This window comes from Cyclopterus lumpus, chromosome 1 (assembly GCF_009769545.1).
Source record: "Cyclopterus lumpus isolate fCycLum1 chromosome 1, fCycLum1.pri, whole genome shotgun sequence".
Lineage (NCBI taxonomy): Eukaryota > Metazoa > Chordata > Actinopteri > Perciformes > Cyclopteridae > Cyclopterus > Cyclopterus lumpus.
In genome coordinates, this window is record NC_046966.1 from 4504425 (window position 1) to 4646147 (window position 141723).

General features: G+C 44.3%; 10 protein-coding genes across 12 annotated transcripts in view; 5 read left to right on the top strand and 5 right to left on the bottom strand.

The window, feature by feature from the left end:
• Window positions 1-32370: 32370 nt before the first annotated feature.
• On the top strand, window positions 32371-36230 carry LOC117733637. Its single transcript, XM_034537426.1, has 5 exons — window positions 32371-32650; window positions 32824-33207; window positions 34074-34211; window positions 34369-34418; window positions 34497-36230. Exons 1-5 carry the CDS (start codon window positions 32614-32616, stop codon window positions 34614-34616), a joined length of 729 nt encoding a protein of 242 aa, XP_034393317.1. The 5' UTR covers window positions 32371-32613; the 3' UTR covers window positions 34617-36230.
• A 4747-nt stretch (window positions 36231-40977) lies between these two features.
• LOC117739329 lies at window positions 40978-49024 on the top strand. The gene is made up of 6 exons (XM_034545680.1): window positions 40978-41166; window positions 43274-43379; window positions 43553-43936; window positions 46685-46822; window positions 48329-48390; window positions 48570-49024. The coding sequence occupies exons 2-6, from the start codon at window positions 43343-43345 to the stop codon at window positions 48636-48638; spliced, it is 690 nt and encodes a 229-aa protein (XP_034401571.1). The 5' UTR covers window positions 40978-41166; window positions 43274-43342; the 3' UTR covers window positions 48639-49024.
• Window positions 49025-50098: 1074 nt separating this feature from the next.
• On the top strand, window positions 50099-52414 carry LOC117734167. The gene is made up of 5 exons (XM_034538323.1): window positions 50099-50284; window positions 50458-50841; window positions 51436-51573; window positions 51719-51780; window positions 51960-52414. Exons 1-5 carry the CDS (start codon window positions 50248-50250, stop codon window positions 52026-52028), a joined length of 690 nt encoding a protein of 229 aa, XP_034394214.1. The 5' UTR covers window positions 50099-50247; the 3' UTR covers window positions 52029-52414.
• Window positions 52415-54227: 1813 nt separating this feature from the next.
• LOC117739134 (stromal interaction molecule 2-like) lies at window positions 54228-64087 on the bottom strand. Its single transcript, XM_034545434.1, has 12 exons — window positions 63991-64087; window positions 60863-60993; window positions 59640-59751; window positions 59363-59474; window positions 59163-59278; window positions 58804-58981; window positions 58525-58702; window positions 58248-58409; window positions 57029-57129; window positions 56694-56947; window positions 55858-56038; window positions 54228-55686 (listed from the first exon to the last, which is right to left on the bottom strand). Exons 1-12 carry the CDS (start codon window positions 64085-64087, stop codon window positions 54228-54230), a joined length of 3081 nt encoding a protein of 1026 aa, XP_034401325.1.
• LOC117729876 (recombining binding protein suppressor of hairless-like) lies at window positions 59620-72634 on the bottom strand. 2 transcript variants are annotated; one of them, XR_004609395.1, is made up of 12 exons: window positions 72399-72479; window positions 71518-71550; window positions 71283-71378; window positions 71030-71195; window positions 70726-70900; window positions 70497-70634; window positions 70247-70359; window positions 69894-70034; window positions 68561-68716; window positions 68356-68459; window positions 67214-68273; window positions 59620-59639 (listed from the first exon to the last, which is right to left on the bottom strand). XR_004609395.1 is itself a non-coding variant. In XM_034531262.1 (11 exons), the coding sequence occupies exons 1-11, from the start codon at window positions 72416-72418 to the stop codon at window positions 67931-67933; spliced, it is 1485 nt and encodes a 494-aa protein (XP_034387153.1). In that variant the 5' UTR covers window positions 72419-72634; the 3' UTR covers window positions 66822-67930. The 2 variants fall into 2 exon arrangements, 1 of the variants encoding a protein (XP_034387153.1); XM_034531262.1 differs by lacking the exon at window positions 59620-59639 and having other exon boundaries at window positions 66822-68273; window positions 72399-72634.
• A 421-nt stretch (window positions 72635-73055) lies between these two features.
• hgsnat (heparan-alpha-glucosaminide N-acetyltransferase) lies at window positions 73056-81376 on the bottom strand. Of its 2 annotated transcripts, none has more exons than XM_034531244.1 (18): window positions 80847-81376; window positions 79640-79755; window positions 79389-79525; window positions 78467-78585; window positions 78269-78338; window positions 78106-78175; window positions 77654-77757; window positions 77259-77335; window positions 77075-77105; window positions 76821-76981; window positions 76617-76732; window positions 76400-76521; window positions 75589-75715; window positions 75381-75467; window positions 75188-75265; window positions 74983-75053; window positions 74507-74619; window positions 73056-74386 (listed from the first exon to the last, which is right to left on the bottom strand). In XM_034531244.1, exons 1-18 carry the CDS (start codon window positions 81016-81018, stop codon window positions 74205-74207), a joined length of 1953 nt encoding a protein of 650 aa, XP_034387135.1. In that variant the 5' UTR covers window positions 81019-81376; the 3' UTR covers window positions 73056-74204. The 2 variants fall into 2 exon arrangements, with proteins under 2 accessions (XP_034387135.1, XP_034387142.1); XM_034531251.1 differs by lacking the exon at window positions 80847-81376 and adding an exon at window positions 80260-80827.
• A 655-nt stretch (window positions 81377-82031) lies between these two features.
• On the top strand, window positions 82032-84067 carry LOC117731691 (dynactin subunit 6-like). The gene is made up of 7 exons (XM_034533987.1): window positions 82032-82159; window positions 82367-82431; window positions 82590-82695; window positions 82797-82882; window positions 82991-83038; window positions 83200-83342; window positions 83749-84067. The coding sequence occupies exons 1-7, from the start codon at window positions 82131-82133 to the stop codon at window positions 83836-83838; spliced, it is 567 nt and encodes a 188-aa protein (XP_034389878.1). The 5' UTR covers window positions 82032-82130; the 3' UTR covers window positions 83839-84067.
• Window positions 84068-84249: 182 nt separating this feature from the next.
• On the bottom strand, window positions 84250-95261 carry gtf2e2 (general transcription factor IIE, polypeptide 2, beta). Its single transcript, XM_034533972.1, has 8 exons — window positions 94927-95261; window positions 93991-94149; window positions 87756-87838; window positions 87207-87314; window positions 86017-86199; window positions 85765-85858; window positions 85161-85276; window positions 84250-84948 (listed from the first exon to the last, which is right to left on the bottom strand). The coding sequence occupies exons 2-8, from the start codon at window positions 94142-94144 to the stop codon at window positions 84832-84834; spliced, it is 855 nt and encodes a 284-aa protein (XP_034389863.1). The 5' UTR covers window positions 94145-94149; window positions 94927-95261; the 3' UTR covers window positions 84250-84831.
• Window positions 88906-91974, top strand: smim18 (small integral membrane protein 18). Its single transcript, XM_034534002.1, has 2 exons — window positions 88906-89117; window positions 90857-91974. The coding sequence occupies exon 2, from the start codon at window positions 90862-90864 to the stop codon at window positions 91183-91185; it is 324 nt and encodes a 107-aa protein (XP_034389893.1). The 5' UTR covers window positions 88906-89117; window positions 90857-90861; the 3' UTR covers window positions 91186-91974.
• A 45807-nt stretch (window positions 95262-141068) lies between the features above and the next one.
• adgrl3.1 (adhesion G protein-coupled receptor L3.1) overlaps window positions 141069-141723 on the bottom strand; it is an 86474-nt gene continuing 85819 nt past the window's right edge. Inside the window, exon 22 of the mRNA XM_034545454.1 lies at window positions 141069-141723. This exon is cut by the window's right edge and continues 159 nt beyond it. Coding sequence (XP_034401345.1) covers window positions 141281-141723 — 443 coding nt within the window. The 3' untranslated portion in view covers window positions 141069-141280.

Below are 141723 nucleotides of genomic sequence, written 5' to 3' on the forward strand. Positions count from 1 at the left end.
ATCTAACCGAGAACTCGCACTTACCCGAGTGGATCTCCATCCTTCACTTCAGAGGAAAGGCTCTTCCTCTTGTGCTTGATCACATTCATCCGATATGCTCCTCCTGAGATGTTGCCTGTTGTGAACACAGATTTGTCACTTTACTAGACACATTTGCTCGAGATCTTAGGCTGAGATTTAGTCTTTGATACCTTTTGGATGTTTGTTTTTAAGAAGAAGAAAAAATAGGCAACTTCGCTTCGACTATCGGGGCCATTAGCACACCTACTGCGCCAAAGCCAGCAGACACGTCGAGAGGGATTTGTTTGTTTCATCTGTCTGCCGGCTTTTTGTCTTTGCAGCGCTGTGTCCTGATGCACTGAAGAAGGATTTGACACAAGTCTGCAGACCAAGATTAAACGCAGAGCAAATGAGTGATTGTCTTGTAGTGGATGCGGTGTCCCGTCCCACACCGGGCAATGCACGCCGTACAGGATAGGAATAGTAACAGGTGCAAATGTAAGATGTATTTTTCTGGGTGTTCTTACGGAATGTTAAAAGGAGCTTACTGGACTTGTGAGGACCTTTGTTGACGAGCTTGAATAAAAGAAAAGTGTTTTTGTAAGCGCCTTGCGAATTATCTTTTTTTTCTTCTTCTTCTTCTTTTCCACTTATTTCCGTAAGTGTGTGGATGCAGTCAATGTAGTTACGATATCAGGGCTTGTTTTTGTCTCAAAGGAAGTTGTGGGGGGGGGGGGGGGGGGGGGGCAATTATTTTATGCTGCTTGAAAAATGACTTTTCCAGACTTGAACGTTGCCCGTGCCTGGTAATCCATCACAATGAACCGGACCCCTTAATTTAGTTTATCGTCCGTGTTATTGTTGTTTCGTTTGGGAGGTGAGTTTTTTTATTCATATTATTTCACACCTACGCTGTGCTTGCTGTCAATCACCTGACAGCCGCAGGAAAGAAACGGAAGTCTTCACCCGGAAAAATAACCGGTCACCTTTCAAAGTTGATGTCAAATATGTACATCAAGATTCGGGGTTGTGTGGTACAGTAGCCATGTTTTCATCTGGGCTTTCTTTCTTCCAAAAACGTGCATGATTTTGAAATAAAAAAACTAAGAAGTGATCATCAGGACATGAGCTCTCGTTTGAATGTGATTGTATTGTTGCCAAAGTTAAATCCAACCTTGACCTTTGCTCAAAGTTCTCCCTGCTTAGCAACCGTTTGCTGTAACGCACCAGAAGAGTTTGAGCTGTACGACGATCTGCACTGCTTTCTCTCATGTTCATCCGATTCCCATAACATTGTTCAACATAACAATTTCTGTCCATCCTCGAGGAATCTCATTAGAATAAAAATGCAAACTCACAGACAAAAGCTTGCATTTCCTGTATGTGGGCGAATGGTATTATAAACAGAAATCATTTGTATACAGTATTTTAGTGAATTGTTGTGTCAAGCTCACACACACACACTTTGACAGATTGTTCTACCTCCGACTGCAACTTCCCCAAACACACCGATTTCCATCCCAGACAATACTTTTTACCTCCACAGAAAACGAAAAGGTTGATGGCACCGCGGCTGACTCAGCCAGACGGCAGAAATCTTCATTGTGCTAATTAGATCCTTGGCTGTCGGTTAAAGACTTTTATCTCCCACACATCTCCGCGCCCATCTAATCCGGCTTTATCTGCAGGCTCCATCTCAAGGTGATTGCTGAGATCGTCTCTGCCGCGGAGAGTTGAAAAGAAACACGATTGTCTGAGCGAGCAGAAACAGTTCCTCATTTCCTCTCTTGTCCAAAGTCGGCCGTCACATTAGTGTTCCTGTGCGGGAGTCCGTGTGCACACGGTTCCTTTTTGAATGTGTGTGTGTGTGTGTGTGTGTGTGTGTGTCGTCGCCCGCTGAATTGGTGGAGAAATGTCCCTTTTGTCACCGCAGGCCATCGTGCAGCAAACAAAACCAGAGACGCACTTGGAGCCACAGAATAAAGTTAAATAAAAACACAGCTGGCTTGTTCAAACCCCAGACAATTGGTTTTGTCGCGGGATAAATAGTTCTATTCGACGCCGCTGCCGGCTGCGTTTCAGGTCGTTTCCATCGTCTCCGTGGGACTTTTTATTTTCTGCTCACATTTCCAGGGTTTGTTACATTGGAAGCACCTCGGGGACTCGAAAACTCCCGACTCCGTTGCTCCCGAGCGAAAACGTTTCTGCCGGGGGGGAAAGAACCCCCCCCCCCCCCCCGAAAAAGAAAAGGCTGGAAGACTCTCGGATGCAGCAGTTTGACTGTGTGTTGACACTGCGGCGAGCGTCCATTTCACAGAGCTGAACACATGGGATGAGCTCAAAAGCGCTGGCCCGTGGAATGGCTCGCTCGTAGGCGAAAGGAGGGGGAAAAGCTGCCTGCTGCGGAGCTTTTGTCCTACGGTTTGACTGGAGCGACGTATCCAATCAGCCCGCTGCCGCGTGTCCTCGCGGCGCTTCAGGTAGCGGGAATCATAATCCTTACATTACCACAAAGCGTGTTCTGGACTCCCACAGCCGAATATGTATTTTCCCTGAAAAGCAATGAAAAATTGAAGAAAAAAAAAGTTCTCTATTCAGCATTGAGTGTTGCTTTAAATCAACATTTCTACAGCTGTCCCAGCTCACATGTTGGAAAATGGCTATTGGTCATGTCTTCAACATTGAAATGATAGCATTTCATCAATATTGTCTTAACTGTCAATTTTCAAAAACACATTTTGGTAAGATATGTTCAGAACTCGGGTCCCGTGGCCGCAGGAATTTTAGGATTCAATGAATTAAAGTTTAACAATATTTAATGGCAAAGATAATAGTCATATAAAGCGTTCACGGCCGTGGAGCCAGAAAGGAGGAACTCTCCACAGACGGACTGCTGCTCTCCAGGTCTCGAGACCTCCAATCCAGTAGAACCATCTCCCCAGAACAAATGCTCGGCTTTTAGTCTGCTCATGCAAATGAATTCACACCTAAGGGTTAGTTGTATTGGCCAGTTCAAAGAATGCCGCCGTTCTGTTCGCTGAACTAATTAATAAGCTGGCGGGGTCCCCTTCAGAATAAAACCTATTATCCTGCCTTCAGAATAAAAGCAACATATCAGGTTTCAATCGGCATCCATTTCAACTATTGTCTAAACAATAAAACATTCATTCATTCTCATGCATCATACAGTTAATCATTACATTTGTCATCAACAAACAGAATAATAAAACAGTGATCCTCTCTTATGTTTTATAATACATTCCTCCAGAATATTCCTCATAATATCCCAAATTAATTATCAGAACTTTCTTTATGTATTAATTTAAAACATAAACTTTCGTATGTGCAAGTATATATAAAATCCACTACAACTCAACAGTATATATATATATATATATATATATATATATATATATATATATATTTGTTTTTTTTTGTTATCCATCAGTACTGGGGATACACCTTTGTAATGAGGTCACATCTATTTAAAATGAACTACTGTGATGGATAAAACTTGTTTGGTTTGAGGTGACTAAGATGACTAGATATTTTATTTGATCAACTGATTGTAATTGTTGTAATATTTAAAGTCGCTCTGTCAGGGAGAAAAACAAAAGGCTTTTTTTGTAGAAAAGAATGCATGTCGTTTCTTATTCTTATGCCATGGTTGTTAGATTATTTTTTTAATGGCTAATGGCTAGTCAGTTAGTCAATGTCTAAATATATGTTAGTAATAAACTGCTTGCTAACATTAAGCATTAGGCTTATTATCTTGTCTGTTTTGTTTGACTTCATGTCTCGTTACATAATCTCAAAGATTAATGCTCACACTCGTGTCCTGCTGAGGGAGATCCTAAATAAATAAATGAAGAAGCTACGGTTGGCCATTGGCACATCTGAAATTGAAATATTTATGAAATTGGCAAACAATGTTCAGTTTAATATTGCAGCTTTTATGATAATCAGTTTAGTGAAAACAATTTTTTTGTGGTTAACAGAAAAAGCTTTTTTTTTTCTTTGCTGGTTGAGCTCAACACTTTATATGCTAACGTAAGAGATACAAATTGTCTTAATAAGAACATTAAGTGTTGTCACGGTAGTTTGCCTTTGAGACAGTAAGAGAAACAGAATTCTTAATAACAGTTCGGTTAAGAGGGAAAACTATTGTGTTTGTGTTTCTTTTTAGGATCCATGTTTACAGCATCTACAATTCCAGCTGTTCAGTGGCAATTTACACACCTGCATTGGTTAAATTATTTAAACTGAAATCTGTGCACGGTTTTGTGAAAATGAACGTTTCACAATATTGTATTTTTAGATGGTTGCTGAAAATGTTCTTGTTTGCCTGCATTACAAAAAGTATTTCTAATTATTTGTGGTTTTTTTTTTGGAGGCCTTATGTTTTCCCTCAACCTCCAAGAAAATGAATATCCCGGTGGTGGCATAGATTGAAATAACCGAGTACCGAGTAGTATTGAAATTCCTCCAATCAAATGATACCTGCTATCAATTCTTTTTGGACCAAGATCTAGTAAAAGAAATAACCAGAAGATCTGCTAGCGCTTCCGCCTAATGATCGCCGTGCAGTGCCGCGGTAATTGGCCAGTGGGAAACACACACTCCATTCACATGATCGCTCTCGAATAAAGTACTTTATTAGTCATCGCTTTAAGGGTAGCCTACTGGAGTTAATACTGGTATTTTCATTTATTAAACCACGCCCAGCCTCGAAGTCTTTAGCGCCACAGGTATAAACCAAAGTATTAGACAAATTAAAAAAAGTCAACCTGTTGGCGCTCAAGTTTACCGAAATCATTCTGCTTCATCTTCTGGGGACCATGAATGTTTAAACAAGATGTCGTAGCGATCCATCCCATTGATGTGGATTTGTTTCAGGCTGGATCAAAGCGATGGATCACCGGAGAGCCACATCGCTAGCGTAGCTAAAAAATAAAAAGACTTTTTGGATCGAGTTATCAGCCGTGATGCATCTGCCCAAAAAAAACATCAAAGTTCTGCATTACATTGAATGTGTGGGGATATTTTTGTTATGTCGGCATTAACAATGTAGTTGTTTTGACATCTGTGGGCAAAGACACCGATCGAGCCAAATTACCCCACATTTGGCCGTGAAGTCGGCGTTTTCCCCACATTATCAATCTGTGTTCATGGAGCTCCGGCACCACCGAATACGGGACGCTGAATCAACACGGCGGCTTCTGCTCGCCACCCGTACACGGGGAGAAGGTTCCCCCAGTCGCCTCACCAATTGATCTTATTACATTTTAAGGCGCCTCTGGGCCAAATTTGCATGTTCGGCAGGTTAATTGATTCAATGGAACGACCGGGGTTCACGTTAAGGTTGAATGTGAAGACAAGTGTGTTAACATATTAATACGTGCTAATTAATGCTTTCACTTGCGTGATTAATGGCCTCATCAGCGCGGCTGGCGATCTTTAATAGACTTTATCGTGGCGATTATTGCAGGATATTAAACAGCTCTATTGCCTCTTAGGCTGTTATGTATAAGCCCCCGGTGGCCAAGGTAACAATAGATAGAGGAGGACCATTCTTCTAGGTATTTCATTTCCACCAGACTTTTAATATGCTGAAGAAATGTCTCTTCGAGCGTCTCGTGATACGATGACGAATGCACACGATTGCTGTGTGTGTCTTCGTTCTCTCGTGAAAACTTAACTTTTCTTTCTTTATTGTTTTGCAATCCTTTTAATGGTAACACCGTCGTGCCATCTGAGATTTATTTTCTTTTCTTTTTCAATGCCGCTACCGTGTGAGATCGTCCCCATTACTAAATCTGTCATAGATTTAAAGCATTTGGAATGCAAAGGTACAATGTGAGGAATAATGTGCTGTCAGAGACCTGTCATTGTGCTCAGTGGTTGATAATAAAGTGCTCTGCGGTTATATTTATTGACTCGGGGCTCCGGTGAGTTAGTTATATCTCATCCATAATGAACAAGAACAAGTGTGCCGCACTGGAAAATAGTCAATCTGGATTATTTGGTGGAGTGGCCAGACGCACACACGTGCACAGACGCACACACGTGCACACACGCACACACGTGCACACACGTGCACACACGCACACGTGCACACACGCACACACGTGCACACACGTGCACACACGCACACACGTGCACACACGTGCACACACGCACACACGTGCACACACACGTTTAACAGCCGCGTTTCCAAAACACAGACTATTACACTGGAGCACCGAAACACCCACAGGGAGCAGTGTCTGCTGGGAGAGAGAGACGGATCTAAAATGAGTTCATCACACAGATTTAAACATTAATATCAAAAGCATAGTAGTGAGTCTAAGTATACACAAGTATCACACACACACACACACACGCACACACACACACACACACACACACACACACACACACACACACACACACACACAGCACACAGATAAACCACTGTCTTTGAAACATTCAGGGTTTCATTTTTAAGAACCAACACATTTCATTATTGCTTTTTCTCCCTCTTCCTCTGATCTCGCATCCTCATGACAGTTTGCTCTCCGATTAAGCAGACGTCGTGACAAATTCAAAGGCCGTGGTTGTGGGGGGGGGAAGGGGGGGGGGCGTTGACCATCAACCGGGCTTATAATCACAAATTCAGCCTTGTGTGGTGTTTATTTGGGTTATTTTAGTAGTACCTCCGAAATGCTCGAACTGGTAATGCCATATTCAGGTTTAAGAAGGAAAGTGCTGTTGACCACCCTGCTCCCTGCTGGATTATGGGTATCATGGCTGAATACCAACACACGCAGGGGGGGCGTGGCATCAGCAGGGCCACGGAGGCAGGAGGCATCGCAAAAGAGGCCGGACCAATGAGGCGAGGCCCTTGAGGCAGGAGGCACAGAGAAGTACGTAGTCTGGTCTGCCAGCTCCCCACAAACACCCTCATTCTCCGTGCCTCCTTACTTTTTAGAGATAGCAGCTGTGTTCCAGCGCTACAGTTATAGTTTCCTTGTTGAGGTTTATGCTTCTGCTGGAGGTATTTACATTTTGGTATCTTCAGTGAACAAAAAGTGGATATGGCGTGTGTCGCCACATCAGATGCTAGCGCCAACATCCAAGTCTGTGATTCTTGGTAGCAAACCAAATGGCTCCGTCTGTTCTCTGGCAGCTCTGCTAGTGGCTGGAAGTCCCTGTCGCACTGGAGAGCATCTATGCTTTTGTGTTCATTTACAGTTTATTTGTGAACTTCGCTATAGGTGTGTAAAGCGGCGATAAGAAAAGGGAAAGTCCACCGTTTTGTGTCCATTGCCATCCTGATAGGTCGCGATACATTCACGTTGTGACTGCTAAGACCCGATCAAGAAGCGAACACGGGTATTCTAAAAGTCCAACCTGTGGTTGTCAAGCAGCAATCAAAGGTTGCCGTGGTGATGGTAACTGCTAAGTGACTCCTCGGTCAGACAGGTCACTTTATAGTAATATATGTCTGCGACATTTTGTCCAGAAATGATGTATCAAGATGTAATTGATGAAAATGTGTGGGAATGGTGAGCAACGTTACGATATTATTTGATTTTAAAGCTCTTCTCCGCTCTCGCTGCGAGTTCATTTCATTGCCAACCAGATTGCCTTTTTTGTTTCGAGGGTATGATTCCATTTTTTTTAAAGATTTATTCTTGTCTTTACCGAGATCTTCCTCGTCGCCAGTGTTTTGGTATATTCTGTAAAAAGATAAATATATATGCTTAATGAAATCTTAAGTAAAGAGCTAAGAATGAAACACCAAAGTATGGTCTACCTTGAAGTGTTGATTGTAAAAAAAATAATATTTTAGCCATTAGTTATATTAGATATAAAAAAGGGGTCATTGCAGAAATGTCCCTGAAGAGCTGACAGAGCTGATATGTGCATGGTTTATGTAATGCTGCTGCATTCACACTAATTCAAACACAACGACGAGTATTTAAACAAATATCATGACATAATCCATAAAAACAAATATTCAGAAATGACATTCAATCAAGATGAGTCATCAAGCCGCCTTAAGGGTTATGGACACTCCATTGAGACGTGTCCCAGTAATGTCCTGGTTACACTCCTCTGAGACGAGTCTTACTCATGTGTCCTCCACGCCTGCCCACCACACATCGGTCACACCGGGCACCTCTCCACGTCTCTGCATGACAGCACAGTGATCCTGAGGTCTGCTGTACATTCATATGACAATATTATACAGTCAGTGATATTAATGAAACCAACAGTGTGGCTTCAGCGGAGAGCCACATGGTTCTGTGGACAGTTAGACTAAACATGTTCCCCCATTGTGAAAAGTACCACCATCTGTTTTCAGTTCACCTCAAGTGAGTCTCCACCCCAATATAATGACATTGGGGTAGAATTCCATTTTGAACATAAAAAAAAAAAAAAAAAAAGGTTTCTTCCCAAAAACAAGGTTTCCGTTACACTGAGTATCTCACAAGGTTTACTCTACTCACAGTGAGGACTATCCAGAGTAACTACATTTTCAGAATTTTCTTTTTTAGAAAAAAACATTAAATTCCCTCTCCAACTGTATCATGCTGGAAGCAGAAATCTCACAGAGAGACATCTCAAACCGGGGGTACATAAAAGCAGAGCTATCTCATGGCCAGATACCACGAGAGCTCAGTCAGAAGATCTTAGCGTGTCAATAATGCCCAGCCCTTTTTGCCTATCGGGCCCGTAGTAATCTCATAGTTTGGAGCTTGAATGTCAAACCTTTCATTAGAAGAGTGTTAGCGTCGTTCAGAATCGTCTGCATGGGAAGAGCCTTTGGAAGAATTCAGCCAACAACTTCTCTCCTTCTGGTAGATTTATTTCTCTGCTCACAAGCAAAGTGCAAGCGCTGATATTGCAACTCCAGGGGAGTCCCAACAACTCTGCCCTAGAACCGGAAAACCCCGGCCTTTACATACACAGATTTCGTCACAGGTTTGTATGCATCATCCCAACTTCTAATTGGTGCTGAACTATCGAGGAGGGGGATCATTCCATCTCCTCCTCTCTCTCTCTCTCCACAGAACTGAGCCCTGCAAGGCCAGTCCAGGTCTTGGTTAGACTATTCGATGACATATGGGTGTGTTGTGAGAAGGCGCTATCTATTCTCGAGAAGCAGACATTCCCAGACACAAATCTCATCTTCTATTTGTTATTCTGAATTTGAGTAGCCTGACAAAAGCATAACATTGTAACAATATATAAGCATTTATATTATCAAGAGACTGTAATCACATAATAATTATCCACCAAACACTCAAATAGAATTTTTTTAAAGGACCTGGACATGGAATCATAGTAAGAAACATTAGTGAAAAGATTCTGCTGCCAGAACGTCTCGGGCTCAAGGAAAATCCATATTCGATGAATTAAAGTATACGTTCACGATCGTGGGGGCCGGAATAAGACCAACTTCCACAGACCAATACAGCTCTGTGTGTATTTGTATCTCTGGCTGGTCCGCTCAAACCGAAAAAAGTTCTCTTTATTTAGTAACCAGTCACGCCTCTAACACCTCAAAGGTTAGTAAGTCGCTGGTTCTAAACAATGCATCACTTTGGTTGGCTTAGGGCCACTTCAAGATGACGGGGTCAAACGTCTCACTTCCGGTCAAGAACAAGAAGTTCCCTTCAGAATAAAACTTCTCACCTTGCCTTCAGAATAAAAGTAACGTCACCTGTTCCCACCCTGCATCCATTTGAACTATCTTCTCTAAGCAATGAACTAGCATTCATTCTCATGCATCATACAGTTAATCATTACATTGGTCACAGTTACAACAATTCAATACAAGTGATCATCTCTTATGCCTTATAATACATTCCTCCTAATATTCTTCATAATATTCCCTTATTAATTATCATATCTTTCTTTATGTATTCATTTAAACATAAGACTTCCTTTATGTACATGTGCAAATCAAAATAACCTATTACAACTCTACAATAGATATGAACCAAGTCCCATTGTAAGATATTAATCCTGGCTGAAACTTGTTTTTCTGGGTCTTGTTGCATGGGAGATGGGCTCTAATTTATTACAAGACGCCGTGCTTCAAACTGGATCTATTATCCACTGATAACTTAATTTTTTTGCATGTACTAATAAGCAAGATGAACAGTAATTCACATAATTTACAGCCACATGAGGATGAGGCAATACAAACGCAGCCATTAACCGGTGGCTTTTTTTTTTTCAGAGACCAAATTAGTTTTCATGCAATTATGAGCCTCCGCTAATTCCTGACACACGGGCGCCGAGCATGAAGAGGCGGGGAGGGAGGCGGCGTTCGTCAACCCGGGGAAACACACACACCTACAGAGACACCCATGCGCTGGAACACACACACAAACACACACGTACACAGACACCTATACTGACGTGCATAGTGCAAACCCTCCAGAGGCATGATTGAGTGCAGTTGGTCTTGTTAGTAGCTTGTCATCACGGGAGAACGTAGTTGATTAAAAGTGCGCGAGACGTCCCGCCCACGCTTCCCCAGATCCCCCTGTCTTAACTTCATTAGCTCACTTCTGAGGCGGGGCCCCGCGAAACACGCGGCCGACGAGTTTGTTTCTCGCCGACGCGACCTGGTGAGGTCTGTGCACGCGCTCACGCATTGCACACGTGCACACAGGCGTGCACGTGTGCAATGCGTAAGTGTGAAAGTTCCTTGATTGAGGGTGTCAAAGGTGGCTGCCCACGCTGCAATTACAAGTGCTGGGAGAGTGAGGGCGCGCGCGCGAGAGCGCGTGTGTGTGTGTGTGTGTGTGTGTGTGTGTGTGTGTGTGTGTGCGTAACGGGATCTCAGATTCACTGGAGGAGTTTTTAATAGAGATGCAGCGACAGATGGCACACATTCATTACAGCGTGATGGGTTAACACATCTGAAAATCCCCCCCCCCCCCCCCCCCCCTCTTTCATATCCATCTATCCCTCTCAATCAGACCTTAACCGAGCCTTTCTCTCCTCACCCTCCCGAGTCTTCCTCTCCTCACCCTCCCGAGTCTTTCTCTCCTCTCCCTCCCAAGCCTTTCTCTCCTCACCCTCCCAAGCCTTTCTCTCCTCACCCTCCCGAGTCTTTCTCTCCTCACCCTCCCAAGCCTCTCTCTCCTCACCCTCCCAAGCCTTTCTCTCCTCACCCTCCCGAGTCTTTCTCTCCTCACCCTCCCAAGCCTTTCTCTCCTCACCCTCCCAAGCCTTTCTCTCCTCACCCTCCCAAGCCTTTCTCTCCTCACCCTCCCGGGCCTTTCTCTCCTCTCCCTCCCGGGCCTTTCTCTGCTCACCCTCCCAAGCCTTTCTCTCCTCACCCTCCCAAGCCTCTCTCTCCTCACCCTCCCGGGCCTTTCTCTCCTCTCCCTCCCAAGCCTTTCTCTCCTCACCCTCCCAAGCCTCTCTCTCCTCACCCTCCCAAGCCTTTATCTCCTCTCCCTCCCAAGCCTTTCTCTCCTCACCCTCCCGAGTCTTTCTCTCCTCTCCCTCCCAAGCCTCTCTCTCCTCACCCTCCCAAGCCTTTCTCTCCTCACCCTCCCGGGCCTTTCTCTCCTCTCCCTCCCGGGCCTTTCTCTGCTCACCCTCCCAAGCCTCTCTCTCCTCACCCTCCCAAGCCTTTCTCTCCTCACCCTCCCAAGCCTTTCTCTCCTCTCCCTCCCGGGCCTTTCTCTGCTCACCCTCCCAAGTCTTTCTCTCCTCACCCTCCCAAGCCTCTCTCTCCTCACCCTCCCGGGCCTCTCCTCACCCTCCCAAGTCTCTCTCTCCTCACCCTCCCAAGCCTTTCTCTCCTCACCCTCCCAAGCCTTTCTCTCCTCACCCTCCCAAGCCTTTCTCTCCTCACCCTCCCAAGCCTTTCTCTCCTCACCCTCCCAAGCCTTTCTCTCCTCACCCTCCCAAGTCTTTCTCTCCTCACCCTCCCAAGCCTTTCTCTCCTCACCCTGCGCTCCGTCTCTCGCTGCGGCACAAAGCCTCAACAATCAATGCATTCAGCTGAGACACGCCTTGTGTCCCTTCCTCTCTCACTGGAAGGAAGCTCCATCATCAGATACTCTGGTACGGTGTGTGTTCCCAACTCCAACACAAGTACATAGGATATCTTTTGCACAAGGGGAGCATTGGTAGAAGCTCCAAAGCAGTCCAGAACCAGATTGCCTCAATCGGGGGAGTTGAAATATTGAAACTACCATTCCGCCGTAGAAAAGGAAAAGAAAATGCATAAAAACTCCTGAAATGTATGCGATTTCGTTCATTCCCCAGCAGCCCGCCCCTGTGCTCCAATTTCCTTTCAGAAGAGATTGAAAAGTCTCTTAGAGTCTTCCGTCTCATTTCTACGCCTGTCAAAGATCTCTACGGTGGGAAAGAAAAAAGAGTGCTAAGGAGGGTGCGTATAGATCAAACGCTTTATAATGTAGCCCAATGAAGCCGGGAACTCCAAACGCCATTACCCGCAATGACACGCTGCCAAATCACCATCAGAACCTCCCTGTCAGCTTTTAAGGAAATAGACCTTTTTAGACAAAAAAAAAAAAAAAAGAAAAGAAAAAAAAAGCGGTGTTTGACAGTTAACGGGGGTGGGGGGGAGGGAGAGTAAAGAGGAGATATGCTGAGAAATAAAGTGATGGAGAAAGGGAGGAATAGGAGGTGGAGTGAGGAGATGAGAGGTAATTGCCTCTATTATAGAAAAGAGGGGGTAATAAGTGTGTGAACGTGTGTGTGGGGAGGGAGAGAGAGACAAGAGGCAAGATATTAAAGTCACATCATCCAGCTTTCAAAGGTCACCTGTGATGTCTATATGCAGATCTATTGTCTATTATGAAGACAAAAAGCTGGAAAGTTGCTTACTTGTTTCAGTGATTGTGTCTTTTCTACAATAGTGCATTCACTAAATATATATAGTAATGATAATAATAATAATACATTGGTTTTATAAGGCGCCTTTCAAGGCACTCAAGGTCGCCGTACAACATATTTAAAAATCGGACACAATTTAAAAAGCAGCGCAGTTAAAAGCAGACCAGTCTGCAGCAGAGCAACCCAGAGGGGAACACGTCAGGCATAGGCCTGCCTGAAAAGATGGGTTTTGAGGTGGGTTTTGAATAAAATGATAGAGTCAATGTTTCTGATGTCAGGGGGGAGGGAGTTCCAGAGGCGAGGGGCAGAGCGGCTGAAGGCTCTTGACCCCATGGTGGACAGACGAGCTGGGGGGACAGTCAGGTTGATGGAGGAGGCAGACCTGAGAGACCGGGTGGGGATGTTGATTTGGAGGAGGTGAGACAGATATGGAGGGGCGAGGTTGTGGATGGCCTTGAATGCATGGAGGAGGATCTTAAAGTCAATGCGGTGTTTGATGGGGAGCCAGTGGAGTTGTCGTAGAACAGGGGTGATGTGAGAGATGGAAGGGGTCTTGGTGATGATGCAGGCAGCAGCGTTAGTATATATATATATATATATATATATATATATATGTATATATATATACAGTGTTCTCGTAGTTTTGCCCCCATACACAGTCTGTATTTGTCAACCGTGAGCCCGGGTGTTATTGCCCTCGTAGCCTGAAAAAACGGGAAAATGCAATCTTCTCTTTAAACGAAAAGAACAGAAGTGAAATGAGCGTCGGCATGGCTGCCGCCTCTGACCCATCTGTAGCGGTTCTTGTATCTCTGTTGCCAGAATGCATAAGTGGGCTAACCTGTCTCCACCTCCGTCTCGCTCGTTCGGCTGCCTCTTGCTCTCCTCTCCCACCCCTCCGCTCGCTCACCGGACCCAGAGGAGCATTATCGGCACGTCTCGCCCTCCACTTTCTTATCCGCCTTCGATCTGTGCTTGCCCATTAAGGTCTTTTTTTGGGGTGGGGGGGGGGGATTCATCAACATTTCTCCGTCACCTTTGCAGTTCTCCAAGCTCAAAGCCTTGGCACCACCCTCCTCCTCCTCCTCCTCCTTCTCCTCCTCCTCCTCCACCCTTTGCCTCTCTCGTTGGCCTTCTATCTGCTCCCCCGCTGCTTGCCTCTCTCCTCTTTACCATTACGCTGCGTTTCACTCCTTCTCACATCTTTCCCTCACCCGGTCCACTTCACCTCATCCCGTCCTCTAAAATCCCTCCATTTCCTTCTTAAATCTCTCCTTTCATCACTCATTTAGTCCCGCTTAAATCCTCCCTTTTCTCCCCCTGCTTCATCCCTCCCTCAGTTCCAGTATCCCTACCAAACTCTGGCCTGCTTTGCCTCTCTTCTTTCTTTAGTCGCCCCCCCCCCCCCTCCCTCCCTCGTTCTCCCTGCTCTCTTTATCTTCATACCCTCCCTCCTCACTTCCCTCATTCCCATGCCCTCCTCTCCACACCCACGACCCCCCTCCTCCATTGCTTCCTCTCTTTCACCCGCCGCTGTGAGGCTGTCTGTGAGATAAGCAGCCCCAGTGTAGAGCCATCAGGTCCCTGACAAGATACAGGCCCACGTGTTCAGGCGTGACCCACAGCCAGGCGGCCATTGAACTTGTCAGAGAGAAACTGGCGTCTCGGGGCACAAGATGGCTGCTACTCACGGAATGGGGGAGGGGGAGGGGGCAGGGTTTAAAGTATGAATTGTTGTTTGGACACACCGGAGAGGTTTGACCTTGTCCACCTCGAGCATGCTGTCAAGGGTTGTAGACTGGATAAGGTTGAGCAGGGCGGGGGAGGGGGGGGGAGGAGGGGGGAGGGGGGGGGGGGGGGGGGGGGGGGGGAGTCCTGGGCGGTGACAAAGGCGCAAGCACTGGATTCAGTTGTACTAACGCACTTGCTTGTAGACACACGAAGAAGAAAGAAAGAGAGAAAGAAAGAAAGAAAAATATCAAATTACGCTGAGTAAAAGGAAGTGACAGATAACAGCCCGCAACCAAAGACGTGACCATGGCTCGCGCGCACGCACACGATATTCGTGCATACGTCTCGGATTAGGAAAAAAAGTCATCAGCATTCTCGCAGCGAAAAAACACATCCGCCCAAACACATTCACTCCTGAATACCTAATCAGCCGCCCACTTACGCTGGCTCGCACGCGCACGCCAGGGTCCCCGTGGGGCCCGATGCCGCCGCGTTTGTCTTGTCTCAGGGCCTGTGGCTCTTACCAATTAGTGGGAGCAGAAGAGAAGAGATTTAAAACATGATGACACAGTGGTGTTTTCCATCCCACAGGCCACCGACGCCCCAAAAGCACCGATCACAAGTGATCAGATCACATCAAAGTGCTAACACGGGCTGGATGACACGCACACACACACACACACACACACACACACACACACACACACACACACACACGCGGTACTTACCTCTGCAAACACACACTCTTTGGAGTACAGTGATGCACACAGGCATTGTGTGCAAGCATATAGTGCCTGCAACGGACTGAACATAAAAGGGTTGAACTTAACGGATGAATGGATAAAGAAATATATATATGTGGTATAGTGCACTGTGTCCGGTGTTCCTCTCTGTGCGCTGTAATCCGAGATTCTGTGTGTGTGTTTGTGTGTGTGTGTGTGTGTGTGTGTGTGTGTGTGTGCGCGCCTCACTGGCTCACTAAAAATTTCCATTTTAAAATGTATCCTTTTACTTTGTTAATGCCATTTATTGTGGTTATATTAGTAAACATGTTATTCAAACAACTGGATTTATTGAAGTTTCTCGACCAATAGCTAAAATTGAAGATTGCATTTGAGCGCATCATGATAGAGTTGTAATTTAGTTTTGCTCAATACCCTATTGAGTACAGCATAATGCAAATCAATGTAACCAAAGCTGACGTTAGCCGTTAAAATATTAATATTAAAATGATCACTGATCAGCTGGTAACCTTTTAGCTGCTAGGCCGTCGCCATGTTGAGAGCCGTGCGGAGGCAATCCCTCCATCGTACAGTAAATGCTCTTAATCATTCAATCATTACAAAAAACGGCATCTTCCCAAACAATTGGATTGTGTTCGAAACTGAGTGCATCTTCGCTTTATTCTCTTTAAATCACACTCACTCAGAAAAAAAGCTGCTCTTAAGAGCTACGACGGGAGGAAAAGATCCGAGGCTCTCCGAGACCTGAATGAAATAAAAAGCCTTAAATATTTCATGGCTGACATCAATGCGTCTCGGCAGAAAGCCTTCGCCACGGTGTCGATGTGAAATACAAACGCAGCCATTAAAGCAGCGAAAGGCACAAACGAGTTACAGGTGTGAATTGAATTATACACATCAGACTTGAACACGGGGACATCTTTTTCCTAACCAAAAGTTAACGTTTTTCAAACCGCACGGTTATTATTGTAACTGAGGAGGAACGGCTTCATGGTTTAGTCATTTTAACCTGAACCACAGTGCTATACATCATAATCTTCTGAATCTAACTAGAGGCGGTTTAGTGCGTGAACTTAAACCCAACCTGATCCACAGGGATTTGAACCGAGATTTGTTACAATTTCATAATTATTATTGTTTTGTCTTCCGGCCGACAGTGGTGTCGGTTAAAAAAAACTCCTCAGCAAACGCTTTGTTTTGTCGTTTACTTTGAAGGACTTCTTACTTGAACTTCAGCTATGATATCATGAAACACCGGGGCGATTTGATATAATAGTAAAAAAAAAAACTACAACAATAATATCTTCCCAAATATAATATCTTCCCAACTAAAACGTTGAATGTTAAATCCAAGAGATCCAACTGTACATAAGGAAATCTGTACCCACTGGCTCAATGGGTAACAGTGAAAATCATATCGCTAATTTAATTGAACTCAGTGTGAGGTTTTGTAACAAGTGGAAATCATTTATTATGATGAGGACGATATTAAAGTTTCCTTAGATTTTGCCCAAACTCTCTCAAATTTAAGAAGGGCGGTGTTGTGCCATAAGTTGTTTGAGTGCTGGCCTGTGACTCCCGACTTTTCACTTTATTATCTCGACCGTGCATCTAATACATTTTTAATATGGCTTTAGAAGGTATGTTTGCTTCCTTTTCCACAGCCGTTTGCTTTGCGTCCACACTCAAACCGAAGTTGAGCGTGGACGCAAGTAAACCGCAAGCTCGGCTCTACAGTAAAAAAATATAGAAAAAGCTCATTTTAAAAAGTCAAAGCAAACAAAACAACACGGCGCGGATTCTAATGATCCGCGCCGTGTTGTGAGGTCATGAGAGGTTGAAAGAATTTATTTCGAAGAAAAATGTTCTTTTGTTGTGTTCTGGAGGAAGCGCATTGAATATATATGCTCGCTTTGTGTATGCACATTTGCTCAGTGTCCCCGCATATTAGATGCTATTCATCATGGTGCTCTGAGATTAGTAAGGAACAAAAAACACACGCAAACAAAAAAACTAAACTTCTTTGCCTCCGCGTGAATGCTCAGTCACTGTGGTGCCTCATGTTTATTCATGAACCCTGAATCTGTCGGCTCTCCCCCTTATTTATGTGTTTTTAGATGACGAGATGCTCGTTGTCCCAAAAGCTTTGTCAACAAACGGCGACTGGGAATCCATCTCGATGTGAGGAATGGGCCCGCAGGAAGAATTCACATTTAAAGAACGAGCTCTCCTCGCCGAGTTCAAAGCGGCTGGTGCGAGCATGAAAGATCATTCCGTAGGGAGTTGTTAGGGCTTTGAATTAGTTTCTGTCTGGATGCCATGTAGATGGTACTACCCCCCCCCCCCCCCCCCCTCTCTGTCATTCTCGCCCGACCCCGCTTCCATCATCGCTGCGTTTCTGTCGTGTCTCGCTCGGCGTATTTATTGTGTGGCTTTGCATGCGTCGTCCTGGAGGGTTCTCCTCTGTGTGTGTGTGTGCGTGTGTGTGTGTGTGCGTGCGAGTGACTTCGGTGGCGCTTCAAGGCAAAGTGCCCTGAGGGGAGAGCGGGTGGGGGGTGGGGGGGGGTTCACGGTGTAACCACTTAGAGAGAGGATAACTACCCCAGTCATTACCCCTCCGTTGTCTTTCTCGGTCCCGATCTGCCCACGAGTCAGGAAGGAAGCCCTCTCCGTTCATCTATTTTTCATGCCTCCTGTGTAGTTTTCATCCGTGGGCAAAAAAAAAAAAACGAAGGCCGCAGTCCGAGCTCCCTGCTTCCTTTCTCTCCCTAAATGAAATACATATTTAATATCACCCACTACCTGCAGCCCTCCATCAACTCTTCTGCCCTCTCTCTGGCTCGGTGGGTGGGGGGGGGGGGGGGGGGGGTGGGGGGGGGGGGGGGGGGTATGCAAGCGTGTGTATGCGAGCGTGTGTATGCGAGCGTGTGTATGCGAGCGTGTGTATGCGAGCGTGTGTGTATGCGAGCGTGTGTGTATGCGAGCGTGTGTATGCGAGCGTGTGTTGGAACGCGTGTGCGTGTCTGCAGTGTGTAGGAAAAAAAAACCAACTCATCTCCTCCCGGAACAAATGCTTCCTGAGTGAATTTTGCTTTCAGACGCAGCAATCGCTTCTCCAACAATAGTGCTTCCTTTTAAAAGACAACAAGAACAACAACACTCTCACACACACACACACACACACACACACACGCATATGAGGCCGTCAGAACACAAAACATCCACATGGCCTTATGCTTGCCCTAGTTAAGAGGACACGATGTACACTGCTCCTCAACATGTATGGGGAGGTTAAAAAGAAGAAAAAAACCTTGGTGTCTTGTCTAGAATAGCATTAGCGGAGCGGTGGAGCAGAAGGAGGGCAAGAAACGCAAGGCATATGTGTGTGTGTGTGCGTGTGTGTGTGTGTGTGGGTGTGGGTGTGCGTGTGTGTCTTGTGGGTCAGTGTTGAGATTGTTATGGTTGGGTGACTTTTAGTCTTTCTTTCAATGGAGATGACCATATGTGATCTGCTTGTGTGTGCTTGTGTGTTTCATGTGTGTGTGTGTTTCATGTGTGTTAAATGTGTGTGAGCGGTGCTTTCCCTCTGCGTGGGTGCTGGTCGATATTCCCGCAGGATGTTGATTTTCATATGCCGCCATACCGGCGGATAGCCGTGAACAGGGAACAACCATCAGTTTGTGACACATAGACCATTTTTGATAACAGGAATCATACACATTTACAAATCCACAGGTTATCGCCGACAGCAAGTAGCGTAAGCTGCTGCACATTCAGGAACAGGATAAGGTGGAGGAGGAGGGTGAAGAAAGAGGAACAGGAGACGCATTGGGGGAGCTGTGTCTGGCGATGGGACATTTTGTTTTGGCCTTTTAAAAAGGCCGCCGTAGCCACTGTCGCTAACTCGAGCGACCTCCCGTGACCTCGACACAAAGCGGAAGACGGCGCGTCGGACTCGAGGCCGCATGCAAAACTCTGGGTCGGAGGCGGCGTCGCGTCTCGCGTGGGTGAAAATACCTGCAGCCGAACGTAACACCAAGGAGTTCTTTGCACAGCAGAACTGTGGTCACTGTAAAGTGCTGACACAACAATTACACAACTATTTTGTTTAAAAAAGAAGGAAAGAATTATTTACATTCTGCAATTGTGTCGTGCGTTCTGCATTTCTTTGTATATTGTATAATATTTGGGGGGGCCGAGCAAACCCTATAGTAATTAAAGGCTTCAGTATATATATGTTAAATTATATTTACTCCTAACTGTAGAATAAGACACCATAAAGCTATAGAAAAGTCCCAGTAATCCCCCACAAAAATAATATATATAACAATACAGATGTTTGGTGTTGATTATACACAAACTACATTTAATTGAAAATTCTAAAATAACACTTTAGCTGATTTGGCTTATTGATCACATAAACACAAGCTATTACATATCTAGTTTTGTTGAGAAGGGATTGTGTTGAGAATAATGGTGGAAACATCCTGCCTCTCTCCCCTGGGAGGTTAGCGTGTGTGTTGAGTGGGCTGTGAGTGTTGGAGGCCGGAGGCAGGGTTTGTTAGTGTCCCTCATTGACGTCTCGAAAGACAGGTCGGTAAACACACGGCCTCCATCTCCTCCATCTCTATCAATAAACCATAAAAAGAGCTTTGGCATAACGCGGCATTTACAAAATGTCACGATGGAGGCGCTTTTTGTGATTCATGTGTCCGTTCATTTCATATTCACAGCCGGCTTCTTTTATATCTCGCCAAATCACCTCTAATGCTCATCACTTTTGAATTCCCTCGTTGGAAGGCGCCGTCAAAAAAAATCCAACTCGCTTTGCCTCGTGTGGATATAAACGGGAGTCAAATTAAACAAATAATCAACATGCACTGCGCTGAATTGTTGCGCCGCCTTAAGCTACCAAAACAACTTTGGCGCTCCTCGTCTGCACCCTCCCCTCCCCCCCCCCCCCCCCTTCCCTTCTCTCCATTTGATTTTGATTGTGGTTGAGAGCACTGTCGAAGCGCCGGTTAATTATCCTCCACAGGTGTTTAATTGGGTTGAGATGTGATGACTGCGGGGGCCCCGTGGCATATGACTCACATCTGCATTCGTCGGGTTTCTCCGCTCGCCAATTCCGGTTGTTCCCAAAATGTGCCGCCCGGCATTATGTGCACAGGAACCAGTGGTTTTTTTTCTTCTTCTACCGGCACGCTCATGTTTCTTTGCATATAAATATATGTTCCGTGTGTGTGTGTGTGTGTGTGTGTGTGTTTGGCCAGGACTTAGTGGATGTAAGCCTTCCTGTGGTCTGGCCTCACTGCAATGAGCCGGCTGAGATGCCCCACAGGTCAAGCCCCGTCTCTTCTTGTCAACGCAGGCAGGTAACATCATGTAATGCATCCCCCCTCTCGCTATTACCCCATGGCCTGGGGTTTTTGGCACAACTTCTGACCGGTGTGTGCAGCAGTGCGCAGGTCGTCCTCCCTCCTAATTGAATCATCGGAGTGCAAAAACAGGCTTCAGACGAGATTCATGTCAGACTTGCCCCTGAGCATCCAGCCAGCCAGCCAGGCGGGCATTCTCTGGTTATTCAGAAGAACACAAGCACAAGTGTGTGTGTGTGTGTGTGTGTGTGTGTGTGTGTGTGTGTGTGCTGAGGGCAGGGAATGTGTGTGTGCACATCCAGAGGTCTCCGTGCATGTGTTCAAATGTGTGTGTGCCGTGAGGCTCCGAAGAGAGCACTCTAATTTCCGTCTCCGAGGAAAGTGTGATTGAACACAAACCCTTTCGCCGGCGGGTCATAACAGTCACACACTGCAACATCACCAGAGGAGATAAAAGTCTTATTTTGTCCTTTATTTTCCCTTTAATCTGTCTTCACGCTGACCTTTTTGCCGGGTTTTTTTTCTCCCCTTCCCTTAAATATCTAATTTACTCTTTTCTATGTGAAAATCTTTTAGCTTTTGCCACTATTTTCTTTCCACCAATTTGCTGCTGGTGTCAAGGTAATACGGTGCGTTACGAGGTGAAGTAAATTTACTCTGATGCTTTCCGTGGAGAATTTAGGCTTCTGGGCATCCGTGTGCATGGACGTGTGATGTGTGTGTGCGTGTGTGATATGTGTGTGTGTGTGTGTGCGTGTGTGATATGTGTGATGTGTGTGTGTGTGTGTGTGTGTGTGTGTGGGTTGTGGGGCCATCTGGCCACGTATAGACCGGACTATGGATACAATCACAACAGATTAGAATGAGGTGGAGGGGAAAGCTCCTCTTCTCTCCTTCATTTAACTCATGCCTCCTTGTCTCCCTCGCTTCATTTAACCTGCTCCACTTCCTCGCATTGTGTGTGGGCGATCGCGCAAAGCATCTGTGTGCGTGTGTGTGCTTGTGTGTGTGTGTGTGTGTCCGAGCTTGGTTTCTGAAATGTCACTAAGTGTGATTATCTTGCATTGGTCAGTAATTGAGAACAAGACACCTATCGGCCGCTGATGGGACGCGTTTGGATTCCGAGGCCTTTGGTGTCGACATCGCGGCGACTAACCTGCCGAATGCTAATCGCCGCTGGGACGGCGCGCGGTTAAGCCTGACGCTAACGAGTGTGAATCACTCTGCTGATTAGAAAAGATTAATAAGGCTAATGGCAAAAAAAAAAAAAAAGAAAGAAAAAGAAACGGCGCCAGTTTAAGGCTGAAGCAAACAGACAAACAGACTTGAGGGGACACACACAAAGGAAGGCACTGAGAGAGAGCCTGTGTGTGTGTGTGTGCGTGTGTGTGTGTGTGTGTGTGGGCTCCCCTCATCTCTTCATCTGCTCAAGTCTGTTTGGCACTCATTTGGCTGTGACCCCAGTTTTGGCATGCTGAGAGTGAGCTGTATGAGTGAGGGAGTGTTTATGTGTGTGGGTTTTGGGGGGTGTGGGGGGGGGGGGGGTGGTCTTGTGTGCATTATGACGCCATGGTTCTGCTGCTCTTTGTGTGTGTGTGTGTGTGTGTGTGTGTGTGTGTGTGTGTGTGTGATTGTTAAAAAAAATCATCTCTGCGTGAATGGAGCTAAGTGGGAGTCACCCGGAGAGTGATTCTGGGTAATTTGTCTCGTGTGTCTGCAGCTCCACGGTGACGTCGCCGCTGCAGAGCTGCTCTTCAGTTCCTCGTCTTCGGACCAAAAGAGTGGGCGGGAGGGTTGGGGGGGGGGGGAGGGGGCTGAATGTGTCTTACTGACAGAGCGATTCCCCGTGGTTACAATGTGTATTCACGAGATGAGGCGTGCGGCGCACTCGAGGCGAGATGAGAAAGCGCTGCAAATTGACCTTGATGGGATGTCGTGGGGAGAGGAGTGGCTTTTGGCCCTTTTCTTTATCTTTTACCCCCGGAGTAGCGCTTGTCGCTGTTACACATTTGATTCCTGAAGTTTCCTTTCCACGATGTGCTCGGCAGCTTTTAGCTGTTCTCAAAGTAGCATGCTTCCTGTTGAACATTCATGTCTACGTTTTGATGGAAGCTCGATGCCTTTGTTACGTTTCCTTTGAAAATGATGACAAAGTGCTGTCGTTGACGCTTTAGGCAAGATGCTTAAAGGCAAAAGAAATAGGCATTTCATTTGTTTTCCACCAAAATATGTGTTGTATATGTTATATGTTATCTGGCGATACAATGTCCACCTATAGTACGTTTTCATGGTTAGGTTTCTGGCTGCACTTAGAGGAAGATCGTGGTTTAATAGAGAAAAGATCTGCAGTGACCTGATTGTTAACATGTGACTGACACTGGGACCTTCCCCCATACAGACACTCTGGGGTCACATGTCAATCAATACATCCTATAGAAACAACACATTATTGTTTAGTAATGAATTATAGCCTGTAATCTGACTGAATTGGTGTTTTAGTTCACTTCATTAAGAACAACGTATCTATAAAAAAACTTTTAATAACACCAATTAATAACATGTCATGGCAAACACAACAACTTCAGTGTACGGTTAATAAATATTCCTGCCACTCTGGCAATACGAGTTAATAAATTACCAATTATGGTTTTATTATCAGTTGGGGAGAAGAGAGAAAGTGTCTCTCCAATCAAGGAAAAGCCTTCAACGGCATTCCTTGCTCTACTTTTAATTTTTAAAAAACATTCTGCAGTTCTGATATAACCGATGCCATCCACTCTCGCCTCATCAGGAGCCGCCATTGTTGTTTAGAGGGCCTCTCCGCGATGTCTCACACACGCCTGAGCAGACCTTGTTCTGATGTATTCCTATGTGTTGGTAAATATACAGTACCGTATATATATACGTGTATGTGGAAATGTGCGTGTGTCTGCATTGCATGCTATCCTTTAATCTTTTTATGTCTGCCTGTGAAACCCATTGCTGCACATTCTGATATGTGTTGTATCAATAAGCTGTATTACTATTATCAACCACACAAGATGTGTTTTTAGATTAAACCTTCATTGCACAACATGAGCCTATAGACAATAATCAAGCCTTAAGTATTACACTTACACAGAAATTAAGGATTATCTCCAAAAATCGAAGAGCCAATCAGCTCCTTGATCTGGCGACAGCTAGGTGTTTCCCATCATGCACTGGGTCATGCAGTCGGTGGAGAGCGACTGCGCTGCCTGGCTCTGAATACTGTGGCCACCTCCCTCTCGTGAGGTCATCGTTGACCACGTGTGAGAGCAAGTCGGGATCTGAGACAGGAATCTAACCAGCATGCATTGTGCAGCCATCGGTTCTGATGAGGACCGGCCCGTCTCCAACGAGCACGACCAGCTCCTCACAGGAGGCCGACTGGTCCGTCCTCTGGATCACCCATCGCAAACGCATTACTTGAAGGCCTGACAAGACGGATTTATTTCGCGTGACGTCGGCAATTCTCACGTGATCTCGCGACATCGTGGACATTCCAGCTGTTTAGGGGCTCCGTTCAGGGGGCTTAAAGTCACTGTCGCCCGATGTGGCGGCCCAGTCCATAATTTGACTAAACTAAATAAGAGAAACAAGGCAGTGAGAAGGCGTGTAAGGTTTGGCCCACACAAACCTTGTTGTTGATTCAACCCTTTGTGTTTGATATATAATAATACATTGGCTTGATTTCAAGCGTTGTAACTGCCAAACCATGCACACATACAATTCAATGCTACTTATCCACCTGGGAGTATGACCCCAGGTGCATCAAAACCCAGCAGCGTTCTGCTTTGCTTTGTGAGCAGACCCAGAAAAATGAATAAAAAAGGTGTCTATTAAGATTGCATGGCTCTTTCAAGGAGAAAGAACTCCTTTTCTGTAGGTAGTAAATCTGTTTTTAAGCTACAACAGACGTATAACATGCAGTACTTGATAGCAAAAAAAATGCAATTGCAAGGCAAATAAAAGGAGTAGAGTTGTCCATAAAGCCTCGCCTCAGAATGGCAGCGTACGAAAGCACCAATGTGCCTGATGTTGCCCAGATGTGAGTTTTGCATGCTGCCTTTCCTTGAAAAACCGAGAGGTGATGTTCTTCTGAATGTGACTCTTTAATGGGAAAATTAAACATGGAGTCCTGCGAGAGCGTGCGCACAGACGGCATCTCCCGACGGGAGCGGCTTGCAGGCGACAAGAACTCGTAGAACGCCTCCTTTCAACACGTAGAAATAATAAACGCGATGCAGTTTTACCACATACTGTATGGACTGTACTGGAGATACGTAGTCATCCCATTGGTTTGTAGACCACCGCTTTGAAGCCTCGAGTGCGCCGTCGCCATCTTGTATTACGGCCGTCAGCAATTTGGATTACGGCCATCACCTTCTTGGATTACGATTGTCGCCATCTTGGATTATGGCCGTCGCCATCTTGGATTACGATTGTCGCCATCTTGGATTACGGCCGTCGCCATCTTGGATTACGGCCGTCGTCATCTTGGATTACGGCCGTCGCCATCTTGGATTACGATTGTCGCCATCTTGGATTACGGCCGTCGCCTTCTTGGATTACGGCCGTCACCATTTTGGATTACGATTGTCGCCATCTTGGATTACGGCCGTCGCCATCTTGGATTACGGCCGTCGCCATCTTGGATTACGATTGTCGCCATCTTGGATTACGGCCATCGCCATCTTGGATTACGGCCGTCGCCATCTTGGATTACGGCCGTCGCCATCTTGGATTACGGCCGTCGCCATGTTGTTTTTTCGCAGCCAATGAATGGAAGTTATCATATTAGGAATGCGGAAGAATGATGTAAAGACGGGAGCCACTGACAGTTATTTTGATCTGAACACAGATTACGGTGAATATGGTGTATAAAAATGTAGATATCTCAGCAAACACTTTTCCTTGACTTTGCACAACAGTGCGATGAAGGTTCGAGGTTCAGAGCGGAAGAGGAGACGATATCTGCACTGGCAAAAGATGGGATATTTTGTTTTTATTTTTTTAATCAATAGTCTTGCGGTTACGATTTGACTTCTATCTCATTCCTGGTTGCACATACTTTACATTTCAATATCGCAGCATGAAGACGTTCACCGAATGCGACGCCTCTTTGTTCATCGATGTTCAGAAGTATCTTGAATCCATCAAAGACGACTCACCTGGCTGAAATTGACATGGATTTTCATTAATTTGTCAGCGTTGATGGAAGTCATGAACGTGTACATATATCTCTAGTGATAAAGGATGAGAACTGTTTCGACAATGAAATCCATCTTTTTCTGATTTGCTTTAATTGGGAATGAACAACACATTTATGGCCAGATAGTTATGCTTTAAAAAATGTTGTTTCCAACAAACATCCCCCCCCCCCCCCCACACACACACACACACACACACACACACACACACACAGACAGGCTGTGCCTTCTACAAAGTATGTTTTCCCTCCTATGTATCAAATTATTTGCTGTTACATCATAGCAACCAACAAAGGTTGCCGGTGTAACTGTTGTTAGGAACAACCAGGATGAGGGGAGACGGGTTACCGACTGTACACAAGATGCTTTGCTGATTGGGACTCCAAATTGAACTACACCTGAACTACCTTTTATGAGGCTTAATTATACCTTTTTGTGGAAACCGGGTCAGAGGCATTTCAGTTCAAATGTAAGCCAATTACTAAGACTGAAGCTTGTGTTGTTGATTATATGGTATTGTAAAGTGGGTTTCATTTCTTTTGTCTCTATTCAAAGCCAACACCTCTGTGGGGAGAGAGAGAAAAAAGAACTGATTAAAGCTGCAGAAATTGCAGGGAAGTTGTATTGGATTGCACAGCACTGCATCATCATGTCCACCCCTGGTATTTTAAATTAGATGACCAAGCGCATTGTTTGTCCAACGCCTCTCCAACAGAAAAAACAGCAGACAGAATATTTCACTTCAAATCACTGCCAAAAGTAAAAGTTGTACTAAAGTAAATCAGTTCTGTGACACGTGAAAACGCTCATGGCCATAGAAAACGCTCATGGTCAGGCACAGAAATGACTCAGGGATTAATGTCGCCATGGCTACAAAAATGAAACACTTGGTTCAGGTTATGGAACGATCACGGTCGTGCTTTATAAAAAAAAAGACCAACACTGCACGCACACACACACCCCCCACACACAGACTTTCTTACTTCATAATAACGTCCCCAGACTTCCTCCTTTTTGCTCCTGTCATAATAGACCCTTTTTTTCCCCGTTGGCACGTTGTAGCAGTAGAGAGCAAAGGTGCAATAATAACATTACAAAAAATGACTCCATTCCTTTCCGGCGAGCTTGATTCAGGGTCCCTGGTATTGTGCATTGCTGGCTCGCTGCCACTGTGACACATGAAACGAGCAGAGCCATCGTTAACACAATTTGTTCCACCATGTGTGTGTGTGTGTGTGTGTGTGTGTTTGAAAATGTCTATTCAAACCTGTGGTCATTTCTAAAGCTCGTTGTTTTGTCTCCCTCCAGAGCCCTTGGAGTCAACACAGTTGTTGGGGTGAGTAAAGCTCCAGAAATTGCAGGGATGTTGTATTGTATTGCAATGCGCATGTTATCATATTTTTTTTATGAATTATCAAAGGTAATGTGCACATCATGACCAGCCTCTGGGCGAGTTTAGTCTCATTGCGAGATAAAGGGATCACTGATGCCAAATTACAATAACCGACGAGGTGAACGCATTATGTATGCAAGTGCCATGTGCCATTCTTTCCCCCACCGTCTGAATTCTCAGTGTAATCACAAGGCAAGGAAGACGTAGGAAATACAAAGTAAAATGACTGCGTACACTCCTGCCCTTCTTTTGCCATAATGCAGTGAAAATTATTTTTGAAAACCACCGTGAAATACTTTTTTTTTCTTCTTCTTGCACAAAACAAGATCTCACTCAAATAGAAGGAACATACACTGCTGGCTATAGGGCTGCAAATAACACCGTGCAGTGCTAAACGTCGATGGGCACAGTGAGTCTACATAATAGATGCACTAAAGCAGGCCGTTTGCCTCCAGTGGCCTCAATAAACAGCCACATCGCCATCTAGTGACGGCGAGAGGAAACGCAGGCGGTTGGAAGTTGCATTAGCAGCTGCTGTGGTGCAGAATAGTGCTGACCTTGTGCATGTCATTGGGGATATACACATCCATTCAGGTATTCTACACACAGACAAGGTGTACAAACAAATGCACATATCACACACACACACACATATATACACACACACACACAGAGAGAGAGAGAGCGAGAGAGAGAGAGTCCACATACCCACCAGATAAAAGAGTCAGTGCACAAAGAAAAAAAAAAGCAAATACTGAAATGTTACCTAGAATCGTGTAGTATATTTTCTGCACATGAGGGCATGCATACAAAACCCACAATTGTGCTTTAAATACATTTGCTTGCAGGTGAATACAGACTTGCATTTTCATCAATTTACAAAAAACAAACCTGGGTTTTCATTTTAAATTGGAAGGTGTTTTAGCGTTTGAAATGATGTGGTGCTCTCTGCAGCCCATCCCCCCTCCGTTACTTCATTTGTAAGGATATCCCTCAGCACCTTGGCACCTCTCCTACGATGTCAGACTACAGCTTGACTCCCTGCTCCCGTCAGTAGCAACGCCACATGTAGAGACAGGAAAAAGAGCTCTTACGTGGGCACCTCCATTTTCTTTGAGTTTGCTGCAAAAATAAATGTAATTACGTAAAACATTTTTTTTTTTGCAATTTATATTTTTATATTAATAGTTTAATAGCTTTTTTTATTTATCGTCTTTGGGTAAATGTTGGTGCGTCTCCCTTTAAATTAATAATCTCATGAGACCTTGCAGGTTAAATATAGGTCAAATAAATAAATAAAGGTCACAATATTAAAGCCAACATAATTACTCTGACAGGACAAGTCCTTCAGTCAGTAATGATTTGCGTGTCTCAAACGAACGTCTAAATGTTCACACTGCCCTGGAGGCCGCAATAAACCGCTTCCTGTGCTGTAGTTGGTTGCAGAATCGAATGCTTGACACACGCACACACACACACACACACACACACACACACACACACACACTGAGTAACACAGGGCTGCAGTGGGTGACCAAGCATTTGACGTTTGACAAGTGGATGGAAACAGTTGTGGTTTCCCCCCCCCCCCCCCACCGTGCAGAGGGGCTTGAGCTGAAAAACAGCGAGGCTGAAAATCCCCCGGATAGCATCAGCAGCAACTAGCATAGCAACAGTGTTGTGAAAATGCACGCAACACTTGCAGAAACACACAGCCAGACCCACCACACACTCACACACACACACATTGAAAAATATCAGCGGTATTATAGAAAGCTTCCTTTCCAGGCTGCCTTGCATTTTAATCGATTTTTCAGCCTAGTTTGGTTCAGTTTTAATCAGCGTCATCTAATAAGTCTCCAGGCGCCGCTCTGTCACACACCATTTCTGTTTACAGTACCACTCTCCTTCCACTGCAGTTCAAGTTAGTTTTTAAGGGGGAAATGTAGTCTGCATGATCATACTTTACAATCTTACTGTAAGTTAAGGAGCTGGCTAAATTACACATATTCAGATATACATTTAGCATTAAATGGTATTGTGAGCATTATGCCATTAGTGTATTGTGGGTTTTTCTAGTGACATGGGTGGAGTAATAGTATAATTTTTAATCCAACTTTGAGGACCGAACAGCTGCAAAATACCTTAAAAAAGGTCTACTTTAATGCAAAATTAAAACAGGTCACATAATTTGGTTCCATGATCCCAGCAGGCACTGCAGGGCATGGTGTTTTTAGAGGGGAAATAGGACGAGGTACTAAACTGATTTTTTCACCATCTTTTTTTTTGCAGGGAGACCAGGTGTAAGCAAAAGGCAACTGCCAACTCAGTAGAGTCAAAGCTGCCAAGTCCGCTGCTCTGGACTTGGCAGCTTTGGTTTTCAGGTTCATGAAAGATGTCTATGGGATTATTTTGGTATGTTTTCATGTCTGCAAAAGAATATTGACAGAACAGCAACATATTGGCCATGTGAATCCATACTGTGTACCCGGGTCGTCTATTGTGTAAGCACGGAGCCTCATGAAAGGCATTTGTGTCTGAAGGGTGGCCAATAGCCTCATCCGCGTGTCCCAGTTTTGGGAGGCCTCAACGTTTGGTCAGCGGTGTAGAGTTGTAATAGTTTTTATCTTTACTTGCACATGTATATAAATAATGTCTATGTTTAAAGTATAATACAAAAGGATATGATAATTAATAAGGGATGTTATGAAGAATGTATTAGGCAAACATAGAAGAAAGTCACTGTATGTTTATTAACTGTAAGATGATTCAAGTATGAATGGAATGTATTGATCATAGGGGGCAGAGTTAAAATGGAGATTTCACAGCTGTTTCCAGGCAGAACTGTTTAGTTACGCAACCGTAAGTCGAAAAAGCTACCCGATCTAGGGGAACTATTTTCGGAGTAGGACTGTTTACGTTAGCAAAGCCTCGCCTCCCGTGAAGCGATTAGCCATTAGCATGCTTTGTTGTTAATGCTGCGTTCACACCAAAAACGTAGCGAATTTTTCGCGTGAGTAGATCCCGTGCAAAGTCAATGCACAGACGTGAATGGTTGCGAATTTACGAGAATTTTCGCCGGACATCGCAGAGAGAAAAATTCACAAGCTGTTGATCTAAACAAAGATCCCTCCTCCAACCAAGCAGATGGCCAATGACAATTTAGGATGATTGTTAGGCCACTCGCTGGACACGCCCCTGTTTAACCGGGACATTTTCCACTCAAACTTCTGAAGGGAGGTAAAAGCCTCCAGACACAGTTTGTCATTGCAGATCTCAAATGGAAAATTGGATTTAGTCCCTCCAAAAAATGGATTATTACATCCTCAAAATCAATTTCAAAAGTGGGGTTGAAATCAATAATTCATTATTTGTGAAGATCCTTGTTTAATATATACTTGCATGAGAAATCAGATCTAGTCTCTGGAGGTGAAAGTGTCAAACTGCGGCAGCAGGCTGACCTGGAAACTAGTTAAAAGATGTTGCATTGCAATATAGTATCAAAATAAATGTTCTCGTCTCAGGAAATCCAATTCAGTTTATTTTGTATCCCAAAGAAATTACAGATTTTACTCTTGACTTTACAATTTGTACGACATCCTCTGTCCACAGGAAATGAAGAAAAAAAACTACCTTCAAGGACAGGTTCTCTTCTCATACCGACACCATACCTCAGTCACACTGAACAGCGTACATGTGGTGAGGACATCAATAAAGGCATGTGCCAGTGTTATTACGCTGTGTTCGAGCCCCCAGTGAAAAGACGAGTGTGTTTGATAGTTCCCACCACAAAGTTTTGACACCCTGTGTCTCTTTCTTCTCACCTCAATCGGTGCTCTGAGATGATATGTGCCGTCAGAAACTGTTAAAGTGTCGACAAACTACGACTGAAAATACTTCTGGTGTTGTTGTGTTTGGATACTTTATCATTAGTGGGCCTTTTCTGAAAAGACAGATGAGGTTTTTCTTATCAAGAAAGTCTTTACGGAAGTTGTTGTTGAGTTTGGCAAATCAGATTGTTTTTTTAGAAGAGCCATAAACCGATTATTGGCCTATTCTAATAGATTTTTTGAGAGATTGTAAACGATGATGACCAACGTAAGCACGCAGTTTGGCAACTGAAGTCTGACGGAGAGCAGTAGCAAAGACAACCACGGACCGCTAATGCAACCAAAAACAAGTTCCCTTCCCAGATCTGTGTGCTCGTGGGTAGCACACGTTAGCACGTTAGCACGTAGCACGTGGTGGGGAAACATAGTGTGAAACGTTGCACCGGTCAGAGAATTACGAGCATGCAGGCCACTCGATGCTCACAACGTCTTCATCTGTGCTCATGTGCAGAGCGGCAAACGCAACCAAATGACATTCGGGGTGCAACGGATCACAAAACCCACGGTTTCAATCGCACCACGGTTTTTGAGTCACGGATCGGATCAGCAGAAGAAGAAAAAAAAGGGAGAAAATATAACTTCAAGATATTTATCTCAATGAAACCTCCGTCCGTCCGCTGTTAGCTCCAGAGCAGCCGCCATCACCAGCTCTCCTCCTGCCGATTGTTATTCACAATGATTGAATGATCAGGGATCAGAAACTCAAAAGTAATAATGGCATAATACATTTTTTGAAATACATTTTGAAATACAAGCTCATCATCTAAATGTCACAAGCTGACACTGTCCCTCGCTCAACTGAAACACCTGTTGCTCTGAAACAGTTTGAATTCTTTAAAACTTAATTCCAATGTTGGAATATAAATTCTGCCAACCGAACAAGCAACAACCAGACTTTTTGACGCTGTTTTAATTTAGTGTTTAAAGCTTGGGAACTCATCTGGATGGTAATTTGGCCGACATGACTCCATGTTGGAACAGGAAGCTTCTTAACTGTTTCCTAATTTGGAGGATTGTCTATTTCTGGTCCTTATGCATCAGATCCTCCAAGTCTATAGCAACCCTCAGCATACCGTAAGTCCCACAAAGGCAATACTGCACGTATTACAAGGATGAAATCTACACTGTTGAATCTACACCTCAGTTAGATGCTGGAGTGTAGTGGTTATCGAGTGATCACGGATGGAAAACAGAAGCCCCGACTACCACACACCTTTACACCAATAGAAAACAACCACAGAAGAAAATGTTCCACTTGACTGGCCAATCACATTGTATACTTCCTTTGACGGCAACAAGGTGCAGAGGGCATGATGTCTCTGACTGAGATCTGTTTCACTGTCTTCTAACTGTCCGTCATCATCACACATGGACGGGCTGCTCATTTCTCTGGTCGCTCTCTTAGGTAATTCTTTTGAGACACTTTTTATATGTTTTGATGACAATAATTTCGACAATAATTCAGACACGCCTCCTCATTGTTGTTGTGTCGAGCAGGAACCGGCACCTGCTGTAATGTGGAACCGTGTGACACTGAGCTCATCTCAATCTGCTTTTACGGTTGTGCTTGTATTCCAGGAGTTGCGTCCTGCAGTCGTGATTTGAGATCTGGATCGGTGTTGGAGGTGACCGTCAGACCAGGAGACAACGTCACTGTGTACTGTGACTGTAAAGTATCAGGTGGAGTTTACATAGTGTGGTACAGGGACTGCTCTCATGAGAACCAGCCTTCTCTCGTCCTTAAAGTAAAAATAAGATCACTCAACAACAGCACTCCTCCATCTTTTCATTTTGTGAAAAACTTTTCTTCTGACTCCTTTGACCTGCTGATCGTAAACATCACTGATTCTAATGAGGGCCTCTACTACTGTGGAACTGAACAGAAAATAGTGGAGGATAAAGAATTTGTTTGGGAAAAAATGTATTACGAGTATGGCAACGTCACAACAAGGATCCTATTCAGTAAGTATACTGGTGTGACTGTGTTCGTGTAAGATCTACGTGTGACTGCAGTGAATCTATCATTTGACTCAATTATTAACATACAGTAGGAAAATGTGCGCAGGCCCCAGATATATTTAAAAGGAAGATTATGTGTGTCAGTCTGGAGTGAAAACGTATAATGGTTTATAGAAATAATGATATCCTCAAACTCTGAGACTGCATGTATCTGAAGTGTTGTAGGTCAATGTGCCTGTCCATATGTATTTGTATGCAAAGTGAGCTTTGGGATCATTTTCAATTTGGCATCAGGTATGGTCAACAAGCTTGTGTAGTTGCACACTCTGAGAATGCGTATTCATCTGAAGGGCTGCTAAATATGAATTGAAATCCTAAACGATATATGTTCAAATTAAGGAGGATATAGTAGGCTATTCTTTGATAATTAATAACATCATTATTTATTTTTTCACACAGTTTTTGTGGGGATTTCTGGCATGGCCCCACATGCTCCTGTTGACCAGTCACCACTGATGCAGATATGTTTAAATGTTTTACTGAATGCAGGAAAAGAAACAAAGTTGAGAAGTAATACACATTTGTTTGTGTTACATCAAAGTCAAAGGTTGCACTTTTACACTTAATTCTGGAAAGATCTGAACATCTGGGCAGAACAAGTAGTTATGTCGATGCAGTATATTGTTCTGCTCTCCTCAAACCTCCGCTTAATTTAATTAAAATCCAACAGTGATTTTATTCTTGGGGCTCTAGGTTCCAGGGGTCGCGGAACAGCTATTACACATTATGTGCCCACGCAAAAAAATGTAATAATACATTTTTGGCATTTTGGTGAAGCTAATTGACACACAGCTTTGTTTTTGATTCAGACTCCAGTGAGCCTCACCGTGAGCCTCCACGAGACGGTGGTGAATGCTGGATTCTGCTGGTCTCCCTGTGTCCAGCTTTTGCTGTTCTCTCCTCTCTCCTCTCCTCTCTTCTGGTTTATCAACTCTGTCAGAAAAAAGGTAACCTGTACACCTCTGTTTTTGAGAAAAATCCGTGATAATCTACAAAATGAGTTTTAGCATAAAGAAAGCCTGATTCAGTCAAGTCTCTTCCTGTGTTCTGTGCTTGAGTTTGGATGCACCCTGCTGCCTGGTGATGTTGTATTGATTTCTGCAGCTCCGGAACCTCAAGCTGATCAGGAAAGACCTCAAACCAGACTGCATCAGGTGGGTGTCACAGTAAAACAAACCGGCAATAGATCCGAACACGATCACGATTCTAAACAACAAATGTCAAATTTCCAGGAGGAAGACATTTGTTATGCTGCGCTGGAAATCCGCCAGGCTTCCCGGAGATCAGAGAAGAAGAAAACCCGGAGTTCAGACTTCAGCACCTATAGTGCCATCAATACTTCTCGGATGTAGAGCCGCTAAAACGAAATACCAAACATAACTATATAACATCTAACGATGGGCTCAAACCAAGCGTGACACCAAATCAGGCCATGTAATAATAATAATAATAATGCATTTAATTTATATAGCGCTTTTCATAATACTCAAAGACACTTCACATAATTAAAACATCCTAAAAGCTAAAAATAAATAAATAGGGGGAGGGGGGGCAATGGCCCCTTCAAACCCCTTTATCAGGCCCCGCCCATCTTCAAACTCGACCTTCAGGTTGATCACAACTGACACATCTGTAACGTTTTGTGAATGCACCAATGCGACGCGATCGAGGTCCGAGTGGACACCGACTGGCAGCGCTCGTCTCAGGTCCCAACGGAATATAATGTTGTGTAGTGAGCTAACGTGAGCTAACCGAAGTGTCCGCCTCCTAATTCAGACAATGACTCAGACAATATCAGTCAGCGGGAAAGCCTTAGAGGAGATTATAATACGGGTAGATGAAATCAAGCATTCTGATTGGTTGAGAGTGAATCACGGGGTGTACTTTATTGAGCCATAAAGTCCTGTACACCTGTTTACATTTATCTGAGTGTTCCATATCTGAGCTGAAATGCGATACACAACGTTTGGTGGCTACAACTATTTTGTGCTAAAAGGCAGCTTACTATTTACTTACTATTTATAATGTCGCTGGCAGCCGTATTATAAAAGCTACACGTCGGGCCTAACAACACCCTTGAACAGGACATTATTGGCGATACAGTACTGCATCTCGTACCTTATTGCTTAATTCCGTCGGGGTCACATTGAGTTCTGTTCTTTGCTATCTAGGTAAGAAATCAGCACCATTGGTGTTGCACTAGAGCACTAGCATTAGGTACCTACGTGTGAGACATCCATACACCAACATGGTGGCGACAGCGACCGACATCGTCAGACGTCACGTGACTGCAAGACACCATGCGGGAGCCTCGAGGCATAAAAAGTGAAGCCAGTTGTCCTGCATTCTCTCTACTGGCCAGCAGGGGGCGACTTCTCTGGTTGCAAAAGAGAAGTCAGATTGTAGAGAAGTCTATGGGAAAATGACTCTACTTCTCTCTTGATTGAAGTCTTTTTCAATAGAGCATGATGTTCATTTAGTAAATTATGATGACCATAAAGCAGGGTATGCTTTACCACAACATTGTCCCACAACTTTATCCCTTTCACAGTCTGGGTTTCCTGTGTCCACACAGTTTTCAGCTCATGAAAGTTACTTGTAACCTTTTCGATAGTCGAAAAAATGTATTATTCTGCGTTTGGTTTTTGGCTGTCACGATCAGCTAGAAACCAAGATGGCGGCAGCCTAAAGGCAGCGGCAGTCCACAAACCCATGGGTGACATCACAGTGATTGCATCCTCTTCTTTTATTACAGTCTGGTAATAAATTGTATTGTATAAAAAATAATCATGGGATACGTGAAGACCATTGAGTCACTTATCTTCCCCCATTCCAATCTGAGTGGCAATCATTATCCATGACCCCGATGTGAAAAAGAATGTACGCAGAAAATTCTGTTGCTTTATTGTTTGCTTTCTTTGATGGTGGAAAGCAATTATGTTTTTGAAGGTTGATACTAAACTCAATTTCCTCACAACACTTAACAATAAATACAATTTAAAAAAAAGGGGGGTTGTTGTTGTTGATTACAATTCAGCTTCAGATTCACATTTTTGATTGAAATCGATCCGTAACATTTCATAATAGCTGCGACCGCAGCTTGCCTGTAACAAGACATGATTGCGGTTTTCAAGCAATTTCCTGTTCTTATCTCACGTTAGCCATCAACCCTATAGAGTTTTGTAACTCATTCCGTTCCCAGAGCCAAAAGGACAAATCCTACAAAGCCGAGACGGCTACTGTTTAATATTCTTTCGGAGCGTACTCATTTGAGGATGTCCTCGCCAAACGGTTTCCAAGAAGTTAAAAAGACAACACGGAGGTGACAGTGAAGCCAACCACGACGCGTGTCGCACCTTCTAATCAGTCGGGCTCACAGGAAACTCACAGTGACAAACAGTCCCTCGCAGGACTGCAGAGCTTAATGTGCAGACAGACTGAAGCTGCAGATTAGTGTACAGCTTCACTGTGCACAGTTCAGCGTGCAGCCTACATGCCGAGAATACAGACGAAACTTCAAATAGGCGCAAACCGACGGCGGCGGAAAAAGCTCCCGGCCTCACGTGGCGTTCCTTCTTTATCGTCGTTGTAACTAAAAAAAAACATTTAAAAAAATTTAAAAAATTTAAACAGCGACAAGGGAAAATGCGGATGGTGTTATCTCGGTTTGCCACACCGGCTCCAGGTGAAAGTCTCCCTGGAAACTCCAGCGGAGCGGTTATAGGTCGCAAGCCCAAAACACTTCTGGGCGAGGTTTTGACCCCCAAGCTGTCCGGAACAAACAGAACCAGATCACAATGTGCCGTCTAGATCGGAAATGGATTCGCACAATATACTTTTCATTACTTGACAGCTAATGTGGCGTTCCCTCCTACTGATCATTTAGTTTGACAGTTTTACGAGAAAATATTAGCAATTTAGCCAAACATGTCTCCATTGACAAAACAGTGACAATTAAATTCCACATTGTTTGGGACTAGCCCCACTATCAGTGGCATGAACCAAATGTACTCAATTCAGGCAAAAATATTTCCACTGACTTTCTTCTTCCTTCATTTGTGTTTTTAATTCTTCACAGGGTAGACGTGCGTTTGATTTAGGTTTAAGTTAAAAAAAAAAATAATAATCAGATGCACAAATTAACATCCGGGTAGAAACTCTTCGTTGTTGTTTCTGCTGTGGTTGTTGTTGTTGTTGTTGTTGATCACAATCAAGCTTCGGGTTCACATGTTCCGATTGAAATCGATCTGTAACCTTTCATAATGGTGCACGACGAGTGCGTTTTTGTAACGAGACACAAAAGCTGTTTTCAGATCATTTCCTGTTTTTGATCTCAAGTTTGCCATCGGCCCCCGCATAGACCCTCCCCCGGTGGTGTGATCCGATTCCTCGTACGCTTTACAGGAAACCCACAGTGAGAAACAGCTTGTCACACGGCCACAGAGCTCAACAGGCTGGAGCTGCGGACGAGTGGCCCGCCGAAGGTGTTGGTGGAGTTGAGTTTAGCTACATTGAGAAGTTTATTTCTCAATTAGTGTCATACAAGTGACCACATGTCGTGAGGTGCTATTTGTTTCGCGGGGCAGATGCCGGGTTTGGTTTCATGCACGGATTTTTGGACGGACGTTTGTTCGCTCAACAAAATATATAATTTTTTAATGATTCTCTACTATTTCAAGATTTTGTAACCATACACACGCTTTCATATCCAATGGCTTGCACTGAGGGAAGGTATTTAGGGAAACGGTTGTTCACACCAGTGGAAGTCTCCTGACCTCTAGTGGATGCTAATTGGTGAATGGACTCCTTTTCGAGTCTTCCGACCACTCGGAGCGGATCTCAGGATGGAGACGTGATTTTAACAGGAGTTATGATCTGGGAAACTCATCCCGAGCTGTATCGCTACGAATCGGTAGTCATTTGTTATCAGCATGGAGGTTTGACACCAGAAGCATCCCATAACCTCCTCCAGACTATTGTGTTCTGGTGATGATGTCACCGGTCTAAAATGTCAACTTTGAAGGAGTAAAGAAAAAACAACCTTAATTTCTCTGAGGTGTAACGGGTTCACAAAATCCACAATTCGGTACATTATCAATACAGCGAAAGAGTAGAAATGCCAGAGGATTTAAAAAATATATATATTTGTTTATTCCTGCTGCCGATCCGACGCACTGCCGTTGCTTTCCGAGATGCTGGATTCGTGACACGGGTCCTATTTGTGGCCCCTGGACCAGCAGCTCCAACGGCATTAACTATATTCCTGCATCGCCAGCAGTCACAGGAATAGTAATAACATTGCTGGTCCACTACATTTGAATGTGTCTCGCACACATTGCAAACAGTGAGATTTCTGAAAAAAACAAACATCTTCATGCAGCCGTGCTGTTTGCCCGACTTCCTTCTCAATAAGATGAATATGTCGCAGACAACATTTCTCTTCTCTCCCTGAAGTGGACCATCTCACGAGGGATTCAGTCCCCAGTCACAGTTTGCGAACAGGTACAGTCATCTCGAAGAAATATTGTATCTAGACCATCACTGTCACTCACACACACACACACACACACACACACACACACACACACCACTAGAAAGCACCACAGAAGAAAATGTTCCATTCTACCAGCCAATTACAACTTACATTTCCTTTGAGGGAAAAGTATATGACATCTGGCATTAAGACCTGTTTCGTTGCCTTTTTACAGCAGGTCATCATTCTCTGAGGTCATTTTTAATAAAACGTATTAAAGGTTTGCATATTTGTTTGATACAATCTTTTGCTGATGAATCCATGCTCATTCAGTGGTTTTGTATTGAGCGGTAGTCTGCGGGACTATTCCTCTGACTCCTATGACCTGCTGATCACAAACACCACTGACTCTGACGAAGGCCTCTACGACTGTGGAACTGGACCTACTCCAGTGGAGGAGACCACAATAATGACTTCCAGACGTGTTTACAGATACGGCAACATAACGACAAGGGTCCTGCTCGGTAAGTACGCCGATCGGACTTCTCTTTTGCGCCGTAGCTGAGCTACATGGACATGTTGTGTGTCATTTGACATCTCACTCCCACTCCACGGGCATTCATATTTTTAAAATAGCCTCCGCTCCTCTGGTAACTTTGGAAAGTATCTGCGGGAATGTGTATGATTCAACAACAAGAGTGAGTAATATAGATAGTTTATTTTTTTCTTTATTTAACCAGGAAAAGCCTCATTGAGATTAAAAATCTCCTTTACAAGAGTGTCCTGGCCAAGACAGCAAAAGCACATTTAAACAAAGTTTCAGACATACAACATAAAACAGTGACAGACAATAAAAACGTTCGTAATGGTAACGGAGCACCAGTTCACTTTTGCCCAAGAAAAAAAAATTGTATGAACACAAAACAGTTCCCATCCCATAACACTGGTATGCAGAAGCCTGCTTTTGGAGGGGGGCTGTTTAAAACTGTTAAACTGTGAGGAAAAAACATGTCGCTGAAATGTAGTAGAGATTGCAGTTTAGTGACATTGGAATGTAATTTTTGTGGGAGATGGGAATGTGTCAACGGGTTATAGTGACAGAGAGACATCATCATCTTGAAATACAATATTAGTTTCCTCCTTTGGTGTAAATTTGATTCATTTGACCTATCATCACCAAAGGTCACATTTAGCCTGAGTACACTATTTTGGCCTTCATAGGGGTTTAAATGATCAGATCCCTTCCCTTGTGATTCTATTCAGGCAGTAGGACACGTCTCCTGTGATTAAAGTTAACATTTTTCATTGCCAGAAAAAAAGTGTCCCTAAAGGTTACTGGCACACCTAAATGCACATGTCTTAGACATGTAAAACATACTGCTGCCACACACTATTTATGTAATACTTATGTACATGTTGAATAGTGCATTGCACTCAATCATAGTACTGCGTGAATGCGTGTTTTTGATTCTGAATAATATAGACCAATATATGAAATTTGTGTTATGCTGCACTGGAATTCCGTCGGGCGTCACAGAGGCCACCTACTCTGCCCCGTCAATCACTTGTGACATTAGACCAGTGGTTCTCAAACTGTGGGGCGCGCCCCTCAAATGGGGCGCCGAGGTATTTCTGGTGGGGCGCGGGGGGGGGGGGCAGTGCGTGGACGGTCCGTGTACGTTTTGTTTGTTTGTGCTGCAAATTAAACATGAACATTAAATATCAGAGGAAATAAACGGCATTAAATACATCTGTATCAATAACCTAGTTAATTAACAAAGACACAGGTCAATTTAACTAAATGTATGGTTTACATACACGTATACATTTTCTTTATTCTATTATTTGAAAGCACAGATGGAGGAGTCACAAAAAGTTGTTATTTCAATAAAAATTCAGCATGGACCATTTTGTTACAATTTTGTTGGGGCACGAACATTTTTCTTTCTCCGAAGTGGGACGTGACAGAAAAAGTTTGAGAACCACTGGTTTAGACAGAGGAGCAATCAATACCATTGATAATAGTACATACAGCATGAAAACGTGTATGGAATAGTAACGTTTTAGATTTGTTCACTTTTTAAAGTTGATAAGCTCTTTTGTCTTTGTCAGTTTTTCTGTGAGAATAAATATATATATATATATATATATATATTCAGAGCGACAAAGACAGCTGTGGTGGGTGGGGGGGTACTTCTTCCAAGAAGAAACAACACAATACAGAGAAGCCAGAACGTCACCACACGCCTGTGTGTTGATGAGGCCACAGGAAACCCACGCAGCACGACAGCAACCCGTGCAGGCGGACTGAAGTTGCAGACCCCATGAAAACACTGATGCAGGATGCCGCCAAGACCTTTAGGAGGAAGATATTGTGCTCCTACAGCTGGAGAAAATACCAGCGCCTAGACGACCTCAGCCCAGATCAGGTGTGTTCCCCGCTCTCCCTCTGCCTGTTTCTGCTGACCCACGGAGGCGTGCCTTCTCACCTTGCTGCAATCGTGATTCAGGACGTCGGTGTTCGGCGCCATCACCAATGCGACAAAGCACACCTCCAACCACATCCGGTAACTTTTCAACCAGAGAGGACGGTGCAAAGAGTACCAGAATATTGTACTCAAGTAAAAGTACTGTTACTTTAATTCAAGTAAAAGTACTGTAATAAAAAGTGAAAAGTTACGACATGTGATAGCACAATTAATTGTAGAACATCTTTAGGCTACAAAATAGACTGCATTTAATGTCAACTCATACACCGACAGACAGGCAGTCTCAGCATCAATAGACGACGGCCTTCGACTGTGTGGCCTCGAAGAATTAACCAGAAAAGAGACAAAGGTCGACCAATAAGACAAAAATGATCGCCTGAAACTTCTATTATCACCAACAGCATACTAAAACAGGAATGAACTAATCTCGATTAAACAGCTTTCTGGTTTCCGTTGGCGATCAATGTAGTATTAAACAATGCTTTGGGCCTTGTTTGAAGGCAGGTAACCACATGTGGAGATGGAACACATTGGCTGGAATGCATCTCCCAACGGCTATTGTCTGACGATGATTTAGCATTTATTATGTCGGTTTAAATTGACTCTCCAGTCGTGCACTTCATGTCTCAACGCCAACTTCAGTCTCGCATCTCATGGTGCAAATCTGACCGTGAGCACTGAGCAAGGCACGGAAAATTGATTATAGCAGCTGGTCTACAAGGGCCCACCGTCCTAAAAATCACTTTAAACCGCTCTTAAGTCTGTGTAAACATCCACAAATTAGAAATGTTATCCTTTTACTTTACCTATAATGTTTTGTTTCCCTCGCAAAAACACCTCATTCAAATGATAAGGAAATAAAAGGATTTTTATGGATTAAAACAAATCTTGTCATAAGTAGTTTTAATGATTATAAGCTGCTTAGAGCTTTGTGTAAATGGCTCATAATTCCCCTCTCATATCTATTTATATATCTCCTTCAAACAACTGTTTTTTTCAGTTACTTTTAATGAGATTGCACGTGAACATATCACAATAATGTCATAATTTCACGGTTACACAACTAATCTTGATACTTTTCACAGCTGAATCAATCTGACAACCAGGTTAAATCCTTCAACCACATATTGTAGACCCTTTCAATTCAATTCAGTTTATTTTGTATTGCCCAGAATCACAAATTAGTCTCAGACCCTTCTGTCTGCTTCTCTGAAATTGCCTTTTTTATGACTGGATCTCACGATATTTCCCTTTTGTTCCACCATTAGGTTCCAATTCATGATTGTACAAGAAATTATTTCACAAATTTTGGATGGATTGATGTCAAATTTGGTCGAGACATGCTCACACTTTTTGTCCAAACCACTCAATTCAGCATTTTAAGTTACAATGACGAAGCTTTTCCAGTTTTCAATCTACTGCCCATGTGATCATCACGTGAGTGGCACTCAGTATTGTCTCCATTGATACAACAGCTGTTACTGAAAACTGGTCCTGTTGCATCTTTGAGTCAACTTTTTGATGCATAATAAGGAAGTATATTCAGGACATGATTCTCTCCTTTATCTTTGACTGTTGCTTTTCCTACACTTAATTGCTGTAATAATACAGATTATTGTAATAATATTTTAGATTATACGCTATATAGTATGATGTTTTTAGCTCCAGCATTTTCATATATTTTATAAATATACATATTTCTTCTATTTTATTGAATAATCTAATACGTTATATAGCATAGGATAATATAAAACATATAAACAATCCAGCAACGTGAACATTTTACGAAGGACAATCGAGTGTCACTCTACACTGTATTAACATAGATTTTACCCCATAAATGCCAAATTTGAGCATCGTCAACTTCTGTTACATATGCATATCCCTCTGTCTAACAAAAAAAAAGTCTTAGAAAGGCAGTACTGAAAGTATTATAGGCATAATATCAGACTACCACACAACTTTACACCAATAGAAAACAACCACAGAAGAAAATGTTCCACTTGACTGGCCAATCACATTGTATACTTCCTTTGACGGCAACAAGGTGCAGAGGGCATGATGTCTCTGACTGAGATCTGTTTCACTGTCTTCTAACTGTCCGTCATCATCACACATGGACGGGCTGCTCATTTCTCTGGTCGCTCTCTTAGGTAATTCTTTTGAGACACTTTTTATATGTTTTGATGACAATAATTTCGACAATAATTCAGACACGCCTCCTCATTGTTGTTGTGTTGAGCAGGAACCGGCACCTGCTGTAATGTGGAACCGTGTGACACTGAGCTCATCTCAATCTGCTTTTACGGTTGTGCTTGTATTCCAGGAGTTGCGTCCTGCAGTCGTGATTTGAGATCTGGATCGGTGTTGGAGGTGACCGTCAGACCAGGAGACAACGTCACTGTGTACTGTGACTGTAAAGTATCACGTGGAGTTTACATAGTGTGGTACAGGGACTGCTCTCATGAGAACCAGCCTTCTCTCGTCCTTAAAGTAAAAGAACATCAGCATTATTTTACGAATCGACCTCATTTTACTTTTGTGAGAAACTCTTCTTCTGACTCCTATGACCTGCTGATCGTAAACATCACTGATTCTAATGAGGGCCTCTACTACTGTGGAACTGAACAGAAAATAGTGGAGTTTGATGAATACCTTCCGTCCAGAATGTATTACAAGTATGGCAACGTCACAACAAGGATCCTATTCGGTAAGTACGCTGGTCTGACTTCTCTTTTTATGTTGACCCTTATTGTGCAATGTAACTGGATGTAACTGATCACAACACAGTATGAAAATGTGCTTTTCTCCATTCTATTAAAGTTTGAGAGAGATCGTGATGTTCAGTCCAACATACAAAATTGCTCGTACCGCATGAACAAAAGGGCCGTAATATGGGGGGGGGGGACAGCATCATGCATGAATAAAACAATTTCAAGATCTCGCCTGTTGCTGGCATAAAATACATCACCAATGAGACTTTTTGAAATAAACAAGCCTTGACTATTGTGTTTAATCAAGAGCGTAGGTTTGGTTTCAGCATTGGTAGGGACACACTGCTCAAAACAATGCAGGTTTGTACTGTGGGTAGTTAGCCTACTAACATTAGTAGCTAACGTTAAATAACAACGACCTGGGCTTCTTGGTAGCTTCTTATCTTCTGGGTGGTGAACAAAATTCAGATATCTCTTTTCTTTTTTGGTGTCATTTTGCTATCTACAAAGCAAAACAGGGTCAACATATCAATGCTGAGACCAGACGAAATACTAATATGAGGCTTTATTATTTCCTGGTGTATTTAGTAGCTTACCGCGACTACGGCCAGTTACAATTCACGGAGTGTTTCTGACTCTTCAGCCAATTAAATGACAGCATCTTGTCTCGCAGGCGCATTGGAAAACGTGGAAATGTATTTTTCACTCTTCTGGGCAACGAACATAGTGTAATAATACGAATAAGTTTGCAAATGAAATGTGCACAATCATTTTTTCTAACAGGCAATTCAAATTAACAAAATATTGGTTGGGACAATTGTGTCTTTCCCAAAACTTTGGTTGTGACTAGTCCCTATGGACCAGGGGTGGGCAATTATTATTATTATTAAATTGCATTGTTTTGACAAGCTGTGACTGGTTAGAGTAAATGTTATGATTATTAAGCAATGTAAAAGTGAGATCGCCTTACAAGAAATGTCATTTATTCGATCGCATTTTCAAAAAACAATGGTACATAAAATAAGAATGTTTTTACCATTTATGACTTGCTCTAGGGCTGGGCCCTCTAACGGTAAAACACCATGACACAACAGTTTGTTACACATAAACAATTTGTAACACTAATAATTGTGCATTTATAAAATTACACCGCCGAACTGCATGCTGGGTACAGCTCGCCCACCATCACAACGAGAAGAAACTCCGTCACTACATTAAAAAACAGAAAAGTATTCAGTGAGAGAAATCTAGTATCTGTTGGGCTTTGACAAGTGTATCAAAGTCAGTCTGAATGTCTGAGGTGCGAGTGGATCTATACTTGGATTTGTTAAACTTCATCACTGATTGTTCACATATGAAGGTCGAACCAAAGAGAACCAACATTTTCTGGGCGTGTCTCCTCATGTTTGGAAAGTTCTCCTCCTTGAGAGATGAGTAAACAGCAGTGACTCTGACTTGAAGTGGTCGGCCAGTACCTCATCAGACTGCAGGTCAATGAGTTCCAGCACCATGTGCATTTCATCCTCTACTGCTCCTAACTTGGATGAGTTCTTGCGGAGGTGATCAGCTAATGGTGTAACTTCTTTCAGGGTTTGTGTGTGAGTGAGAGTGTTGCTCTCCAGTTGGCTTGAAATAAACTGCAGCGTTGTCATGAAAGCCTTCACCAGGCTGTGCATTTCATGAACAAAAAGGCCGTTGCCTTGCCGTTTGGTGTTCAGTTCATTCATCAGTGCAGTCACATCCACAGCAAATGCTACATCTGCCATCCAGTCCCCAACTGAGAGCTCTGGGATGTCTTTGCCTTCCTTCTCATAAAACTCCCGAATCTCTGCTTTCAGGTCCCAACATGTTGTCATCACTTTGCGCAGGCTGAGCCATCTGACAGTTGAATGGTATGAAGCTCAGTGGTCGGCGCAGACTTCAGCTCTGCAAAGTATACCCGTCCGAGTAAACCGAGTCTCACAGCGTTGTCCAAAATAATTTCCGCTGCTCCCACTTATTAATAACCTCTCATTGGGATGTTTTAAATCTTTGTGAACCGTCTGCGAAAAATCTCCAACAATTAGCCAACAGTGAAAACAGAAAGAAAGCGCCTCCTTTTGTATGCTAACGTTTACTGTTAGCATGCTGCTCCTTCTTAATTTTACAAGCAGTTTGAGCTTGACAATATTCATTGACTTTAACTCCATATTTCCCTTTAGGGTTTAAAGGTTTCAAGCCGGTCCTCCAGTAAGTATGTAGCTAGCTAGCTAATCCACTTTGTTCATATTCTGCGTGGCGCGCTGGCATTCGCTATTGGAAGTCCGCGCGACGGATCAGCCAATCACATCTGTAGTATGACTTGACAGTGACTTGTAGTGGGACGCTACGGGGTCTCCCTTTATACTCCCATGGGCCACGGCATCGGGTATGGTCAACAAGCTTGTGTAGTTGCACACTCATCTGAAGGGCTGCTAAATATGAATTGAAATCCTAAACAAATTATGTTAAAATTAAGGAGGATATAGTAGGCTATTCTTTGATAATTAATAACATAATTATTTATTTTTTCACAAAGTTTTTGTGGGGATTTCTGGCATGGCCCCACATGCTCCTGTTGACCAGTCACCACTGATGACTGGTCAACCAACATCAGTGGTGACTGGTCGCATTTAAACATGCATTACCACGCATGTTTAAATGTTTTACTGAATGCAGGAAAAGAAACAAAGTTGAGAAGTAATACACATTTGTTTGTGTTCCAGATTCTGGCCCTGACCCCTGTGAGGGGTTCGCATACCCTGGGCGTGTTGTATCCTGGATGATGGTGTTCACTGCAGCCTTCACTATTCCCACCTCCGTCCTCTCCTTCATTTTGGTTTATTACGTCTGTCAGAAAGCAGGTGTAGTGTCACAGTTGTTTTTCTTACTTTTGTTCCAAATGAATTATGTTAAATCATTTAAACCTGCAGGGAGGCTGTCATCAGGCCCTTAGAGATCACCCCCGCAGCCCCCGCACAGCCAGCGGACTCGGCTCGATGCGGCCAAATGTGAGCCACCTTTGGAACATTTCACTGTTGCCATGTCTGGCCCAGGTGTAGCTGTTACGGACATGGGCAGATTCTGTCTGAGACATGGCAACCGGTTTATCGGCTGCCGAATCTGGGCCGAATAATGTAATAAATAAATAATATTACATTACGTAATAACATTAAGATATCCCTCAAAGTTGTCTCTCTCATATAAAGCTACACAATAAAAAAAAGTATTTTAAACTGGCTTTATAAGTTTTAAATAATAGTTGTAAAGGCAAACGTAACAGGCAACCACTAGAGCCTCCTGCTACGCGGACTGGTGTTCATGTTGGGCCGCGGTGTATTCTGGGAGAACTACGAGGACATTTTTCTTGAGGAAAAATGAAACGCACATTTAAAAGTGGTGCCCAAAAGCGGCAATCAAAACAGAACATTTTTTGAATTAAATGCCAAAGTCTTTTTCGACCAGCTGGTGAAGGATGCACTCATCTGCCAGAAGAGACTGGTATTGTACTGTTTGCTATAGCTAACTTTACCACGTAGCTAACGTTATACTTTGACAGCTGTACTGCTCTGTCTATGTGTTGTGCTTGAAAATACATTAACCTTATTAAACCTATGCTCTCACTATACCCCCTGCACCCATTATTGGACACGGGAAAAAAACACAGTTTTTTTTAACGTTTCCTTAATTATCTCCACAACCACATCGTTGTTTAACTTCATTTCACGTTGTACAACACTGCAACCCTTTTGAGAAGACAACGGCTCTGTACAAAATAATAAAAGTAACCGTTAAGTAAGAAAGGTCATTTTCCAAGCTAAAACTGATCAAAACATATCTCAGAAGCTCCATGTCACAAGAGAGGCTGTCAGGTGTGGCCATCCTTAGCATAGAGAATAGTTTAGATGTAAAGAGCGTGGTTAAAGACTTTGCACACAGATTTGCTAAAAGACGCGCACATGTGTATTCAAATGCAAACCTGTAGAAAGTAGCCTACCGGTGTATCGACTATATGTAGGCATATTTGTTATGTTGTTGTAACATATGTTCTGTTTGGGCTGTTTGATAGGCCCTAGCATATGTTTTTTTTCTGTTGGAATACATTTGTTCTCTGTTTGAGCTGTTTTTTTCTGATTGAATACATTTCCCTCAAAAGAAAAGCTTGGGTCCTGTTCGTTTATCTTTGGATAATGACCGCCGGACAATACATTATCCCTTACATATGGGGGGGGGGGGGGGGGGGGGCCCTCTCAGGGTTATTCTGCAGGGGGGCCTCATGTGTTTCCGTTACGGCACTGGCTGTCATCATATCACTCTGTTGGCAAAGAGGAAGAAGCTACTTTGTTATGATGCTGTGTTCATTTTTGCAGACAAAGAATCTCAAGTTCTGCAGGAAAGACCTGACCCCAGTGGACCAAGGAGACGGGATCAGGTAGTGCACACTGAGAATTTGGGAGCTTTATTGAGTCTATGTTAAGTACATTAGGTGCGACTCAGCATCTCTTTGTCTTTGCAGTTGTTTTAATGTGTCACAGTCACACATCTTTAGCTGTAACAGCACAAGAGGTGAGCATAATGCTTCTAACTAACAAATGTCAAATGGTCTCTCAGGATGAAGATGCGTGTTTCACTCGAGTTGTGTTCCGGCCAAAAGGATGGACGAACGCACCAATAGGCTGAGGGCGGACAGCACAAGCATGTTTGCTTTACTCAAGCAGAAACCAAATGGAGTGACGGTTCAAATTCAAGTCCGCGGCTGCCATTTCCTCTTGTTTGTTGTCCTGTGGTTGAAGGAACGCCTGAAGCAAGCAGGTGCAGGCTTTTGCTTTATTCTGTTATCAGGTTTATAACCAACCAGACAGCAATGGTCTCTCTTTTTCTATCTGACATATGTACATGTTTACAATCTGTTTAAAATGTACCTTTATAACGTCGTTGCATGTTAAGCTACAGCCTTACGCCTGCCTTTTATGTTTGATTAGTTCAAATAAAGTAGAACAATTTGTATTTTAGAACATGTAACATCTAGAACATGAAATGAAATAAATACTTTTACACCTGCTGAATTCTTGTCTGCAAGTTCCGCGCAAATAAAAACAAAATATGAACAAAATCAGTAAAAGACTCCCTCCTTGATATATATTGGCATTCATTTATGCATGTGACATTGTATCATAACATATTGTGAATGCTCATTAAAATAATGTGTGGTCCTTGTGATCAGTATCAGTAGTGATGCACTACTTTTAATGCTGCACAGTGTTTATTGTCATCTTGAAACAACTGCCAGCTCTGTTAGGATCCTCTAAGTATTTGTTCTAGTGCTTTTGATACAATCCAACCACACCTTTTAGTAAAAGACAAAGAAACTATGACTTTTAAACTGCATTAAACAACCATTGCGTGGGTCTTATATGACCTTTGGTCTCGCTCACAGTTTGTTAGGCTTGATGAAGAAACTGTTCAACATCATCTTAACTGAAACTGGAGCACCACAGGGAACGGCTTCATCCCCCTTTTTATTCTCACTTGATCCCGCTGGCTACAAGCCGAGCCACGTGTCCTGTAACGTCCAGAAGTTCTCATGACCCTGCCCTGGTTGGTCTACTTCCCCAAGGCAATGTCCTGGCCTGTAAACAGGAGCTTGAATCTTTTGTCAGCTTTATGTTGGTGTGATGAACATTTCTTAATCTACTGCCCATGTGATTATACATGAGTGGCACTCTGCATTGTCTCATTTTATACAACAGCTGCTACTGAAAACTGGTCCTGTTGCATCTTTCAATCAATCATACTGTATATAGGGAAATAACTGTAGATGTATATTTCTTCAATTGTATTGAATAATACAATACATTCTATAATATAGGATTAAATAAGACAATATAAACAGTGCAGCAACGTGACAGTTTACAAAGGACAATCGGGTGTCACTTTACTCTGTCGGATATGGATTTGACCCCATAAATGACAAATTTGAGCGTCATCAACTTCTGTTACATATACATCAGAATCCCTGTCTATAAAACACAGCTGACCAAAAATACTGTAAGTCTTAGAAAGGCAGTACTGAAAGTATTGCTCGGCTGAACTCCTCTTTCCTCTTATAGGCATAATATCAGACTACCACACACCTTTACACCAATAGAAAACAACCACAGAAGAAAATGTTCCACTTGACTGGCCAATCACATTGTATACTTCCTTTGACGGCAACAAGGTGCAGAGGGCATGATGTCTCTGACTGAGATCTGTTTCACTGTCTTCTAACTGTCCGTCATCATCACACATGGACGGGCTGCTCATTTCTCTGGTCACTCTCTTAGGTAATTCTTTTGAGACACTTTTTATATGTTTTGATGACAATAATTTCGACAATAATTCAGACACGCCTCCTCATTGTTGTTGTGTCGAGCAGGAACCGGCACCTGCTGTAATGTGGAACCGTGTGACACTGAGCTCATCTCAATCTGCTTTTACGGTTGTGCTTGTATTCCAGGAGTTGCGTCCTGCAGTCGTGATTTGAGATCTGGATCGGTGTTGGAGGTGACCGTCAGACCAGGAGACAACGTCACTGTGTACTGTGACTGTAAAGTATCAGGTGGAGTTTACATAGTGTGGTACAGGGACTGCTCTCATGAGAACCAGCCTTCTCTCGTCCTTAAAGTAAAAATAAGATCACTCGACAACAGCGCTCCTCCATCTTTTCATTTTGTGAGAAACTTTTCTTCTGACTCCTTTGACCTGCTGATCGTAAACATCACTGATTCTAATGAGGGCCTCTACTACTGTGGAACTGAACGTCAAAAAGTGGAGGATAAAGAATGCATTTCGGCCAAAATGTATTACGAGTATGGCAACGTCACAACAAGGATCCTATTCAGTAAGTATACTGGTGTGACTGTGTTCGTGTAAGATCTACGTGTGACTGCAGTGAATCTATCATTTGACTCAATTATTAACATACAGTAGGAAAATGTGCGCAGGCCCCAGATATATTTAAAAGGAAGATTATGTGTGTCAGTCTGGAGTGAAAACGTATAATGGTTTATAGAAATAATGATATCCTCAAACTCTGAGACTGCATGTATCTGAAGTGTTGTAGGTCAATGTGCATGTCCATATGTATTTGTATGCAAAGTGAGCTTTGGGATCATTTTCAATTTGGCATCAGGTATGGTCAACAAGCTTGTGTAGTTGCACACTCTGAGAATGCGTATTCATCTGAAGGGCTGCTAAATATGAATTGAAATCCTAAACGATATATGTTCAAATTAAGGAGGATATAGTAGGCTATTCTTTGATAATTAATAACATCATTATTTTATTTTTTCACATTGTTTTTGTGGGGATTTCTGGCATGGCCCCACATGCTCCTGTTGACCAGTCACCACTGATGCAGATATGTTTAAATGTTTTACTGAATGCAGGAAAAGAAACAAAGTTGAGAAGTAATACACATTTGTTTGTGTTCCAGATTCTGGCCCTGACCCCTGTGAGGGGTTCGCATACCCTGGGCGTGTTGTTTCCTGGATGATGGTGTTCACTGCAGCCTTCACTATTCCCAGCTCCTTACTCTCCTTCATTTTGGTTTATTACGTCTGTCAGAAAGCAGGTGTAGTGTCACAGTTGTTTTTCTTACTTTTGTTCCAAATGAATTATGTTAAATCATTTAAACCTGCAGGGAGGCTGTCATCATATCACTCTGTTGGCAAAGAGGAAGAAGCTACTTTGTTATGATGCTGTGTTCATTTTTGCAGACAAAGAATCTCAAGTTCTGCAGGAAAGGCCTGACCCCAGTGGACCAAGGAGACGGAATCAGGTAGTGCACACTGAGAATTTGGGAGCTTTATTGAGTCTATGTTAAGTACATTAGGTGCGACTCAGCATCTCTTTGTCTTTGCAGTTGTTTTAATGTGTCACAGTCACACATCTTTAGCTGTAACAGCACAAGAGGTGAGCATAATGCTTCTAACTAACAAATGTCAAATGGTCTCTCAGGATGAAGATGCGTGTTTCACTCGAGTTGTGTTCCGGCCAAAAGGATGGACGAACGCACCAATAGGCTGAGGGCGGACAGCACAAGCATGTTTGCTTTACTCAAGCAGAAACCAAATGGAGTGACGGTTCAAATTCAAGTCCGCGGCTGCCATTTCCTCTTGTTTGTTGTCCTGTGGTTGAAGGAACGCCTGAAGCAAGCAGGTGCAGGCTTTTGCTTTATTCTGTTATCAGGTTTATAACCAACCAGACAGCAATGGTCTCTCTTTTTCTATCTGACATATGTACATGTTTACAATCTGTTTAAAATGTACCTTTATAACGTCGTTGCATGTTAAGCTACAGCCTTACGCCTGCCTTTTATGTTTGATTAGTTCAAATAAAGTAGAACAATTTGTATTTTAGAACATGTAACATCTAGAACATGAAATGAAATAAATACTTTTACACCTGCTGAATTCTTGTCTGCAAGTGCCGCGCAAATAAAAACAAAATATGAACAAAGTCAGTAAAAGACTCCCTCCTTGATATATATTGACATTCATTTATGCATGTGACATCGTATCATAACATATTGTGAATGCTCATTAAAATAATGTGTGGTCCTTGTGGTCAGTAAAGCTCGACAGGAAGTCCACAGTGACCAGCAGCCCCTCGGACTGACGCTCCAGACCAGTCACCCTGATGAAGGTGTTGGTGCTCGGCATCACTGGGCGTCCTGTGTATCAGTCAAATCATATTGCAGGTGTTGAGAATACAGACCATACTTCTTTTAAAATAAGTAAAAATCATCCTAAAATCACAAGTCCAGAACACTCTCCTGACATCTAGAGGCCATGATGAGTAAACCCCACAAAAAGAAAAAGTCATACTCCATTGACACTTTATTCTTTTTTTTAAGCTGCATTTCAACTTGTTACATTCCTTTCGCAAAGGTTTGAAATAATTTACATGCAGGCACTGTTTAGATTCTTTATTGTAGAATCGTGCACAATATTTCCTCATATTTAATTTCTTTTATCGTCACTTGTTAAATCATCAGATAACAGTCTTTTGACATCTTACATTCATGTTACAAGTTTAGTGCTTGTCCTTTTCTAAGACAAGGGACAGGATTTTACTAATGTATTCCTTACACTTGAAACAGACAAAAAAAATATGACGTGAAAAAACGTATACCAATAAGCAATTTCAAAATAAATTTAAATAAATTTCTGAATTATTTGAATTCCAATTAACTACTCAAGGTACTGACTTTGTCCCTGTAAACAATAAAAGATGCATTAAACCCATCAATAATTTGAGCATTTGGCAAATAAATGCAGAACGTCTGAATAAAACATTGCTTGTCCCAGGTCGATCCACAGGATCAGACAGATGCTTTATTTAAATGGCTCATTATTGGCTATGTTAATGTTGACCCATTTCCAAGCTCAGAACATTAAGAAAAAAAGCTGTCTGCAGTTTAAATTATGATGTGTATCAGGTGTTATAGTGTGTCCATTTTTCTGGCATCCATCCAAAGCTTCCTGCCACAACATATCCACACAGACACCCTTTTTACATAAATATGCAAACGTTATCGGACCATCTGATACAAAATATGGTATGTATCAGCATAAAAAATAAAAAAGTAAACTTTTAACTATTTGCTGGAGGCTATATTTTCCTAGTGCAGACCTATTCAGGTATCAAACACATTTAAGGCCATTCAAAACTTGCTTACAAATCCTCAATAATTCTTGATTAACATTACATTGTCAAGATAAGCAACAATAAAATTTGAGTCTAAACCTAAAAAACTCAATTTATCTGCAGTGTGGGTGTGGTTTCAATAATTTGGTGATCAAACATCCCACAACTGTCATCAGATTCTGATTGAAACATTTCTAAAAACCTGATTGGTGCGCGAGATATGTTACATCACGTTTTCACAACTTTAAACCGGTGAGAAGAACACAAACAACACAAAAATCTCTCATGTAAAACCATCAAAATTGTTGTCTTCAAATGTCTTCACTGGAGGTTCATGTTGAATTCAAGCATTGCCTTTGTTACACAGAAGAGCAGCACAATTTAATACTTCAACCATAGGCAAAGCCTCAAAAAACTGCAGCTAATATAATATATGGTATCAACCATATGTCTACATAAAACTCAATAATCAAAAAATAATTCAACTTCAGCTTTCTATGCCAGATATCGTCAACGAGGTCCTGAAACTCTCATTTTCTGGTTCAATAAAAAAGGGAACACCTTCTTAGCTGGTCGTCAGAGCTTTTGTAGACCACTTTGGGACTTCTCTGGAGTTGACTCAGTTTTCTTTTTGAAAAGATTTTTGAGCTTTGAGGATTTCTTGCTCTTTTCCTTATGTTTGTTCTTCTCCTCGCCAGTCTCAGGGGGCGATGCAGGAGACGGGAAAGCAGTCCTTGATCGTGGCAATGGTGGCTCCACCTCTGATAGCAGCCTGCTCTGGGGCAGGTTGGGTGTTGAAACCGAGAGACTGATTGGGGTCGTAGCCCCGGAGTGGCAGGACTTCTCGAGGATTCCATCGTACACAAGCTGGCTCAGCGGGCCAGCGAAAAGGTCTGATGATGAATTCCATGGTACCTGGGAGGTTAACATAAGGTCTGGCTGTCCAATTCGACCTGGTGATGAACTTGATTCAGATGCTCCCAATTCCTCCCTGAGTATTGATTGTTTCGGTATTTCCATTGGAAGATCAACTATATCCCAGGAGATATTTCCTGTGGGAGTGTCTATGGATGTATCAATGTCAATTCTTGGCATTTTCCTTTTGAGAGAACCAGCAGACATCTCAAGTTCATCACTCAGTATCCTTCTACTTGTTGACGGTCCTAAACCGAACTGTTGCTTCTCTGTAGATGACGAAGTATCCATGAGTGCGTCAAATCTCTCTCTGGGCAGCAAATTTATGGAAGCAGTATCTGTAAAATACTCCAGCTCATCTCTGGATATCTTTCTTGGTGGTGTTCTAGGGGCCTCAGCCATGCTGTCCATTGCTAACACCTTCACAGAGGAATCAAGCTGGCAGTCTTCATTAGTCCATGTAAACCTTCTAGAACCTTTGTCGAAGGACGTTCCCATTGAATCTCTTGTAATCCTTCTGGGCACTGAGTAAAGCCGATGCTCAACATCATCTTGTATCATCTTCCTTGAGGCACTGTCCATTGAAACCCCCATCATATCTCTTGAAATCTTCCTAGGTGCCGCAACTGTTGTTGCTTCTAATTCATTCCAAATAATCTTTCTCATGTCCAGAGGTAAATCACTTCTTTCTCTGTATACGTTCCTTGAAGCTGTGTCCATCAAATCTCCCATCGTATCTCTCTCTACTTTCCTGCCTGAGAATTCTGCATCCAACTCATTGGAAAGCACCTTTCGAACCGCAGCATCCATGGGAACTTCACTCCTGTCTCTGGATATCTTCCTTGACGTAGCCTCTATCAAAGACTCTTCTTTGGCCATCTTTCTGCAGCTGACGTCGAGACAAGCTTCAAGTTCCTGGGCCGAAGTTTTGCGAACTGGAGATTCAACAACAGCTTCCACTTCTTTACTCAAATGCTTTGTAATGGAGCTGTCTGAAAATAGTTCAGTTCCATCATGATAGAGCTTTTGAGGGGACGTGTCAACAGTAGGATTAGGGAACATTTTGCTGAGAGGAGGTGAAGTGATATATTCTGTGTCTGAAAACATCTCTTGGGAGTCTCTAATTAGTGAGAGAAATTAAAGGTAGAATAGGGGAAGAAAAGAGCAAGAAAGACAACAAGGAAAGGAATCAAGGAATGAACAAATACTGCGTCACTGATAGAAAGTGTTTTAGCATGAGCAGCGTGTGAAAACAAATTGGCCTTTGAAACTGATGGGCAGAAAGACATACTGTTTCTTTAGAGTTTTCAGGAACAGCCCCTCTTCCTCACAAGCGTACGGGGCTTGTATGGGGATCAGAAGGTCTGGTTCTGGGGAGCTCATGGCGGCTGCTGGCTGAGGGATCGTGGCGGGACGCCGTGACCGACAAATGGTGGATCCACGTATTTGAGGAGAGCGCTTCAGTGGTTGAACTGGAGGAAGATCAAAGATGAACCAATCAGCACAACAGATAAGACAAGTCATGACATCTGAAAGTGGTGAAGCGATGAAGATACAACCCTACTTTACAAGCGCAGAGTTCTGGTAACATCAGAATCTGGCACGGCAAAATTTGTCCTCACATCTTTGCAAAATATATGATTCAAAAGAGGTGGAAACTCAGCGAGCCCTCGAGCTAACGCTGCCTTCAATGTGTTCACGAGTAGAGGCCATAAGAACGGCCCGCATTCTTGTGGTATTCACAACCACGCAAGTGAAAATTTAAAAAAGCTTAGAGTTCAAGTCAAGATGTGTTTGCTGACGTTTTCAGAAATGGCGGCGGGCATTGAAGTTATTTTTTCAGTGGATGAAGAGTAAATGGATTGTAATTTTTCTGTTTTTCTTCTTGATTTTATATGTATGTGGAAGATGTTGATATTCCCAAAAGATGTATTTCTACTATTGATACACCTAAAACATTACAGGTGTTTTAGTACAGAACACAAGGGGTTACTGAATGATTTGATGCATATTGAAAGTTGCGTGAATCACGTGCCATGGCCTCCGGCGTCACTGGATCCAAACCCTTTGTGGACACTGGTGGGGGTCCAAATAAAGAACCAAAAAGCCACCATTGCTGTTACTGACCCGACATCTGAGGTATGATTGGGGAGGCAGGCTCCTCTAACAGATTCTCCATAGATCCATGCACAGAGCTGTGGCAGGACCAAGATGGCTTGGGCACTCTGGGAAACCCCAAGGGGATCGAGTCTGAGTAGAGCTGAGCAGTGAGGTTTGAGAGGCCGGGATTCCTGATGATGGGGAAGCCACAGAGGCGCTCGATCTGCTGCCACCGATGCAGGCGCTCCCGTAGGCAGGCTGTCACTTCGAACAAGGAATTCCTTTGGGACGTACAAAGGCCATATGTTGCATTAGTGTGGCGGACGCAGACAAAACCTGCACAAGGGTCATTTCTAACTCACTTTGCCTCTAGGATCTTGTGGTCAACTTGGTCTAGAGAGGAGCTGTGTGCGACATGGAGAGTCCCGAACAGAGAACTCCTCTTCTTCTTAATCCTCTCTGCCTGCAAGGGAACACAGGTACAGGTCAGTTGATGTAGGAGAAATTATAAAAATGGAAATGCCCTTTACACGTTTTGTAATTACTTCCTTAACGTGCGGCCGCTGAGTGCAAAAGTGTGGGCTGTGGAGCAGTATGCAGTTCCAGAAACCAAAAAAGAGCTGATGCGCTTTCTTGGTCTCGTTGGCTATTACAGGAGTTTCTGTAAAAGCTATTCAACGGTTGTGGCGCCGCTCACCGATTTGCTTAAGGGTAAGGTGAAATTTGTCTGGTCACCGGGCTGTCAGAAGGCATTCGAACAGGTGAAGGCACTCCTCTGTTCTTCACCAGTTCTGGCTGCCCCGCGTTTTGACAGACCATTCAAGCTGTTTGTGGATGCCAGCTATGTAGGAACAGGATCCGTCCTCATGCAGGCAGATGACCGGGGTATGGACAGGCCTGTGGGCTACTTTTCAAGGAAGTTTAACTCCTGCCAGCTGAATTACTCGGTTGTGGAGAAGGAAGCGCTAGCGCTAATCATGACACTAAAACACTTTGACGTGTATGTGGGAGGCAGTGGTACACCGTTGGTTGTTTTTACTGACCACAACCCACTTACCTTCCTGAACTCGTTGCAGTGTTCCAACCAGAGGTTGATCAGGTGGTCGCTCTTCTTGCAGTCCTACTGTTTGGACATCCGGTATGTGAAGGGGATAGAGAATGTGTGTGTGGGGGGTGGGGGGGTGGGGGGGGGAGACCTGTCTGTCTGTTTGTCTGTGTCTTCTGCCTGTCTCTCTGTCTCCTGCAGGGTCTCCCTGATGAGCAGTACCTAGGCATAAAGCTCCGCCCCGGTGACGGCTCTCTCTCTCTCTCTCTCTCTCTCTCTCTCCCCGTAGCTGCCGCGGTGTGCGGCCTGTCAGCCGACAGCGTTTATATGTTATCTGTGTTCTTGGCTGCGTTGGGGCTTCGACAGCCGCCTGAGTTAATTAATAAAAACCCTTTTTGGTTGAAACGCTGCGTCTCCAGTACGTTTTGTCGCGGCGCCTGAGCCGGGTCGTGACACATATCCAATGCAGTCCCTTTAAATATGTGTGTTTTTCATGTGTGCACCCCCCCCCCCCCCCCCCTTTTTCTAGACAGTACCTCTTCCTTGGCGATGGCGAGCTGTAGTTCTGCTCTGTGCCTCTTGACATTGTAGTACTGGACCTCAACCTCATGCGTCAGCTGCAACCACAGCTGGAGGGCCTCGGAGGCAGTCGAGCTAGCCTGCATGTCCTTCTCCGCCTGCTTCAGCGCCCCGCGGACCTGAAGAGAGGGGGGGGTGGGGAGCATCGGTAGACATATTGCTGAAAACTGTGTGCAAAAAGATTAGATTCTGTCCCTTAACTCCTTTAAACTTCCCAAAGTAAAGCAAGTGTACCTGCAGCAGCTTCTCCTCTGCGTATCGGAGGCGGCTGAGCTCGCTGACGGCGCCCTGCCTCAGCTCGTGCAGGCGGTAAGCCTCCTCCTGCGCCCCCATGATCTCATCCCTCATCTTCTCCTCCAGGTTCTGTTTCTCCTCCGCGACATTGCGTTTTTCCTCCTGCGCCTCCGCAAGTCTGAGCAAGGGAACGGTTTATTTTGTTTTAGGCAATCAAGCCAAACAAAGTCAATTCAACAATGTCCAGTAAGTGAGAGACGCCGATAGCCCAATACTTACTGCTCCTGCAGGTCTATGAGGCTCTGCTCAGCTCTCTGCAGACTTTCCAAATCTTTCATCATCCTGGCTATGTGGAATTTACTGGATTTGTTCTGGGCCGTGGCAAACCAGCAGCCTCCCACTCCCATCACCACCGACACGATGAGCAGCAGGTCCTTCATGTAGTTATGAGGGGGGCCTATGGTGCAATAGAAGGTCGGGAGTATAATTAATGGTGGATGGATCATAAATGCATCGTAGATGATGGGACGGGACAATGGGAGCATGCCAGCAGAAACAAATCGAGGAAGCTGGGAGGGTTTTTAGGTCTGTGAGGCATTGGGAGAGGGAGAGGAAAAAGCATGAGGGCGTGTCCTTACGTGTCGGCGGTCCAAACAGGACCACGTCTAGAGCTTTGATGTTAAGCTTCTGTTTGTCTCTCTGGTCCTGAACCCTCAGATGGCCACTCAGGAATGACGGCTCGTTGGCTGCAATCCTGCACACAGGTGTCAAAGTGCGGCACGTTGATGCGACTGACTTGTTTTTACAACGGACAACAGCAAACAAGAGACTTCCTCACCTGGGGAGTGTGTTTCCATTGACCCTGAAGTCCTTAAAGTTCCTTTCGTACTGGGGCAATTCGACAAAATCCTTCAGCCAGCGGAGCACGTCATCCTGAGTCCAATTATGGACTGAGATGTGAGACAGGCAAAAGGAGACAAAATGAGACAAAGTAGAGGTTGACACCCTGGAACACACAGACACTTTCTCTCTCTCTCTCTATCTCATACACACACACACACACACACACACACACACACACACACACACACACACACACACACACACACACACACCTTCGGACAACTTCCAGCCCCTCCAGAGCTCCTCAATTGTGATGTGTTGGTCTTCTCTGTGCAGGTGGCTGTGCTTGTTGGTCTGCTGCTGCTTCATGTCCTCCATGATGAACTGCAAAAAGACAAGTTAGGGACAGAAGGAACATGTGAAAACTTGAAAGAGCAAGGTTAGGGGTCGCGGAGCACGAAACATTAGCTGAGCATTCAACCTCTCTGTCAAAAATAAATTGGGTGAATGTGGTCGGTGTGTTATGTATTTAGATTAGGAATAAGGAGTGGGTGTTTTGAGTCTGCATTTATTTAGAATGCCGGCAGGAGCACGAGTGTCTATTGCAAGTGTGTGTGTGTGTGTGTGTGTGTTGTGTGGTTGTGTGTGTGTTGGTGCAGTCTTGGAATGTGTCCTTGGCTGTAAAGTGAGGCTACATGCGAGGGCTAGAGGGAATCTTGTTCTGATGAGCCCAGCCCCCTCCACCCCTCTTTAAGTCTCTATGGCAACCGCAACCCGAGCCCCGGGATACTGTATCCCTGAGTTGCATTCTAGAAGGGATTTACTACCAATGTCACATACAAATAGAGACTCACAGTCTTTGGACAAAATACTTATTCCCTCTGGATATCATTAACACGGAAATATTGTTTTGTTTTTGGCTCATTAACAAAATGTATTTGTAGAGAGAGAGAGAAAAAAGTTTGGTGCACTAGGTCTGCAAAATAAGATAAGAGATGACAGCTATAAACCTAGCTTTGCAACATCATTTCGTAATATTTAGGAATTCATTGTAACCATTTAACTTGTATTTTTTCATCGAATTTCATGCAGTTAACAAACAAATAACTGAAGTCAAGACATTTATATTATTTCTGCAGAATGCATTTCTCCACTGAGGCGAGCGGTGCGTCTTTTCAAGTTTGTTTGTGACAACTTCAAGTAACTGTCGGAAGACTAAAGAAAGCTGGAGTCAGGACATATTAAGAGGAGTTAGGCTGTCAAGTATGACTATGAAGGTCACCAGTGTTGCAGTATTCTATTCGAGCAAACCCACTTTGACGCCGAGCCAAAAGCAAAAGTTATACCGTTGCTATCCTTGACTCGTCCACCAGCCTGAACACCTGTTGTTGAACTGCATTACCACGTCTGTCTCATGCAACAACATGCACTCACGAGGATTTTATGAACAGATGAGAAAACGGGGTAAACATCTCATGAAGGGCGAGTTCTGTACCTCCAAACTCTCCTCCACCTCGATCCCTCCGTCTTGGTCATTGTCCATCATCTGATGGATGCTCCGCAGGGCCTCCAGGCTGTAGCGATCCGCCTCGCTGACGCATGGTGGATACACCACCATGCAGGGGTCTACATGGGTTAAGGGAGGCCATTACTGTGTATCAATTCATATTTCACTCAACTTATCCATCAGCCATCCTTTAATGAAGCTCAGCTGTTTAATGAATCTAATCTATCAACACTTACAGATACTCCTTTTGGGGCAGGGATTCTCTCAGTCCTGAGTCATTGTGATTCTTTCAGTTATACATGGGGTGCACATTGCCATTTGTAGGATGATTTATTCATCCATCCCTCCTACTGTACATCAGAAAAGTCTCCTTTTTAGCCTATTCAAAATATGTGCAAGTCAATGGCCATGGTTGCTCGTACAATACAAACAAAGTCTGAGCCAGTAATTATTAATTGCGTGTTTATCAATACGAGTCATGCGGGGTGTCCTGTTAAAACCCATGCAATATAGAAAGATGCATAAATGTTAATGTACCCAATGTGTTTCCTGGCTGTCTCTGTCAATCAAATTCAAAGAGTTATCTAAACCCCTTAAACAACTATGTATCAGCTAAATAACTATTCATACGGGTATTTAGTAATGTTGTTGATGGATGCGGGTCTTAATCTTGACATTTGAGTGCAAATTATTCAGATTCTACATATTGTGTACCCTCCAACCTGGTTATTAGCTGATATGCAGCCAGGTGATGCATATGCTTTTGTTACCAATCACCTCCCCTCCCAGCCCGTCCTATAAAACCAACGTCTCCCGACTCTGCAGACTTTCATTTAGCCTGACCCGCTAATGCTAATTGGTAGCATACACATCTCTAGCATCAAAGCTAATTAGTAGCATTTACATATCCCAGCCTTGCATGTAAACTCAAATCACAAACGTTTACAACAGTTTACTGTATATTGTATTTTGTCAATGCAACAGACTCAGCAAACAAACAATAATCATAACAATATTCAACATAGGCCTACTAGCAATTGGCAATAGCGATTAGCGCTAGCAATGGCCCTCCTGAATGGTAAGTTAAAAACAGTAAAGTCTGGCTACATGTTCCAGTATTACAGACCCAGCAGTTTACTTGATGATTTTTATGTTCGGTGACTGTAGTATGAAATCATGGTGGACAAGATAGCTAGCTAACTAGTCAGCCCCGACTTGAGGAAAATGTTTGGCGTTAATGCTTCATCCACACCCTCTTGTCTGAGTTTAGGAAAGCATATTGCCATCGGCAGATAATCAGTCAATAACACTGAAAAGTCCACAAAAAAGAACATTATGATAGATGCAACTGGGTGTTCCTTAACCCCCAGTCCAGCTTATCTTTATACTTTTTCTTTCATGTGCAAGAAGCATTTCTATTTTCCAGCATAAAGGCTAACATGTGTGCCATTAATGACTTATATAAATATAATTGAAATTAATTATCAAATAACAATAAAAAATGCAATTATTTTCATGTACTGTATTAGTAACTACCTGAATAACGAGTATAGTCTATTTGACGAAACAATCTCACCTCAAAATGCATTTAGTAGTGACATGGACCTTGCATTGATGTTTCCAAGGTGAATAATGAAATAGGAATAATGTCATTCAAAGCATTTTAACCATTATCAAGGAAAGTGTTACAATCTAAGGTATTTAAAGATTAGCATTATAACAAAACCCAAATATCAGTCTGCAAAGCACCAGGGCTTCCATGTACTTCTCACTTTGTTTGATTTAAGACAGAATTAAACACTGAACCTAGAGACTGACATGTTTTGGCTACTGTTTGTTTAAGTGTCAATAGATCATGGATACCAAAGCAGACTTTTACAGTAACAGTTTTAACCAACTGGGAACTTGCAACATAAATCTACAATTACAACACAAAAATAAAACATGTTTGTTACAACTGGAACAGCCTCCAGGGGTTTCACCAATGAGTTTGGGGCTCAATCTTTAACTCCAGAACACTACAAGACAATGTGTGCTAAATGTACGTGGCCACATGCCACCAAGCACTTTAGAATACCGGCCATCATGGCCCAAAAACAACTGTTGACTTTAAACCGTACTGTGTGTTCCAGGCTTTGGTATAATACGGGAACACTAATGCAGGAGAAGATGACACACAGAGTCCATTTTTGTCTCTGTGACTCTGTGTTTTGGAGCTCCGGGGAGATGACGGGCCCAGGGGTCACCGAGGGGTATGCTAGGGCGAGATGAGTCTGTCAAATGGACCACAGCTGTATATAAGGGGGTGACAATTATGGTTTCCTGCCAGATGTGAGTGCCTCTTTTCAGGCTATATTAGGCCCGGTGATACATTGTTGAAATTCTTAACAATCTGCAATTTCACTTAAAATCAAGACCGTTGAGAGTACTTATCAATGACCCATGATCTCATTCCCACAGCCGGACAAGGCAAAGACATGGATCCCCTGGTTGTTTATGAAACCTGCATTTCTCAATAGTGAGGAAACCTCTTCGCTGGATGGGCTATTAAATATCAATGGTGTATGCAAATGGTGTGTGTGTGTGTGTGTGTGTGTGTGTGTGTGATCTGAGTCTCCAAATATGACCTGGGTTTAACTCATTCCACAGGTGAGATGCAACCGTTGGGACAACGCAAGGTTACACTTATATTATAAAACCCACTGAAAGATTTAAAATTGTGATGAGTTTACTATCAATATAATTAGAAAGAAAAGATTCTTGTTTCCGAAATGTCTTTTTGGCAAAGACTAAAAAAAACAATTTCTACCAATTAGGTGTTCTAATATGCAGATGATGACTCACTCTACCTTTCAGTGTAATAAAATGGCCTAAATGGCCTCAAAAACAGGGCAAATTAATAAATAACACTTTTAGAAACCATGAATGGTTCACATGTTTTTGAGTGGCTTGGAAATGGGAAAAATGGGGAGAAAATCAGGGAAAATTAGCAGAAGGTCACGCCAATGTGCGGACTGTGATAGCTGACACATTACTGCCGATGTAAATACTTTTTTCACCAGGTTGAGAATTGATTTTTGTGTTTATACCTGTTGGGTCGAAGCTTGAGCTCCCGCTGGGGAAGGTGATCCCCTGGAGGTCCCCGGCGCCGTGCGCGGCCACCAAGAGCACAGCGGGGAAAACGAGGAGCAAGAGCGGGGACAGGGGCAGCATTTCAGATGGCGGATAGTACTGTCGTCCAGAGTCGAGAAATAATTCAAAACAAAGGGAAAAACAACATGCACGGTACCGACCCCCCCCACCACCCCCCACCCCGTTCAGGAGGCACCGGTGGCGGTCTGCTGGAAGCTGTGCGCGCCCCTGCAGTGACCGGCAAACGGCTTTAAAAATCTGGCAGTTTGAATGACTTCAACTCGGTGACAGCGCACAACAACAAAAACAGTTCCAACACTCTTCGGGAAGTTTGCGGCGATGATGTGCAGTCTCATCCAAACACGACCGGGGCTGTGCGTAAAACCACTCCAAACGAGGGCGATGGTATTCCTGGGGAAACCCGACAGATATAAATCCACACTTAGGCCTAATATAAAGTTAGGAGTTAAGACTCCCGAGGTTCATCCATCATTCATACAATCCGATGAAAACAGCTTTATTGGCTCAGTTCTTTAAAAAGAAGGCAGAAATAATCCGCTCAGGGTGCAGACAGCTTCTCTGCTCCTCGAGCCACATCATCGCGCTTGTCCTGTTCTCTCTTCCTCTCAGCCCTTTCCCAAGAAGATCGAGGTCGAGATGTGACGTTGCTACGCGGATCTTACCACCTCTCTCCCCCCACACACCCTTTCCCTCTCTCTAGCGACAGGGCCCCTAACACTTATGTCCCCCCCCCTCCCCTCCCCCCTCCTTAACCAAACGCACGGAACTGCCGCGTTGCTCCAGTGACCTCCATATTTAGTTTTATATAATCTGTCATTTGTAACAGAACCGAGCAACTGCTTTCAAAAACCACAACGTGAACGCGTAACACAGCACAGAGCAGTCTCTCCTTCCAGATGACCACCTGTCTGGTTTTTATGGCTTTACTGGAGGCTCAATTAGAGACCTCCTTAGACGTCACGATGGGAGGTAAAGCTCAAGGCTTTCATGTCGGTTAGAGCGCGTGTGGCCAGCCCGTCTGGGTCCGACACTTGTGTCCTTGTGCGCAGATCTCGGAGCTCCGTGGATGGGCCATGCAGGTAAACCATTGCGCACCCAGACGCACTCTCCCCAGACGTGTCTCCCCAAACTAGAAGTATCAAGAGACAGGTCACAGGACTACGCACACAAACACACGGCAACAAGTTGACTGAAACAGTAACAAAGTGTCAGGTTTCTTTCCAGCAATTCGGCTCCCGGTTTAAAAATAGTGGGCCAGCTTTGACCTCTAGCCCGTGGAGCATGCCAGAGCAGCACATGTCCAATCAGGCCTCTGGGGTCAGAGTGAGTGGAGAATGCATATATATATATATATACACATACATACACATACAGTATGTACTATGTGTGTGTATATATATATATATATATATATATATATATATATATATATATATAAATACACAGTACATATGTGTATGTATGTATATATATATATATATATATATACAGCTATCTATGTATATACTGTATATCTATGTGTATATATATACACATACATACTATGTGTATACATATGTATATATATATATATATATATATGTATATATATACACATACATACACATACAGTATGTACTATGTGTGTGTGTATATATATATATAAATACACATAGTACATATGTGTATGTATGTATGTGTGTATGTATAATTATACAGCTATCTATGTATATACTGTATATATATATGTGTATATATATATACACATATGTACTATGTGTATACATATATATATATATGTATATATATACACATAGTACATATGTGTATGCATGTGTATATATATACATATACAGTATATATACACACACATACATACACATATGTACTATGTGTATATACTGTATATATACAAGTGTGTGCATATATATATACAGTACACATACATACACGTATGTACTATGTGTATATACATATATATAAGTGTCTTTGTGTGTTTTGAAAAGCGCTATATAAATTCGATGTATTATTATTATTATATATATATATCTACATACATATAATGTATATACACATATGTACTGTGGGTATACATATATATATATGTATATACACATACATACAAATAAATATATATATACACACTTTATTTTATAATGACTGCACATACTCTCCTGTAAAACTCTTTTTTTTAAAAACTCAACCAAAACGCTTCTGAGTGACGTTCAGCTTCGACCTGATATTTTATTGGAACCTTATTGGATTGATTAACTTATAAAAGACCAATACAACATAAAGAAAAGATGGAGCGATGTCATCACGGGGGTTTAAGAACGTGATGCGTTGCGACGCCGCAAGAGACTGAGCGCCCACTGGCTGGGCCGTGCAGGGACCAGCGACACTGTATTTTGGACGCCACATCCCAACACATCTGCATCATTTGCCACAAAAAAAACGGTGTGCAAAGCCGGCGCAACCTACCACAGTTCCCTGAAAAGTGAGCACACGACACCAACAGCCGGATGGTCTGTGAGACAAATAAGAGCGTGTTGTGATTTTTAAGGAGACGCCCTTTAAAAAAAAAAAAAAAAGTCATTCCTGACCAGTTTGGTGAGTCAGAACACAAGGGGGACATTTGTACCCTCGAACTGCTGAACAAAGTGGGAATCCATGCAAGCCGTGGCCTCATCGCGGACGGCCCGGAGCACAACCGTCAAACGAGTTCTATTGCATTTGCGGTCAGACAAAAATGCCTTTTCTTTCAACCATAGTCCCCCCCCCCCACGATCTGTGAATTATGTTGAGTCACCGTCATCATTTCTGAGTTTTTCAAATGTATTTTATTGAATTTTGTCCCCAGATTGATTGACAGCACTGCAGGGAAAGGAGGAACAATATGTAGTCGATTCTGGGGTGAACTGTCCCTTTAAGTGCCCTCCAAAAAAACATCTGTGCCATGTGCACGGAATTAAATCTATACTGTGACATTCCTTCTTTGTTCCGTGACTTAGTAGTTATTTTACATTAAAAAAAACTTAGTACTGTCATTTTTTTCCCCCTAAAAAGGCATCACCACTCTGGAATAAGAAGCACCGCTGTGTCAGATGCTGTGGTAACAAAAGAAAGTGGGAACCAATCAGACAACCTTCAGCTAACCTCTGTCTCCCAGAATCCATAATACACAGAGTGTATTACAAGTTATCTCACACACACACACACACACACACACACACAAACACACACACACAAACAATGTCATCTTTGATATAAAAAGTTGGGGAACGTTTTCCGGGACCGATCGGTTAAACCCGCTGACCTAGAAGAATTGAGACAAAACACAAATTCTATTTGGTAACAAAAGTGAACTTACTATGCAGCATCATACCGAAAAAGAAAAGACAAAAAAGACAAAAAAAATGTCAATATGTACCTCGGCACAAGCTTATAAAATATAATATGAATAAAATAAAAAATTATGATATTCCTTGGTCCGTAAAAACTATGTTACTCTTACAACATTTCCCCTTGCACACAGCAGATGAATCAACCAGCTTTTCGGTCAGAACATAATCTCAGTAGAAAGAGAGAGTAGTGAAAACAGTCATTAGAAGAACAAAAAACATGTCTCTTGTACAAATCAGTTTGTTGTGAGAGTTAGACGGCAGATTAGTCTTCTTTCAGGCGAAGATCTTGAATGTCAGAGTCCTTTGAGTGCAGCTGTTGACATGTCCAAAACAAACCAGGAGAGGGAGCTAAAGATTCAGTTATCCCAAGTATTCTCTTTAAGCTGTCTCCTCCTCCTCCTCCTCCTCCTCCTCCAGCTGCTCTCCGATGAAGGGCGCCCGACTCAGCGTGTGATCCCTCACAGGTCCACGAGCCTCTTTGGCTCACAAGTCTGTGGCGCGCAGTCTCCTGCCCGAGCCTCTAGGACAGCACCAACATGGTCGACGCCCCCGACGAAACGCCTGAGTCGCTGCCGCTGTACGCCCCGTGGCCGTCCCCGAGCCCGCCCAATGAGGACGACGGCGAGGACGAAGATGCCGGCGATGAGGAGGAGGCGCTGCGCGTCCGCAGGATGGCCCCCGTGGCGCTGCAGTGGGGCCGCGGGCCCGGCTCGGGGGTGTAGGTGAAGGTGAGCGCCGTGGCGTAGATGACTCCGTCGTTGCGGACCAGCGTGACGGGGACCTGCACCGGCTGTCTCACCCAGCGCCAGCCCTCCCTGAAGGCAGAGATGTCCGGCACCACGCACAGGACGCTCTCTCCGCATCTAAGGGGGTGGTGACAGGATGGGATAGGATGAGACGGGGTTTGACGGTTGGTTACACACTCACACGGACGTAAACGCTCACCTGTACATGGTGTCGGCCTCAACGTCTCCGAACCACACCCTCAGCTTCGGGGTGAAGTTTTGTCCGGTCAGCTCCAGCATCGCAACGTCTCCGCCGCCGTTTAACTTCAGACACACAAAGAGCGTTTTATGTCTTAAAAAAAGGTCCTTCCAACCTAAATGGGAAATAGTCGGTAACCAGAATGGTTCTTGTGTAAAACGCATACCTGCAGACTCTCCACCACGGGGACAGGTGTGACCGGCGTGGGGACGGGGCCCATGCCCTCATAGAAGGTGTACTCGGCCTTGTCGGTGCTAATGATAGTCCAGGAAGCCCCGTCGTTGACCATCTCCTTGTTAGTCTCTTTGGAGCACTGTGTGGCCTGGGGGAAAACAACGATGTACACAGAATAAAAAATAATGATTCACTACCCACTTTTATATCTAACAAGAAGAACATAGGCGAGCGAGCTACTGTTGTCAGGTAGGAGGCTTACCAACGACAGGGGCAAAGACCTGGAATGCTCGTTAAAACAAAAAGAGGTCTAGTGTGGGTACACATACCTGCTTTAAAGCAAGACACTGAGTGAAACCTCATCGGAGTAACAACCACGAGCTTATACATTCATAATAGGTGCATGGGTAGGTGAGTTAAAACTTGCATTCTCTCTGACCATCGGGGGGCGACTTGTCTGCAAAAACAAGTCAGATTGTATAGAAGTCTATGAGAAAATGACTCAGTAAACATTGTAAACATGAGTTTATGGTCTAAATCATAAGTTTCAAGTCTTCTTCAATACAGCATGACGTTCATTTCGTAAATTATGGTCCATTTAGAGTCAAACAGACCATAAAGCAGGGTATGCTTTAGGGCGGGGCTATAAGGTGATCGACAGGTTGCCGCCGCTGCGTTATTCGGTCTGGGAGTCGTCCGTGTTTTCATCTTACAACTTAAACCCTTTTCCAGCGTGTTTTCAGTTCATGAAAGTTAACTGTAATGTTTATTTGTATCGCCTAAAAGTGTCTTATTCAGCGTTCGCTGGTACTTAGCTCCACCCCTCTCCTGTCAATCCTGGTCGCAGTCCACGAACCACTGAGTGACGACTCACACTTCTTATAGTGTTTTGGTTCTGCCTTACCAGGAACAACACTAAAACAAATTCTAACAAAGACCTCTTTTCTTTTTTTATTAACAAAAACATGACAAAAAAAAAGGTGAGTCACATTTCTGATAATAAAAAAAGTTAGGTATGAATTTGGCAACTGTGTTTAGTTGCCAACTTCACCCTAGTACTGTGCTAATTTGCACCACTGGGAGGATTCTCCTCCCTTGGAAAAAAAACAACAAAAATACTCCCAGTCTGCAACTTTATAGGACAACTATGAGAAATAAAGTTTTTTTTTTAAATATCTAAACCATCTATAAAAAAAAAAAACTGGGACTGAGATTTTACAAAAAAACTGATTCAGGGAGCAAAATTAAAACCCCAAAAACTAACTTAAACTTAAACTCTATGTGTGTGTGTGTGTGTGTATGTGTGCGTGTGTGTGATTGCACACCTGGAACTGGATGATCCTCTCCTGCGAGAGACACAGGTACATCCTGTCGGTATCTTTCAAGTAGAAGGCACACTTGTGAAGCTGGGACACCGGGTCATCGGCGTCCATCGACGCTGTCTGCTTGTCCACTTTGCGAATGACCTGAGGAACCGAGGCGAACACACACACACACACACACACACACAAACACACGTATCAGGAAACAAACCACGTACACGAGTGAGCAGAACAAACACAATCTGCAAACTACGAGTACTTTGAGCACACCCAGTGGCGTGACCGCGCTCTTATTTTGTTGTTTTTGCAAATCACAAGACAACTGGCGCAATGACTTGACACAGACACGTGCATACCAGTCTGGGCAGGGCCATGCCAGTGACGGAGCAGACCAGTTTGACCGTCTGGCCGTAGTGAATGTAGCCGTCTCTCACGGCGAACTCCTCTCCTTCAGATTCCTCGTCGTCCACTGAGTAAAAACGACACACAAAACTATATGTGGAACTTCCTCTCTGCATATTAGGTGGAGGGATACGGGAAGAAGAAAAATGACACAAAAAATATATATAAAAAACACACAAAAATGAAGTGCAGATAAAGACTTACGGAGGTGAATGTAGAAGGCTCCCCACTGTTGGGAGCTCGCAAGAAAGTTCCCCCCCTCCACGTGAAGATACCTGGTGCTGACAGTCTGGGAACGCAGGCGGTTAAACAACGCCACCTTAGTCCCTGAAGCTATACACACTGGAATGGGGGGGTGACAATAGGATGAGAGATAAGCGTCACGTGTGCTGTGAAACCATACAGCTGTCTTCTTCGAGCTGGTTCAACTCACGATCGGCGTTCTTCAGGGACTGCTTCTTCTTGGAGGGCTTGGAGATGACCTTGATCCTCTTGCTGAGGAAGAATCCGATGTTGGCGCTGTTGCCGTACAACATCTTCACCGACAACATGAAGTGCTTCCGTTTGTCCGAGTCGCTGATGTACAGAGTCTTCGCCGTGCAGAAGTGCTAATGTGAGAAGGGGGGTGGGATACGGATTAGGTTTGTGTGTCCCCCCCCCTTTTCACTTCCCTCTTGTCTCCATCTGAGAGAAATAATAATCACCCCCCCCTCCCCCTGTGAAACCCACTGACCCACCTTCCCCTCCAAGTGGAGTTGCTGCATCTCCTGCTCGCTGTTGCCTATCCCAATGAAGGCACAGGGCTGGGCCTCCTGCTCCGTGCAGCCCTCCTTCTCCATGTTCTCCAGCTTTTTCTTCCAGCCACTGCCCATCAGATACACGCACGGCGGAGGGCAGAAGAACCTGGTGGACGCGAGTAGACGTTGTTTAAAAAGCAAAAAAACATACAGTGCACTTGAGACTTCGCCATGAAAAGCCTCCCACACCGACCTCTTTTCATTGCCGTATGACTTTTGTGCAACTTTTGCGTGCAGTATGAGCACCGTTTGGTCATCTTTGTCCTTCAAGTAGTTCCTCATAGCCTCCCTGAAATGATGGGGTGGGACAAACAGAAGACACAAATAAATGACATAAAACATCTCCATGACTCAAGTTGTTTGCACTGATCGGAATGTTTTTGGGTGGTTTGCACTGTTTCTCTCTCTCTCTCTCTCTCTCACTCTACCTTGTCAAACGCTGAGGTCGCTCACCGAACTTCCTGCCAAACAGAAAAACATCAGGGTTGCTTACATGTGGTTTCAGTGCTGGGGTAATGTGGCAGAGACGGCAACAACAACAAACAACAAGCTTGACAGAAAGTGGTGCGAGTTGGCAAATGGCATGTTAGTGACGTCTGCGGGTCACCTCGAGCCTCTAACGCTATCCCACCGCGTATAAAGGGTGTAATAGCGCAGACACACGCATTAATACTGTTGGTTTTCTAAGACAGTTTTTTTTTTTTTGGGGGGGGGGGGGGGGGGACTCAATGATAATGTCGCCGTAAAACTTCTCTTTTCGGGCTCCTCTTTGAAGAGGAACAACGGCATTAAACCTACAAATGTGCGCGGACTAGTCTCTGCTGCGGCTAATTACCGCAAACCGCGGTGGTTTTTTTTAAAGCACGTTAACGGTGCAGCGCTATGCGGAGTGACACGTTGGTTTTGTCGGTAGCGGAGCTCAACTAACGCGAGTAGAAACACACATTAAAAAACAGACGCAGCAGGCTGTCCAAGTAAAAAAAAAAAAAAGAAAAGCCAAACTGTTGATGGCCCCCCAAAAAAAAGTTTCTAAAAGAGTTTGAAACGGCCCACGTCGCGCGACAACTCAACAAGTGGCAGATTAAAAAAAATAAAATAAAAAAAAGGCGATAGTACGAAGAATAGTTTAGCGTAACTGACCCCACGTCAAGCCGCAAAGTAGCACTGCGTGCGGTTAGCTTTACGGGGGTCGCGGCGACACTCCTAACGTCCGAGAACGTCACTCTAAAACACCGCGGACCGGCGGCGTTGCACCACGAGGGAGGGGAAACACTTTTAATATCATTATGCTTTGAATTTCAGCACTTACCCCGTAACAACGGGCGCCATCTTCCAAATAACTGCCCCCCCCCCACCCCTCCACACACCCCCCCGAAAAAAAATGAAGAAAAAAAGAAAAGAAAAGAGGAGTCCAACAATCGCGAGATCCCTCCCCCAAAAGCCCCCTCGCCAAAGCCAGCGGCACAACAGAAGGAGCAGACTGGTAGGAAGAGCAGGGGGAGAGGAAAGAGGGGGGAGGTGTGACGGGGCAAAGGGGTGAGGAGAGAGAGGGAGGGAGGGGCTACGGGCAGACGCCAAAACAACAGGCGTGGGAAAGTTGCAAAGTCGCGCGAGAGCGCAAAAACTCTCACAATAGACACGAATGAAGAGAGACCGATTGTATCGCGAGATCGAGGGGCACTCACAACTTGCTTTTTCCCCCCCTTCTCGCTCTCAAGGCACCCACACTGTAACTCGATTCCCACGGCTTATTGAGCAATAAAGCAAACTACACCTGTCTCCACGTCGAAGAGCTGGAGTCACAGCTTGAAGATAAATAAGGTGATGTGAACTGTAACTTTGGAAAATATATATTCTTATATAAAGACTTCATGTGGCATGTTATATAACATTAATCTTAGAGAAAGTCAGAACGCCCCCTGCTTTAAGGGACTGAAGACTGATAAGAGAAAAAATAATTACAACATTGGAAGTCAAAAGATATTTACATTTTATTACATAAACTCATTTTCGAATGGCGCATATAAAAACAGTATATAAACACTTTGGCACAATGGATTTCCTCAATTGAGACTGTGCTGGATGAACAATTACTCCATAAATCACCCACAGCATTTGGATATTTCACAGACTTAAGATGATCTTGCGGTAATAAAAGTAATACCTGCCAATTGTAGAATGTGTACAGTACTGTGAGAGTGGCAACAGTTTGAAGGAGAGCTCAGACATCGCCACGAGTCTCTAAACCCCACAATTGCAACTACTGGCCATGGGCAGCACAGTTGCTTTCGATGAACTCGTGAAACAAAATGGAACAGAAATGGCTACTCGAAAATGGTAAACGTTCGGCAAGAGAAAAGGGCCAATAAATCACTTGTGTCAATGCCAACATGAAAAGAGTTACAAAATATAAAAGGTCAGTCCAAAAAAAATGGGACTCCTACACATGCATGCTTCGGCATGGACCGACACAAAGAAAAAGCAAAGCAAGCATTGAAGTCATCTGACATGCTCTCCTTCACTTCCTCTCAGCGCTTCACATGTCACACCACATCCTGGTTTCCCCTCGTTTTAAATATCACTTCCATCTTCCACTCCGCAGTGGAAATAACGAGCGACGAGTAGCCTTCTCTCTTTCCGTCGCTCTCACACACAAAAAACCCACTTCGGCTTTTCAGAGTAATGCGGCGGTACTGAAGATGGCAGCGGGGCTTAAAGGGAAGTCAACAAACCACCACGGCAACAGCCTGCTGCTGCGGTGCGAGATGAGGAATGAAAACCAAGCGCCTACAACGCAGTCAGATGGCAGATTAACAAAGTCGGTAATCACAGATTCCCGACGCTAGTCTTGGATGCGTTCTTCCTGAGTCAGTTAAGATGTTTGGCAGCCGCTTCGTAGCTGAAGATCTTTCGAAGGGGAACAAAAAAAAGTCTTGTAAATTAATGACTGAAATCAAAAAATTAATAAATGTTCAGAGACAGAGTACCAGCATATTTTCGACAAAATAAATGTTTTTTCAGTTTCCCGCTTGCCAAATGGTTTCACATTTTGAGCGCCTTCAATTCCGATGTAAACCGTGTGTGTCTTCCGCTTTTCCCCGGAGGGTCCCGTCGTTTAGATCTTCCAGAAAATCTTCTTCCTGTAGAGCATGTAGGAGATGAAGACCCAACAGGAAGTGGCCACGAGGTTCTGCGTGAGGTGCTCGGCGTGGGATTGGCTGTTGGCCATGCTCCAGCGGAAGGGGAAGTACTCCTCGAACACCTCGTGGCCCACGTACACGAGGATGGAGTTCATACCTTGGGATCGGAGTGGATTTAAATATTATTGAACTACGTCTTCACAAATCAAATTGGTTCAAAGTAAAAAAAAAAAGAACAGGCGTGGGGTGCAGGCCTGCCGGTCTATAATCTGCTCACCAGGGTAGTAGAAAGGGGCTCCAGACCACCACCTCTTCACGTCCACCGTGTAGTAGACCAGCACCAGCAGCACGAAGGCAAAACAGGCCAGCGTTGTCACATAAGACAGAGACCTAGGTTTGAAAAGGGCGTTCATTCATCACAAATATGTGTGCCTCTTATTTCTCATGTCTAACTTTCCTACAAGACACAACAACAAACTCCAGAAAGGTTCACTAGTTGCATCGGCCGAAGATAACAACATTTAAAAAAGACCGACTGTGCCGGTAATCCCAAACATTTAAGCTAATTACACTCTTAGACTCCTGTTTTCTGGTGGATTATGTATGTGTTCAAAATTCAGGACGAGGAATGTAGTCCCACCAAAACATAAACTATAGCAGGCACTACAGCAGAACAAGTACTAGTATCAGAACCACAATCAAGTCTGCCCTTTCGTACTTCAAACATTTTTAAAATCGTGAAGCACACTTTACCAGAGGTTTTTGTTGACGGGAATGAAGCCCTGGTCGGTGGAGCACTTGGTCAGAATGGCTGATATGACTCCCTGTGTGTCACAAGAGACTTCATCATTCACTCGGGAAAGCAAAATTAAAATCGAAGATCGAGACGCGGATCCTATTCAGCAAGAATAATGACTTATTGTAATGTAACTTAATGTAATTATAAAAAGGTGCTTACCAGTAGGAGACCCCATATGAGAAATCTTGATATTATACTGGTGTGGAGATCTCTGTAGTGCAAGATGATTTTTCCTGCCTGAGGGACAATAAAAAAGAAAATTCTTATATCATTTCATATCAGAAATATTAATAAAATCAGGAGACAAAAAAATAAAATAAAAGAGATAACCGGGCAAATAGACAGGACATACCTGCAGTCCAAGAAACGCCATGAGGATGGAGTTGATGCTGCCGAGAACACCTTCTGGATCGTGTGGCATACCAGTTGAATAAATCACCTTTTTTTTGGGGGGGGGGGGGGGACGACAGGGGAGGGACAGACGGAAAAGGAAACAGGATTTAAAACCTCCTCAAGCTAACTGGACCATAAAGGGTTGGGTTGTGTTGCCGGTCCCCGACCCGTGACGAGGGAGTCTGGTAGACGTGGCTCTCTCCAAGCAGCCATCGGTCAATGAGAGCGGCCGCTCCACCGGTACAGTTGGTGTACTGGCCCATGTCCCCGATCCCACCTGGACCCAGATAGCCCCTGTTCAGAGCCGGAGGAAGTCAGTGTTATCAAATGTGGGAATCAACCTTATTTTCTCTCAAAAACCAGAGACATTTTGAGTCGCCATATCCAAGGTAACGTGCACCAGCTTGCAATGGTAAAAACACGTGTTTTCTCCCCCTGATGACGCGTCGGGATTGCCGAGGGGATATTTAAATGCGACTGGTCATTGACAACTATAACAGCTTTGAATAACTGTTTTTTTCTTTTTTCTTTGAATTGTTGAGCAGATGTAGATATACATACATACATTAGCTTTGTCAATGACCAAAGACATACAGTATATATTATCAAATGAAATCGAACCATTTGGCAGCCCACTAGATGGTGCACTGAGCCTCACCAGTGGGCCAAGGAAATGTGGGATTAAGAGTTTGAAAACATTGTTTTTTCAGCCGTTTATAATTGTACAATGTCCTTTATGAAGTTGGCTGTGTAAGTCCCTAAATATATTTCAATGACAGACAATCTTAAAACCCGGGCCTGAAACAAAAACATGCTGATAATACACTATAAAGCGTCGCCTGATAATCACACAAACGCATACAAAAAAACCAAAAGAGGACACGTAGACAAAATAATTTTCAGAAGTGGTGAAAGCCGTGTGGCTTTGTTGAGCGTGTCTCTTTTCACATGGACACAAACATGCCCGGTTTTACTCACGTTGGGCAATCTGGCACAGGAAGTAGGAAAGTGAGGCACAGCCAGACCACTTCTAAGAGAAGCACACACAGCCAGGCGGGCCAGTACAACAAGACGTCGAGGCCTGGGGACCACCAAGCCTCCTGGGGAGCAGAGACACCCCGCAATCAAACACGTATTAGAATGAATCGCGAGTGAATGAGAGATCCATGACATCGGAACTCGTGTGTTGGCTAACCGTTGTGAGGATGTCTAGATGGCCTCTCGCCACCAACAGATCCAGACAGGCTACAGCCAAGTAGGACCAGGCCAGGCGCTGCAGCACGCCAGGGATCCGCAGGTTGTCCCAAGACACTGTGGAGTGGACGAGTGTCAGCGTGAGGCAGAAAAGATATCAAACTTATAGCAATATTAAAGTCGAAGGCGGCGTGCTTATACTCACACGGCCCCTGGCAGTAGTTTGGGTTGATGATGAAGACGCCGATGGCGAAGAGCTGCGCGCTCCTCCACGCCACTTTCCTCAGCAGCGAGAGGCGGGTGGCGCCCACGCGGAGCATGGAGTTGATCGACAGGGCGACGGAGGTCCCCATTATGAACACAAACCTGGCGAGGGGGGGGGGGGGGACACACGCCAAGAGTGAGATAAAACGGAGACATCGAGAACGAGAAGGTGGCGATCACATTAAAAAGGCGTACCACGGGAAGACTAGATCGGCGACAGTCAGGCCTGAGGAGAAACACAAAATAAAAATTAAAGAAAACACAGACTTGAAAAAAATAAAAATAGCTACCCGTACTGCAAAGCCAGGCAACAAAAAGATCTGTGATTTACTTCTGACTTGATTATAAAATGCAACGGTAGAACCAGGTGGGGGCTCACCATTCCAGCTTTCGTGTCTGAAGAACCAGTACCGCCCTCCTCCGTAGTTCACGAACACCATAATGACTAAGGACAAGCTGGCGTCACAGAGAGGAAAAGGCGTTGAGGTTATGCATAACGAAACAAAGGTTACACAGACAGATTCGCATCAATCGATGCATCGCTGTTCAAGTATCACAGAGATGCAGCCACGCGGCTCACTTAAGAGGGGAAACTACAACTTCAAGACTGCATCCATGTGTAATATCGTCAGACGTTAATGAGTCACATTTCCAGCGTCAGTTTATGCCCCCTAAATCTGATCATATGACAGATCAGGACAAGCGGTAATTCAGTTAATGTCCGTCTTTTGAGAACGCCGAGCTGCAGGGCTGAGGGAGGGAGAGGGGGCTTACCCTCGGAATGTGTCCAGAGATCGGAGCCTCTTGCTGGGGCTGGGGGCTGGAGGGAGGATGTTGTCAGCAACGAGGGACACCGTCCTGCCAGGGGAGCCCAGCTCCTGAACAATGAAAGTTAGATATGAACACTGGACTTTACAAATCACGGTTGATCAGATTCTCATGAGAATTTGACCACGGCAAGTGTATTTTGAAAGAGTAAATAAAAGAAATTCTCCACTAAAAACTTTAATCATTCTCATGGTAACACCCCCTGAGAGCCCCCAAGTGATGCATCATAAATAACGCATTTTGTTTGTGTCACATTTGGTCAAACTTAAAATGCAGAATTAAAAATACGACCCCCCCCCCCACCCCTCAATAAATACATAAAAAGATATTTAGCTGGCAAAATCGGGTCGCAGTTTGTTTGTGGTTGGAATAAATATCCTCTCAACACAAACACTCACTGAGTTGATGAGCCTCTCGGTCTCCATGGAGCTGCCGATTCGGAACAGGATGCCCTTCACTACGTCAAGCCTGGACCAGAAGCAAATCGACCAGTTTAGACATAGACACACAGGCACACACACACACACACACACACATCACACACATCACTTATCACTTTACCCTAATATTTTTGTTCCGATGGCAGAAGCCAAGGCCAGCCCAGCGAAGATAAGGAAAGCTACCAAGATCGCTGGGCGAAGGGGAAGAGAGAGAGGATCATTATTTCAACGTTGTTGTTTCCCGCAGCACGACAGGTATAAATAAGACATCGAAAAACTCCAGATATGTGCACATCATGCGCGCGTGCGAGAGACTCACGAATGTAGCTGTAAACGGGTTCGGCGTCGGTCACCACGGAGCAGTTGACCACCGAGGCGTTGTTCAGATTCTTCACCCACAGAGAGTAGTTCCCGTGCTCCCCAAAGTGGAATGGAACCCTGAAATGAAAAACAATAATGACTGATACATGCATGTACATGCTCAGTCATTCTATGGATCTTTCATTCTGTATATGTAAATTGTCATTCAACAATGTTTTGATATCAAGACGGCTAGTTGATGCACTACACTCAGCCTGATTAAATGTGGAAGAAATTGTACAGTTTGTCAAATACATCATTTAGGTTTGACTTATTTAGCGCCAAACAAATCCAATCCAATTCAAAGTGATGAACAAATAAATAACAAACAAAAAATAAAACGAGGCTAAAATGAGAGACTAATGCACACCAAGTTAAGTGAAAGAAAAATCATTTAAAAAATAAAATAAAACACTGAATAAATTAACCATGGGAAAAAGTTGATGTACTTAAATTAAAGTGAAATAAAATAAGAAATACAGTTTGTATAAATCATAGCCTAAAATAAGCTGTATGAAATCAGACTAAATAATAAGAAATCATAAAAACACAAGAATATAAAAGACTTGATAAAAGCCAGTAAATGTAATTGACGTCCACTGCAATGTTTTACAATGTGGTTTTGTAAAAATTGACTCCATATTCTGGATGGTGATGCAATAAAATATGATATTTAAGATGTGCTGGTGCATCTCAGCTGTGAAGTAGAACTGTGAAGACCCTCAAATGTTATAATCTATTCATAATTAGCCCAGGTGTACCATCATGTCCATGAGTGTGTACAGTATGGTAAAATGAAGAAATGGCTCATTGATAGATTTACTGTAAATGAGACTTTAAGAAGGGATTCCAATGTCATATTTATGTGTTCTTTAACTCACGTGCAGAGCTCCTTGTTGACAGTGGCGCTGCTGAGCTGTAGTCTAATTTCATGCTGCGTGCTCACGATGTAGTTTGCAGAACTGGGCTGGCCAGGATTGGGAGCTGCAGGCAGCACCCCCAGCTGCTGGTACAAACACTAAAGCATAGGAACACAATTAGTCCAAATCAGAACACCACCCTCGTCTGACGCAAGCCATGTCGCTACAAAATCAACTGCAGGAGAATATCTGGCGTGTGTGTGTTTCTCTACCTGATAGCATCGCTCTGACACCCAGGACACCACCACCTCGGCATCCAGCTCATTGTTGACTGTCAGAATGGCCTCATCCATCTTCAGGGCTTTGTGCTTATGATGAGAGAGGCCAGCTGGAGTAAGAAATAGCAGCATTACATTACAGGTCATTTAGCTGACGCTTTTATCCAAAGCAATCATGTTACATTCATACACTGTAAACACAGCTACAGGGAACAATTCAGGGTTAAGTGTCTTGCTCAAGGACACATCGACTAGGGCGGGGATTGAACCACCCTGATTAAAAGACGGACCTGCTAACCACTGACCCACAGTCGCATTAGTTGAAATCTGTGTCGTTGTCTCCGTCCCTCACCCCCATGCAGAAAAGCTGCAACAGCATCAAATGCAGCAGACCACACCCAACGGTGACACACATTGTGATCAGTTTTCATATGAACCAATTCAAAACAGATTGCAGCGCGTTTGGTGTCTCAACGGTTAAAAACAAATATGTCCAGCCTCCCTGACTCCATGTTGACCCCCGTGCAAGTCAGATGAATCACACAGTGGAGGCGTTACTTTTGTTTACACCTTCGCAGAGACTACAGCTGTGCAGCTAGCTATCTGTTACTTACCACACACCGATGGTTATCTGTTGCCCTTTCCGGCAGAGAAGCCTAGTCCACAGCAGAGTGAGTGTTAGCTCGCTGGATAGCCAGAGGGACGAAACAAACAGGGAGCTAGCGTCGCTTCCCCGGAACAGCAAAGCTTGTGAGCTGGCTGAAGTTACCGCTGCACAACCCCCCGTGGTCACATGCTGAATTAATCCATAAAACTAGCTAGCTACCCCCCTCCCTCCCTACTGGGAGGGACGTTCAAACGGCGGGGGAGCTCATTCATGAACCGACAACTGTTTTGGTTTTTTTTAACTAACTGTTCGAGTTGAGCTAACGCTACAGTTAGCTTCGAGCTAACCGATTTCTATGAATTTACGATGAACAGTCAACTACTTAAACGACGTGTCCACCGTGGCGACGCTCCACTTGGTTGGTGAAAGCCTTTTTGAACGCACAATGAGGTGGAAAGTAATGTAAAGTTGTGCTGGGCGTTAGTTAACTAGTTAGGTAGTTAGCGTTAATTAACCTTAAGTAGTTAGCTATAGCTAACCCAGCTACAAAGCCCTGCGCTGCTGTCACGTTAGTTTCCACTAACAGATACTTACGGGGAGATATGTCAGCTGTCAGAGGCACCACGCAAACGGCTACGACCAAAGCGAGGGCGGCGAGGGGAGAAAAACATTCCTCCTGTAGTGTCATTTCTTTCTGGTTTGCCTGGGCCACCCCCGAGACTGAAGATGTACCTTCTGGCTTCTTCTTTAGTTTCCCCTTTGCCATAGAAAACGCCACTTCCGAGCCTTCCTTGTTTTGACATTGTAGTGGGAGCGACGAGGGTCAAAGTACGTCTTTAACGCGAATGGACCTGTGGGTCGCCCTCAACGGGGTCACCGGTGAACTCACTGGTGTTACATCTCCCGGACTGCTTCCATAACATATGACCAAGTGTGTGTGTGATTTATGATGAAGCATATTGATCACGTAATCGGTTTTTGTTTAGTTTTTTAGCAGGTGTCTCTGCATCTGTGTTTTTTTAGTGTCTCGTCCTGATCATGTTGTACAGACTGTGGAGGTTTCTCAAGTGAGCTGATCACAATTCCCATCTTGAACCAGACAATCATCATGTTAGAATTAGAGCCACGGTATTAGTGAGTCAACTGACGCATGCGCATTGCGACTGCGGTGAGCCGGCATCCGCGGAGACTCGGTCATGTGACCCGCCGCTTGAAATGTAATGCACCACTATTCATGGTGTTACGGTACGAGGGTTTGTACGGCCCAAAAAGCACGAGGAGAGACCGTTTTCTCAGCAATAATTTCTCAAATGTGTTTAGTAACAGTTCAAATATTGGGAAATTAAGAATCTTTTCATTTGAGCCAACTTTGTCTTTACTTTTCACAAAAACTGTACACTAAAATCTCAAAGGAATAGACATGACCAAGCAGGGGACATCATGAACAACAATCCCGTGGAATTAGAATATAAACTTTTAAGGATCTGCTTTAATAACAGTTATAATATTGTGAGATTGTAGAATCATTGACTTTGAGGTGGCTTTCAATTAAAAACAGTACAGTAGTGTAACTTCATATGTTATTATAATATTATTTCATATAATTTTCAAAATAATGTTGTTTTTTGTCTTGTTATATAAAATTGGACAAAACATTGCTTAAATAAGGGTGTATCTCCGTGCTTTTGGGCCGTACAAGCCTCCGTACCGTAACACCATGAATAGAGGTGCATTACATTTCAAGCGGCGGCTCACTTGACAGAGTCTCCGCGGATGCCGGCCCACGTGACCGCAGTGCATTGCGACGTGATAGCAAGGACACCAAATCGATAATCGAGTGAATTCAACCGCGCTTCCCCTCGGGTTTTATCTGTCGCAATGGCTGATAAACCAAATGCTCAGAAAAGGTAAAAAACAACGTGAGCCAGTTCATGATGTATAACCGCTAAGCTCAAAGTTAATAACGAATAAAAAAGTGACTAAATAGTCACAATAAAGTAACGGCGTACCTTGTTTAGACGGCTAGCTAGCAACGTTAGCTCACATGTTCACCCTTCTTTATCTTCGCATGTCCTCGGTCACTGTTTGACTTTATCATTATTATGTTCTTACAGTGTCAAAATAGCTGCTGGAGCCGTGGTTTGTGTTGAAAGTGAAATTAGAGGAGACGTCACCATAGGTAAGAGGTTTTGTTAGGGTCACTTAACTCCCAAGTCGTCGCTGCTGATTTGGCAAAACTTGGATTTCTTCACCTCCTAATCGGATTAAACTCGGTTTAACGGTACTTTAACGAAAGTATGTAAATATATATATTTTTAATTATCTGTATTTCCTCAGGCCCCAGGACAGTAGTCCACCCAAAAGCACGCATCATCGCAGAGGCAGGACCCATCGTGATTGGAGAAGGCAATTTGATCGAGGAACAAGCCCTGATCATCAATGGGTAATTCAAGATGCCTTGTGCCCGGGTGTATAACACGTAGGCTACGACACTGTTATCAGATGGGTCATCTTTGCAAACTCGTTTTGCTCTCAACCCACAAGTTACCCAGAAAACATCACGCCGGAGTCTGTGGTGGAACCAAAGACGATGACCATTGGCATGAACAATGTGTTTGAAGTTGGCTGCGGTATCCTTTTTGACTGGCCTGGCCAGTCTTATTGTAGACGTCAATTTATTTCATATTGTAACCATGAACTATATATACTTTTTAAAAGCCTTATCTGACAACTTACAGTATCACAAGCCCTGAAAATTGGGGACAACAACGTGATTGAATCCAAAGGTAGGATGTTTGTCTCGTTTTCTGTCAGTGTCGGTTCATGTGTGAGTAAGCCCACCTCTGTGGGGCCGCTATGGGAATACGCCTCGGACATATGTAATGACTGCAGTGCATAGTTGTATGTGTGACACACGCATCAAAATGTCCTCTCTTTTGTTGTCTAGCTGACGTCGGTAGGAACGTGATCCTCACCAGCGGCTGTATCATCGGAGCCTTCTGTCAGGTCAACACCTGTGAGGTGATACCTGAGAACACTGTCATCTATGGCTCCGGGTGTATGAGGCGGGTTCAGACGGAGAAACCGCAGGTACCGCTGTGTTCCATTACAGTTTTTGTTGTTGTTGTGCTCACAGGTGGATCATTAAAAGAGGTGTTGGAGGAAGTAGCCTGTGTTGGTGTTTTGGAGTAGATCGCATCATAATTTGAAAAGTATTTCAACCATGGTTTGTGCAACAGCATCCTGTGTGAAATACATAGTAAATGTGCGATGTCTTTACGGCTCTCCGCTAACGGGAAAAGAAAGTGCACACTAACATTTACATTAGGTTTTGGACATCACTGCTTACATCTGCAAGTAAGGAACATTAGTACACACACACACACATACAGGAAAAATGTCATGGTATTTCAGATCTGTGGTTTTATTAGTGAAATATATTTCAAAAATCACCAGTGTCCTCAGCGTATTAATGTGTGTGTTCTCGCCTCTACAGCCCCAGACTCTTCAGCTGGACTTTCTCATGAAGATTTTGCCGAACTACCACCATCTGAAGAAAACAGTAAAAGCCGGCCACAACGTATAGAACCAGCTAGAATGTAACTTAATGCTTTTGAAGTCGACTTGTAAATGGCCGGCAAACCCATATTTAAACGGATTGTTCTGGAAGGAAGGGTTAGGGGGCGAATGTATATAAATATATAATATGTACCTAGCTTGTCACTTTGAGAAATATTTTCTACTCTAACCACAAAGCATTTCATCTTGCTGAGCTCATGCATCCTTTTCTATGATTGATTAAATAACCTCAGGAATGTTGGTGTGCTTTGTCATTTCATCACTAGGTTGTAAAGAGTGCAGTAAGAACACATCACATTTAGAGTTGGTGTTTCAGTGTTTATCAACATTACACTAAATGAGACATTTTATATATGAAACACTTAATGTATCGGATCTAAAAGTCACTGCAGTGCACGTGAATCAAGCAACGGCGCAATCTCTTGTAACAGTGTCATTTATTAAAATATGTTCCAAAAAGTTTAATTATTGTAAACTGCTATGCTGCATGGCGCTGCGAAGCGAAAGGAATTGAAATACTTTTGAAAGCCCACGAGAAGGAAGATGGTTCATGCTTGGATGAGGGACGCACATCTCTGCACGTCTTCTGCTACTCCTATTAAAAGGGGTGGGGGAGGTTGCAGTCAGATGAGGTCGGATGTCCTTCAAAATAAAAGCTTCCAAACACACGCGCGCACACCCCTCTCTGCAATAAACTAAATAAAGTGAAGAAACCTCATCTGCATTGGAACAGTGGCCCCCTGTAAGGAAGGTGGTGTTTGGTTAAATGTCTCTGTACCCTTTGCATTTATTTTTTTCTTATTCTGCAGTTATCACTGATCAATAACCAAACAAAAAATTATTCCACAACACGGCTGCTGTTTACGCCATGTAATACATGACCACTGCTCACTGACAGGTGTGCAAAGAAAAGGGGGCGGGGGAATAAGTCTCAGACTGCCATGAAAAAGTCTTTGTGTTGTCATGTGGCCTCTGTTGCCTCTCTTGAGGCCACGAGGTCTCACTTCTTAACGGGAACGCCCTCCGAATAGTCCTCCAGAACGCCTGCCAAGTGGTTGTTGTGGGTCTTGAAGTGTCTCTTCCTCTGCCCACCTTGCTTCTTCCTCTTAACTGGTAACTGCACAGAAACACAATCGGTGCTGATCAACATGCTCGATTGACAAAGTACAGATGTCATTGTTCAAATGTCCTAGTGAAATAAACCAGGGGTAGAGAGAGAGTGTGTGTGTGTGTGTGTGTATATATATATATATATACACACATATATACATATACATACACACACACACACGGTTAGTGTGGGGGGGGGGGGGGGGGGGGGGGACTGACCACTTTCTTTGGTCCGGTCTCTTGCATGGAGGAGATGCCTTGTTTCTTCAGGTACTCGTCAATCTTCTCGTCATCTATGGAATCAACTGGAACACTCCTCCACAATTTCTGGAATTCTACGATTAGGAGACACGTTTTTAAACATAACCCAATAGATAGTCCCACATTTGTTTTTTGGGTTTTGACCAAACACATTAGATAACGACCCAGGCCTGGATGAAATGGGCTAAATGGATATGAAAATAAGCTTAGCAAATGATTTTGATAAAGAGCAATAGCTACGTCTGCAAATAAAATCAAAATGTGTGTGTTAAAGTGGAATTAACATGACAATTTATTTTTGCATGCATGCGTTGTGCGTCATATCCATCAGAGATATATGGATATATAATTGTATTCAAAATAACTTATTTTATCGGACCAGCAGTTCAAACGGAAATATGAAATTGGCAAAAACATATATGTTCCAATGATATCAAATGGATTGAGGGAAATCTAAACCAAAATCGTATAAATACAGTCAGTAACAGACAGAAATACAGCCAAGACAGACAGACAGGCACAGCGAGAGAGACGCGCTACAGCTGACAGAAATCACACTCACCTTCGTCGACTATGAACTGGCAGTGCTTGTCGTTGTAGAAGAGGATCTTCTTCTTATCTGGTCTTGTCACGAAGATGATCTGGTCCCCCAAAGCCTGCGAACACACGGCGGCTCATGTTTCTCTATCGTTTAGTCTCCACGGGGTTCCGTCATCATGCGGAGGCGTGACACACAAACGCGTGTCCCCTTCCATTAATAAACATGATGCGGTGTCGTACTTTTAGAGTTTTGTTTGAGCGTTCATGGCGCTACCTTGATGGCCTTGGCCGAGTTGGGCAGCCCCTCCTCCACGTCGTCCAGCAGCACTCCTCCCAGGCCCAGCTGGTCGTGTTTGTCCAGCAGCCTCAGCAGGGCCTTCTTGTCCTTCAGGTTGTACTTGGGCTTGAAGCCGTACGTCCCATCGCGGACGTAGATTTTTGGGTTGCTGACCAAGGCCTGACATTGTCGGAGAGGGAAGCAGCGGACGTCAGGTTTTTAACTCACTGTGAGGCTCTTTTTTTAACTCGTTTTTTTAACCCAGCGAGACGATTGGCTATAATAATAGAAAGTTCCAAAAGCAACTTTAAAGCAGCTGGGAGAAGTGTATACGTGTTGGGGAATTAATTCTCCCCCCTGCGTCCCGTTTGTGAGTCGTACTGAACAACTCGGTAAACTGTGGGTCAGAAGTACAGAAGCTACTGGACTCGTGGGCGCGGTAGCCTTCAGAATCAAGGGTGGCTATGCATTCTGTTACACGAGCCTACGGCCCAGTCCCAGTACCCCCCCCACACTGAGGCCTTAAACCCTGAACCCTCAGGGACTTACTGGCGTCACCGCTTAAGTGGTTGAGTGTGAGAGGCTGTAAGGGCTTGAAATGGTGCGAATAAGAATGGGACAGCACTTTGCTGCAACATGTGACCATGACAAAAAAATCCAATTGCGGGTCTTTATTTTATACTTTTTACTCCCTGATTTCCTCATAAGATGGGAGGTCCTTTCAAATAATCTGTGAAGTCAAAAAAGCTTAAATAACAAAATTTCACATTTGATGAATGGCAACTGCGCATTTAACGTCACATTGCTAAGCATTGTGGGTAATTCCCTTGGCCAAAGTCTGCGTCTAATGCTGACTTACGGAGAGGGTTCACAAATGGCTCAAAATGTCTGTGAGAGACCCCTCAAACACTCGATGATTTGAGAGAGGGGCGGAGCTAAACCCCGAGGGTGGAGATGGGGCTTGGGTCTAAGACATTGCGAGGCTCTTGTTGCTGTTTTCAATCTCCCGTTGATCTCCTCACAATATGACCATCTTAAAATATATTTAAAAAGTGTTGCGACTATTATGTAAATGCATATGATAATTCCCACACCACGGGTTTTTTTGCACCTTTTCCTCTCTTTAAAAAACAAAGGGAATAAACACCCCCATGCACATACGGTATTGCATGTTGTGTGAAGCACACCTCAGTCATGAGCCACTGTTTCTGTTTCATGCTGATGTCGAGAAGCTTGGTTTCGTCCAGGATCTCCTCCAGGGTCAGGCAGTGTGTATCGCCATTCTGATGCCTCGTCTGAGTGAAGGAGAGAGAAGCGCACACACACACACACACACACACACACGCACACGCACACAGTTTATGAAACTGTGCGCTCAACAGATGGCACAACAAATGTACAGTAAGAGCACGGGGGAGGGGGATGACTCAGACAGCTAGTGTGACGGGGGCCCGGGTGCCTCTTTGCAGTGTCACAGCATGATAAACAAGCTGTTAACGGTACCAAAAGAAAGTCTGGGGAACAAATGTTACGCAGTGGACTCGACATGACCCACAGCAGACAGCGAGTCAAGCTTTTCAAGAGCTTTGATGGAGATAACGACGAGCTTAAAATCCAGCAAATACATGCCAACTACTCCCAAAAGGATCTAGATTGATAAATAACTGTCCCGTTAATACAAACCCCACGAAATTGCTTGTGAATGTTCCTTTTCTGGAAGGGGGTGGGGGGCTTACCTTCATGTAATTGACTATCTTGGCGAGGCAGCCAAACTTGTACCCAGAGCTCGTCTTGATGTTAAAGTTGCCATTGCTAGACTCTGTGGAGAAAGAGGGAAAAGAAATGTCCAATGTCACGCAGTATTGATAGTAAAGGCTGACACCAGTGGACTCGACGGACCAGACAGAGAAGCACCGGGGGGACAAAGCCCAAATTATTTTACTAATTTTCATTTCCAATGGGCGCCACATTTTAATTGCATCTTTCTCGTAGTCAACAAGTCCCACAGTACATTCTGTGGCGCTCAAGCCTCGATGTTGCTACTGAAGAAGTCATTTGTTAAAGAAAAGGATCACAATATACAATAGATATCGCAGATACAAGCGGCTGAAATTAGTTTCCTCCGTCGGGTGGCCGGGCTCAGCCTTATAGGGTAAGGAGCTTGGTCATCAGGAGGGAACTTAGGGGTTTAGGGGCTACTCCTGCATGTCGCAAGGAGTCAGCTGAGGTGGTTCGGGCATCTCATCAGCATACCTCCTGGGCGCCTCGCACTGAAGGTTTTCTGGGCACACCCAAATGGTAGGAGACCCCCGGGGAAGACCCAGAACATCCTGGAGGGATTATATCTCCCAGCCTGGGAACTCCTCAGGATCCCCCAGAATGAACTGGAAAATGTTCATATATATATATATATATATATATATATATATATATATATATATATATATATATATATATATATACACTTGCTAGTTATCTTATACTTTAATGTAATAAGAACATCGTATAAATACTGCATCAGTAGTAAATGAGCAGTCCAGCCAGCCAGACGTCTTCTCTGCTGGAGTCCAACTATGCTGCCCCCCCCTCCCTTTAGACCGGCTGAGGCCCCGGCTCTGGCCAATCAGAGCTGAAAGCAGACTTGTGAATGATTTACGGTATGTGGGCGGGACGAGGGGCAATAGTTGACAGGCCGGCCGACGAATGGTGCAGAGGCAGGGCTACGCGGTTCGTGAGGAGCCGTAAAGGAGGGGCGGGGGGGCGGAGCAGCGGTGCACGAGCGGCGGCTGGAAGCGCGCGCGCGCGAGAGAGAGAGAGAGAGAGAGAGAGAGAGAGAGAGAGAGAGAGAGAGAGAGAGAGAGAGAGAGAGAGAGAGAGAGAGAGAGAGAGAGAGAGAGAGAGAGAGAGAGAGAGAGAGAGAGAGAGAGAGAGAGAGAGAGAGAGTGCCGAGGAGAAGAAATAGAAAAGAAAAACAGGTCGAGGAGCGAAACGCGGAGGAGGGAGAGAGCGGAAGGCGAGAGAGGAAGGCGGAGCACTAAAAGACGGGGAGAGCCGCATCTGTTGACTTGCATCTTCTGGAGACTGAGCCAGATACACCGGTGAGTGGGCATTTTTCCATTCTTGTTCCAATAATGGCATCCCCAGAATACTGCGCGCATGTTTGACATCAAAACACCATAACAAGCCACAGCGTGAACGTCAGCTCCAGGCTCTCGGTCTCACTGTGGAGCTGTGATGACCATAAGGGGGTATTTTGGTGTGTCATCCAGCATCCACAGGGTCAATCATGCATTTTTCTTTTTTCTTCTTTTTTTTTAAATGCAGCAGAAGTCAATTCCTCACTGCATTAGAGAAATCTAAAACTGAAAATCATTAGATCTAAAACAATGTCTTTGAAAATGTCATTCATCCTGCAACAATAACTACGCCGAGAGCTTTATGTGGCACCTGTAATATTTAGGCCGAGAACCGAGCAGGCACGCAATGGATTAAATAAACATGGGTATGTGTCTGCACTCTCCCCCGCCGGAGAAAAACAATCATCAGGAACTCCTGCGTGTTTTTTCCGTGCATGTGTGGGTAGCTCACTCGTGTGCGTCCTGTGCCTGTAGTTTTGTGGAGATACAGAACGGCAGCTCTCCAGACAAAAATCAATGAGGAGCCGACAGCTGTGAGGAGCCAGCCAGGGGCATTAGGAGATGCATAAGTGTGTTAGCTGTGTGTGTGTGTGTGTGTGTGTGTGTGTGTGTGTGTGTGTTTGTAGCCAGAAAGCAATATACAATCCCGCAACACCTTAAGAGCCTGGCTGCGGTGGGGGTATAACAGATGCTGTCGGGAGCCAATCTGTCGTTGTGTATGTGAGCAGAGAGACCGGAAGAGAGGGTGAAGGGGGCTGGACGACGACACATGAGTAAAAAAAGGTTGTTGTCATGGCAATGAATTGAAGAGTTACATCGTGTTCTGTGCGTTAAAGAATGTGCTTCCGTACGCTCCCATAAGCGAAAGCCATTATTTTCCTGTCCTACTTTGGAACTGCCGTGTCACCGTGGAAGTATATTGGCACTTTGGGGGCCTTCTATGACATTATTGGGAAAAAGAAAGTGCCACACAGGAAGCACTCATCCGAAATACACTCTGGCACACGAGACGCCACGAATAATCAAAAACAATACGCAAAAAAGATTAAAAAAGTAACCCAACACTTCCTCGACTCCTTTCTGTGGTTCACTCAAGTGTAATCTGGGTCAGCTTCCTTGGTGCCAGTATGCGATATAAAAATGTCTGCGCTTGTGCGCACGCGCATATGTGTGTTTAGAGCATGTATGTGCACACGAGTGAACGTGTGTGTGGGGGGTGGGGGGGCGGGGGGGGGGGGGGACACTGGCACGCTGATCCCTCAGGATTTGTTAAGGGTTGGCTTGACACTTTTTAACTCCATTACTAGATTGCGGTTCCTCGACTTTTCGTAAAAGCCTGGCGCAGCCATCCTTTTCTTCCAGGCTTTTAAGTCTATTTTGGTTTCCGAGCAGATGGCCTCAGTGGGGTTTCGCGCTCTTTTGCAAGATAAACTTTTTTTGCTCCAATAACACACCGTCATCTAACTATTCTCTGGTTGGACTATGTACTTGTCAAACAGTCCATTATTTGTGTAAAAGTAATTTAAAAAAAATAATAGAATTCAGGCACAGAATTGTGTAGGGAGGCGTTCTTCTCCTTCATATATTATTTGATCCTCTCAGCATGGAAAGTATTTTATGAAATGTGTGCTCTCTGCTGCCGTCACCGGACATTTAACAATCTGTCTCTCTTTTCCCCGTTTTCCGTTGCTTCACACCAGAAATCATGGCCAACAGCACTACCGCCATACACCCAAGCAATCTCCCATGGCACCCGGAGGCCATCCTTGTACCCCGGGTCTCCCTGCAGGTCCAGGAGGTCTACCCGTTCCACGACGGCTGGAACGTGGCCTGCTTCGTCATCCTGCTGCTCTTCATCCTCACCGTCGTGTCTCTGGCGGCCCTGGCCGTGCTCTACGAGCTGCTGGACTGCGGGTGCTGCGCCAAAGGGAAGACACACCACCAGCTACAGGAGGAGGGGCCGGGAGGCTGCGGCAAGCTCATGACCAGCATTTGCAAGGAGCCAGAGTCCTGCACCGAAGTGGTGTAGGGTTGGGGGGGATGAGGGAGAGTAGGAATTCAGGTTTTCTGAACTGGGGCAACACCACAGCGTTGACCCCGGTGCCCACGAGATAAGAACTTCTTAGCACAAGTGCCCACTAGCGTAGTGGTTCAGTTGCTCAGTTAAGGAGGAGGCAGAGAATGAGGGAACAGAACAATGTAAAACAAACATTTTTATAGGAAGGGGGCGCCAGCTTGTCACTGATTTGGGGCGAGTCTAATTAGCTTTTTATTTCACACACCTACATTCACTGCCACCTAAACGCAGGGTGGACCCTTAAGGCCACGTTTTTATACACCAGAATCAGACAGAGCAGTCGATTAATATTAGTGCGAGAAATAGTTCTCATAGGGTGGCCATGTTGACATAAAACCACCAATATGACCCGATATTTAAAAAAAAAAAGAAAGAGTTCTATGACATCCGCTCTGTGAATACTGCACTGAGTCGGCTGCAAATACGCTCATGAGAAATATGGTAAATTATTGTGTGCGATTAGAAAAACACTGCCCTAACTTTCTAAGTTTCACAAACAGGGCTTTGAGGAGCAACACACGAACGATCAAGCTTACTTGCACAACATCGTTGCTTTGAATAAATCCCACGTTTCTCTGTTCTTTAGTAAATTGTGTACCAGTGTTGTCAAGTTGTTTAGCATTGCAACATTATCTAATGACACGTGCACAGTAATGTAAATTGATCATGCCGTCTGGAGCACAATGTATGATTTAATAGGCCTATATGTAAAATGTCTAATAAATTGTCACTGTAATTATGTACAGGCCTTTTTTTGCTTAGAAGACAGATGAACACTAAGAATGTTGACCGACTGGGACCAGATAAGCTGACCCCTGCGCCGCTGGCAGGCTGCTTCGCTAGCTAGCTAGCTAGCTTTAGCTAGCATGTCTGTCTCCTACTGGCCTGTCTGAGGGACCCATCACTGCCGCCGGCCACAAGCCTGCCGTGGGGCTCCTTTACTGGAAGCAATGTAGCATGAAAGCGTGGTGAAATTAGCAAGGCAGCTAGCTAACTAGCCCGCTGCTAAAAATGTAACAGCTCGATGAGTCCTCCACACGGCGTAGGAAAGCTCAGTTCCACTGCCCAGTGAGCATCTTTGTTCGGCTAATTTTCTGTAACCAGTGTAGCTACCCCAGTTACAGAAAATTAGCCAAACAGTGGATTGGTGGCTGTAAGGACATAGTGAAGACAAATTTGACGACTATAACCCTCCTGCACAAAAGTATCTGCGAGGCGTTTCGGAGTTAAATCATTGAAACAATTTACAACAGTTTCTCTGAAACGCTTCGCCGCCAGAGCCTCGGCTCACAGTTTTGACTTCTCAAATGTATGCGATACCGATTCTGGCAACCAACAACACGGCAAGATGACATTTAACGTGCCCACTACTCCGAGACGATTCGGCTAGCCTCCGGCAAATTGTGGTGCGAGGTGATGAAAAGTTTCATCAGAGCCTTCAGATGCTCAAAGTTCCTCTTGAGGAAACAGACCAGATCCAATGCAGTTCATCTCGGACACAAATATGATATTGTCAGAGTTAGAGACTCATACTTAGGTGGACATTTATGAGACAAGCACAGTTTCTATTTCTGTATTTACTTGTATGTATGCATGGGTGTGTGTTGAACACAACAGTGATCACACTGCAGCTTTCGCTCTAATCAACTCTTCAATGCATACCGTGGGTCTTTAGCAACCTGGGAATTACAGCCTTTGAAGTGATTCATTTAATTATATTAGACCCTCAACTCCCTGTTATTCCTCAAACTACTTTTATTTTAACAGTCTTCTGGTGTCAAAACATCGTTGTCTGCATTGTTTTTCTCTACAATGAGTTTTGATTACCTAAAGACCTGAGGGTATGCAAGAGTCTACATGTTGTATTCATGATATAGCAGCAGGTAATGTGTTTACCCTGTTTGGCCACATGATGGCCCTCTCGCTGTGAACTATGAATAAATACAGACACAATTGGGGAAAGCTTTGCGACGGTGCAGAGACAATGCATTTTCTTTGGTGTTGGAGGGATCTGATGACAGTAGCCCTGAATATGAAGATGTACCTGAGGCTACTGATGATGAGGAATTTGTATTTGGTGCCATTTACAAATCAGATGATTCAAAAGGCAGTACTGGATCGTGAAAATGACAAAGTTGGCTGAGACGCTACGGGCTCAGAATGGGACAACGATCAAGATGCTGTCAAAGTAGTGGTCCAAAAGGAAGTAAGGAGCGATGAGGGAACCTCATACAGCTACCTTTCCTGGAAAACAGGCCTTAAGCTGATGGATGCTTGAAGCAGAAGAAACAGAACCACTCCAGCTGAGGAACTCCCACAACAACAAAAATCGCAATGTGTACAAGGTGTTTTTCATAGCTTGAAATTCACTTTTCCTACTCTGTTTACAAACATTTTAAAAAACTGGCGTTTACATCCCCCAAAGGAGTGGCTGCTTAATAAAAGATAATTGTATCATACAAGCTGTGCTCCGCTTATTAAGAAGGTCACGAAGAAGAAACTGATAATAGAGATGGAAATTTGGAGGAGTGACTCGGATTATTATGATCCGATATTGTTTTAGCCATTAATGAGGTCGGAGGACAATCTGTAGCAGTTCTAAAAATGGTTGGTTCATCTCTACGAATACTTTAAGTACAGTGATGGGCACCACAAGTACATGACAGCTTTCATCCCGACCCAACCCACTTACAACAGTGGTAGGGAAACCATTCAGTGTGACAAACATGTCAGGAAAAGCAAGTCTTCCTCACTTACCAGCGCCATGTTTGGACCCAGAGGAGCTCTCCTTTTCAAGTTTGGGCTTCTTCTTCTTGTGCGAGTCGGAGGGGGCCTGCCTCTTCTCTACCGCCGGCGTGGACAGAGCTCTTTTCTTAAACAGCTCCCTCTCCCTCAGTAAAGCTGGATCCATCCTGGCTGGGGGAGGGGGAGGCACACAAAACGTGTCAAAATTCAGCAATGGCTTTAAGACCAAATGAGCATGTGAATAAAGCAAAGGGCCCATCAGAAATGACTCTCTCTCTGTACAGCACCTGGATCTGTATGGTTTCCGTCTGTGTTAGTTGGTCGTTTGATTTGAGAGACACTTATCTATGAATACATCAAAAGATGTATCTAAAATAATAAAACAAGTTGTTGTTGTTGTTGTTGAAAAAATGACTCCTCAATGAACCCGGGCCTTTTAAAGGGCACTGGGGGTCAGGGGCTCCAGGCAACAATGTGCCTGTTCTGCCCACATAACGTGTGCATAGCTCTGCCTTAGTGTAGCAGCTACACCTGGACGACATGGTGGTTACATGTTGCATTGACACCAACGAGCAGCACTCTTGGACCAAGTTACGAAGGAAGTCAGAGAGGAAGGCGCTCCGAGGTAAGACCCCCTACATTGTACGCTAGCTTAACCAACTAGCTAACGTTGACATTAGCTAGCGTTAGTTCTCCAACTAACGTTAGGTTAACCAGTGAACGTCCGTCGGCATTGTTTTACGTTAGCCTGGCGTTGTCGCCCCGTCATTGAGGCGTCGTGAACCCGAGAAATAGCCACGGCTAACGCCCTCCACCTCGCTGACTACTTTGGTGATTTGAACACAACCAACGAAACCACGCGTAGCGGCACAGGTGTCGACATTTGGCTTGTCGACGTCGGCTACCGTTAGCTCGCCAACGGTGTTGTTCTGGTGAGCGCAGCGTTACCTGAGGAGTTCCTGCTCTCGGAGAAAGTGACGGGGTCAGTCCAGGAGGACTATCTGATCTCGGTTTATCGCAAAGAAGGAAACGCTTCCTTCGGCAATCCGCCGCCGACCTTCTTCCTTTTAAACGATAATGTGAATCAACATCAGCAAACTAACTTCGCACACAAAACATCTCCTCTCTCTCTCTCTCTCATGCTGCACTTCCGTTCCTTGTTCGATGTGTTCGAGCATCGACAGCAAATCCTTGGGCGTCATCATCACGTATGACAGCGCGCGTCTCGTCCACGTATCCAGGGGAGTGGGTGGCGCAAGGGCGCCACTCGGTGGCTCGTCTGTGCTACTCCATCACACACGAGCATACGTACAGCAGGTCTTTTCATCTCTGGATTATAGAATTATTTTATTAAAAATGAAATGAAACCATAACACTTTTATTCTTGGACTGCTGTGACTTAAACATCACATGCAGGCCTTTTAAGGTTAAGTGTAAAGAGACTCCATTCTGACTCAGTTGGCAATAAACAGACAGGCCTACTGTATCTCCAAGCTCCACACAAATGCCTTTTATCTTCTTCAGAGAGAGGGAACACATGTGACTGGCATAGCCTGCTATTGGGCTGACTACAAGGCAACAAAGAAGTAATTGAGCGTTGATGTGCCAGCTGCTATTTATCGAGCTCAGATGACCACCACCAGCCCCTTTCACGCTGCCTGGTCAGCAACAAACCACGGCGAAACGACTTCAGGGACATGTGTTTCAACTTTTAAAAATACAGTTAAAATGAATCCATCGGGGAACAGAGTGCAAAACATTAGAGAAAACCTAAGAGCATCAGGGCCCAACAAAAGGTATTAAAAATAAAGTGCAACGAGAGATCTGTGTTTGTTCAAAGGAGGTGCAGAACATGCTTGATTGAGTGGTAAATCAGAGATTGCGATGATGAAAACCCCCTCTGTCAAAAGGAGTGCTGTATCCTTGCAGTGTCCTGTAGGGATTAATGTATGGAGGCACACCCTTCTGCACTGATGAGCCCATTGGCTTCCTCTGGCAGCAATCCACTCCCAAGAGGAACCGATGTTATTATGTGCCAATAGTGCAACTTTGGCCACGGCTGACCCGATAATCTGTTCTGCTCATTCTGATCAATACATAGGATTCAGCGTTACTCATCACTATACTCACTGCATTCAAATGATGTGCCACTTTCACCAGCTCCAGCTGGTGAAAGTGGCAGTAAAAAAAGAAGCACTCCAGAGACGGTTGCTATGGAACCGAGTGCATCAGTTCATCCGGCTGAAGCCGGGCTTTGCTGACTGAGGGAGGGGAGGAAAGGCAACCTCACCGCTGGGCAGTCAAATGAGAGAGAGGAGAGGTGAGATAAGGCCGCTGTACTAAACCTGGTCGCCCAAAGCTAAATGGGGAGCTAAGCAGCCGGGGAGCAGCACAGAGTGGAATATGAGACACGGTGCGCCCGGAAACTGTTAGAAGGGAGTGCCCCCCCCCGCCAACACACACACACACACACACATACACACACACACACACACACACAAACACACAAATTAGTCCTCTAGGCCTGCCCATGCATAAGCTTTCACGCATAGATTAATTGGCAAGGGATTTAACGGGGAAGATGCTGCCTCGTGTCATTCAGGCATTAACTTGTTGGCGGCGTGGAAAGCTCCTTAGATCTATTAACATAAAGCAGCATTTCACAGTGGGCGTGACCGGCTCGCACACGCCGCCTAAAGTGTTGTTCCTTTTGTGAATCTTGCGAGGAGAGGCGCGTTCACCTTTTGAGTCGGCCGTTTGGTCACAGTCTGTCTCTTCAACATTGTATTGAGTTTAAGGCCCAGTCCACCCCCCCCCCCCCCCCACACCCCATCCCACCTAAGGCCTTAAATCCTAGAACCCTCAAGGACATACTGATGACGCCCGGTAAATGGTTGAGCGTGAGAGGCTCTGAGGGCTTGAAATGGTGTGAAAACATATCACGTTACCTTGACAACGAAAAAAAAAAAAATATGATGTACAATTGTGGTGATTTTCAAGGCCTTTTGAAAGAAAATCTGAAGGGCACTTTTACAAATATATTCAATACGATCATCTTACCGGTTGTTCTGCAAGTCTATATATGGAAACGCAGCCCTGCTTAGGAAGTGCGTTGTGTGATATGGAAATGAATAAAATAACAAATCAAAGTGTAATGGAACGGCGAAAAAAGCAACCAGATGCTTTCCATACTCTTCAAACTGTTTTTTACAACCCACAGATACCAAAATTGAAAATTACAACAGCTCTCTGATTACTTTTGCCATGTATTGTAACCTCAGTTTTATTTAGATTTTTTTCATACACACACCGCACAACACACTGTAGCACACAAAGACTATTATTAGCTACTCCGCAGGGAGCTGAAAATTCGAATCGAAAGCGCGTGTGCTTATTTGCACATTAGTTGGATATCTCGGTCTGGACTCGTCTCATCTCGGATCCTCCATCTGTTCCGGTGCCTTCTTATCAAAAGCCTGATGCAATCAGCCTGTATTCGCTGCTGCAATCATTAGAAAGCAAAAGCAGCATGTCAGTAGCTAGCGTAGCATCGGTGCTAACTGTAGTTAATGGTGTGCTAACGTACTCTGCTAATGTTTTTGCCCCGCATTTCTACGTTGTTCACGTAGAAATGTCACGGCAACGGCGGTGCACGTAGAAGCAGCCCGATGTCCTGGGGCATTACTAGACTTGCATAGCCTGTCTGGCTGCCCATTAATCACAATGGCTTCGGGTGGGGGCTAAGCACAGGGTGCAGCCCTTGCAAATGATATTGCATAAAGATTGCCGAAAGGGGGGCCGGTGGGGGGATACGCAGCTAATGGACACCAGACCTCTACCCGCAGTCTACATCTGGTTAGTAACATTACCGACTGGATAGTCGGTAACGTTACCGACTGGATAGTCGGAAACGTTACCGACTGGATAGTCGGTAATGTTACCTGTGAAGTAAGAAAGCAAAGCGATGTGATTCCCGAACTCTCAGGTTGACGTATGTTTTTTTTTAAGAACAAGCCTGTATTCTACAACAGCGTTCTAGAACTCCTGAGATTAACTTTGGGCTTTTGGTTTAGGAGTTCCACCCCGAGATTTCCAGGGGCCCCCTGTCCACCCCCGACGAACGATTTCCTGCTGGGGGAGGGGGGGCACCGCCTTCTTTATGTGCACCGCCTTCTTTAGTCACCCGACTTTTAGATGCTCCTGTGGATCATAGAGCAAATTAGCATCTCCAAAAACTCCTGATTAATGATTCAGCAGGCCGGTCAAAGAAGTGAGCCCGCATGAATAATTAAATATGTACTAACCTAATTTAGGGCCTAGAGTGATGGGGACGATTTGGACATCAGAGAATAGCGAGGCTTGTGAAGTGACAAACATAAATGATTCCGCCTCGGAAGGCCTCAACCTCCACATTACCTCATCTGCAGCCGCTTTTACAGCCGCAGCAACCTGGTTCGGCGAGTCGAGGCGTCACCACGTCCAATTAGACCGATGCCGTCGCCATGGAGCCGAGTGAGCTAGATTCATTTTAGCGGTCGCCGCGTTCCCTTCAATCGGCGGCGGGGGTTTTCGTTTAGTGCGTGGTTGTGTTGTCAATGCTAAAATCGCGAGGGACGGTCGTTTATTGGCAGGTGTCCGTGCGAGAGGAATGAGAGGGAGAGTTGGTGTACGACAGTAAGAGAGAGAGAGAGAGAGAGAGAGAGAGAGAGAGAGAGAGTACTGTAATCTAGAGGTGAGGAGTAATATCAAAGAGAAGAGACAAGTGAAATCCTGGAGCTGCAACCCACCAGTTCAAATCCCTGTGGAGGAGAAAATCTCGAAGTGACAGCTTTCAATTACAACAGTATAAGGAAACGTGTGTGTGTGTGTGCGTGTGTGTGTGTGTGTGTGTGTGCTACCTGTCATCACTTCTGGGCTTCGCTGACAGTTCGATGTCACAGCTTCTGAATTGAAAGTACCTTGTGTACATATACACAAGAGCAGATGCACACACACACACACACACACACACACACACACACACACACACACACTGTTCCTTCTCCTTTTGTCCCTTTGCTTTCTCTCTCGTCTTGTTTTCACATTTGTCTGTGCTGTATTCTCAGGTGTGCAGGCCCGAACTGCTGTTGGACTCTAAAACCAAAGACACGAAGAGGCAGGTACTGCACACTGGAACTCAATGTACTACCGTGTGTGTGTAGGCGTTTGTAATCTGTGCTTTGAGAGTGAACGTATGAGCAAGGAGAACGACACGTTCATTTATTTTTTAGTTTCTATTTCCTTTAGACACTGTGGTCGGAACCTGGCTGCGGGGATTTGCCCCCATTCAGCCCACGGGATCATTCGTGGAGCCACATGGTGATGTCGGGCAGATGAGGCCCGGCTCACAGTCCACTTCATCTCAAAGGTGTCGGATGGGTTCGCAGTCAGGATTTTCCTCCTCTAAACACATGATTTCTTTATGGACCTGACTGTGTGCGTATGTTGTTCAAACCATAGACAGAGCCTCAATATTGGATGCACACTATTGTTTAAAATATGTATTGTATCCATCTATATAATTTTACCTGAATAGCAAAATACAAGATTAGGCGCATTTCGCTATGCCTCGTAACGGGCCTCACTCAACATGGCGACGGCTGAGCTGGTGGTTTTCAGCGAACGCCCGCTAATGGCGCGAACTACGGTGAAAGCGCTAACGTAGCTAAGAGTTGGTAATCTAGAGAAACTAGCAACTGTACGCTATATTTTAAAACTCACCCAAAAAAACTAACCCAACTCTTTTCCGATGAAAGAAGCTAGCAGTGCTAGCTTCAAAAGTCGCTAAATCTAGCAATCGAGTCGCCAAGTCGGCAACACCGACAGCCCGTCGAGACGCTTCAGGCCTCCCTCGGCCACGGCGACTCTCTTGCTGGATTTAGCGCTTTTTGGAGCTAGCGCTGCGAGCTACTTTCATTGGAACAGGGTTGGTTTTTTCGGTTAAATTCGTCATCATGAACGTAAACAACAAACGCTGCTTTTGTTGTTTAGCTAGCAGCTTGTGGAGGTCTTGCGACAGCCACAAATACCATCATTTATTTGTAGCCTAACCATAATACCAAACCTTTTTAAAGCTCAAACCATAAAACATAACCCTCGAACCAGAAGCACACAAAAGGTATGTTTGTCCTCATACATTTAGCCACACAGTGTTTACTCCATCACAACACTCACAGCAGCTTCATCTTGCGTAAGCTCCGGTGTGACGTGTATGTCAATAAAACAGTAATTCTACTGTCATTTAAATTTAATTTTGGTCTCAAAGTAGGTTCAAGGGGCAATGTGTTCAATTTGTGAGCACATTCCTCACATTCGTGCGTAATATCAATGCTTATGTTGTACCTTGAAAAGTGCAAAAAGTTTTTTTATTGTGATCAGACAATTTTGCGAGGACTGATTTTGGGATGGAGCCGTCTACAATTACAAGGACCACGAGGTGGCAGTAGAGCGGCATACGGTTCTGCTGCAGCCCGACCAGTGACTCATCGAACCAGAGGAGCTGCAGCCTTTCTCAGACAGACAGAGAAGATGAAAACAGCCAAACCTGTCGTGTGAAAACCACACCGTGGTATATATATATATATATATATATATATATATGAGAGAGAGAGGATCATGGAATGAAACATCTCTAATGGAGGAGACAGAGAGGTCTTACACGCTGTCACGCCTCAAAAAAACCGCGGCCCGGCGGTCTTTGGCTTTGTTCAGACACACTTTATTTCCCCAGCGTGCCCTTTATTCAAACCTGGCATCGGAGAAATACGTGATCTAATTTTGATTGACTGGTGAGAGGCAGTCGGTTCATTTTCGAAATCGGACAATTTAAGAGAGGGAAGAGGCGCCTCTTAAGGATTTTGAACAAGCTCACTTGCTGCGAGGTGGCTGGTGAGGCATCGTTATGTAAGACAGCACAGACGCTCAAGGATGGGGCAGAGTTTTGTTGCCGAGGCAGTTATTTTGTTCTCCCCTTTCCATACTTTTGGAGCAGAGATAATGTCCCAGAATGAGTCTTACAGGCTTATGAATGTGAGATGACGAACGGCATCGATGCATTATTCTGCTGTTTATGTAACCGGAGAAGAGGGATTCATGAATATACAGCGAGGGTCACAGGCCTTTTCCACTGTTTTGCTCTGAAACGCACACACACACACACACACACACACACGCACACACTCTCACTCACTCACTCCCTCACACACACCTGTCTCTGCCGCAAACAATAACTCTCAGCCCATGTGATGTGTCCGTGTGGGCGGCACCCGAGCGCCACGGGGCAGCCAGGTGAAACGAGTGTGCGCTGTCCAAAAAACCTGCAGGGGCGAAGCTAATCCCGGTGCCTGATGTTAATCTGAGTATTGAGTTTCTGCATGGGAGTGTGGGGGCCATGCTGACACCTGATGGTGTGGAGGTCAAAGCCGTATGTGTGTGTGTGTGTGCGCGTGTGAGTGATGCTCCCCTCGCCCTTTCCAAATGTCACAGAAGGGCCAACTCCTGAGGAGCGGGCCCGTAATGTGGGCCCACACAGTGTGTGTGTGTGTGTGTGTGTGTGTCAAGATAATCTCCACTATAAAGCCTTTCAAACGCATCATTTCCACTCTGTGTGCGTGGACAAGAAAGTATGTGTCTGTTTTGTGTGTCACTTTTCTCTTCTGCATTCTTCATTCTCTTATTGCTATCATAACCGCCGTCCACAGTACGGTGCAGTTCACAGACAAAGTCTTAAAAACAACATCTGCTCACCACAAAAATATCTGAATTTATTTTTTATTTCCCTGTCCCACTGCTAGGTGTTTTACAGTTAGGTCTTGATTTGTATTCGCCAACATCTCTCCTAAAAGTTACAAAATATGAACGTCAATGCGCTATGCTGTCAGGCTTTCAAGTGTCACTTTATTGAGTGAATGGAGGCCCACTTTTTCTTCTTCACGTCGCACTAACTATGGGTTTTTTCATGGATTTGCGTAGCACAAATTGCCCCTGCTATGAAAAATAATTGGTTCACACATGTATAAAAAACACATTGGCGAATCCAAAATGAACAATCCGCAAGCCTGGCCCTCGCTTTCATGAATCCCCGGTCACATTTATTCTTTACCCATGTGACTAATGTGGGTGAAAACAACACACACAAAAAAAAGAAGGAGTTCTCCGCGGTGCTCGATCCAGGCTAGCGTTGTCCGCCTACAGTCTGTCACCAGTCGGTCCTAATCTATTCCTCACGGCATGGACAAAACAATTAACGGAGCCACAGTGTTTGCTTCATAATTGCTGACCATCACTGCCAAGGAGAAATCAGGAAAAGTATATGTCAGCCTTTGCTTTATGATGCTAATGTCTGTTTGTTTATTTTTATTTATTTTTTTTGCCACCTGGGAGTGTGCGAAAAAAACAAAAACACGAGACAATGATAGACTTCAAACGGGCACGGTTTGATGTATTCCTTCTCTGCCTGTGCCTCATTCTCAATGTCCTCCACTTGCTTCATGTGGTTGTGTTTCACCATTCGAGAGACTGTTGTGTGTGTGTGTGCCTCAAACACTGATTAAGCCGTCTAGAATTACAGGTATATTACAAGATTGGTTTTCCATCTCGCCACCACGCTAAAGAGTGCTGGAACAATTTGAGTCGCAAAGCACAACAAACCGAGCCGAGCTGCGCTTCTAAGCTTATAATTTGCAAAGAAAACATTCTTTAAAAAAATCAAATCATTTAAATGCTTCTATATTTCATTAGTGCATCCTGATAAAAAGGTTCATATTTACAGTTTTTAGAGTAAAGCGCAGCGGGAGCCTGGGAGTGGTGGTGGTACCGATGGTAGGGGGCCGCAAAAATAAAGCAAAGTGCTGTCTATAAAACAGTTCCTATGACAATTATAACGCGACGGGTTGTCTTACTCATGGGCAGAACCCATAATGATGCTGTTTGAATTCCGCAAAATACTGTCATTATTAGAGCAACAACAAAACCTCCGACACGGTGCCACTGCCACGTTACTGTTAGAGGCACGGCACCTTTTAAGTTTAAAGCGAGTTCACAGTTATGTCGTTACATCATTAAAAAATTGTTTAGTGTATGTTAAAAGCAAAACAACTTTGGAGAAATACTGTATTACATCTCTCGCTTGTGTTCCTTCAAGATACAGAATGGTTAAAGGACAAGGCACTCCTCAAATTCATCAGAAAGATCTGCATTACCATAAAAACACCCACAGAAAAACAAAGATAAAGAGTTCTGTCTTCATTCACTTCACTCAAAAGGTTAATCTTTGTGTCAAATAAACGCATGAACCAGACAATGCACCGGCAATTTAGTGATATCCTGGCCTCTTTTCGGAGGCAGAGACAAGACAGAGTAAAAATGTGGTCGATTCCAAGACGGGACCTTCAAAAAGTGGTCATGAGACCTGTATCGAGACCAGGTGGCAACCTTCTGCCAGGTGATGTCTTAAAACCGGCATTCTCTCTATTGACCAGCAGGGGGAGACTCTTCCAAAAGAAGTCCAATTGTATAGAATTCTATGAAAAAGTGACTCTACTTCCCTCTTGATTTATTCCCTCAGTAAACATTGTAAACATGAGTCTCAATCTCTAGTTTCAAGGCTTCTTCAATACAGCGTGATGTTCATTTAGTAAATGATGGTCCATTTAGAGTCAAATAGATCATAAAGAGGAGTATGCTTTAGGGCGGGGCTACTGTGATTGACAGGTCGCTGCTGTTACCAGAGACGTATATGGCGTCTCAACATCACTCATTGGTTGTGGAAAAAAACAACAACATGGCGATGGCCGTATTCCAAGATGGCGAAGGCGAAGTCGCAAAACTCAAGGCTATAAAACTACAAACCAATGGGTGACAACACGATGACTACATTACTACTCGCTAAACCCCGCCCACCACAGCTACTCCATCTAGCTGTCATGTGTATAGTATCCTCTTGTGGTTTTAATTCCTGCCTTTGTGTGTTTTCACACCTTTTTGATCGTGTATTCTGCTAATGTTAGCTCCGCAGGTTTTTCGTTTGGAAACGTAAATCTTCTTCCAACTTCTCCGGGTAGCGAGTATCACTGTTACACAACGTTTAAGCTCCAAATCCACTAAAACTAGTCTTTGTAGCCAAGTGGTTTCACATGCCATGTACCTACAACATCTCAGATTCGCCTCCAGCTCTTGGGACCTTATGTTGCATGCCATATCTCTCTCTCTTTCTCCCCATTTGTACATTGCCCTCTGTGAAATGAAGGTGAAACAATTATCCGATCTTGCGAAGCCATATAGCCACAATATATCTCCCGAAAACCTTTTCCTAAACTTAACCACAGAGTTAGTTTGGAGTCTCTGGAGTCGAAGTTCCGGGATTTGTACATCCACTCTCCACAAACCAATTCAGTCATGTAAAAACACAATCTCTAGGAGACGGGGATGTCAGTCGGAACAAGTGGACTTGGAGTTCAGACAGAGTATGTTGGGAAGTATTGTCAGACGACCCATTCGTTTTTTTGTTCTATAAATTGGATTTGTTGCCAATAAGAGACATCTATAGCGAAAGATCACTCGTGTGCTTTAAACAAGTCACCATTGAGTTATATACTGAGGTGAGAATGATTGGTTCGTCCACGGCAAACAACTGCTTTATTCTTCGTGTTACTACATCAGGAGAACAGAACTAATCGTCTGTTAATAAGATGGCAAAAATGACACAGTTTCACTGAAGCCACTTCTATTACTCATATATTTCCGTTCTGGGCCAACTCACTCATGTTTTTGTGAATTCCCCTTGTGTTCTAGGAGGGATCATTGTGGCTTTCCCACTCGACCAACTAGACTAGATGTCATGGGAACAGCGAGGGTCAGTCATTTGGGTGACTGTGTATGTGCTTGCATGTTCATCCGTGTGTGTGTGTGTGTGTGTGTGTGTGTGTGTGTTTGTGTGCTGGATGTATTCAGGAATTCCCGTAATATCAAATGGCAAACATTACTTCCCCAGCCACTCATGCCCTTCCCTTTTCATAATGGAAAAGCAATTGAATAATGAAGTACAATCTGGTACTTCACAAATTCCCCCTCTTATCATATCCACTAATGAGGCTAACACGGTAGCTGAGTAGGCTGTTTAGGTTGAACATTATGGATCATTTAAAGGCCATGCCTTTAGAAAATAAAGAAAGAGATTCAATTTCCATCCAGTATCTCTGCTGTTTAAATTATATTCACAAGAGCAGTAGGTAACATTTGTTATGTACCACAAGCATAAAATGAGTATATTATACAGTATATCCACAAAATTCATATTCCAGCACATATTCCCTTTTGAAATAAATACTCATGGGCTAGCAGCATTTCGGCACTCTGCCAGCTGCTTTGCAGACCTAAACCCATAAATCATTAAGATATTGTATCATTATTTATATCAGTTGCAGGTCACTGTAAATTTGGTCAAATAATAGTTGATAAAGGCCTTTATTTACATAATCTACTGGGTGAGGTAAGTCTGTGGTAAGTTCAATCATTTCCAACCGGGGCCTGTCATTCCATCTCGAGGGACATTTTAAGATTTATGTATCAGAAGAACTGAAAAACAAATACTGTTGATAGGAACAGGGATGTACATTTTCGTTTAGTTTCTGGAGGTCTCGTGCTTTCAATAGGCACCTGTATATTTGAATAGCCCCCTTGTTTGTTGTTTTATCTATCCTTTTACTATAATGTTCCTCATAAAATAAAGAGTCACTTTTTTTTTTTTTTTAACACTGCAATAAATGATTTACTTGACCAGTTGGGGGAAGTGGAACAAACATCTAACATTATCACCTTATAAAGCTGACATGGCACATTAGCAAATTTAGCATTGATTTGGAGCCACGTTTCTGTCCAATATTCACTCTCCTTTTAGCCGTTTCCATCAACGATTTCATCTTGCTAGATGCTCTGCTATATTCACAAGCTAGTTGCTAAGCTAAACGAATAGCCACAGGGAGCTAAAAAAAAACAACGCTATACATTTTGAGGTAAAATAGTGAGTTGGGTGTTAATTATCTGGGAGTTTGTCACCACAAGTGGGCACAAGCAGCTTACTCCAGCCATGCTAGTCGCTCACAATAACATTGCTAACGCGCCGATATTTAGCGCTATGTTTACCATCTAAGCATGCTAACCGTTGCTAATTAGCACAGGAGTGGCAGATGGGAATTAGTTTTTAGTGCTGACTCCTCTTGTCAGCTGTGCCCTGAGGAAGACCCAGTGTTGGTCGAAGCTGGTCGGCGATCTCCTTTTAATTTTTACTTTGATATATCCCCAAAACTAATGGATGCATTCTGAAGTAAGCCATGGGGCTTTGCTTTCAAGACATTTCCTCTTCACACAAACAAGGTAAACCTCACGATGGCGCTGGAGAAAAAGTCCGGGGGTCACCGATATCTGAACAAAACGTTGCGTCAATCCATCCGTCCGATATTTGTGAAAATATTACGGTCTGAACCAAAGTGGTGGACCGACGGACCACGCTGCTCGTGGGCCCGCGGATATTGACTGAGTGCGGGGTTGAAGTCATTTTTCACGCTGTGAGGATATTAATTGCAACAAAGACCGTCGTGTGAAGTCGACGTTCTGGCCCCGCCGTCTGAATGTGGAGGAGGGAGCCCTCTTCCATTCCGGGCGAGATGTAACTGTCACCACGAGGAGATGATTGGCTCCATCCAGCGTTCTTCCCTCCTCCCTCTCTCACCTTCACACTCCGTCTTGATTGGAGCTTCCGCGGCACGTCGAGCACATGCAGCCGCAGACCCTTCAGGGAGACGCTGCAATATCTGCCCATTCAGTGCCGCCTGTGTATTTATATGTATGTATGTGTGTGTGTGTGTGTGTGTGTGTGTAAGAGCCTGCATCACACAGACACTTTACACACAGGGTTTAATATATCAAGTCCCAGCTATCACCAGGCACTTTTGGCGTCAATACATGAGAGTATGGAGTGTGTGTGTGTGTGTGTGTGTGTGTGTGTGTGTGTGTGTGTGTGTGTTCAAGAGCGAGAGAGACAAAGAAAATTACAGCTGAAGGAAAGTTGCATGAAAATATGTATCTGAGCATTTCTCTTCCTGCGAATCTCTTCATCCGTGAAGTGTGAACGTTATTATTTATTTACATAATTCACTTGCCATGGCGACACTATGTGACACCTGATGATTTTCCTTTGGGATCAGCAAATCGGTATGACACTAAAAATAGTGTTGGTGTTTGTTTCCCTTACAGCGAGCTGTCACATACCAGATGCTTATTCAAGCAAACTATGTAGCTGAATATCACTTGGTTCTTTGTCTCACACTTTTCAGGCTTTCTCTCTCTCCCCTTTTGTTTAAGTTAAAGAAGCTGCATTTGACATTAAACATGAATACAGCAGAACACAGATATTTGCTAAGATATATTGTAGTTATATCTACTTGAGCAGAGTAAAGTCGCTCACCCTCTGTGTGTGTGTGTTGTTATCCGAGCTTCTAAATAATAAATAATAATACATTTATTTTGTATAGCGCTTTGAAACGGTACTCAAAGGCACTTTACATGGTAAAAACATAAACAACAACAAATCTAGCATCACAGGTTGAATGCAGTTTTGAAAGTGGCGAGTGACGCAGAATGTGTGAGGTGATGGGGGAGATAGTTCCAGAGGGAGGGGGCAGCAATGGAGAAGGCCCTGTCCCCCCAGGGCCGATGATTGGACAGAGTAGGGGGGGGGGGGGGTGAGGGGGTTGTTGTCTTCAGATCTGAGGTAGGAGCGTGTTGGTGCAGGAGGTCAGAAAGGTGCGAAGGGCTTTGTGTGTGATGAGGAGAATCTTGAACTGGATTCTTTGCTGTACGGGGAGCCAGTGGAGCTTTTGAAAGACTGGGGTCATGTGATCTCTGGAGCAGCAGGGGGTTGGGAGAGGAGATGTTCTGGATGTATTGTAAATTGTTGATGACTTTGGTGGGTGTGCCGTACAGGAAGCTGTTGCAGGAGTCCAGTCGAGAGGTGATGAGTGATGTGATTGACGCGGGTTTGATGAAAAATTATACCAAGGTCAAAGATAAGTGTGGAAGCAGGAACAGTGGGGCCATCGATGCAGAGGGAGAAGTTGCGGTGGGATTTGTTTAGTGATTTAGAGGCGATGAGACGACCTTCTCCTTCTTCTTTTTTTTTATTGCTATAAGCGGGCCGGCCACGCCTGCTTTTAGTGCATGTCGCTGCTCTGCATCGGTCTCACGCGGGCGATTACAGCTGGCGACGCCCGTCCCCACAGCAAGATGATAGGCTAACGATGTAATTGCTTCGTTGTGCTTATTGGATAGAGGAGACCCGCTGATGTCGTGATTGACAGCCCTGAAAAAATGACAGCAAGGAAATAATGAGTGAGCATGCGTGAGAAGTGATTGGCAGATGTAATTACGGGCTTCGGCATGCAAGAGGGTGGTCTTCTGACTGAACTTACGTCAGAGCTTCATTTTGCAGCGTTAGCACCGCCGACATGTTGAGAGCTCTCTCTCTCTCTCTCTCTCTCTCTCTCCCTCTCTCCCTCTCTCCATCCATCTAAACCCTGGCTCAGGCATGCTGCAGTGATGTTCAGTTGTGGGTATTATTAGTCTGGAGAGCTCCACCTGTAAACAAGTCACCCCAGGGAAGGAGGTAAAACCTACTGCAAGATGTGGGCAGGGAGGGGGGCCGTGGGAGTAGCACACTAATGAGAAAATAATTGTCGAGATGACACAATGATTAATATTAGAGGAATTCGTCACCCAAAATCAATATTTTTGTGTATTAATTATCCTCCTCCTATATAATGACGTGCTTGATCATAAAGTTTGCATCTAAAGTCTGTGGATGCCGCTTGCGAAGGCCAACTCTGTGACGCTCAGTGGATTATGACTGCGAAATGAGGATTTTGCAATATTTGAATGTATTTCTTTTTGGTCGATGTTGTTTGGGTGTGCTTTTTTCTCTCCGAGAAGTTTAAACTCTTTCATCTAGCGTTCTAAATGATTCATAAGTATTTTTTGACGGCGTGTGGACGGAGTGAATCTAATGGGTGACAATAGTTACAGAACGTGACCTTGGCTGGACGTCCTTTTGTAAGTGTGTCATATCAACTCAAATGTGAAAGCATTTAACGGGATGTATTGGCAGAAATGGAATTACATAGTTTTCCTGGACATATGAATCGTTACCTTCGAATGAGACATTCATATCTACATACGAAGCGGGGTCCTCTTCACAGAGTCTGCTGTGTTGCACCGACCGTGTTCTACAGAAGCCCAGAATGGACATTTCAAACACTGGCCATTCGCGTTTTCATGTATTTTATCCTCATCGTCCACCGTAGTTCTTCTCACACAGTGAAGAAACTGTAACCTCAACACTATACAACAGATGGCACCAAATCCCACTTTGAACTTCAAAGCATGCGGTATTATGTTAATACATTAGTAAAAGGGACTACAAAATGTAAAATTTAGAACCCTTTTAAAAATCCATCTAAAATTCCATAATTTATTTATTATTTAAAGACAGAATAATGAAATGGAATTATTAATTGGCACATGTAAAGATAGTTTAAAACATTTTTTTTCTCCTTTTTTACTAATTGTTTTTTAGTTGCACAATTCAAATGCACATTTGATTAATCACTTAATCAATTATAATTCAAGCAGTCTGTAATTATTTCAGTGGCACAATTAGTCTCCTAAACAAATTGTCCCCGAAGGGACATAAAAGATGTATCGAATTGTACTGAATGGAATGTGAAGCACGGACGTCTTCGACAGGAAGCTGGAGGGGGGGGGGGGGAGTCTCCTGATGCTGCAAATCAGCCTCAGCAGCTTGTTTCGAACACCAGATGGTACGATTTAGTGCCATCTAGTGGTGAGTTTGAAGATTGGGTCCAACTGAAAAGCGCTAACTGCTCACCCCTCGCCTCCCAAGCGTGTTGGAGAGCTACAGTGTCCTAATGCATCCTTATTTTATCATGATGTGTAAATTGATGGATTAAAGGCCTTTTATACAGGAACGTTTGTGTGTGTGTGTGTGTGTGTGTGTGTGTGTGTGTGTGTGTGTGCATTTAAAAATATTTTTTTACATTGTAGTGTTAACATCATAGAGGCTTCATGGTCTGAACCAAAAAGGAGAAACTTTATTACTCCTTTCAACCCTTGGCTAAGACCAGATCCACTTCTTCTTACCTTTCTTCACAATAAAAGCTCTTGACATATACGCTGTGTAACTGCTTACCAGAGGGAACTTAAATTCACTCAAGAGCTCAATAAAATAGCTTTTAACAGTTTTAACCTCAGACAGAAATGCTTCTCATGGCCAAAAAGATCCTGGTAGCTCAGCCAAAATGTGCAAACCTTTTTGTTCAAAATCTTTTTTGCAACTGTCACACATTTGCTTCGCTATATGTGTGATATTTGAAAATGAATATCTCGTATTTTCAGGTCTTTCATTTGTTAGGGCCCGGTGTGTAAAGGCCTTTAGGCTCATTGTTGTCTCTTAGCTCTATGACATCAGAAATAGCAGAACCAAAAAAAAAAGGCATTATTTACTGTAATGTCTGTTTTATTAATGGCATTTTGTGTCAATGATGGCCAATAAAACTCAATTCGTTGCGAGTGAACTGATACATCATTATGTACTTATTTGTGTGCTACAACAGTCTCCAAAGCCCTCTGTGGTCGAGCTGGGCGGGACACGCCTCCTGCTCCCTCCGACAGGTTCACAGTTTCTGCCAACCCCGACCCTCCAATCGCTCCCTCCTTTTCAACGCCTGCTTTTTAATATCACTTTCACTTTTGCTATCTCCACAAATCCTTTAACGCAGCTCTCTCACTTTCTCACACTCACACACACACACACACACACACACACACACACACACACACACACACACACACACTCTCTCACTGTCTCATTTCCTCACACACCCTGCAATCTTTTCAAAATCACTTCCTTGATTCACATCTTTGCCCTCCCCATTTATGAGCACTTTATTGAGAAGCAGAGAGGTGGCAGGAAAAACAGACATAATTGCCTCGGGTGGTAAGTTATTGGAAAATGGATGAATTGCTTTCTTCAGGGGAGGAGCTGTGAGAGTGTCAGGAATAAAGAAGGCTCCTTAATAACACTGAAGGTCAGGTGCAGGGATGTTGGGGAGTGATTTCTTTATGCAGCAGCAGTATGGGGGATGAATAAACACACATAGCATCTCTTTTTCTCCTTCCTGCATATGCAATTCATCTGTGTGTGTGTGTGTGTGTGTGTGTGTGTGAGTGCCAGAGAAAGGGGATTGGGGCCGCTGATATTGTAATTCTTTGCCAGCTGGGCTTGGCTGACTAAGGTTAGGGCTCCTATATAGGGTCGTTCAAGTTCATCGCCACGGTAACCGCCAGATACCACACAAGTGGCTCGGTTACGTTTGGTGAGGAGGATGGGGCGTCGAAAAAACAGAAGGATATTTTGTATTTGTATTTTGCATATTTAAAAATACGTTTTTTACTTATTTTTTATCATGTCTCTACGTGTATCTTTGCCACTTTGTGACATTTTCATTGTTACTTTCACAACTAGTTTTAGAGTTTGGGAAAGCGCAGCACACACGAAAGGTGTGAGAAACTCTGAGTGCCGTGTCTTTGTCGAGGAGTGTCGGGTGGTTGACAAGGCTTTCTGGTATATTAGGTCGATTGTAATGACGCAGTCACACTCTTTTCCATTATTTGGGCGACTGCAGCTACATTCTTTCTTTTTTTTGCCTCCGCTTTCAGGGAATTTTGTCATGTCGCTACATTCAGAAAAAACGAAGAGATTTACGATACGTATACATTTGTCTAATATGTGATCATACACGACGACGTCGCCACATTGTGAAAATAGTGTCTGTTAAAACCATTAAACCAATAAAAGATGAAGTAAACCTAACCGAGTAGTTTCCTGTGGAGACGGAGGTTTATTTTGAAAAAGACCGTGTTCGTGTTACGATCTGAACTAAGACGCGTGTTTGCAGGCAAACCAACGCATAAGAAATGCTCAGCAAGATATTATACGTTGCATGTGTTGAATTGTAACAGCGATCAATAATAACCAATGTGTGAAAGGTAAATGTGCGTCAAAGAAGATCTGGGCAAACAAATGAACTGTTTGGGAGCAAATGACTAGCATTTAGCTCGTTAGCACAACGTATAGAACTACATGGGGGAAAAAAAAACAAAAAAACAATGTAATATGAGAGTTAGTCTTCTGAAAGCTACAGACAGGTTGCTGATTGTCCTCTGACTGTGGCCATTGGTTGAAATAGCTCTACATTGTTAAACTCCCAGTATGCTTCAAACCCAAACGGATCTGATGCCACTGCACAGGCAAAGTGGGAGGTTTGCTGCATTTGATTTATTATCAAAATCCGTCAATAAGAGGTTGGGGAGGAATGGTGTGACGGTCTTACTCTGCAGGAAGGGACCAACACGGGACCTTCACCCAGGAGGTTGTGTAACGTGTGGCGTAATGGGACCGCACATACCAGGCTCCCTAAATGCAAGTCGGGTAGGGTTACAAGAACAATTGTATTTATTTCCACCCATGCACGTTCGTTCCCTGAACTTTACCGAGCAGTTCGGTTGCTGTTTTGTTTCAGTCGCGACGTTAAGTTCCACTTTCACAACGGGGAGCCGGCGCAGTTTGGTCCGCCCGAGGCATTAGGACGGCCGCGGCCCAATCAGTCGACGGATAACATTCCAAATGGGTGCAAAACGCCTCACCCGAAGCACTCGTACTCGCTCTCCGACATCCTGGAACTTTCTGTGTGGGGTCGACGCCTCGCCCGCATATAAACCAGACGCGCGAGGAAAATGTTTTATTCATCGATACGCGTCTGAGTGAAATCAATCACTCACTCAGGCCCCTAATGCCCTCTATTTCTATTTATCGCATCTCATTCACTATCAAATTAGTCAACGCTGACAGACGGACACCCGATGAAAATAGATGTAAAGGCAACCGTCAGCAGCGGCCCAGCAGACCGGGGACCGTCAGCGCAACTGCCCGGGAGTGCCAGGAGTTTTAGCTGCAGGAAGTCCCCAGAGCCCCCCCCCCCCCCCTTGCGTCTGCCATTGTACTGTTTTATTTCCTGACTCGCTTATCTTACCCTCCAAAAGGCCCTCCGATCACCTGCCACCCGGATCTTGTTCAGAATTTGACAGACGCCGTCGACACGGGGGGACGCTGCTCTACCTGTCGGAATGCGGTTCCGTTCAACAGATTGCTCGTTGAGTTCGCTTCAGATGGACAGGTGTTCTTCGTTCTCTATTTTTTTTTCCTTTGCATTTTTATACTGACAGCAGAGCGATGACAGGAACTGAGGGGGAGGGACCTCGATCCCGAGGATCGCGTCTTGAACCCCAGAGGCCGCCAGGACGCCACCAGACCGGATCGAGCTCACGTTCGATATTCTCTTCTTCTTCTTCTTCTTCTTCGTCGGGAATTCAAATAACGTTCAATTCAAGGCAGTGAGGACCCTGAGCCAGGTAAAACGTATTGTAATTATTGACAAATATATTAAAATAGAGATTTAATTACATGGGAAATATCTTTCACTGTTAATGAAACGGCAAGGCTTAACACTGCTGTGTAACTGAAGAAAAAAGGAGTTGATGACATTAATGACACAGGTGTATGCTGGGAATACAACAAGTGAGGAGAGGAAGTGAGGTGAGAGTGTGTCAGTGGATGGGATTTGCATGGACTCAATCACAAGCCTTCCACCGACGCCAATGAATACACAGTATACCTATATACATACACATATACAGACATTCAAAAGGCCCACACACATTTCCTAAAGAAAAGACCATAAGAGTTTCTCAGTGGGAAACTGGGACAAACTGTTCTGGCATGGGAAAACGTCTGTGCTCACAGAGCTTTGGCAGCCAGCGAAGCGGACGGGCGGGCTAGCATGTGTGCCGGAGTGGCCGCACACACACACACACACACAGTATTATAAAGTAGCTGGCCACGGTAGCAGATGTAAAATGGATGTGGCGCAGCTCTCTCCCTCGTGTTCACGTGTGTCCCATTACCCTGAGAAATGGAGGGAGAAAGTGGCTGCATTCGGCTCGACTCATCAAGATCCAGGAGTAAACATCATGGAGGAGGAGAGCATTAATATTCCACAACACCAATGTATGGAAGATGAGCAGGAGGTGGGAAAAGAGCTGCAAACAGAATGTTCAGGAATAAAATAGACAAGATGTGAGGACGGATAAAAAAATAAAAATAAAGTAAGCTAGATGGGAATAGTGAGGAGGAGAAAAAAAAAAAGAAGAGAAACACGGCGGAGCAAAGGATTCATCCCATTTTCATCTCACTTTCATTCAATCTCACTTTCTATTTCTCTCTCTCACTGCTGCTCTCATGGGAACCAAGTTTTGAGTTGCTTGAGCTGTTTTGAGGCGCTGCGAGTATTTACCAGTGTTTCTGTGTGTGCGTGTGTGTGTGTGTGTGTGTGTGTGTGTGTGTGTGTGTGTGCCGGTACGTGCGTGCATGTGCTCGTGGGAGGTGGTAAATTGTGCAAGTGTATCAGGAACAAAAGAGCGCGGAGGATCAGTGAGTCAACTATTGCCATCCTGTGTGTGTGTGTGTGTGTGTGTTTTAGCGTATTTTGTGTGTGCTGTGTGTGTGTGTGTGTGTGTGTGTGTGTGCGCGTGTGCGTGCGTGATGGAGAGAGAACGTAATAAAAGTGTCAACCTGGGGGATTTGTCAGGGGAAACCGCGGACGCCGAATCCCACTTAATGTGTAAGTGAATACACACACTTGTGCATGTTGAGTCGAACACGCAAATGCACAAACATGGCACCGGATTATGCTGATTAGAAAAAAAGAAGAAAGGAAATAAATTTCAGTAGGCACTCGGTGATGCAAATACGTTTCTGATTGTCTCTTGGTTTTGAGGGGAAGGAGTGGCTCTCGATCAAATGGAGCGCATTCCAAACGCAAAGATTTTATTTCTTGAACGTCAGCATTTACACACTTTATACAGCGGTGCCTTGAACACGTCTTCTGTGCACATACAGGGGGAAGACAAACGACGGAACACTGCAACAAATGAGCTTTATTGGGCTATACAAAATCAACTGAATTGAATTGAACATCTCAACGTTCGCTTCATGCACAGGACACGGTGTGTGTATGTGTGTGTGTGTGTGTGTTACATTATGCAAATCCTATTCAAATGCAATAACCTGAGCACGGGTGAGTCAACAATATAATTCGGTTGGAGAAACCTGAGCTCCAGGACAGAGCTCCATCTACAACAAACAGGGCTTCAGCAGATAGATAGATTGTCAAACTGATATTTTTTTGGTTTCCTTTTTGTTTCCCCTTTTCCTTTTGAACCCTCTCTTTCAGAACTTTAATGAGGTGCAGCGTGGGTGCTGCTTCTCTCTCACCATCCCTGTTCTCGCATCCCTCCACTCCCACTATGCCTCTCCCCTAGTCCAGCTACACTGTCTCCTCATCCCACAGGGGGTACTTCTTATTGGGTTGTAATGAGCTGCCTTTAAAAAAAAAAAAAAAGGTCCAAGATGCATCATTTGTGACAAAAATAAATAAATGAATTACATACGTGCATATTTAGGGAATGGAAACTTTTACAGTGTGGGAACGATGGTGATGACGTACGAGTGTGCGACAGTTTGTCAAGCTATGCATGGGCCAGCTCATAGGAAGGTGTACGAATAGCACGCGGTGGTTAGTGTTTAGGCAACAAAACTACTTTGGAAAGACCTCATGGTTGGGCTTAAAAAAAGTACGTAAACTATAGGTAAAATACTTATGTTGCGTTCACACCAAAGTTTAAATGTTTCCTGCCGTGCCATTCGTGTCATTAGCGCCGAAAAGTCGCGTAGTTCGCGTCCGTGCATTGACTTTGCGTGGGATCTACTCGCGCGACAAATTCTCAACGCTTTTGGTGTGAACGCAGCATAAAGGAACACAAACAGCACTAACCTCACTTCAAAAAAAACAACAACAACACTTTGTGAAGCCGGTCTCAAACACCAACCTCCTGGGTCCTGTGTTTGTTTGATCCATCCCCGCCCCCACAAATGGTCTCTCTCATGTTTCTTATACTTCATGAGAGCGTGGCATATTCAAGCGTATTCCTATACATTACGGCCATTAATAACCTGCAGCCAACGGCCACGTTAAGCGGTGACTCGTAGTAACGGCGGCTGTTGATTAAACAAACAGAACATTTTCGATTTCCTCTTAAAAAAGCGCCATCAATTTGAAATACACACTCACCTGTGTTTATTATCCACGGACAAAAAATGCAACCGCGGACGCATTTGGCTGAAAGTCACCAGTTGACACGTTAAACTGAAACACCCGTTGCTCTAAAACGGGTCTCAAGTCTGCTTACTTGAACCCGCCGTTGGAAATGATTGATTCTGACAGCCGAACATGCAACAACCCGACATTTGGGAGCCGGTAACTTTAACTCGATGTTTAAAGCTTGCCTCTTCCGTTGCCAACCCGCACATGCATATTTCTGATGTTGTTGGCTGTGAAAAGGGCCTTTGTGCAAATTTTTAATTATGTCAGTTAACAAAGAAATAATCTTGGAATAAAACATTTCTCCATGTTAGCGGTGCCATATAATATATTGCTCTTGGTCAGTTTTTTTTGGTGTATGTGTGTGTTTTGATGCAGCTTGCTTAATTATAATAAATATATATATATATATATATATATATATTTTTTTTGTAATAGTGATGAGCACATTTTAGAAGGGGTTTGTCGTCCTATTGGCTCTCCGGAAAGATTCATCACCTGTTTTATTTTTGTATTAGTCACTTCACCTCGTGTGCTTGCTGCTTTTGAACTGCACTGGGATTCAATCCATGTTCACCATGTTCCTCTGGGAGATTCTGGTGGGCGGTGACACTCACCGCAAATGATTATCCTCAGTGGTGACAAACACGCGAAACCAAAGAGGGAAAAAAATGAAGAGCCGGCTGGGCCCGATGCGTTAAAATGTACCTTTTATGGCGATAAGTTTACACGCATCGCAAAATTCACAAAAAGTGTTCTTCTGTCAGCACAGCTACGTGTCAAGAGCACCGGATTTAGAATCAAACTGTGCTCCAATGGTCAGGGATGCGTGAACATTCAATGGATTTGTTGTGCTTTGTGTGTCCGGGGCTCCAGACCTGATTGAGTGTAATCAGCGGCTTGGGACACATGGGCACTGAAACCTGAGCGGCAGCCATTTGTTGGCTTTTGGTTACTTCTGCTTGTCATTTTTTCGATTTTACAAACACAACATTCAATCTCTACACTCCATTCCTTCCATCCATCCATTCGTTTGATTTATTTTGATGTACTTTTTGGTTTATAAATCCCTTCACTTGTGAGAGTTGAACCCTCTGTGGAAATTGTGCATTGGCAAGCCTTTCTTTTTTAAAAGCACTTCATGTGTCCCGCATCTGTCTTTCGGATGATCTTTTATGTATTTCAACTCTTGAGTTTAAGCACTTTTATTAATTACATATCATTTTGTACACTTAAAATGTAATTGCAAAATCCTTTCTTCCAACCACTTTTGTTTATTTAACCTGTCAAAGGAAGGTTACATTTTGTATTTGTCTTTCTTTTTAAATGCACAGCACTTTGATCTATATAGTCTCTATGAAAAGTGCTGGATGAGTAAAGATTATTATTATAAGTTTAGCGTTAGAGCTCGACTGTGGCACACACCAAACAGGCAGCCCTGTCATCATTACAATGTCTGTCGGTGGCTGTGTTGGCGGGTCTGTTTGTGTGTCTGTGTCGCACTGGTCGCGGTGTAACCAAACTTTTCTTGCCAAGGATTCAGAAAAGTCATATAAAGAGAGAATTGACATTATCCGTGTCAGGTTCTCATGTGACAGATGGGATGTGGGTGTCAATATCTCAGGCTGTGCTGCCTTCCTCTATGAATGCATGTTTTGTGGGCGTTTAGACCTTCTTACCTGCATTCTCTCTCTCTCTCTCTGTATGATCCCTCCTTCTCCCTTTAACCATGCAGTACATGTACGTGGTAGTACGGATAAGTCAGGAAAGGAGGGACAGTGTGGTTCTGTTTGGGTGTTGAAGAGGGAGGAATAGAAACGATGGAGCAAGAGGAAAGAGGTAGAACTAGAGAGATGTGTTCATAGCCATGCAGGTAATACGCAATTTCACTGAATGTGTGTGTGCTCTTTACAATGGTACATTGTGTATGCAGCATTTTTGCACCTCTACATTTAGATATTACATTAAACAGCACAGGGAGTCTCGTCAAGTCATTATAATCAACACAGATTCTAGGGAAGCTAGAAGCTACGTATACAGGTCCCAAAACACCTCATTAGTTTAGTGACCAGACTCTGTGTTGCAGAAGGATGTGATGGAAACTGGTCCAAAAAGCCTTTTTTGCCATACTCATTACATCAGGAGTAATTCCTATAAACACATTCTGCATTAATATGTAGAAAAATGTAGGACAATATGTTGGTATCGGAAGCGTGCTGGTTTCCGTTTGACCAATCCTGTTGGAGCAGGTAAACCGACACGTTTGGTCACTTTCTAACGCACTGGCTAGCCCAGCGCTCCACTACTGTCGAGGTGAACACGTGGTTAGCGTTGTGAATTCAAACAAAACCACTTTGTTAGGTTTAGGAAAAAACATCATGGTTGGGCTTAAAATAAGTACGTAAACTAAGTAAAACTCAAACAACGTAAGGTAAGTACGTAAAACGCGTCACAAACATCACTAACGTAACTTTAAAATAGCTTTGGGACACGAACGCCGGCCTCCTTGTTGAGAGTCCTGTGTTTGCTTGTCCCCTCCTTCTCCCATTGGCTGTTTTTTTTTTTACCTCAGCATTTTTACCTCAGCATTTTCTTTGAGCATCTATTAATGACGTGAATGGGTTACATCGTAGTTACTTGAAAGCCCTGTGCGTCTCAAAGGTGCCTTGTGCGTCGGCATCAGACGCCGAGGGGCGCAACGGTATTTGTCTCCGTGGGAATGAGAACGGGCGCATTGGCCGAAATGCAATCTCGGAGCCCACCGGCTATCGTCGGGCTATGATCTACCTTCATATTGGTTTTAAATTCTATCGGAGCTATTTGTGAAACAATCCCGTCTTCCAACTCCCACCTCAGTTGCACATCTGAAATTGCTCATCAGCCTATACAATAAACAAAGAGCAGCCCAGGAAGGAAGACGTCTTAGCTGGATAGTCGCTGGCTGCACCGGAACCCTAGAAAAATAGGCACATGGGAGAAGTTTGCATTCAGCGCTCTCTGCCAGAAATCTCCTTAGGTTTACAGCAAACCTACTTGATTAGGCCGAGGAAAAGATCACGGTTCGGGGTTCAAATAAAGCCTTTACGGCAGAAAGTTTTCCCATCTGCAAAACATAGCCCCTTGCCCCCAGAGGCTTATCCGTTGTCAGAGCGATAGCCAATGGTTTCCGAGATAAGAAGCAGCTGTAAAAATGTCTTTCACCCCCCCCCCCCCCCCCAACTTGCATAGTTTTGAACAAGGACGCTGTCTCAGAACATGGTATTCGGACAAGAAAGTATTTTGCCATTTCATTTGGAGGAGATTTTTTGCTTTGGTACCAGTAAATCAGAGTGTCATCGATAAGCCCGTCTCTGGTATTTCTCCTGAGAACGTCAGTTGGCAGTAGCTCATCTCCCTTCATCTTAGAAGTTAAATGCCGATTTTTTTTAAATGCACATGTGCCGATTGGGATCCATGGTGTCTGTAGGCGTGACTCTTTCAGGCCTGAGGTGTTGTTTTGTGTGTGTTGGTGGACTCTGCAACTTCAAGTGTGATATAAATTGAATATGTGGGCAGACAACGGTGTGTGGTGTTGGCAAAAGTCTGAATTTAAATCCCTTTTGCATTGTGCTGGCCACCTGGACCGTTGGCCCACTTATTCCATGTGGCAAAAACATAGCAACGCTTGCTTTGATCGACTCCAGCTGCTCGGGTTCACAGTGTAAACAGTGCGAATGTCTTGTTTGCGATAATGGAACCGGATTTGAGCAGTATATAAAGAATATACTGTACACGTCATACTGTGCAAAACAAATGTGTCTCTTTCTGACCAGGATCCGTTATGAACGTTAACGACATTTGCGTTGCGACTGATTCATTGCTCAGACCTGACCAGATATTTTTCAAAAAATCCATCACTTTGCATGTGGCGCCAGTTACCAGTCGAGCATGCCAGTTTTAGCTTGGCATGCGGCGGCTCTGCCATCCAAGGTCATAGAATTCATGTGGAAATAGCCAAAAATAAAGTGAAACATTTCAATGCAGTGGGTTTAGGTCGCTGAGACAGACGATGTGTCGGAAGGAGACGATGCAGGGGAAATGAGATTAAAGACGAATGACTGACACGTTTTCAGATACGGTGAGACAGAGACACTCCAGACGAGCGGCCAGGTGAACAGTGGAGTATTGATTTGGGTTGACACTCGCTTCGGCTAAAAGCTACAGCCAAACTCCTTGCGGTTTCCAAAAAAGTCCATGGATTTTTCCAACCACTTTCCAAAGGTGTTGCCTTCAAAGTTGCTCAATACGAGACGGGGAGCATTTCTATTGACTCTCAAAGGCTGAGCCGCCGGCTCGCGGCTAACGGCGCTAACAGTGCAAACTACGGCAAAAGTGCTGGCAGAGTTAACGGTGTTTGCCAGGGGGAACCGCAGGGTAAGTGCTACGGTTGGACATTTATCAGCTGGAACCGCAATACAAGAGTAGTGCAGATCGGGCTACGACCTGAACAGTGGGGCACGCTCACATGCTCCAACATGCCCTAAAAGCACATATGTCAACAAATGTTGTGTCAATTCCTTTTGCTTCCATGTATTTACTTTCTGCATTAGTACATCCATCTGGCACAGACCACTTGTTTGTTCTGTCTGCAAAAAGAAACAAGATTATTTACAATCTGTTTTGCTATTCAGGACAATATATTTTCATTTTCCTTATTCCTTGCGATATTTATGGATCTGAGTGCCACGTAAAACAAACAGAAAAACAGTTTCCTGGGGCTTCTTATGGTAGTATTATTGGAGTGCCATTTATTTCAATTTTCTTCAATTATAATTCTAATGCCATGTTCCGATCCCTTTTTCTTTTAAAAAAGAATTGCAGTTTGGCAGCTCAAGAGGGGATAAAGAGGAAGAGAAGGAGAACACGAGGACCAGAGTTAGTAGGAGGAGGAGATGTGGGATTAAAAAGAAGACACGAGGAAGGAGATGAGAAGCGGAGATGCCGTGTTGCGAATGGCTGGAAGATGAGACGAGCGGGCTCGAGACTTTTTTTTAGCCAACAGTGAGCAGATGTTGGACCCACAGGCCTCCACCAGCATGCCGCCCCTAAAGCTGGCACTGCAGCAAAACGCACACGTACGGCACATGTTATCATACATGCTCTCGTATGTGAGTATCATAACGAGATCAGAGAGTTAGATCAATGCACAGTGAGGGGATGAAAGGAGTGTGAAATACATTGAACGGTTTCATTCCCACACCCGTTGATTGCGGGTCAAAAGTGTAACGGTTATTATTTTGTCAGCTGTTTCTCGTCCCCGGGCCGTCATCGGAGTGAATGTGAATTTGAATTATGATGAAACTACAAGGCTCATAATGGCATTCTGCATTAATTACAAAGCAAAATGAGTTTATGTTTTCCTAATGTAATCCACGATGTACTGTAAAACAATCAGTTTCCTATTAAATCCACTCCAGGGGCACGCTATGAGGTTCTCATCCTTCTTGTTGATGATCTCATTTGTTTATGTCCCGTCTCAAAATCAATCAATTATTGATGGTAAAATGCTACATGGAGCTTTAATAAAAGTTTTAAAAAACACACGCTCGGGACGTTCCATTGACGTTCCATTCATTTCCAGGAGAATTACCCCAACGATAACCTCTACCGGCCTTCCCCTTATCCTCAACTAAACCTAACCTTAACCTAGCCTAGCCTACCCAAGTGTTCACCCTTAAAAGTAATGATTTCCATGATGGTGACTTGAGTTTTGTCCCCACAAAGAAAGGCAAATCCCAACAAAGTGACTGTGTAAAGAGATTTATGTCCCCACAACATGGGTAAAACGCCACCGCCACTCACACATATACGGAAATGACAGCAGGGGCACTGGGTCGATGAACATGTGGCAGAAGATGAGAGACCACAAGGGTGCATGATAAATATTTCAAGCTTAGCGCAGCATATCTGTAAGCCATCAATCAATCTGTAGATGCCATGGTGAGATGCGTTCGTGAGGCTATTTGTGTGTGTGTGTGTGTGTGTGTGTGTGTGTGTCGGTGTTGTGGCTGCATATCAGTGTTTGGAACCTGTGAGTTGCAGAGACAGTTTACAAATGCAGGTTTAGATGCCTTCGTGCAGGGTACTACTTCATACATGGCGGCTGCCGCGGTCCCAGTAGCTGGCGGTAAATTTGGCTTGAAGTTTCAATACATTTAGGAGGCTTCACTACCGGCACACACACACCTGCGAGGATTTTTGTGTCTTTGTGTACTTATACCACCTGAGTGATCCCAATGTGGTCCCAAAAAAGGCCAGATCTTCAAAGGAAGGTCAACGATGCCTTCCGGACCACATGACACACAGATTGGTGCAGTGGCAGCTTTTGTAAGTTCTCCCTTCGAGGACATTTACAGCCAACACCGTCTCTCAACTGACAAAAGCAGAAACATTTGATTCCCCATTCCAGCTACTAAAAATGACCTTGCTATACAATGAAACTGCAATGTGAATTTTGTTTGGAGGGAAACATATTTTGTCCTGGATTACGTTTGCTTGTGACCTATCGCAAATTAGTTTCAAATGAGTCAACTTAAAAAGGAGGTCAGAGGGGTCAAAAAACACAAGTCGATTCACCAGGAACCAAAACATAAACAAGTACTTTTGCTCCCTGAATCTAACCGAGTACTTTTGCTCCCTGAACCTAACCGAGTACTTTTGCTGCCTAAACATAAACAAGTACTTTTGCTCCCTGAATCTAACCGAGTACTTTTGCTCCCTGAATCTAACCAAGTACTTTTGCTCCCTGAACCTAACCGAGTACTTTTGCTCCCTGAACCTAACCGAGTACTTTTGCTCCCTGAACCTAACCGAGTACTTTTGCTGCCTTAACCTAACCGAGTACTTTTGCTCCCTGAACCTAACCGAGTACTTTTGCTGCCTTAACCTAACCGAGTACTTTTGCTCCCTGAACCTAACCGAGTACTTTTGCTGCCTTAACCTAACCGAGTACTTTTGCTCCCTGAACCTAATCGAGTACTTTTGCTCCCTGAATCTAACCGAGTACTTTTGCTCCCTGAACCTAACCGAGTACTTTTGCTCCCTGAACCTAATCGAGTACTTTTGCTCCCTGAATCTAACCGAGTACTTTTGCTCCCTGAACCTAACCGAGTACTTTTGCTCCCTGAACCTAACCGAGTACTTTTGCTGCCTAAACATAAACAAGTACTTTTGCTCCCTGAATCTAACCGAGTACTTTTGCTCCCTGAATCTAACCGAGTACTTTTGCTCCCTGAATCTAATCGAGTACTTTTGCTCCCTGAATCTAACAGAGAACTTTTGCTCCCTGAACCTAACCGAGTACTTTTGCTCCCTGAACCTAACCGAGTACTTTTGCTGCCTTAATCTAAGCGAGTACTTTTGCTCCCTGAACCTAACCGAGTACTTTTGCTCCCTGAACCTAACCGAGTACTTTTGCTCCCTGAATCTAACCGAGTACTTTTGCTCCCTGAACCTAACCGAGTACTTTTGCTGCCTAAACATAAACAAGTACTTTTGCTCCCTGAATCTAACCGAGTACTTTTGCTCCCTGAACCTAACCAAGTACTTTTGCTCCCTGAACCTAACCGAGTACTTTTGCTGCCTTAACCTAACCGAGTACTTTTGCTCCCTGAACCTAACCGAGTACTTTTGCTCCCTGAACCTAATCGAGTACTTTTGCTCCCTGAATCTAACCGAGTACTTTTGCTCCCTGAACCTAACCGAGTACTTTTGCTCCCTGAACCTAACCGAGTACTTTTGCTGCCTAAACATAAACAAGTACTTTTGCTCCCTGAATCTAACCGAGTACTTTTGCTCCCTGAATCTAACCGAGTACTTTTGCTCCCTGAATCTAATCGAGTACTTTTGCTCCCTGAATCTAACAGAGAACTTTTGCTCCCTGAACCTAACCGAGTACTTTTGCTCCCTGAACCTAACCGAGTACTTTTGCTGCCTTAATCTAAGCGAGTACTTTTGCTCCCTGAACCTAACCGAGTACTTTTGCTCCCTGAACCTAACCGAGTACTTTTGCTCCCTGAACCTAACCGAGTACTTTTGCTCCCTGAATCTAACCGAGTACTTTTGCTGCCTTAACCTAACCGAGTACTTTTGCTGCCTACACATAAACAAGTACTTTTGCTCCCTGAATCTAACCAAGTACTTTTGCTGCCTTAACCTAACCGAGTACTTTTGCTCCCTGAACATAAAAAAGTACTTTTTCTCCCTGAATCTAACAGAGTACTTTTGCTGCCTTAATCTAAGCGAGTACTTTTGCTCCCTGAATCTAACCGAGTACTTTTGCTCCCTGAACCTAACCGAGTACTTTTGCTCCCTGAACCTAATCGAGTACTTTTGCTCCCTGAATCTAACCGAGTACTTTTGCTCCCTGAACCTAACCGAGTACTTTTGCTGCCTAAACATAAACAAGTACTTTTGCTCCCTGAATCTAATCGAGTACTTTTGCTCCCTGAATCTAATCGAGTACTTTTGCTCCCTGAATCTAACCGAGTACTTTTGCTCCCTGAATCTAATCGAGTACTTTTGCTCCCTGAATCTAACAGAGAACTTTTGCTCCCTGAACCTAACCGAGTACTTTTGCTCCCTGAACCTAACCGAGTACTTTTGCTGCCTTAATCTAAGCGAGTACTTTTGCTCCCTGAACCTAACCGAGTACTTTTGCTCCCTGAACCTAACCGAGTACTTTTGCTCCCTGAACCTAACCGAGTACTTTTGCTCCCTGAATCTAACCGAGTACTTTTGCTGCCTTAACCTAACCGAGTACTTTTGCTGCCTACACATAAACAAGTACTTTTGCTCCCTGAATCTAACCAAGTACTTTTGCTGCCTTAACCTAACCGAGTACTTTTGCTCCCTGAACATAAAAAAGTACTTTTTCTCCCTGAATCTAACAGAGTACTTTTGCTGCCTTAATCTAAGCGAGTACTTTTGCTCCCTGAATCTAATCGAGTATGGACATCATTAGGAGCAATATCAAAGTTATTACAATTCATCCTGAGGGCATCATGACTGTTTGTGCCAGATTTCACAGCAACCCATTCAATATCCTCAAGATATTTCAGTCTGAACCAAAACTGTCAACCTGCTGGTGGCAACACGCTCTCACTCCCAACTCATCAACAACTGACGCTTGGTCAGTAGCCCCCGCGCTTCAAACTGTCGCTCGTGATTCCCCTCCAGCGTCAGTTTTGGATGTGTCGAGGGACTGTGGTTGAATTTCTGCTCGTTACAGCCATAGTGTCTTTTCAAAGTAAACTTTTGTGTTCACAGGAAATGTAGTTTCAACTCGGTTTCTGCATTGTGTCTTTTCAAAATAAATCTGCGTTCACAGGAAAAGTAGAATTTCTGCTTGTGACGTCCATAGTGTCTTTTCAAAATAAACGTCCATGTTCACAGGAAACGCAGTTTCTGCTTGTGCCATCCATTGTATCTTTTCAAAATATCGGTGTTCACAGGAAATGTACAGTTTCTGCTGATTAGATGCATTAGGTATTTTCTAAATAAACTTGTGGTCACAGGAAACGTAGTGTCTACTTGTGTACATACATAGTCTAGTGTCTTTTCAAAATAAACTTCTTAAGTAGGTATACTTTTTTTAAGGGTGACTTACGCAACAAAACTCCTTGTAGGCTTAGGATAAGATCGTGATTAAAATAAGTATGTGTTAAGTTTGTAAGTTATGTAACAAAACTAAGTTGATGTTGACTTTTGGTTTAGCACCAGACACAAACAGCGGTCTCCTTTGTCTCCTTGCAGGTGGAGCTGGAGGCTGGAAACTTTTTTCCTTAAACCAAAACTCATCAAAAATGGTGGGAGAACCAGGGGATTGACAAAGTCAGTCGGCTTCATCCTGTGGGGTCCATGAATGTCAGTGCAACGCATCATGGCAATCCCTCCAATGTTGGTGATATAGATTGACAGACTGACGAGTCCCCCGAGTCACACCGCCAGTGTGGCTAATGCTGCGTTCACACCAAAGGCGTTGCAAATTTTTTCGCGAGAGTAAATCCCATGCAACCATATTCACAACGCTTTGTGTGAACGCAGCATTCGAATGGAACTAGCCTCAGAGGAGCACAGGCAGGCAATTAAAAGAGATACCCCGTCAGATAGCTATATGAACCATGGGTAGTAAAGAGCAATTAGAAAAGGAAATGCATTAAATTGTGACAGTATATGTTCAACTAATCATATGACACAGCTATGACAACAAAGAAATTACAAAGCGACTTTGTACTGTCAGTATTTCTACTTCTTATTTGGACATTTGAAGACATAAACAGGTCACATCTATGTGGAAGCACCTGTTTCCTTCTCATTGGTATTCAGCCCGGTCTCCTCAGACGGATACAACAGGATGATATTGGTATTCAGCCCAGCCGTCTGAATTCCAGGGTATCGGTACACAGCCCAGCAGCCTGCTGCCCCTGACCTGATGAGCTGAGACGGCTGTCCGTCCAGATGAGGGCTCGGATCCTTTGGGCTGGATTTGTTCTGATGACGGTGCAATCCCCAGATTGTCGTCCTGTGCCAGGCCGTATATGATTAGATCAGCAGGCATAGATGAAGGTGTGTGTGTGTGTGTGTGTGTGTTTGAGAGTGTGTGTGTGCGTGCGGGTGGGAGTTTGCATGACCTGAAGGCAAAAACGTTGACCCCCATGTTCCTCCTGCTGCTTCTTTTTCCTTGCTGGGGTTTAACGGTTTTCTTTCATTTTTATATTTTCGCAAAGATAAGCTTGACATGTGGTAGCAACCAAATAGAATGAAGTAGACTGACTTGGAATCACATTGAAAACAGAAGTCTGAGCTCAGTTATTAATTATGTATTTGATTTTGGTTTGGAAATTGAGCTTGTTGGCGGGGTTTATAATTGATTGTTTACACCACAGAAACAGAGGAATGGGCATGTAACGAAAACAGATAATCACTTATTTGTGCAAAATCCAATGTTGAATATATATTGAGAGATTAAGCAAGTTAATTAAAAGGGAATAATTAAATATTTCATTAGTTTAGTGGCTTAGCTTATGCGAGATAAATGACTAGATAAATTAAAACCCAGTTAATGCTTCTCTAAGTTATTGTGTACTTCCTGACTGTAAGCTTCTTAAGTAACCAAGATACAATCTCTGGAAACTGGCATAGGCACTGCAGTAAGCTGAAAAACCAATGTGCATGCATACCTTGGGGCCTGTTGCCAGAGCTTTTCATTTGAAATGTTCAACAATAATATTCTCACCTTAAACAGAAATGACCCGTGGCTAAGCCCCACCTCCTGCTGCTACTCCGTCAAGGTGTTAGGGCTCCCACACTGTCACTAACTGCACACTATGAATTGATATCTAATTCTTTGGAAAAAAAACATCAAAGCGATTTCAGAAGGTTTTACAATATGTTTGAAGACAGCCAGGATGTCTAACGGATTCAGCAACAAAAACAGGTGAAAAAGATAAAGACGGAAGCTACAGCCTACGGATCACAGTGTAAAAGTGAACCACCACATCACCTGGCAACCAAGACAGTAGACAATGAAAGTAAGGCCGGGTAGGTCTGTATTCACTGTTACAATCATTAGAAAGCCAAAGCAGCATGTGTATACATTCGGTATACCTTCAGTAGCTAGCGTAGCATAGAAGAGCTAACTCTCTTTAATGATGTGCTGACGTGCTCTGCCTGTTGTTAGCTCTACAGGTTCATAACGCGTGTCTCCTTCCAACCTCGCCGGGTAACGTTTAACCACGTGGAGCTCCAAATCCACTAAAGCAGACTGATGACGAAACGACGGCGTTAGATTCGGATCGTTGTCGGACCCTGGTCAGAGCTGGCTGATGCTTCGCTGTGACTGGACAGTCTGCATTCGAGGGGCGGGTCTTAGCAAAAGGTCAATTCCTCCAGCCATACACCTTTGTTTCACTTTCTTTAAGCCGGACTGTTCAAATGAAACTTTAAGGAAAACCGTTTCTATGTGGTCCTGGAGTTTAACAGAAGCCGTGTCCTCGCAACATTGTTTTCCAATAAAACAACCCCCGCCGCCCGTCCTTGAGAGTCTCTTCTCAGTCAAACAGCCAAGAGATCAAACCCCCCCTCGTGCTGTCCCTCGACGTACAGCGGTAGCATTTGTACAAAGCGATCCTCAATCAAAGCTTGAGATACGCTTGTAGATCTGAGGGTTAAGAGTCCGTGTGTGCGCATGTGTGTGTGTGTGCGTGCATCCGAATGAGGGGTAATCGAGGCGCTTCATCTCTTATATTTGATAAGGGGCCTAATGGTGCATGTGGTTGCTGTGGAAACCTTTGTTTGAACATAACAGTACAAGGATCTTCATTCCTGCACACAACACACACACACACACACACACACACACACACAGTCTCTCTCTCTCTCTCTGTTATATGAGAGCGTACTTCTTGCATCAGAGATTAGAAAAGAGGCAGGAGATACATAATGAAGAGTCCTTGGATGTTGCAGCAAACAGCCAGCTTTGTAATCCTTTTCCTGCCTTTGAGGGTTGCGTATCTACCAACACATAGCGGTATCGGAGGCTCGAGTCGGGCCACATCTCGAGAGGATGATGAACAAGTGGAAGAAAAAAAAGAAGAAAAAAAGGGCCGCAGCTCATCAAAACACATGGCGAAATGAATGTAGTGACATACACAATTTAACCCACACACACTTTATCTTCCCAGGTGACCCGGCATTCACGCTGAGAGCATGTTGGTAAATTGTTAATATTGCGAGGTGCATTGCACCTTATACATTTGAATGGTTCTTAAATTACATTTTAAATTTAGATGAGCTGCTCCGGTTAGCTGACAAATGTGTTGTCCTGTTCGCTGAGGGGGGGCATCTCGCTCCCACAGAGGCAGTTCAGGAAGGACCGAGCAGCCAATCGAAACGCACAACACATCTATTTTTCTGTCGCACACAGCGTGCGCCTGTGTAATGTTTAAGTCTTTTGGCCGTGTAAATTAATTAACAGTCTTTCAATCAGGCACATCCATTATGGCAGGTAATCATGCTAGCGGAAAATGTCATCAAATTGAATGTTTGATGATGCTTCTCCAATTTCTTCTGCAAACTCCAAACATTTGCACAGCCGCTTCTCGCACAAAACCCCTTACCGGTTATTGTCAATAGTCTACTATATACCAGCCCCGGCCCACCCACCGACTCTATGCAAATATCTACGATCTATGCAAATCATGCAGGACGGAGATATGAGCCTGTAAATGTTTGCACCCAGAATTCAGCCCTCATACTCAAGCAGCAGTGCACCCAAAAGCCAAATACTTTGTTTCCAGGATCCTTGTGTAGGTGCTTCATATTCTTGCGTTTTATGATTTATGTGAGCTAACTATAGCTCACATAAATCTCCAGACTGGAGTTTGAGGTTCAGAGCATATATATATATATATATATATATATATATATATATATATATATATATATGCTCTGAACCTCAAACTCCAGTCTGGTATGCATACATATATGCATACCAGCATGCATGCATACCCCGACTTGTTTTTCAAGTACGTGTTCAATCTAACTCTTCCAACAGAAAAAATAAATAGAGAAATAAACTAGGAAAGCCTTGAAAATGTGACTGACTCAACCTTCAAGCCTCACAATACATACTCAACTTAACACAAGGTCTATTCACGTGGCGCTGAAGAGTGGACGATGTCAAGGGCCAATTGGAACGGCGCCCGCGAGAAGGAGGGAAAGACGGACTCACCGGTCAAATCTATCTCGCAAGGTGTCTCTGAGCCACGAGGTGCTGTAGCCATAGCAACTGGCGCCCAAGCTTCTCCTGAAAAGGAATGCGAAGAAGGATAAAAAAAAAAAAATGTTTAAAAAGGATCCGTGATTCATAGTCCAACAACAACAGCCTGAGAATCCAAATATACCGAGGTAAACTGCCACCCCCAGACAGTCGAGCTGACAGATGTGAGGAGGCGGGGCCAAGCAGGAAAAAAACAAACAAACAAACAAAAGCAATCAGCCTCGTCCTCCGTTCGCTTCATCGGCACCGTGGACATTGTTTTCCGTCTGCCTCTGGTGATCTCCACCGTGTTGACTCGTACCGACAAAACTGCATGATGGTCAGAAGTAATAACTTCGTCATGCCAGCAGAGCGGAATGACGGACAGTTAGACTGGCAGCTTTAATACACGCCCCCGGTCAGAGAGCTGGCCTTACAGCAGCCTTTTTTAGAGGTCGCTCAAATGTCGTGTTTTTCTCCCCCCCCCCCCCCCCCCCCATCGTAGTTAATGCAGCGAGAGCGACGCCGTCGCGTTCCCAAGGGCCTATTTTTCAGTTTCCGACGGCTACGCCCCGAGATAAAAGAATGATTCTAGTTCAGGTTTAATCGGGGCTTTAATATCCGTCAAACGGAATGTTTTAGTTGCTTCACCTTGCCGTCGAAGGACGACACAGCGTCCGCTTGAGGGGTCAGACAAGGACGAATCCAGCAGTAAAGGCACTGTGAGGGATTCACGGTGACAGAAATCCATTCATCTTTGTTTAGTTTCGTCAGTGAGACTTACTGCTGAATTACCATCATCATCCTCGTCATCGTCATCCTCATCGCAGGCGCGACAGGAGCCTGAATCAATGAAAGAGTGAAGCATTTTGCTTTTCATTCATTTAAAGCCGACGATCAAATATTACGGTAAGGTACGCTTCATGGTTTGGGTCAAGCTAACGTGAGCACTCATTCGTCGGTTGCCTAGCAACAATAAAGTGAAAAGAAGCATCGAAAAGAGTTCGATGCGAGTCACAGATCGTTCTATGTTCACCATTCAATAGAGTAACCGTCGACATCCAACTACAGCTGTTTCACCCCACTTTCAGCCTCGCAGCAGTGCAACGTTCCATATTTATTTGTACAAAACCACGAGGGGGAAAGAACAGCCATGTTTACAACCTTCCACCCTCCCCCAAATAAATAAAAGGTATTTTGTATAGAACTGAGAATACCGTTCTGAATCATAACAAAGATTGGGATCTTTTCATTAGCAAAATCCCCCCCCCCCCCCCCCGTTCTCACACACACACACACACACACACACACACACACACACAGCAATCAGGGCCCACTGCGAGGCAGCTGTGCCTCATTACCAGTCCCAATCAGAAGCAAGAAGGAGAGACCCGGTCCACGTGGGGAGGGGGGGGGAGGGGGGGGGGAAGAGAGACACCCGGTCGGACTGCGGTGCTGGAGATGAGAGAGAGAGCGCGGAGGTTGCTCTGCAGCGAGGTAGCTGTGTCTCTTCTCACGCTTTGCTTTCTTTGTTTCCACTTTTCTCCAATTTCTTTCTTTTGCGTTTCATTCATCACGGTGTTTGTTCTTTTCCCAACAATATTTGTACGTTGAACCCCTCCCCCCTTCCCCCTCAGAAAAAGCATCTGTCACAGTAAGAAGCTACTTCTGTCTGCTCTATTGCAGATATGCCCTACTTTAAAAGAAAAAGTATTAAAACTAGGTGCAGAGCCACACTGCTGCTTTACCTAATTTAATACATCACGGCGAACAGAGCCTGGGGTACGTGTGAGGGTTCGTACTGGATATTTAAAAACTGCTGAATTAAAAATCATAGGCATCCCGGTTCTCCATCACATTCTAAAATCACCTTTTCTCAAAGCATTTATTATTTATAATTATTATTATTTAATTACTCACGTCGAATGCTTCAGACATCCTTCTTATTTTTTTTCTTTTCTGGCTCACCTTGCGTTTCTTTCCTTGACTTTTTTTCATGCATATTTACATGTTTCGTGCCGGGTGCAGCGGAACCAACAAACTTGACGGCCCATTTGTCGGCAAACGGTTGTTGCGTGCGTATTTCAAAATTAGCGCGCGCCAACTGTGGCCAAGGAAATCCGAGTCAAAGGATGAATTAAAGGTGGAATCGGTACGCTGGAGACGGCGTGAGCGAGGCTACAAAGAAAAAAGGAGCGAGGTGAGGAAATAAAAAGAAGAGGTTATCTCGGTTCCAGTGCGTGCCGTTCCAACTGGCTGTGCACTACAATAGAGAACGTGTGTGCACAGAGACACTTTTCCTTTTTTTTTTAAACTTTCCTTTCAGCTGGGGGGGATAAAATAACTAAATGTAAATCACTCAAGTTCTAAGGAATTAACTTTGGACCAGACCTAACATTCATGTCATCAGTTACAATTCATATTACACCGTAGTGATGCATGCAATTACCTAGCATTGGTGTTTAAAAATCATACCAATTATGTGTCATTTCATTTCATTATCGCAGTGGTAGACATCGAGAGCGAGGTGGAAAAGGCACAACAGAGGAGGCAGCAGACACACCGGGTCCGTTTAGCATCCAGTAGACGTAGAAGTGGTCTGCTGCGTGCATTGTTTATATTGGCTGGAGAGAACATGCCTCCGTTGTCAAGTCCCTTCAGGCTCAAAAAGGGGGCTCAAATGTTCAACTAAATGTATATTCAAAGAAAAAAGTGCACGTCTAGGGTTTAAAATGCACTCCGATACCTCGCCACAGCAAAAATGTGACGGTAAATCTCTTCATCTGCCACGTACTATTAATTGGAATTGGTGTTTCCTCATCCAAACCTTTTTTGGCTGCGCCGTGTCCTTCAGAATTAAGTGCGATGCGCACATTCGGGACGATGTCATCAGCTCTTTTGCTGGGGAAGCTCGCTCCGCTTTAAGAGAAAGCAAATGAATCCATGTCAGGAAGTCATTTGACATGGGTCTGGCCTACTGTACTGGCTCCCCTGCAAAAGAAAGCACACTGGCAATAACCCCCCTCCCCCTAGAGACTAGCCCTCTCCCCCCTCTCCCAAGCCATCCCGGCGATCGTCTAAATGTCAGTGTTTTCCGGGGCTCCTAATGCGATCCTAAAATAGCATCGCCATCGCTGAGCCTCCGTGGAAAAAGGCGCGCGCTCCAGAAAAGGCACGGGGCGGCTGACTCACAGCAGAGGCAGCAGGAACACCATGCCATCCCAAAGCCAATTAAACATGCATGGGGGTGTGTGTGTGTGTGTGTGTGTGTGAGTGTGTGACCTCAAAAAAAAGAAAGAAAAAACGGCCAGTCTCTTCCCCCGTCTTCCCCACTCTACATCTCACCCTTCTGTCACTCTGCTTCTCCAGACCCTTTTTTTTTTGGGTGCCAATTATAGTGAATTATTCAGGGTGTCCAGCATGTACCGGTTGAATGTCTTTTTTCTTCACCCCCTCCAATGAGCACTCTCAGGGATAAATTGAGGTGGAGAGGCGATGACGCGGACGTACGTGCACACCGCGGAGGGACCCCTGTCCATTTCGATGCGTCTGCGGAGGTCAGGGCAAGGCGAGAAGCTCATGTGACGGCCTGGAGAACGACTAATTGTCAACAGCGGCCGCGTGGCGATGGATGGAATTCTCGGACCGGTGCAATTAAAATCCTGCATATTGATTTAATAAATAAATTCCACTGACAGGAATTCTAGAATGTGAGGTCATGTGTTCCATTCCATTGTCTTCCATCATTACCTAAACTGGACCGCCGGAACGGGGAAATATATGCGTCTCGAGCTTCATAATGCTTAACAGCGCAGAAGGAGGGAAATGGGATGGAAACCTTTGAAATGTCATACCGTACATGGATGGGCTGATTTTCCGCATTTAATCAAATTCAAACTCGGCCTTAAATGTCATAGTTGCCTTAATTAACGGAGACCACAATGTAATATCCGTTTCACAATGGGGGCCGCTTGATGCCGTGCCATTCATGCAAGCATTCATCGCCGGCGCCGGATGGCACCCGAGCGTCAGGTGGCATTTGCATTTTCTGGGGGGGGGGGGGGGGGGGGGCGACTCGCCGGGGGAGAGCAGCGAGCACACTGATCGTCGTCGGAGCCGATTAATCAACCTTTTGCGTCCAGAAACGAAATGAAAGCTCGAGTAGGATACGAGCTGCCTCTCATCACAAGCTATGCAATAGCCGCGGAACAATGCAATGTACCGGTTTCGTGCCAACTGGGATCCTTTTTTCTTTTGTGGGGGGGGGGGGGGGGGGCACACAGCAGGGCGACTGAGCAGCAGACGGAAAAAGTGAGTTGTTTTTTTTATCCGAAAAAAGGCCGCTCGTGGTGGGTGGGAAGGGGGAGGTCACGCGGGACTTTCAACCACGAGACCGGTGTTGGACACCGCGTTGAGGTTATATGGTTGTTGCAAACGTTCATGAGCGTTTTTAAACTTCACTATACATCGTTATTTTAAGCCCAACCGTGATGTTTTTACATCATGCGTGTCCACGTACTCCACATCAATGCATCCTGTGACTATTTCACCAACGGTCGTTGTGCATGGACAGAATTCAAAATAGTCTGCATCACCTACTGATACCTGCTATACTGATATCTGAAACATTACTATATGTCTTCTAATTGTGCTCTGTGACATCCTGGCTTGCTCGTGTTCTTATTGCTATTTCTCAGCCTATTTCTCTAAAAGAACTGCGAGAACATTTCTGAACATTCTTCTCACGACTATTTTAAGCGACGAGTGGCTTTTCCAGGAAGAATTTGCTCCGTTTGGCTTTTCTTTTTTTGTCGTCCCTTGTAGGTGCCACATTTAGATTCCCCCCATCTTGCCACTGTCATTAATTAATCATAGACAATAAACATTGATTTCCCCCTTTAATTCATCCTTGCAGCAGTCTCCTGCCTCTTGGTTCATGAGCCGAGTCTGAGAGACGTGTCACCTTGTAAGACACACTGAATGCCTTCCCTTGAAGGAGGGAAACAGGGAGAGCGGGGAAGATAACACAGCCAGGCAGCACTAACCGATCAGAGCACTCCAGCAGAGATATGACCCACATAGGCCGAGTCTGGTTCAATCCGCCTGCTGCTGGCGGGGGGAGAGAGAGAGAGAGAGAGAGAGAGAGTGAGTGAAGGGGGGAGTGTCAGGTGGCTCCAGTTAGTTTAAAAGTAAATCCAGTTTGTTCTCCGAAGAAATAAAACAATGCGCAGACATGCATGCAGGACTCCATTATTTACAAATCTACTACGAGATAAGTCACCATTTTATTGTGTGCGATTTATTCGCTCGTCAATCTGGTTTTTTTTTTTCGAGCAGTTGTTCTTCCCCATAAATACTTTTGCACAGAAGCGCGAATACAACGCTGCGAGGAAAAAAAAGTGTAACGAGCACAATTTCTACAGAGCTTTTTTTTTTTTTTTCGTGCCGCGAATGAAGGCATCATCCAATCACGTCGCTGGAAACGGGCTTTAAACGAGTTTGTGGAACGGCGGCACGGAGACCAAGAAAGCAAACTTTTAATCACGCCTTTCAACCTCGACAAAGGCAGCGCACACCATATCCACTCTCTCCGTTCCTTCCTCTCACAATGAAATCACCCCCCGACCCTCCGTCCCCCCCGTCCCCCCCCTCCTTCCCACACACGAGTACCGCCTCTTCCAGCAAATGCGCCAGGTGCCAAGGTGTTTGCCAATCTCGCTAGGCGTCACGACGACCACGAGAAAGGAGCCCAAAGGCTGCTCGGTCCTCACCTCGAGAGGGAGAGAAAAAAACAAATGGAACAGGTAACTCGCCATCCCTCATGTGGGAATTACCACAGTCCACCCAGGGAACCATTAAGAATGGTTAGTGCTAGGCAAGGCCAAGCCCCTGCTCCCCAAAGGAGGTCCCTACCGCCACAGTACATTAAGCAGGTTGTTCTGTGTGAATGTTGAGTCGACAGACCGAGTGGAAGAAGGCAACTCATGGGCGATACAAACACCCGTTGTGTAGCATCCAGTGAGGAGTGATGAAAAAGACCAATGAAAGGGTCAGATTTCTGGCGGGCTTGTCTCTCACGCCCAAGCACACACTTTTAGAGTGCCGGCCGGACTGACTGCACGGTTTGATGGCAGGACCACGCCCTGCACTTTACGGCAGACGCCTGCACTGCCTTCATTATTTTTTTTGGAACACGCCAGCGACCGCAAGAGAGCAGCCTCATACGAGTGATGTTTTGCAATTCTCGCAAATGACATTTTTAGCCACCAATTGCTTGGGAGTAGAATGAGACACCCCAGAAAAACAGAGCGTCACCAGCCAGTTCTCATTCCTAGGGCGACAAAAAGCTTTGTCGGATACCGATGCACAAGGCACCCTGCAGCGTACATATTCAGTTAAGTGTGCGATGTTTGTGACAATTATTCTGTAATTAAGTTCCGTTGTTTACGTTTGACGTAGTTTACATCCTTATTTTGAACCAAACCATGGTGTTTTTCTGGAGTGGTATTGTTGCCTCAACCTCAGCATGGACTTTTGTGTTTCTAAATTCGTAGCGTTTTGCTGCGACCGTGCGCTTGGCAACCCTCTGGGTGAGAAAGTGACGCCAAGGGGTCGGACAAAGCGTCTGTATGTGACAGGTTGGAACGAGGAAGTGGATGCCCAATGTCTCCACCTCCACATGGCTGCCACCCAGAGGCCAAGTTCCAAATCTGAGTCCAACCTGCTACGCGTCTGTTCGGAGCATGGCTCCGTATATGTCGAACAACGGCAGTCAATAGCCCACCTCCTCTCTGCCCGATGGAGGGAGGAAAGAAAGGACACGCATACGATGCATGCAGGCGGATCGTTCCCTAGAGAGGACGACAGTCTGTCCTTCCGGATTATTGGATTGTCCCCGCACACGGACCACCCTCGGCGATACAATGCGATCTGTGGGCCTGGGTGAGGGCACCTAAAGGACCCTGCCTGTTGACGTTGCCTTCCAGAGACGGAGGGAAACGGCATATACATAAGCAGAACTTCCATTTTAGACTACACAATCTCGTCCCCGGGGCACTACATCGCGCGGGTTCATCATTTAAACGTATTATTTACCAAACCAAGAGCACGGCTATGGATTTGACCCTCCGTTCTGCACTATCCAGAAGCCCAAACTAGAATGTTTATACCTTTGATGGCTTTCATTATTCTTGAGGTGACTGGCGAGAAATAGTCCCAGAGATCACATAATATGCTCGACGCACAGGCGAACAAACGGAATCTTGTTTTTATCTAGTATCTGACAGTAAATGCCAAAATCAAAAATACATATTTTCTTACTTGTAGTGATATGTAATAATGTATATTGTTTTGCTGTGAGTTGCCTGGTTTTAGGGATATCTTCCACAGAGATGTCTGCCTTCTCTCCAACAAAATGTGACCATATGGCACTCGGCTTGTGGTGCACATATAGAACATATGTAAATACATTTTAGCAACTCAACAGAAATGTCTCGTTACAGAAATTGACACAGGTACTGAAGGTACCCACAGATCTGGCTGTGAGCGGTTTCATGGAGCAACTATTTTCTTTCAACCGTAGTTCCTTGGCACTTTGAACGCCGCACGCTGAGCGCCACAGTCCGGTTATATTTGAGATAAGGCGGATCTCTTCGGCCGATATCTCCAAAACTAGACGAGTCACACGAGACAATCTGGATAGATGAATAGCACTAACAGTGTCAAGGAACAATATGTTTCTTTAGTGAACTGTCCCTTTTAACGCGATGGAGAACTGTGGCATATACACTTGCCAGACAGTCAAAATAAATTGCTTCATGTTAAATCTATATTTCCCATACAGCCAGGATTCTTATCCCTGAATGAAACCGAAATGTAGCAAAGTGTCGACATACCAACATCGACATACCAACATCGACATACCAACATCGACATACCAACAACATCGACATACCAACATCGACATACCAACAACATCGACATACCAACAACATCGACATACCAACATCGACATACCAACATCGACATACCAACATCGACATACCAACATCGACATACCAACAACATCGACATACCAACATCGACATACCAACAACATCGACATACCAACAACATCGACATACCAACAACATCGACATACCAACATCGACATACCAACATCGACATACCAACATCGACATACCAACATCGACATACCAACAACATCGACATACCAACATCGACATACCAACAACATCGACATACCAACAACATCGACATACCAACAACATCGACATACCAACATCGACATACCAACAACATCGACATACCAACATCGACATACCAACAACATCGACATACCAACATTGACATACCAACAACATCGACATACCACCAACATCGACATACCAACATCGACATACCAATAACATCGACATACCAACATCGACATACCAACAACATCGACATACCAACATCGACATACCAACATCGACATACCAACAACATCGACATACTAACATCGACATACCAACAATGACATACCAACAACATCGACATACTAACATCGACATACCAACATCGACATACCAACATCGACATACCAACATCGACATACCAACAACATCGACATACCAACATCGACATACCAACATCGACATACCAACATCGACATACCAACATCGACATACCAACAACATCGACATACTAACATCGACATACCAACATCGACATACCAACAACATCGACATACCAACATCGACATACCAACAACATCGACATACCAACAACGACATACCAACAACATCAACATACCAACATCGACATACCAACATCGACATACCAACAACATCAACATACCAACATCGACATACCAACATCGACATACCAACAACATCAACATACCAACATCAACATACCAACATCGACATACCAACATACCAACATCGACATACCAACATCGCCTCATCTTCCGAAAGGACTGCAGTAGAAATGAATATCTGAAGTGGAAACACTGTTGGGTGTAACATTCGTTTCAATGTAATGATAAAACACCGCAAAGCTATGTCAGTAATTTATTTGTTGGCAAACAACTTTCACTGTTACAACAAATATTAGTTATGAGATCATTCAACTTGGAACCCATATAAAAGGAATAAATAATTAGCAATAATATTGTAATTATAATCATGATCATAATAATTTAAAAGAAAAAGAACCATAAAACAAACCCAGTGCCGTTTTATTTACTCCTGTCTAAAGCCAGCGTTCTTTCCTCCAAGCCTGTTTTGCCGCCTTAAACCAATAAACAGATAAATAAATAATTTCTCTCGGGGACATGGAAGGGGGCTTGTGGGATACATGTGCAAGCTACACTTCATACAATTATGATTTTTTTTTCCTTTCTTCTTCTCCTAAATAAGTAAACATTGGCTTTCTACATTGGACAGTGCGACCGAGTGCAGAGTTTTTCACATCTTCAGTTCACATATATACGGTGTGTTTATGGCATTCTATCAAATAGCGGACATTTTCTTCCTTTTTAGTTTTTGAGAATGACATTTCTTTATCCTCAGCATTCTTCTTCTGTACAATCTCAACCAGCACAGCAAGGTAATATCAATTGGTAGAACATTTGGCAATAGAGATGATATGCTTCATAAACCATTCTTGACTTGCTCCAATTATCTATCTGGTAAAACAAATAATAAAAAATCTTCACCCAGGCTTGTGCCTAAAGGAAGGAAACGCTTTATTCAAGAACAAATGAGATGAAACCCACTTCCAGCCAAGACTAAATGGCAGCATTTCCATAGCAACCGCCTCTTTCATAACTTAGCCACTTCATTGCCCCTTTAGTTTCCCATCTACAAAGTGGTAAAGTATTTGATAATAGCTGATTTGCTAAATGTAAGTGACAGTGGTGTTGCTATAAAAGGACCAGAATGAAGTGTGCGTATTAATTAAGGAATGCTTAACTGTCTCTGCATTTACGAAAGAACGATAAATTGTCCCTCGCTCGTTCCGCCTTCTACACGTGACCAGAACTCCTCGTGATGTCAGCTCTGCGGACAAAAGTTAGGCAACTTAAAAAAAAATAATAATAATAAATTAAAGACTTGGTCGTACGCAACATTTGTATCTGTATCTGTATTCTGTACAATACATAGAAACAGTTTGTGAATTCTTTATAATCCTTTGATAACTGAAAACTTTTACAGAAGAAAGGAGAAGAAACGTAACCCATTCTTTTTTTCCTTTTTTTCCCTTTTTTTTTTTTTTTATCCAGTCTGTTGTAATATGATCCTCCTTCTTTGTTTTCAGTGAAGTACACAGTAGCCGCAGTCACTACAACTTGCAGGAATGTTACACCAGCCCAGACACGACTCCAGTTTAGCAGATACAACCGTGAAGGGGAATTCAGAACATCGGCGTGATATGGTTACAGTTCGGTCGCCCAATAAAATAGTTCTGGGGATGATCGGTCGTGAGGGCATATATCGTACATCCTCCACTTGATTGGCAGGGAGTGGGGCGGGGCCTCTTCAAGGCCAGTTTATGTCACGAACACCGGAGTTCTATACCCTGCTCTGAGGTGGAAACGTCATCTCAGCACGTGTCTTCAAGAGTGAGACCGAGAGACAGACGAACAGACAAACAGACAGGCAGCTCCTTTTCAAACCAGGGCTGGGCGGACACGCCCCCCTGTTGTGGTGGTAGTGGAGACTATATGCTATGATCTGCTAGAGGTCCATATTGGGGAACTTGTAGAGCTACGGTCAATCCAAGATTCCGTATTAAAGTAACAGGTAGGGTGAAATTACAGAATCCCTCCCCCTTCCACTCCTTTCTGGGGTTTAAAGTTCCGTTTCTCTTTGACGTCCCCCCCCCCAAAAAAAAGTCTTTTCAGCACTGCCCTTTGGCCCGGCACCATTTGTGACAATACATTCAGTCCCCGCTTTCATCAGACCGGCGAATTCCCAATCCCAATTGTCATGAGCCACAGTTAATGTCACACACAGTATATCGATCCAGGGGTGGGCCAGCTCAGTCCGTCGGTCAACAACACAGAATGTTTTTCGTTGGAAAGTTGGAAAGTGTGAGAATGGGCTGGGGAGGGATAGAAGTCTCTCGATCGGCTCTATAGACTGGTGACCAGGTGGGAAGGGTCTATCGGCGGCTCCTCGGGCGACGAGTCGGACTCGTCCTTGTTGCCGGACACCATGTATCCATCGCTGCCACCGCGGCCCATGTGGTAGTAGCTCTGCAGCTCGTGGAGGTGATTCCTGGAGCCCAGGTTTGGCATGCTCTTGTAATAGACGTCGTCCAGCTCGGGAGCGGTGGCGCTCTTACAGGGCTGCAGCTCGCCGGAGCTTTCCTCCTCCCCGTCCGTTAAGCCGTTCACCTGCCCGTCCGGAAGGTCCGTCAGCACCGGCATGCTGGTGTACAGCGAGTCTCTGTGGTTGGGCGAATGCGTGTGCTCGTCGGTGTGCTCGTTGGTCAGCAGGGGGAAGAAGCTCTCGCTGGTCTCTTGGGGGATGCGCCGCGGCCGGGAGAAGCTGTGCGGCGGTGGCGGAGGTGGCG

What these genes read in the sequence shown, in the direction of transcription:
- LOC117733637 (XM_034537426.1), top strand. Translation starts at nt 32,614, where the DNA reads ATGGACGGGCTGCTCATTTCTCTGGTCGCTCTCTTAG. An exon ending in TTCTCTGGTCGCTCTCTTAG is followed by an intron (nt 32,651 to 32,823) that starts GTAATTCTTTTG and finishes CTTGTATTCCAG; the next exon opens with GAGTTGCGTCCTGCAGTCGT. An exon ending in CACAACAAGGATCCTATTCA is followed by an intron (nt 33,208 to 34,073) that starts GTAAGTATACTG and finishes TTTTTGATTCAG; the next exon opens with ACTCCAGTGAGCCTCACCGT.
- LOC117739329 (XM_034545680.1), top strand. Translation starts at nt 43,343, where the DNA reads ATGGACGGGCTGCTCATTTCTCTGGTCGCTCTCTTAG. An exon ending in TTACGTCTGTCAGAAAGCAG is followed by an intron (nt 46,823 to 48,328) that starts GTGTAGTGTCAC and finishes TCATTTTTGCAG; the next exon opens with ACAAAGAATCTCAAGTTCTG. An exon ending in GACCAAGGAGACGGGATCAG is followed by an intron (nt 48,391 to 48,569) that starts GTAGTGCACACT and finishes ATGGTCTCTCAG; the next exon opens with GATGAAGATGCGTGTTTCAC.
- LOC117734167 (XM_034538323.1), top strand. Translation starts at nt 50,248, where the DNA reads ATGGACGGGCTGCTCATTTCTCTGGTCACTCTCTTAG. An exon ending in CACAACAAGGATCCTATTCA is followed by an intron (nt 50,842 to 51,435) that starts GTAAGTATACTG and finishes TTTGTGTTCCAG; the next exon opens with ATTCTGGCCCTGACCCCTGT. An exon ending in GACCAAGGAGACGGAATCAG is followed by an intron (nt 51,781 to 51,959) that starts GTAGTGCACACT and finishes ATGGTCTCTCAG; the next exon opens with GATGAAGATGCGTGTTTCAC.
- LOC117739134 (XM_034545434.1), bottom strand. Translation starts at nt 64,087, where the DNA reads ATGCTGCCCCTGTCCCCGCTCTTGCTCCTCGTTTTCCCCGCTGTGCTC. An exon ending in CCAGGGGATCACCTTCCCCA is followed by an intron (nt 60,994 to 63,990) that starts GCGGGAGCTCAA and finishes TAACCCATGTAG; the next exon opens with ACCCCTGCATGGTGGTGTAT. An exon ending in CACAAGATCCTAGAGGCAAA is followed by an intron (nt 56,948 to 57,028) that starts GTGAGTTAGAAA and finishes TACGTCCCAAAG; the next exon opens with GAATTCCTTGTTCGAAGTGA.
- LOC117729876 (XM_034531262.1), bottom strand. Translation starts at nt 72,418, where the DNA reads ATGGCGCCCGTTGTTACGGG. An exon ending in CCGTGGTGGAGAGTCTGCAG is followed by an intron (nt 68,460 to 68,560) that starts GTATGCGTTTTA and finishes GTGTGTCTGAAG; the next exon opens with TTAAACGGCGGCGGAGACGT. An exon ending in GAGGCCGACACCATGTACAG is followed by an intron (nt 68,274 to 68,355) that starts GTGAGCGTTTAC and finishes CCACCCCCTTAG; the next exon opens with ATGCGGAGAGAGCGTCCTGT.
- hgsnat (XM_034531244.1), bottom strand. Translation starts at nt 81,018, where the DNA reads ATGGCAAAGGGGAAACTAAAGAAGAAGCCAGAAGGTACATCTTCAGTC. An exon ending in GTCAACAAGGAGCTCTGCAC is followed by an intron (nt 78,586 to 79,388) that starts GTGAGTTAAAGA and finishes TTTTCATTTCAG; the next exon opens with GGTTCCATTCCACTTTGGGG. An exon ending in TCATATGGGGTCTCCTACTG is followed by an intron (nt 75,054 to 75,187) that starts GTAAGCACCTTT and finishes TGTGACACACAG; the next exon opens with GGAGTCATATCAGCCATTCT.
- LOC117731691 (XM_034533987.1), top strand. Translation starts at nt 82,131, where the DNA reads ATGGCTGATAAACCAAATGCTCAGAAAAG. An exon ending in TGTGTTTGAAGTTGGCTGCG is followed by an intron (nt 82,883 to 82,990) that starts GTATCCTTTTTG and finishes GACAACTTACAG; the next exon opens with TATCACAAGCCCTGAAAATT. An exon ending in CAACGTGATTGAATCCAAAG is followed by an intron (nt 83,039 to 83,199) that starts GTAGGATGTTTG and finishes TTTGTTGTCTAG; the next exon opens with CTGACGTCGGTAGGAACGTG.
- smim18 (XM_034534002.1), top strand. Translation starts at nt 90,862, where the DNA reads ATGGCCAACAGCACTACCGCCATACACCCAAGCAATCTCCCATGGCAC.
- gtf2e2 (XM_034533972.1), bottom strand. Translation starts at nt 94,144, where the DNA reads ATGGATCCAGCTTTACTGAGGGAGAGGGAGCTGTTTAAGAAAAGAGCT. An exon ending in AGATAGTCAATTACATGAAG is followed by an intron (nt 87,315 to 87,755) that starts GTAAGCCCCCCA and finishes TCCTTCACTCAG; the next exon opens with ACGAGGCATCAGAATGGCGA. An exon ending in ACTCGGCCAAGGCCATCAAG is followed by an intron (nt 85,859 to 86,016) that starts GTAGCGCCATGA and finishes GTGTGTTCGCAG; the next exon opens with GCTTTGGGGGACCAGATCAT.